The sequence below is a fragment of the Mya arenaria genome, chromosome 8, assembly GCF_026914265.1.
Source record: "Mya arenaria isolate MELC-2E11 chromosome 8, ASM2691426v1".
Lineage (NCBI taxonomy): Eukaryota > Metazoa > Mollusca > Bivalvia > Myida > Myidae > Mya > Mya arenaria.
Window position 1 is genome coordinate 14,538,052 of NC_069129.1, and position 144,179 is coordinate 14,682,230.

General features: G+C 37.9%; 3 protein-coding genes across 4 annotated transcripts; 1 reads left to right on the top strand and 2 right to left on the bottom strand.

Moving 5' to 3' along the window:
- The first annotated feature begins 1,294 nt into the window (after positions 1-1,294).
- LOC128242192 (small nuclear ribonucleoprotein Sm D1-like) lies at positions 1,295-6,405 on the top strand. Its single transcript, XM_052959266.1, has 4 exons — positions 1,295-1,421; positions 2,403-2,479; positions 3,152-3,361; positions 5,058-6,405. The coding sequence occupies exons 1-4, from the start codon at positions 1,408-1,410 to the stop codon at positions 5,150-5,152; spliced, it is 396 nt and encodes a 131-aa protein (XP_052815226.1). The 5' UTR covers positions 1,295-1,407; the 3' UTR covers positions 5,153-6,405.
- Positions 6,406-8,355: 1,950 nt separating this feature from the next.
- LOC128242293 (C-Maf-inducing protein-like) lies at positions 8,356-99,925 on the bottom strand. 2 transcript variants are annotated; one of them, XM_052959389.1, is made up of 19 exons: positions 99,377-99,925; positions 77,877-78,005; positions 70,745-70,795; positions 61,391-61,462; positions 57,006-57,095; positions 56,507-56,614; positions 48,071-48,151; positions 45,521-45,624; positions 42,361-42,462; positions 39,675-39,764; positions 38,589-38,654; positions 36,431-36,457; positions 28,688-28,844; positions 23,745-23,858; positions 21,185-21,325; positions 20,491-20,685; positions 17,417-17,522; positions 17,117-17,187; positions 8,356-16,698 (listed from the first exon to the last, which is right to left on the bottom strand). In XM_052959389.1, exons 1-19 carry the CDS (start codon positions 99,701-99,703, stop codon positions 16,639-16,641), a joined length of 2,091 nt encoding a protein of 696 aa, XP_052815349.1. In that variant the 5' UTR covers positions 99,704-99,925; the 3' UTR covers positions 8,356-16,638. The 2 variants fall into 2 exon arrangements, with proteins under 2 accessions (XP_052815349.1, XP_052815348.1); XM_052959388.1 differs by lacking the exon at positions 99,377-99,925 and adding an exon at positions 79,228-80,220.
- Positions 99,926-116,762: 16,837 nt separating this feature from the next.
- Positions 116,763-135,660, bottom strand: LOC128243529 (carotenoid isomerooxygenase-like). The gene is made up of 13 exons (XM_052961357.1): positions 135,496-135,660; positions 132,903-133,077; positions 129,038-129,185; positions 126,798-126,891; positions 125,301-125,424; positions 124,793-124,985; positions 122,828-123,033; positions 122,388-122,530; positions 121,037-121,141; positions 120,161-120,361; positions 119,364-119,511; positions 117,227-117,314; positions 116,763-116,913 (listed from the first exon to the last, which is right to left on the bottom strand). Exons 2-13 carry the CDS (start codon positions 133,075-133,077, stop codon positions 116,847-116,849), a joined length of 1,692 nt encoding a protein of 563 aa, XP_052817317.1. The 5' UTR covers positions 135,496-135,660; the 3' UTR covers positions 116,763-116,846.
- Between the last annotated feature and the right edge of the window lie 8,519 nt (positions 135,661-144,179).

Below are 144,179 nucleotides of genomic sequence, written 5' to 3' on the forward strand. Positions count from 1 at the left end.
ACAATAGTGAATACCTTGACAATTTTTCTCTGAAAATCCCTTTAGTATCATAGGTTAAGAGCAAAAAAAAATGAAACCTTGAATCCCACAGTAATCCAGTCCGAGAACAGTCCTGCCGGCACTTTGCCCTTTCTCAATTATTTCTGATTTGACCTCAATATTTTCACAGTCTGACTGCACCAAACATTTTCTTTCTGGAAGTTCTGACATCAAGCATTCAAGGACAATGATTTATTTTTCTCTTTGTTGTGGTGTTTTGTCCTGTGAAAATAAGAAACTCAATAACAAAATGGGATTTTATGGGGATTCGAAACTGAATAATGATGCTCTGATATTGGTCAAATGTCTTCAGCAGCATGGTCAGTGACAACCCCACACGACACTTAATGGTAAAGCAGACCTAGGAAATTGAAGGAAATTGAATGAAATCCAAAAACTGTTATGTTTCTTTTATAATACTTTAAAAAGGTTTCATAAGGCACCACTCTGCACCATGCAGAATATTGAAACTCAAAAAAGATATTTAAGTATAACTGTTCCAGATTATTAGTTTTAACACTGTTAAATTTAATTGATGATTTTTTTCAGGCAATGATTTGTGAGTCAGCCAAACAGGCTTATAAGCTTTTATATAAATATATCCAGCAAGTATCTTTGTTTTATGTTTAATTTCATCATCATCATCATCATCATCATCATCATCATCAATCATCATCATTATCATCATCATCGTATGTGAATAACTAACATATTTACCATCAATAAGTGTTATACAGGATACGCAGTTTAATGTTCGCAATTGCTTGTGTCATCACCTTCCCATCCATCTTGAGCCTTTGGTGATTTTTTTTTGAAGGGCAAACTTTTTCACGTGCATCGAGTTCAATCAAACCAATGGTCACAATCAGTAGTCGAGAATCAACTGTTTTGGTTGGCAGATGATATATTTGATAAATTCACTTTACGATTATTCAGATGCTTATTGTATATGGCTATGATATATTGTTTCTATTAAGTTTGATAGTTTTATTTAAGACATCATACTTCCGGTTTGTGTCGATATGCTGACAAATGTTTTGCATACCAAATTGTGTGCATGTATTTGAACTGTTTGTTTATTCAATTGTTTGTGAACTATTAATGGATATTCATGCATATTAACATTGGTGCTGTTAAATAAACGTACGCATCCAAAATGAATTAATGAAAGGATATCGTTCGTGTCAATCTGGAACAGCATATTGTTTTGTGTTGATACTGTACGTAATATATACGGGATTTAGCATGAAAAACACACGAAGTTAACTCCCCTGTTGCAAGCGCCCAAGCGTTTTTAGAAATAGAGTAATCCACCGCCATTGAACGTATTATTTTCGTTTGATTCCCTGATTAATATCCACTTTAATCATGAAGTTGGTTCGGTAAGCATCGAATCCACAACAATTAAAATATTGTTTAACTATTTAACATTACATTTGATGAAAAAGGCTTAACACAAACGCTTATATTTCACTGAGAAGTCCATTGTTTACATTCGATATAAAGCCGGTCATTCAAAAGAAAGGATATTTGCAATGCAAATTTATGTTATTACACACCTACGTTATATTGTATTAGTCAAATTATGAAATGAACATGATGCATTTTAAGAGTATTCAATATTTGCTTTTGTTTACGTCTGTCAAGTAATGGCATTTCTTGTTTTCACCAAAATAAAGACATCAGAATTTGAGGAACTTGTTGTTCAGTGCCTCTCTGTCACAGCTTTAAAACTCACCATTTCATCATTAGATCTGATAATGCTCTTGAACCATTCAGTCAAAAATATGCAAAAACAGTATTACAAAAATCTGTCAAGTTACATAGTGCATCTAAATGGTTGTCTACGAGTGTTTTGACGATTATTTTACCATGGCAGACTCGTGACGTCCACCATCCCAGCAAAAAGTCGAAAATGGTCCTACAATTTTGAAATTATCTCTATTATAAAATCAAATTTCTACAAAAATCTTATTGCCTACTATTAAACACATTTATGAATGTCATTATGCCAAAAAACATGTTCATATATCATAAAACACTTATATATATCGATTGTTTATCAAGTATTCTGATACCTGCAAATTGGGGACAAATTTGACAGGTTGAGTACATGTATAAAAGGGTATTTGTGACCCAGAATATATTTATGTGAAAATAACGACAAATGATCAAATCAATCCAGTTTAGATGTCATTATTTTTCGACATGGATGCAGTCAGATTACTATATATTCTTTTGCCGGGTGTTAAAATGGTAGAGTGTTGTGGCGTTTCAGGGATACAAAAGAAATGTCAAAATAATAAAAAAAGTATCCCTGATCGCTCATTATCGTAGCTAACATAGTTGCTTCATCTTTGCAGGTTTTTGATGAAGCTTAGCCATGAAACTGTAACAATAGAGCTGAAAAATGGAACACAAGTACATGGAACTATCACAGGTAATTTCTTCCATTTACAGTTGCAACATAACTCAACAAGAGTTATCAAAATTTTGTCTTATTCCAAGATCCTCATGTTGCAACTTCATTTTTAGCTTGCCTTGTTTTTTTAGGAAAAGAAGTCGAGCTATTGTCAATGTCTTGGCGGCTGTGTCATATACATGAAGTGCAAAAAATTAACCTCAGCTTTTAACAAAAAATATACCAAGCACTTTCAATGAAGCTTGGTACACAAGTTGCCAGAAACAATACGCACATGTACAACAATGCCCAATACTCTGGCCTGAATAATTGTTAAGTTATGCCCCTCTTCAACTGAAAAAAGATGAGCATTGGCATTCACTCAGAATTGTTGCATATAAGCAGTTTGTATCATTATCTCTTGTTATGCCTATCTTGAAATATGATAGTACAAAAATAATATATATATATATGTACCAATAAAGATTTATAGCAGTGTTTTTTAGGTAGTTCTGAAAAAATATTTTGGCTATATTTCACATAGAGTTTTCTTATTATTGTCAATTAATATCGGATTGTTTTACCCAACCATTTTATTTTTGACATGTCTCTGCCTAGCAGGCTTGTGCTTATTTTGTTCACTGTGATGATCAGACGTTTAAAATAAAGTTTGTCATTACAGTTACTGAATTAATGCCATGTTTGATTTAGGTGTAGATGTTAGCATGAACACACATTTAAAAGCTGTCAAGATGACAGTAAAGAACAAAGACCCCCAACAGCTAGACTCGTTGAGTATCCGTGGGAACAACATTCGCTACTACATTTTACCAGACAGCCTTCCCCTAGACACACTTCTCATTGATGATGCACCTAAGGGAAGAATCCGAGGTAGTGGAGGTCGCCGGGATGATAGGGGAGGTAGGTTTTCTTTCACAATTGTATTGTATAAGAAATATTTATCACCACTGAGGGTCATATGACACCATAAGGACGGGCCAATCAGCCTCTGAAAGTGTATATGGACCGAAGCATAAGTCGAGGTCTATTCACCTTCAGGGGCTGACTGGCTGGTCCTTATAATGCCATATGGCATGAAGTGTTGTGTTATTTTTCTTATTTTATACCGAACACTTTATATTACCATTCAATAGTTTTAAAGCGCTTTTGATGTGTGTCATTGAACAAGCTAATAATGTTTCCTCGCAAAAATGTTTGCGAAGTAGGACTGGCCAAAAAATACGATATGGACCGCTGTTGTCATAAAACGTGGATTTAAATTAAAATACAGTGATTAACAGACTGATCAACTTGATATACACAAAAAATGGATACAATTATGTAATATTTTTAAAAAGAGGATTTAACATGAGTGGCCAAGGCTTGTTTTTATAAATCTTGTTTAAAATATTGCACATTGAATGACCACTAATATGAATTATGATGTTCTATTTTACATTCAATACTAATTACAAAAGATTTTAGCATGAAATAAGTGGTCAAATTGCAACAGTATTGAATTATTATGTCATATCAACATATCTTTCTCTAGTTATATTTATATCAAAAATATACAAAGACAACATAATTATTACCCCTCCGCACAACTTAAGTTTTTAGGCAGAGGGAGGGGACGGGGTTCAGCTTGTATGTCTGACTGAAGACACAATCTTGTGCATGCTTCCTCTCCAAAACCCCTGGTCGGAGTTGACTAAAACTTCACAGGAGTGTTTGGTACCAAGAAAAGTATCATCACTTCTGTGAAGCTCTTGTTTCATAATGGAGACAATCCCAGAGACATTATTTAAATTATGACATTAACCTGGACTGGTTATTGTTTAGCTGGATTTATTTTCAAAGGAGAAAAGTCATGGTACAGCTATTGTCATAGCCTTTGTTCTGTGTTACTTGATCATCCCAAAACTTTAACCATAGCAACACCCTCACTCCACTTAGAAGAAAAGAATGAGCTGAAGCCCAGTGATGGGGAAGGGGTGAACAAATGACAGAATTTAAAGACATAAAATATCATGATAGTCATAAAGATATAATGTTTTAATATTTTATATAAGAACCATTTGTAAAAAGTTTGAGGAGCAAAATGTTATCTCAGTAATAACGGTTATTGATATAACATACTCTATTCAGTCAAGGTATAACATACTCTATTCAGTCAAGGTATGGTGTAAAAATGTGTAAATAATGTAATAGATGCGACAACATTGAATTTCTTCCATTTCATATAATTGAATTTTCTGAAGAAAACACTAAAAATTGGAAGTTTAAAAGTCTATTCTTTTTTCATTTTTTAGACATTAAACAGACGTAGTTGGATTTTAACTAACATGATATCAGTAATTCTACTTGTTGAGACAGACATATTTTAGGAAATAAGTGCTTATTCTATAGGGCAAAATTTTACGTCCATGGGGAGTAGTATCCTCTTTGGATGGTGATTTTCAGCCTTATGTTGACCATATGATGTGTGCATAAGTGGGCCCTGCTAAAAATAATGGCAAACAATTGAACTGTACCCTATTCCTAAACATTTCAAACATGAGGCATAATGTATTTTCAATTGGCATTACATGTAAAGAGTATTGTGGACTATTTTCAGGACGTGGTGGGAGTCGAGGTGGTAGCCGAGGTGGTGGTGGTGGTCGTGGAAGGGGTCGAGGTGGTCCCAGGGGACGTGGGCGGGGTCGACGATAAGAGACACACCCATCTGTCACTCATCCAATCATCTCTCAGAACATTATTGTCACCTTGTTAGCACATCTGTGTACATAAGACATTGCAAACAAAACATTGAGGTCTCTACGCTAGACAGTTCTTACTCCTTTTTATTAGTTTGTCTGGATTTTTTTCATAGAAGAAAGATGTCTGGATTGTTTTCAAAGAAATAAGTTTAGGTGTTGTCAAAGCTTTGGTTTTATAGTATCCAGGCACAAACTTTAACCTTGACAATCATGCCCAAAAACATTCCATTCATTCAAATAAAACTTAAAACACATGTTGTCAGGGAAAATACACACACATATAGCTAGACTCAAAACTCTAGCTTTAATAATAGTTGGGAAATGTCTCATGTTTGAGATAAATTCACAAAGGCATTGGGTCCGCAGACATCATAAGGTCTTTATATGGAGTTTCAACTGTTAAGCGCAAAGTCCTTGCATCGTTTATATTGCATAGGCATGGACCATTAAACTGAATATAAAATGCAGCTGTTACCGTTAAGAATTTACTACATGTTAATGAAAATTAAGTGATGATCATGAAGATGGTATTTATGTTGCTTGTGATGTGTTGCACTATCCAAAGGATGCTAATTAGTGCAGATGAAATTTGCCTGTTTTTGTATGACATTTTTATAGTACAGAACAAATTTCATATATCTTTGAATTTAGCCATTAATTTTGTGTTATACTTAAAATAAATGTTACTTAAGGAAAAGATTTCATTCAGATTACATTTATATGTTAATCTTGTTGAATAAAAAAAATTGTAGCCAAGATCCATTTTATTTTGGCACTTGTCATCGCAAAATTCACAATTATGATAACTTTGCAAAAGCATCATTGTGGAGCTTTATAACAAAAATTCAATGAAGTTACTCCGAACATGTTTAAGGTAATTATTCTTTGTAAACCACATATACTGTTGAACAGTTTCTCTTTGTCACAGTTGTGAGTAGGTATTATTAGATGTCCCAGTATGTCTGGAATCTTCAATGTTTAAGTTAAATTGAAAAAATAAATTATGTGTATGTTGTAGGAGTAATTTTGTTTTTTAACTGTTTTATTTGATGCGCTATATCTTGTTTATTGGAGAAATAGAGACTTAATCCACATTTCTTGATAAAACGCTTTGAACGTTTCAGGAGATCTGTTGCTGGTTACATGTGTTAGCGCATCTGTGTAATATTCTTTTTTTGTACATGTAAATAAAGACATTAAACATTAGTTTGGTTCTGTTTAGTTCAGGTTGTCTTAGGTGAAAAATCATGCAGCCTCGATGTGTAACAAAACTAACTGTATAGAATGCCAGTTTGAAAGTAAGGCTTTGCTCAATTGATTTAAAGATGCACTATTACTCCCAGATAAGATTTAACACAATTATTGTAAATGTTTAAATATACCAGAAAGGATGAATAAATGTCGAAAACAATGGTTCTTATAAAGGTTAACAAATTTAATTTGAAAGAAAATGTGCAAAAAGCACGGTATTTCTACCTAATGAGACAATAGTAGTTCACTAAATCTTTTAGCATTCACCAATCATTTAATATTTTGGGGTTTTCAGCTTTTAAATTTATTGTAACAATCTTGTTATCAGTAATAATATTTTCCCATAAATGCATTATTTAGTTAAAGATTAATCGCTGAAAAATTATGTTTGTTATAAATGTGTATGTATTGATTTTGAATAAGAGTGTCACTTTAATGTTGGGCATCATTTTGCCTAGGTTTTTGTTTTTCTGATTGTAGAAAAATAAACAACCAAATTAAGCCAAAATATCCTGAGTTTAGTGTGATGTCTCGTCATAAGTAGATGTCATTATTATCAAGTTTTCATGGAAATCTCCACTTTAATAGTGCTTTTCAGAGAAGCAATTTGTTATTTTTTCCTGCCAGGTAGGTATATTTTAATTGGAACCTGATGCTCGACGGATAAATAAGATTTGTATCACACTGCAGCTGAATAAAGCAACGCATGCTGTTCAGTGCTTCATTTTCAATACTGCTAAGATGCATGTCTCACTCGAGCAAAAAGAGCGTTGTTTGAATGACAGATTTCAGTCGTAAAATCAATTATCTTGAATCTGCAGAAACGTCGCAAATGTCAATACATAATTTTTTCATTTCCTCTAAAAATCAAACCACAAAAAAGCGTAGCAAGATTATGAAATGCACTAGACAGAAGATGGTCCCAAAAAACAGCAAATAAATTATTTCCTCGAAACAAGTCTAGAATTATAAATATGACCTAGTATGAGGCTGATTATACATCATTTTACATGATTAGGAGTATTTGGCCACTGTCTCAACTGAGGTTACCTGCAGCACATAAACAGCACATAATGGTTTCCAGTTTATAGTCTGTGTATTTAGCATGTGAAAGCATGTGAGGTTGTTATAACACTTGAAGGTGAACAAGAAGGCTGCGGAGTATTTACCATCGCTCATCTTATTTTCAGCATAAATAGGAGCAATATTCACCAATGAAAGCCAGAGTTACGGGCCTTGCTGTACATGCAAGTATTGTCCCTGGCAACTTAGTGCGTCTAGGCCTATCTATTCACTAAAGTCTTGAGACTCGAAGATTCAGAAAGGTGATTGGACCAAGGTTTCGTTACAATATCTTGAATGTTTTCTTAGTTATCGCCAAGGCTGAAGTGTTGGCACATGGACACAACAACCACACCAAGGCTATGTTGATGCCTGGCCCTAATATCAAAAAATGCTCAAGTCAAACCTCAATCCACCACAAAAGCATAGCATGACTTCAAATGCATGTTTTTTTTATACTTTCTGAACACATATTTTCTCATGGAATGTGTTGATAAAAATATTTTGTCAATATTTCAAAGAAAACTCATTCTAGAGCCAAAAACATACTTGTTTTTTTGTAATAAAACTATGAATTGTACTCGAATACATTTTTTGCTGTGGGGTACTTTTTCCCTTGGAATCTTTACCAAAGGCTCAAATCAACATATGCTATGATGAATGCTCTTTTAAAAGGTGTACAATGATATCTTATTTTGATGCTACATGTATGTGGTAAAATGTGTTGAGACTGAGGTTTAGATTTGACGTAAATATTTTCGTGATATTGGGGCCTGGACTTTTTTCCTTCAAAGAAAAAGACAAACCAAAAGTAAAAACATACTAAAAGATAACAAAGCAAAATCTTTGACCGGATAATTTTATTTCCACGTAATTCAAGATGAAACATGCAGTTGCTTATAACACGAAGGTGTGATACAAGCAATGAGAATAGATTGGAGAGAATATTATAATGCAGTACCAATGATATACTGCCACAATCTGTAACTTCCATGGAACAACGGTTTGTAGAATAATAACGCAAAGCAAATCTTAAATTGTCTCAAATGACAGACACCATATCAAACATGAGCGCATTACTGAACAAACAAAAGACCATGCCATATTGAATGTTTTACGTTGAGCGACATCGGGTGGGTAGGTTTTCAGCCTAAAATAATAATCACATAGTAAATTTTAAGGAAATTGAGTTCAAACAAGAAAACTGCATTTCTAGAGATCGACAATTAAAACAATAATGATACAAGTTACGAATTATATCAACATTTTATACACGGTCGAGTTCAATTTCTAATTGTCTAGGCGCTGTTTAAATAATTTTCATAGTATAAATTGGTATAAATGTCAAAAATGACAATTCATCAGGATTTTTTATTTCTCAACTCTTGTTTATTTTCAATATTGGTTAATTTTAATTCACGTAGCAAAATTTTGACACAAACCTTATTTAAATTTGCAAATTAACTTAAGACTTTTACTGAAACAGCCCCCTGGACCTTCAAACAAATTTGCCGTTTTCTATAATTTTTTATGATTCAATTTACATACATTTATTGTGAAGAGAACATGCTCTAAGGTCCATTGTGTTTTCACTTCTGGGTGGTATCTTTTGAAAATTGAACTGGAAACTAAACATGAAATAAATTTGGTATGGCCTCAAAAATACAGAGATTCATAAATCGGGGTCATAGGTCAGCTAAGGGCTATATCTCTTAGAGAAAAAGGTATCAAATGAAAATAATTGGCGCACCTTCTGACTTTTTGAGAGCGTTTTTGAAAGCGCCGCTAAAACATACATATAAAAAGGCTTAACTAGCAAAGTGTGTTTATATCATAAAAAGAATGTTTTACACTACAATCATTTAAAATCTGTCATGTACATGAACATACACATTGCATGCTGATGATTTTCTACACTACATGAGGTATGATGCTTCACAATTTTTGCACAAACGAAACAAAAGCAAACATCTATATATAGATCATGAAAGAATGAGAATAACTACACGTGTATACTATAAACTGTAACTGCCAGCAGTCATTAAATAGTAAATTTAACATAAATTATTTTAACTTATTTTTATAATAAATAAATTTAAAAAAAAGAACTTCAAATCCAAATATAGTACCATTAGTAAAATAGTTATATCAAGCTTGAAAATTACATAAAAATATTGTCATGATTTTTACAAGTCCATTCCACAAAGATCGTAAGTTTTCCTTTTATTCTGATTTTCCTTCAATTCCTACTTTTGATATAACCAAAAAAAATCACAAGAATTTTTAATGATTTCTTTTCCAACAGAGCTTTTAACTATTTATGCCATTGTGTAATATTAGAAATATTAAGTCCACACTAATTATTATATGTCTCCGAAACTCCAGAAAGACTGAGACATACATTGTAGATTTAATCAATACTCAAGACGGGTATCTGCCTAAAATTACACTGCGTATAGAATCAAGTTATAATTTAGACATACATAAAATGAAAACTCGAATGGGTATTTGCCGGTAGAGAAAAAATTACACTTGCGTAGAGAATTTAGTAGGTATAATTTATCAGGATGATGATTCTAAATGATAAATAACATTGAAAAACAAAAAAATGATGAGGCCTATGGTAGGAGGAAAATCAGGCAGTGACCAATCAATCACAATAAACATTAAAATATTTGTTGTTTTCAAATCAAATAAATTTCAACAAATTGCCTATTTCATTGAAGGGCAGAAACTAGGCCTATCCTACCTACATTACCCATAATTTATGATTTTCATTTAAACATATAGCAATATTAAGACATACATGAAATTCGAGAGTTTACAAATATATTTGTCAATAAAGAGTGCTATCACCTACTATCACAGAATCTGACATTACCGGCATTTATTGGTCTCATTAATTATGCTTCAATTCTAGTTTCAATAAATTCGAAAATTCTTTTCTTATTTTTATTTTTGAGCACCAAACATGACACTTTCAAACACATGTTTTGAGTATATTGCAGTAGTAATTTTTTAGGGATGTTAAAGAGAACTCTACAAACTATGACATATTGTTCCAAAATTTGGCATCAGTGTTTTGTCTAGCTTTGGTATGAATCGTATTTGTCCTAATAGTCCCCTGCATATGTCATTTTTAATACCCTTAAACAGTATATTCATTGTCCACATAGATAGTATAAAAAATTGTGGTGTGTAACTGTAGAACATTAGGGTAGAGGTATACAGTCAATAAAATGGGTGACCATCTTCGGTAACATAACATTTTTAATTAGGATAAGCATCATTGAAAGACTACCTATGCGTCTATTAGTGCTTGCGCATCAATAAGGACAAATACAGTTGGTCGGTACAACTATGTTTTGAAAGTATACTAACTGTACATTATTACATAAGGATGATTTTCAGACATGCTATAAATGACACTTTCGAGCAGTAAACATAAATGTCAAAATCGCCGTCAAGTACAATTAAGAAAGCAGAACAAATCTGTACCGTACAACACCGAACAAATTGGAACTAATGACTTACACTAAACTCTGAAATCATGTAGGTACGACGATGTTACAAATACATGCAAATATTACTTTAAGATAATGAAATATTGCGGCAGTTCACAGGAATATCAATCTTCAATGTTGAACAATTTATCCTAAAGCATGTTTTGCTTAATAATAGCATACATTCTTGAATGTTTATAACAGTTGCTCCACTTAGTTTTAAAATATTAAAGTAGGTGACCTTATTCTATCAATATGGCATGCATGTCAGTTCAAGGCTTTTTTCGAAAAAAAAACAACCCACATTTTTTGCCGAAATACAGAACATGACATTTACGATTATGAACAGCAATAAAGCTGTTCCTTCAAAGTGAAGTACTTAAAAAAAACTCATTTCAAACCATTTACCTATTTTTCTTCAAACTCTTTTCCAACAACATTTTATCAATTTTCCCGTGAACGCCGAAAATATCTACCATAGGCACTAGCATCAGAAATTCATTGAGAAATATTTTAGTAATGATTTTAAATGATTTGTAGCATAACATGTGAAAATGGATATTATGTACACATGACTCAGTATTTGTGATTTAAAACAAGTGTACAAAATGAGAAAAATGCATCTTAATACATGATGTCAATAAAATTATACATGCGCCCTTGAAAATAAAATTAAGTTTTTGACACTTAATTTCAGGTAAAAATTTCTTTAAATCATTCAGCTCCTTATCTTATTACTGTAAAAATAATATCACATTTTTATTTCTTTTTTTCTGGCCACTTTTCAGGAGATACTATAACAGTGTATAACTTCTTTGGACCATAACACAGTCACAAGCTAAATTTAAAAAATCTTAAAGAAGTAAAGCTTAAAAATCATCACTTCAGTGAAAACAATATTTTTAATCATGTGACATCTGATTAAAATATGCGGTCCATTGAGCTATAGGTATATATATAAAATAATTGCAAATAAAAAAATATATATAAATAAAAAAATTATACTCATTCATAACAAACTAATCCACAATTAAAATATGGAAATGAAACATAAACTTAAGAGTAATGGCACATTGCTAAATAAAAGCTGTTAGATTTTTAAAAACCTTTAACACAAAGCATCACGGATATGAAATCAATGGCATTTAGCATTTAAAGGGAGAGAACTAATAATATATCTCATAACAAGGGCAATGACTCTAAGAACTAACATTTTTTTCAAGTTACCCTGCTATCATTTTCTCATTAAGGCAAATGAATATAATATTTTATATGTAATTTCTCTTCAAACAAAAACTCTTGTTTTCTTCTCAAATATTCTAACTAGAGATACTATTGATCATAATCCAAGCAACGTGACTTTGATCAATCAAAATCACATTTGGATAAAGAATATTCATTAAACTGGCTCATTCAATATTTACAATAAAATCAATAAACACAATCATAGAGATTCAGTTCATTTCAAATGAACATACATACATCGATGATACTAAATTATTATTACTGAACACTTTGAAAATATGAGGCAGAAATCTTACAACAATTCACGATCATTTAAAATAACATTATAATCATTCTAAACTCCAACCATAATAGTTTGAAAACTTATGGAAATTAATATACTTCAAATACAAAACAGATAAAATATTAAAATGACTGATAATAAAAAAACAAAAAACAAACATAAGCTACAATTTATACATTAAAGCCTATGCAGTGACATTGTATCATAATCTTAATATGACAGCCACAAAATAGAGTAAAATGTGTAATCATTTTATTCACATCACGGTATATTAAATATCCTGGGGTTCGAACAGCCGTTAATCGTCAATCCTGAAAAACAGCCCGGGTGTTTGAGTGTGAGGGATTCATGCCCAAAGCAGGGTAAATGGGCTTCGACCCCATTTGAAATTGTTTTCAAAGGTATATATAGAAATATAATCATTTCAAGGTACGTCCTGTTTTTAATTCAAATATCTGAGCAAAAAATGATCTTTACAACAGAACAATAGTCTGAAGAAAAGAGCTCTCTATCTTGATTTCAGGATCAATGCTGAACTTAAGAACCCCCTGAAAAACTTGTTCCATATATACTGGTTTAACCTTTTCATTCAATCATTTTGATTAATTTCTTAAATGAAGCCCATTCATGTTCACTTCACACTTCAATTTGAACCATATGAAATATATTTTTTTTCGATTTGTGCAGTGTTAAGATGTTTCAAGCAAAGTTACAACTCAGATTTTTCTTTTATATGTTTAGCTCAATTGCTATTATAGAAAATGCCCCTAATATACTTTTCCAAAGAATAAACACAGTGATTTCTGTTAAAACATAATATGCTGTTTATCTCCGATTTCTTCTTCTTTCGGCCAGAGGGACCAAGACCTATTACTCCTCAGTTGTTTAACAGATTTCCAATTTGGAATGACCTTATACTGTACATGAATGGCCTTACATATACTGTACATGTAAATATTCTGATTGCACATTTGGTTAAGTTTAACATTTTCATTTGACTCTTTTAACACACAAATCACTGACCATGTAATGATGTATGTTATGTTAACCATATTTGATCTATACAATTGTTATAAATTATTAGATCATTGGATTTGTAATGATGTATGTTAACCCATGTTTCATCTCAAAATTTGTATTGATGTATGCTAACCCATATATGCTAATTGGATTTGTAATGATATATGTTGAAGTATGTTAACCCATAGTTTATAACTGGATGAGTATTGATGTAAGTAAAACCATATTGGATCACTGGAGGGGTAATGATGTATGTTAACCCATATTGGATCACTGGATGTGAAATGATGTATGCTAACCTATTCTTGATCACTGGAGCATTGATGTATGTTAGCCCATATTCGATCAATGCATGAGTATTGATGTTTGTTAACCCATATTTGATACAAAAGAGCACGGCACAGATAAAAAGATTATCATTTAAGCTATAAGAAAACAAAAATGATTACAGCGGTACAAAAATGCCATATGACTATATTTTATGGTATGAAATAAGCCTGGCTGAATTGATGAAACAAGAGGCCCAAAAGGGCCTAAGCTCTACTGGCATGGCTTTTGTGGTCATATCAATCTACAGCATGTATGTATGGGTAAAAGGCAACAGACATATAGTTTATGTTTTGTGTTTGGGTTACCTGAAAACGTAGCACCTTCAACATCTGAGCCCAGAAAGTATTGTAAGCAGATTAGTTGCATGAACTATTTTAATATGTGCCAAGTAAAAGTCATCTGACAAAAAAAAAAATGCTTTCAAAACTGTACTCATAGAATTTTTTTTTGTAGTTTTAAAAGTTAAAAAAAGTTGGTCAAAAGGTCAAAGTCAAGGGCATCCTAGGACAACATTGATCAATTTGAACAAACATTCACAATCAATTGTGCTGAGATGGATGCACGAACACACAAAAAGATTTTCAAACCTTTCCAGATTTATGTTTACCAAACCTGTGAACCCTGGGTGTGGCCAGTAATGACACCAGGTGCATAACTTAAACATTCACAACCAATTTTGTTAAGATGAATGCGCGAACTACAGAACTTAAAGCTAAAAAATGGCCTTTGGGCTTTCAACAAGAACAAGGCAGAGTAATTCACAAAATCAACTGCAGAAGCAAAAAGCAAATTGTCTCTCAAAATCCTAGACTTGCAAATTGTCTCCCTTAACTCTAGACTTGAATTTACATGTACATGTAAACTTGGCTAAAAATAGAATTCGCTTATGCAGACCTGGCTAAAAATAGAAAGCAATTCTTTAAAACTTTCATGGCCCATAATCTAGGCACTCATGGGCGGATCTGGCTGGTTTTCGAAAGGAACCGAGCTCTAATGGATATCTAGATACTGTACAAGTTTCATCGAGATACAATCAAAACTGAAGACTGTATCGTGTTCACAACCAATTGTTTACAGACGCACGAATGCACGACCGCACGGACGCACGACCACATGGATGCACATACTACGTACACATTACCATGGCATAAGCTCTTCTGGCCTTTGGCCAGTAGAGCTAAAAACAACCCATTCTTATTTCATCTTCATGGTCAACCGCCTCAGTTGCAAGAATTGTTAAGCATATCCCAGAGTTAATGCAAGTGATTAGTATACAAACGAACAAGCTTTATTTTAAGCATCTTTTTATAGCTTTTAATAATTGTCTATAAATTACAACAGAACCTCTTCTTATGCATATTGGCATCTTGAATTCTGAATTTAGAAGGAGCCTGTAGCTTATGTTAAAGGTATTAAACCTTAACAGCACATCAAAAAAGGAAAAATGTAGAAAAAAGCTTGAAATCATTGCTTTTTCATGTAACAACGTAAATATTTTCATACTAATATGAACAATTACGGTGTAAATAAACAATAACAAAAAAGATATACAGTAATATTGATTGTTCAACAATGGAAAAAAACAAAAAAAAGATAACATGGCAGTATAATACACCAGAATGTAGAATGTTCAGCTCTTCATCTCCTCCATAATATTTATGTATACATTATAAATATTTTCCAATATATGCCACATAGTTTTGACGTTGGTATAAACTGCGTTTTGAAGAACTGAAACTACGAAGAGTGAACCGGTCTGTTTCTCTAACAATCTTGCTCAACTAAGTACAATATTTAAATCCTAGGTGTATTATTATGAAATGGAAATAAATTATGGTCAATCAGATGTTCATTTCTTACCCTTTTTTAACCAAATTGTGTGTGTATACCTTAGCTCATTTTATTTGCAGAAAACAGTTCAGTGCACCTTCAAATTTGTATGAGTAATTTCAAGCTCTTCAACAACTTTTCTTTAATCGTTAATATCAAATATCTATATTGAAATAATCAAAATGAGAGTATGATTTTAACAGATTCAAAACATATTTTTTTTTTAACCATGCAAGGCTGTAAAGAGGTATAAAGAGTTGAGTAACTTATTGAGTAATTTCTTAAGTATTTTTAAGATACTGAGGCCTGTATTTCAACTAAAGCGTTTTTAACCATTGTTTTTTTCAGTCTCTGACTAAATGCATGAATTGTATGACTAAATTATATACATGATGAACTGTATTCAAGTGTAAACATAATCTTATTCCAAACACGAAATATTTAATTAATATTTTTCTTGGATGGACGTTTAAAGTAGCCTCCATTCAAAATCTGTATGATTGAAGGGCATAAATGGACCAACAATGTTTTCTCCAATGATGGTATATGAATATAAACATAACACAACTGTACATAAAGTGTTTTTTTTACACAAGGGAACTACACAGTATTCCCTACATAACACACTGTTGGATGTCTGATGTAACTTCCTGTCAGTGTGTTTGTTTCAACTGTAACTTTCTCTTATAAAATGTGACCTGGACTTAACATTCATCTTTTTAATGTACCAAAATGATCTGTGTACAAATCAGTATTCAGTTTCCCCTTTTACCACAAGACTACATCTAGTGGCTGAATTTTTTTATCCACTATGTATATAGTGGGTGGGGTAATAATGTATGTCTAGTATACAGCGTGGGTGGGGTAATGTCAGGGCAGGAATGGGGTGGGGAAACAAGGGCCTGAATCCCCCTTCTAGATGCACCAGGCCTCTGTGTATCGAACATCACACTCCTGCAAGGCAGGCAGCTTTTCCTGTAATAGAATAAATTGTAAGAAATAAGGGCAGGCAGCTTTTCCTGTAATAGAATAAATTGTAAGAAATAAGATATCTTAGAATGTTAACAAAAAAGAGAGCCTTAAAAAGATGTCACCAAATCTTTATTATATAAGTGCAGCCCAAGGATAAAGATCAATTTACACAAACACTGGTGAAGCTCCATACAGTCATTAATATTCAGTAATTTTTTTGGTTTTTGATTGTTCAAATATAAGTTTGTTGGTAAACTGTCATTAATATTCAGTCCTTTTTTTTTTCGATTGTTAAAACGAAAGAGTTTTGGTTAAATATTATTAACAAATTCTGGAGAAACCCTTTCTCTAAATAATTCAATCAATTAACACTGATTTTTTTCATCAATTAATAGCGTCATTTTGCAGTCTTATACAGTACCTTAAGGCCTTCAAACACCAGAGCTGAAAGGTTGGTACTGTTCAGATTGAGTTTTCTTAAATTCTTCAGGGCTGAAAATTAATGAAAAATATGATTACTATTCGTAGGGATTTATGAAAATGATTAAATTTACAAGCTTTTGTATTACTTTGTAAATAATATCTCTTCTGAATACCAAGCAAAGGAGAATATTTTGTTGTAAGGCACATGTAGGATTTGTTGATATAGTAAAATAGTTAAAAATCCCTACAAATTACGTTTTTTTCTTATTTATCTAAGAACCCTTTTCCTGTCCCTTACCTGCAATACAGCTTAGCCCCTTGTCTGTGACTGGCGTCTCGCACAGGTTTAACACCTGTAGTTTATGGAGGTGTTCTGATATCTTCTGTACACCTACATCTCCAAACTGAAAAATCAGAAAGTACAGGTTATGTAATGTGTATGTACACCTGCGGACATAAATATGTAAGCAAACTCATCAAGCAATTGTCTATGACCTTGAAAATGGTTAAACAAGGGTTATGTAAAAGGTATATACACCTGCGGCCATAAAAATATAAACAAAGTCGTCAAGCTATTGTCTATGACCCTGAACATTGAGAAACAAGAGCACCGCGAAACGGAGCATTATACGCCTGAAGAAGATTCGGCTTGAGGTCTTTAATAAACATTTAGGTTATGCTAGTATACTGCTTACTAAGTTTAAAAGTAGCAGGACTTGGAAAGTGCTCACAACACATCCTTTTAATGTAGCAATAATTTGTATAAAGTTATCTAAAAATTGCTTTATTGGTTACAAAGTTGTGGCTAGGACACGTTTTCTAAAAATTCCTTTATTGGTAGTAACACAAAGTTGTGGCCTGGACACGGAATTGCTAACGCCCCCCAGTGAAATTAGCCTTTGAGGTACGGACCTGGAAAGCATGCTTGACAAATCCTTTTAATGTAGAGATGATTTGTATAAAGTTATTTGAAAATTGCTTTAGTAGTAACCCAGTTATGGCCTGGACATGGAATTGCTAACGTCCCCCCCCCCCCTGGTGATTCCAGTGTTTGAGGTATGGACCTGGAAATTGCGCGCGACACATCCTTTTAATGTAATGATGCTTTGTATAAAGTTATTTGAAAATGACTTTATTAGTGACCAAGTTGTGGCCCGGACACGGATTTGCTAACGCACCCCCATGGTGATTCTAGTCTTTGAGGTATGGACCTGGAAATTGCGCGCGACACATCCTTTTAATGTAGTGATGATTTGTATAAAGTTATTTGAAAATCGCTTTATTAGTTACCAAGTTATGGCCCGGACACAGAATTGCTAACGCCCCCCAGTGAAATTAGCCTTTGAGGTACGGACCTGGAAAGCATGCTTGACAAATCCTTTTAATGTAGAGATGATTTGTATAAAGTTATTTGAAAATTGCTTTAGTAGTAACCCAGTTATGGCCTGGACATGGAATTGCTAACGTCCCCCCCCCCCCCCATGGTGATTCTAGTGTTTGAGGTATGGACCTGGAAATTGCGCGCGACACATCCTTTTAATGTCATGATGCTTTGTATAAAGTTATTTGAAAATGACTTTATTAGTGACCAAGTTGTGGCCCGTACACGGATTTGCTAACGCAACCCCATGGTGATTCTAGTCTTTGAGGTATGGACCTGGAAATTGTGCGCGACACATCCTTTTAATGTAGTGATGATTTGTATAAAGTTATTTGAAAATCGCTTTATTAGTTACCAAGTTATGGCCCGGACACGGAATTGCTAACGGACGGACAGACAGACGGACAGACGATGGAGGCCATAACATAATACGACCCTTCGGGCGTATAAAAAGGGTTATGTAATGTGTATGTACACCTGCAGCCATAATTATGTAAACAAACTCATCAAGCAATTGTCTATGACCTTGAACATTGAGAAAAAAGGGTTATGTAATGTGTATGTACACGTGGCCATAAAAATGTAAACAAACTCATTGAGCAATCATTTATGACCTTGAACATATAACTGTGAACAAGCTATTGTCAATGACATTGAACATTGAGATTCAAGGGTTATGTAATGTGTATGTACACCTACGGCCATATAACTGTGAACGTACCCATCAAGCAATCTTCTGTAAACTTGAACATATGATAACCAGAAAGGCTAAAAAAGCTCTGGTCACAGGTATGTTTTTGAGTTGGTCGGGTGACACCAAACAAGCTACGGTATTTATCAATATTGGTCAAAGGATTCTCAGATTCAAATTTCTGCTCAAGCCCTTGTATGTTTGGGCAGAAAGCCAGATTTCCCTTACCCACTACATATAAGACAATATTCTTGTGTAATATCACGTAAACAATCTTGTTGAACCTTGTGTTAACAAGAACATCATGAAATCAAACGATTAAGTCTGAAGTGTTAATTTGTTTCACACATATTGTAAGTTTGTTTGAATAAACATATATCCTGTGTTAATAACAGCTTGAAATATCACAAGGATGGCCACTTTATCAGATCAGTGACACATACATGCCATATTTCTGAGAGGCTTCCCAGGGGGTTTTGATATTACACCAGGGGATTTTTACGAGGCGAAAACTTGCGCAATATCTGCATTTATAATATAAGAATAAATACAGAAATACACTCAAATTACAATAATTTCTGGACTTAGTCATCATGGTCCTTCATGGAATTTCACACTCATAATATTATTGATGCTTTCCACTGTCAACCTAAAGCAAGTTTTGAAAAAAAAAGAAAAGTTTTTTTGTTTTGTTTTTTAATTCCAGGGGATATGGATCCCCCGACAGGGGACCAGGTGATGGGTCGAAATTCCGGGATGGCATGTATGGTGACACATGATCTTTTGATTTTATCATAATTACATATTTTTTCACAATCTAACCTGTGCTGACCTGGCTTAAACTTCTCGAACAATCATACGTCTCTTATTCAGATCCAGCTATGAGTACTATCTTTGTTTTGTTACGATTCTTGTCATATTCTCATTTTGAAGAAATTGGAAAGTTTAAACAGAAAATATCTATATCATAATCATGATACACTATTTTTTATTTTTAAAAAAGAAAGGAGTTTAGGTAATTAATATATCTAAATGGAATAAGATTCTTGAACTTGTTGCACTTAAAGATTTTTCGAGAAATAGGGGCCAGAGGTTGAGATGACAGCTTCATCAGATCATTGGCACAGACATTTACAACGAGAGTGAATATCACTACAAATTTATTACCAAATCTTTCGATATCAAGGTTGAGACATCAGAGTGATGCCAGCTTGATCAAATGTTTGTTAAAAGCTCATCCTAGAAAACCTAGAAACATCTTTCATAACTAACCAAGGTTGCAATATTTGAGTGTACTAACCTGTGTTGACCAGAGATTGAGATATCGGAGTGATGGCAGCTTGATCAGATCGTCAGCACAGGCACTTGTGACTTGAGTGAATGCCAGGCTCAGACACTCCAGGTTTCCAAATGAGCCAGAGCTCAACATCTTCGCGAGGTCTGCGTCCGTCGACTTGGACGGCAACGTCAGCTTCTTTGGGCCACCTTTCTGTTGCTGTTTAACGAAGAAAAATATAGGAATATGAAAATATTACTGGGGAGATTTTTTTTATCCCTTTCAGCACCCATGCAAAAATGCAACAGCCTGGGACACCACTGATGTCTAATTAATGCAACATCAAATACTATTTTATGTACTTTTAATTCTATATTTGGCACCAAAAGTGTTAAACAGCAGATTTGGACTGCATTTAGTTGAATTAAAATGAAAATGAATATTTGAGCTTGGATAAAAGGGCTATTGATTTAAGACCATCAAAGATCTGGACACATTTACACATATATGTTGTGTTTCTGGTATGATCCCCAAAATTAAGAAGAAAAGAAAACTATATTATATTGGAAAAGACTACGTATGTCATACATTAAGATAACCAAGTTTAGCTTTAAAATGTTTTTGCTCTTTTTATCTTGGAAATTATATTAACATATACCAAACCTTAGATGTTTTGCAAGATTTTATTACCTCGACATGAAATAGTCAGTCAACTTACGAGTTCCCTGAGGGCGATCTGTCTCTCACATAGGTCAGCGTACATGCGTTTCCCAGACTGAGTGCTCTGTAATGTTGTGACCATCTGCATCTTGAGGTCGTTATTTTCCACCACATCACACTCCAACATGCTACATAAAACCTGCATAGAATAATTTGAATTTTGTATCACCTGAACACAAAGAGATGTTGATTTGTAGGTTGTGACCATATGTATCTTGGTCATTATTTTCAACCACATTACACTAACATATATACAAGGTGGTGACCATCTGCATCTTGGGTCATTATTGACATGCTACAGACACCTGCACAGTAAACATTAAAACATGTAGATATACAATGTGGTGACCATCTGCATCTTGGGTCATTATTGACATGCTACAGACACCTGCACAGTTAAACATTAAAACATGTAGATATACAAGGTGGTGACCATCTGCAATCTGCATCTTGGGTCATTATTGACATGCTACAGACACCTGCACAGTTAAACATTAAAACATGTAGATATACAAGGTGGTGACCATCTGCAATCTGCATCTTGGGTCATTATTGACATGCTACAGACACCTGCACAGTTAAACATTAAAACATGTAGATATACAATGTGGTGACCATCTGCATCTTGGGTCATTATTGACATGCTACAGACACCTGCACAGTAAAACATTAAAACATGTAGATATACAATGTGGTGACCATCTGCATCTTGGGTCATTATTGACATGCTACAGACACCTGCACAGTAAACATTAAAACATGTAGATATACAAGGTGGCCACCATCTGCATCTTGGGTCATTATTGACATGCTACAGACACCTGCACAGTTAAACATTAAAACATGTAGATATACAAGGTGGTGACCATCTGCATCTTGGGTCATTATTGACATGCTACAGACACCTGCACAGTAAACATTAAAACATGTAGATATACAAGGTGGTGACCATCTGCATCTTGGGTCATTATTGACATGCTACAGACACCTGCACAGTTAAACATTAAAACATGTAGATATACAAGGTGGTGACAATCTGCATCTTGGGTCATTATTGACATGCTACAGACACCTGCACAGTTAAACATTAAAACATGTAGATATACAAGGTGGTGACCATCTGCATCTTGGGTCATTATTGACATGCTACAGACACCTGCACAGTAAAACATTAAAACATGTAGATATACAAGGTGGTGACCATCTGCATCTTGGGTCATTATTGACATGCTACAGACACCTGCACAGTTAAACATTAAAACATGTAGATATACAAGGTGGTGACCATCTGCATCTTGTGTCATTATTGACATGCTACAGACACCTGCACAGTAAACATTAAAACATGTAGATATACAAGGTGGTGACCATCTGCATCTTGGGTCATTATTGACATGCTACAGACACCTGCACAGTAAACATTAAAACATGTAGATATACAAGGTGGTGACCATCTGCATCTTGGGTCATTATTGACATGCTACAGACACCTGCACAGTTAAACATTAAAACATGTAGATATACAAGGTGGTGACCATCTGCATCTTGGGTCATTATTGACATGCTACAGACACCTGCACAGTTAAACATTAAAACATGTAGATATACAATGTGGTGACCATCTGCATCTTGGGTCATTATTGACATGCTACAGAACACCTGCACAGTTAAACATTAAAACATGTAGATATACAAGGTGGTGACCATCTGCATCTTGGGTCATTATTGACATGCTACAGACACCTGCACAGTAAACATTAAAACATGTAGATATACAAGGTGGTGACCATCTGCATCTTGGGTCATTATTGACATGCTACAGACACCTGCACAGTTAAACATTAAAACATGTAGATATACAAGGTGGTGACCATCTGCATCTTGGGTCATTATTGACATGCTACAGACACCTGCACAGTAAAACATTAAGACATGAAGTATTTACAAGGTGGCCACCATCTGCATCTTGGTTATTATTTTCCACCACATCACACTCCAATATGCTACAGAACAGCTGCAGGGAAGTTTGATATTTGTACATAATGCCTGCACTCAATACATGTCTGGACATGTAGTCTGTACAAATTCGTGACTTTAATGTCACACTCCAACATGTAACATAACTCCTGCAGAGAGTATTTTGATACATAATGTCCGTAATACAATAATGATCAATATGTAATGCAAGCTCAACCCCTTGCTAAATACTCATTGATGCATTTAAAAACCTGTTGTCAATGCAATTGTGTATGTTTAGTTGTTTGGCTGGTATTTTTTGTTAATCTATTCTATTACAGAACTATGTTCTATCTCATGTAGTGACTGACACATTATAATCATCATTTCACACCAATGACAAAGTCTACAAAATTAATAGAACTATTCAGTATCCAGTGGCCTCAATGGACATATACAATTGCTTACTGGTAGGATTTGTCTGTGAATTTTCTCTGGCAGTGCATGGGAGAATGGCAAGCATTCAAGATATTCATGTAACAATAAGAACCCAAATGATTCATATCATTTATACTTAAAATGCAAGTGTTTCACGTCCTTACCTCCATAGCAGCTATAGTCTCGCGCAGGGCGAGTAACATCACCGGCCCAATCTGCTTGTTCAGCCCAAACAGAAAGTGTTTTCTCTTACAGCAACAGTGCATCAACGTGTTCAACTGAAACGAGAGTTATTATTCAGATGCATCAATGTTATCAAAGGAAACAAGAGCTATTATTCAACATGTTCACTCAAAATTCAACTGAAATGAGAATCATGATTTGGTCCTATCAACATTTTCAATTGAGGCGAGAGTCATGACTCATACGCATCTAGGTGTTCAACTGAGACAAATAGGATGCATCAACATCTTGAAATGAAACGAGAGTGATGATTTGAAAACGAAAGTTGTAATTTATAAGCATCAAAATGTTACACTGAAACAAGAGCTTTGATATGAATGCATCAGCATGTTCAAGACCCATTTTAGAAATTAACTTGCCACTCATAAGATAACAGTTTGACCAAGTTTCATGACTATTGGTTTGCAATTGTGGCCTTTAGTGTTAAAAACGATTTTGAACGCATGATCCTGTTTAAGACATAAATTGACCCAAAATAGAACTTGACATAAAAAATGTACCTAGGATGGCTTCACAAGCCATATTTTACTGGACTTTTCAGTAATAAGGTTTGTTTATTTATTCTATCCTTTTGCATTCCTGCAGTTTTATTTCTTTTATCTCTTTATACTTATAATAACCTGTCAAACAATTCTGAACAAACTTTATTGCACTCTTTATCACTATCAATACAAGCATGCCATGGTTCAAATGATCAAATGCCATTCATAGCAGGTGATGATTTTTTTTTATATATCTCTGTCAGGTAAAGGTCACTTATCATGCAAGGTCAAACCTATGTTCTGGTCTGAAGGGTCTGACCCAGGAACCAGGTAAAGGTCACTTATAATGCAAGATCAAACCCTATGTTCTGGTCTTGAGGGTCTGACCCAGGAACCAGGTAAAGGTCACTTATCATGCAAGGTCAAACCTATGTTCTGGTCTGGAGGGTCTGACCCAGGAACCAGATAAAGGTCACTTATCATGCAAGGTCAAACCTATGTTCTGGTCTGGAGGGTCTGACCCAGGAACCAGGTAAAGGTCACTTATAATGCAAGATCAAACCTACGTTCTGGTTTGGAGGGTCTGACCCAGGAACCAGGTAAAGGTCACTTATAATGCAAGGTCAAACCTATGTTTTGGTCTGGTTGTCTGACCCAGGAACAAGGTAAAGGTCACCTATAATGCAAGGTGAAACCTATGACATAGGTTTGACCTTGCATTATAAGTGACCTTTACCTGGCTCCTGGATCAGATCCTCCAGACCAGACCATAGGTATAGTATGTAGTATGTTCTGGTCTGGAGGGTCTGACCCAGGAACCAGGTGAAGGTCACTTATAATTAAAGGTCAAACCTATGGTCTGGTCTGGAGGATCTGACCCAGGAGCCAGGTGAAGATCACTTATAATGCAAGGTCAAACCTATGTTCTGGTCTGGTGGTCTGACCCAGGAGCCGGGATTTTTTGTACAAAAATTATGACTTATTAAACTGGCAATGCAACCTTGAAAGACTGTTATTATTACACCTCACTTCTATAGAACATAGGAGGAATATATGAATACAGGTAAAAGCTATGAATATGGGTTTTACCCATAGTATTTTACTTAAAGCCTGAGATTTGCAGTTGTCAGTGAAAATGATTTATTGACATTAGAAACATCAAAAGATTCAGATAAAACACTGAGGATTGTACTAGGAGTGTTGCTTGAATACTTTAAAATTCTACAGTTTGTGTCCGGTATAATAAAATAGATATTTGGCCTCTTAACAGGACATCAGTACTTATAGGGACTGTACACCAGATTGGCACCAAAAAATGTTTTTTTCTATACGAATCTCAGGACAATTATTTAATATAATGTGTTACCCTTTGATATCATAATTGTAAAAAAAAACTACCAAAATGTAAAAAAAAAATTGTGTCGGAGACAGGGTTCAAACCCTTGTCAGCAAAATTGCAGTCAAGCGTCGTATCCACTGAGCTACGACGGCTTACTCTAATCGGGTGACATAATTAAGCTATACACCTAACTCCGTAATATCACGTGATAACACCGACTAGCCAATCACGCATAAGGAATGAATTCTACTAGGTAGACATACCCAGTAATCTTTTTTAATGGAAAAATACGAAATAACTGCTAAACTTAAATAAATAAACTATGTGGTACTTCAGTTAGTAAGTTTTAATGCATTGTACACATTAATACAGTGAAACTGCGTTCCCTCAAACAAGCGGTCGCTCGAGAACCGGCGTTCCCTCGAGGTCGGAGCTTGGTCCCGAAATTTTTTCCTTTTATTTTCATATAAAATATACCCACGCTGCAACGATACCTAATTATGTCGAGCAGTCCAGCAATATCCTCGGTCCCAAGTACACAAATCGTGCACAAAACCTTATGGCTCCCTCGAGGACATAATTTCACACTTTTTCCCGAACGCGTGTTCCAAAATAAACAAACAATTGCTAGGTGTTAAAATTTTCGCAAGTAGTAAAAATTGCAATGACAGTTGAAAGGCAATTTGATAAGGTGTGAAAAACCGTTTTTCACTGTTAACGCATGACCGATATATAAGTTGATATGGGCATTTGAGATGATAATTTTGAGAAGTTAATGACGAGAAGTTAACGCTTTAGATGTGGTCTGAAGGTTCTTTGAATTCACTGCCGATGCTGACCGTGATTTTCAGACGCTCTGTACTCTGTCACGTCACATTACGATCGAACAGTTTTGCGAAACCGACAAGATACGCCAATCAACAATCCTTGATTTTGCGAAACTTAAATCTGACTAATGCCACAATATGTTCTGTCATTCAAATGTTGCTTGTTACGAAAATGTGTTTTTTTTTGTTAAAATAAACATTTCTATTTATTCATTTATTGTTTTTTTCTTTTGCGTTTTACATTTAGTTTACGTCAACATATTAGCGATTTCCATAACGCAACATATAATCGACGTATTAGTAAACAGTCTGTTTGACGACTTCAAAAACGGAAAATTGAAAATCGGATCGTTCGAAACATCGGTTCCCTCGAGGTTTTGGCTCGGTCCCTGGCGACCTCGAGTGATCGCAGTTTTACTGTACCAAGTTTATGACAGTTTGTTTTTTCTTGCAAATTGATCATCTGGTGCACAGTTGCTCTAAGTTTCTATCAAATCTTAAATGTCTATATTGAGATACAACTGCCTTGCAATATAAGCATGTGATTTGCCCCTTAAGTCATTGGTAAGAAGGATCATATAACTGTCAACGACCAGAAGTTCCTGATTATATTTATTAAAGCTCATATTTGTGCCAGATAGATATGTTCTGGTTTACACTGGCATTATGGTCAATTCACACATGTTGATTAATCTTATTTCAGTAAAATAATAACATGAACACCACACGGTTCTATAATCACGATTTCTTTATCTAGAATATGATATTACTAATCATGTTCAATAATAAGGCAGAATAATGATCTTTGATTGTGGCAATTTGGAATAGCTTTGTCATTGCTACTGAAAGCTTTAAATTACCAACTATATAAAAAAACTGTTAACAACAAAGGACATAAGCTTTTTCTATGAGAATTATAGATCACAGAATTTGTTCAACCTGATGATACTTAGCATTTTCTCTGAGAAAATACTATTCTATGGATACCAACACATATATATTTTTTTATCAAGGCCCATATTCACTTAAGTCTGAGTTTAGATTCAGACTCAGAAAACTGAATTCTTAAATGTTTCAAAATATCTATAATACAACTAATGTTGACAAATGATGTCTGCCCTGATTGTAGAACAGGTCATTTGTTACAGATACATCAATGTTTACCATCTTTGCTCCAAAATAGCATTTTGCAACAAAATTACAAACTTGCTTTTCTGAGTCCGATGCACAAACTCAGACTCAAGTGGTTAGTGAATTTGGGCCCTGCTTACATCTGACTAGCAGTCAAAAGGTCAGTGAATTTGGGGTTGGTGAATTTGGGCCCTGCTTACAGCTGACTAGCAGTCAATAGGTTAGTGAATTTGGGCCCTGCTTACAGCTGACTAGCAGTCAAGAGGTTAGTGAATTTGGGCCCTGCTTACAGCTGACTAGCAGTCAAGAGGTTAGTGAATTTGGGCCCTGCTTACAGCTGACTAGCAGTCAAGAGGTTGGTGAATTTGCGCCCTGCTTACAGCTGACTAGCAGTCAAGAAGTTAGTGAATTTGCACCCTGCTTACAGCTGACTAGCAGTCAAGAGGTTTGTGAATTTGGGCCCTGCTTACAGCTGACTAGCAGTCAAGAGGTTAGTGGATTTGGGCCCTGCTTACAGCAGACTCACAGTCAAGAGGTTAGTGAATTCGGGCCCTGCTTACAGCAGACTAGCAGTCAAGAGGTTAGTGAATTCGGGCCCTGCTTACAGCTGACTAGCAGTCAAGAGGTTAGTGAATTTGGGCCCTGCTTACAGCTGACTAGCAGTCAAGAGGTTGGTGAATTTGGGCCCTGCTTACAGCTGACTAGCAGTCAAGAGGTTAGTGAATTTGGGCCCTGCTTACAGCTGACTAGCAGTCAAGAGGTTGGTGAATTTGGGCCATGCTTACAGCTGACTAGCAGTCAAGAGGTTGGTGAATTTGGGCCCTGCTTACAGCTGTCTAGCAGTCAAGAGGTTGGTGAATTTGGGCCCTGCTTACAGCAGACTAGCAGTCAAGAGGTTGGTGAATTTGGGCCCTGCTTACAGCTGACTAGCAGTCAAGAGGTTGGTGAATTTGGGCCCTGCTTACAGCTGACTAGCAGTCAAGAGGTTGGTGAATTTGGGCCCTGCTTACAGCTGACTTGCAGTCTACAACATCAAGAGTAACTGAGTAAGGTTCCACAATAAAGCATGAACATGTTGACCATACCATTTGTCCCCAGAGTTCCCCATCATCATCACAGCCAATGTTTCCAGGACAGTACAGGTGGAACCATCCCTCCTTGCCTTCCCGGATACCCAGTATGGTCTGGTGGACATCGCAAACTTTGTCTACTGCTATGTTCCGAATAACATCCTTCATGTTCCTGAAAAAGGTGTATGTTGAATTACAAGATTATCTGATACTGTTTACAAATAATTTGTTGGGTCAATTCTGAATCACATTTTTCACTTTCCTGAACCTTTGAAAGGTCCAAGAAAAGCCAAGATTTGTAAGCGTACAACATACATCCAGGCTATTGCATTATTATGTATCATATATTTATGTTCCTGAAACATCAGCTGTATGTATTAGCTAGAACAAAATTAAAATGTGAAGAAAACATAAATGATTAAGAACGGCGGAGTACACAATATGACCTAGATTGGAATATGTTTAGGCAAGTAGGGGACCAAATTATAAGGTCTTGTCTGATACGTTGTAGAAATGTAGCGCTTAACTACCAAGCATCTTACATATTGAAGGCCGTTAGGCCATCTCTTTGGGTGTAAATATATGTTAAAATCTAAGCTGTGTTATATATCCTCTGACTCTTTCTATTTACATGTCCTGAATTATGCCCACAATGGTTAAATATGTACCTTAACTCAACAATTATTAAAGGCAGAGTTATGGGCCTTGCAACAAAAGTGTGTATTGTATTTTGCAACATGTGTACCAAGTTTCATATATATCATTTTGTTTAAGTTATGGCAAAGTAAATGACTATGTTGACAACCAAAACAACTTTTTATAAGTCAATGACAAGTAAATGATGATGTTGACAACAACAACATCAATAAAGACCATGATGATGACAACAACAAGAACAACAAGAGCCGTCGTAAGACAGCGCACTCGACTACGCCGCTTTGACTTAGAATACAATAACGATGTAATAATACCAAGTTTGGTCTCTTTATCTCAAACCTAACTAAAATTATTCGATACATAAGGTGACTTTGATGCTGCCCTCCCACCAGCCCGCCCAAACAATGATGCAAGTCATTCAAATAACTTGATTTCAAATTATGAAAATGTGGTTAAGAATATACGAATATGCCTTTCAAAGGAAATAATAAAAAATAAAAAAAAATTCAAGGGCCATAATTTGTATTTAGGCTTAAAACAGAGTTATGTTTCTTGTAAGATGTTGTAAGATGGTCGTAAATAATTTTGAATTTTATTAAGTGCATTTAATGAACGGTATAGAAGTTTTTTTTATTAAAATCCCAACTTGCCCTTAACTTTTACTTGCCTAAAACTTTAACCTAAGTCAATCAGGGGCCATAACTTGTATTAAGGATATGGAGTTATGTAACCTCATTGGGTGATGGTCCTGAACAATTGTGTGAAATATTAAGTCAGTTGAATGAAGGGTAAAGAAGTCATTAAACAATATCCCAACCTGCCCTAAAACTTTAACCTAAGTTCCATAGTCAATGGGGGGCCATAATTTGTATAAAAGATAATATGGAGTTATCTAACCTCATTATGTGATGGCTCTGAACATCTGTGTGAAGTATTAAGTCAATTGAATGAATGGTATTGGAGTTTTAAGTGAAAATCCCAACTTGCCCTAAAACTTTAACCTGCCCTAAAACTTTAACCTAAGTCAATCAGGGGTCATAACTTGTATTTAGAATAATATGGAGTTATGTAACCTCATTGAGTGATGGTCCTGAACAACTGTGTGAAGTATTAAGTCAATTGAACAAAGGATATAGAAGTTATTCCAACTTGCCCTTAAACTTTAACCTAAGTTCCATAGTCAATCAGGGGCAATAATCTGTGTAGAGAATAATATGGAGTTATCTAACCTCATCATGTGATGGCTCTGAACAACTGCGTGAAGTATTAAGTCAATTGAATGTAGGGTATTGGACTTATAAGTGAAAATCCCAACTTTCCCTAAAACTTTAACCGGACACCAAAGTCGATGCTGACACTGGGGCGAGTAGTATAGCCCACCTATTCTTCGAATAGTCGAGCTAACAAGGCTATCACAACACCTTGACTTTTTCAAAATAGACTAGCCTTTGACCATACATCTTTCTTCATATTTTATTCCACAAATAATTTCGCAAATCAGAAAGGTTTACTGTCGTTTATAAAAGCTCATCAAAGCTTATGGTGTCTTGCCGAATAAATCTTATCATCACAAAAAAGGTTTTCTGTCATTTACAGAAACAAAACAACTGTCTTAATGCCAAAGAAAATATCAGTAGACCATTTCACACAATGCTATTGTCATGTTCACCTTTACTGACCTTTCAAAATCATCCAATGCCTTTTAACTGAAACATAACATTTCTGCTTATGTGAAAACACAAATGTATTATAACAACCATCTCTTTTAGTACTTAAATAGAATGGCTATGTATGAGTCCATTGTGTAAGTATGCTAAGTTCATATGTGTCCATTGTGTAAGTATGCTAAGTTCATATGTGTCCATTGTGTAAGTATGCTAAGTTCATGTGTGTCCATTGTGTAAGTATGCTAAGTTCATGTGTGTCCATTGTGTAAGTATGCTAAGTTCATGTGTGTCCATTGTGTAAGTATGCTAAGTTCATGTGTGTCCATTGTGTAAGTATGCTAAGTTCATGTGTGTCCATTGTGTAAGTATGCTAAGTTCATATGTGTCCATTGTGTAAGTATGCTAAGTTCATATGTGTCCATTGTGTAAGTATGCTAAGTTCATGTGTGTCCATTGTGTAAGTATGCTAAGTTCATATGTGTCCATTGTGTAAGTATGCTAAGTTTATGTGTGTCCATTGTGTAAGTATGCTAAGTTCATATGTGTCCATTGTGTAAGTATGCTAAGTTCATGTGTGTCCATTGTGTAAGTATGCTAAGTTCATGTGTGTCCATCGTGTAAGTATGCTAAGTTCATGTGTGTCCATCGTGTAAGTATGCTAAGTTCATGTGTGTCCATCGTGTAAGTATGCTAAGTTCATGTGTGTCCATTGTGTAAGTATGCTAAGTTCATGTGTGTCCATTGTGTAAGTATGCTAAGTTCATGTGTGTCCATTGTGTAAGTATGCTAAGTTCATGTGTGTCCATTGTGTAAGTATGCTAAGTTCATATGTGTCCATTGTGTAAGTATGCTAAGTTCATGTGTGTCCATTGTGTAAGTATGATAAGTTCATGTGTGTCCATTGTGTAAGTATGATAAGTTCATATGTGTCCATTGTGTAAGTATGCTAAGTTCATGTGTGTCCATTGTGTAAGTATGCTAAGTTCATGTGTGTCCATCGTGTAAGTATGCTAAGTTCATGTGTGTCCATCGTGTAAGTATGCTAAGTTCATATGTGTCCATCGTGTAAGTATGCTAAGTTCATGTGTGTCCATCGTGTAAGTATGCTAAGTTCATGTGTGTCCATCGTGTAAGTATGCTAAGTTCATGTGTGTCCATCGTGTAAGTATGCTAAGTTCATGTGTGTCCATCGTGTAAGTATGCTAAGTTCATGTGTGTCCATTGTGTAAGTAAGCTAAGTTCATGTGTGTCCATTGTGTAAGTGTCCATTGTGTAAGTATGCTAAGTTCATGTGTGTCCATTGTGTAAGTATGCTAAGTTCATGTGTGTCCATTGTGTAAGTATGCTAAGTTCATATGTGTCCATTGTGTAAGTATGCTTAGTTCATATGTGTCCATTGTGTAAGTATGCTAAGTTCATGTGTGTCCATTGTGTAAGTATGCTAAGTTCATGTGTGTCCATTGTGTAAGTATGCTAAGTTCATGTGTGTCCATTGTGTAAGTATGCTTAGTTCATATGTGTCCATTGTGTAAGTATGCTAAGTTCATGTGTGTCCATTGTATAAGTATGCTAAGTTCATGTGTGTCCATTGTGTAAGTATGCTAGGTTCATGTGTGTCCATTGTGTAAGTATGCTAAGTTCATGTGTGTCCATTGTGTAAGTATGCTAAGTTCATGTGTGTCCATTGTGTAAGTATGCTAAGTTCATGTGTGTCCATTGTGTAAGTATGCTAAGTTCATATGTGTCCATTGTGTAAGTATGCTAAGTTCATGTGTGTCCATTGTGTAAGTATGCTAAGTTCATGTGTGTCCATTGTGTAAGTATGCTAAGTTCATGTGTGTCCATTGTGTAAGTATGCTAAGTTCATGTGTGTCCATTGTGTAAGTATGCTAAGTTCATATGTGTCCATTGTGTAAGTATGCTAAGTTCATGTGTGTCCATTGTGTAAGTATGCTAAGTTCATGTGTGTCCATTGTGTAAGTATGCTAAGTTCATGTGTGTCCATTGTGTAAGTATGCTAAGTTCATGTGTGTCCATTGTGTAAGTATGCTAAGTTCATGTGTGTCCATTGTGTAAGTATGCTTAGTTCATATGTGTCCATTGTGTAAGTATGCTAAGTTCATGTGTGTCCATTGTGTAAGTATGCTAAGTTCATGTGTGTCCATTGTGTAAGTATCCAGGCATGCATGGGCAGATCTGGCTGGTTTTCAAAAGGAACCGATTTCTAATGGATGTCTAAATACTGTACAAGTTTCATCGAGATACAATCAAAACTGAAGACTGTATCATGTTCACAAGCAATTGTTTACAGACAAACTGATTTTTTAATACTTTCAAGGCCCATAATCTAGGCATGCATGGGCGGATCTGGCTGGTTTTCAAAAGGAATCGAGCTCTAATGGATATCTAAATACTGTACAAGTTTCATCGAGATACAATCAAAAATGAAGACTGTATCATGTTCACAACCAATTGTTTACACAATAGCATTTTTTTATACTATCAAGGGCCATAATCTAGGCATGCATGGGTGGATCTGGCTTGTTTTCGAAAGGAACCAAGCTCTAATGGATATCTAGATACTGTACAAGTTTCATCGAGATACAATCAAAACTGAAGACTGTATCGTGTTCACAAGCAATTGTTTACAGACCCACGGACGCACATACTATGTACACATTACCATCGCATAAGCTCTTCTGGCCTTTGGCCAGTAGAGCTAAAAACTAAAAAAACAAACACATTTTGTATCCTTAACATGAAGTAACACAATATAAAAATTGGCATTTTTGAGGAAAAACAAAACTTCCCTTGTGGTGCCTTGAGAAAAGTCATGACCCCTCAACGCTAATTTAAAACATGGGGAATGTAAATACTATGATTATATAAACGTACATATTCATTTTAGTTCTTGAACAGTCAACAGGAAACTAGGAGTCATTAGCCCTCTATATTTTATGACATTGAGTAGAAGGCAAGCATTTATCATATAATTTCCGATGGTTTATAGAGATTTATTACTGAAATAAAATTCATCAAAAGGGTTTTAACTAAAGAGTTATGGAAGGGTGCTGCTTATTTTTAAAGCGCTTAAGATGTGTTTCATTGAACAAAGCTAAGTATGTTCACTTACAAAAAATTTCGCCATTGTGAAAATAGCAAGTCACACTTACAAGCCGAATGACGCCCGAGCGGTCCATATAACATTTTTAAAAGGTCAGGACCAGCAATAAATATGATATGGACTGCTGACATCATAAAACAGGATTTGGATAAAAAACAACACTGATATACAGACCGATCAACTTTAGAAACACAAAGAAGGGTATGTAAGGTATAATATATAATAATATTACCATCTTAAATAACTGAAACTAACAATTATCCTCTATACTTGTTTTAAATAGGAAGCTTTTGCCACAAGTGGAATAAATAAATTAAGTGATCATCGAAGATGTAATAATAAATTATATCGTGATCTTCTATCGAAAGGATATTCTATTTCTTTATCTCATTCTTTAAATTCTTATAAGGAAATTAAAATTTGTTTATTAGCTAGATGCGCAAACATGACCTCACTGTCAGCCTATTAGTGGTTTTGCGAACAATGCTTCAACCATAACTAGCCATATTCATCATTGAGATCGGAAGCATAATTAACCGAGATTTTGCATAATTAACCCAGATTATTATAAAAGACAACCATTACTAGTGATTTCTGCCAAGCACATTATCTTGACAGAACATTAAAATCCCTTAAGCAAATTTTTACTGATAAATGTTTTATTTAATACCAAGGAGGAAACACAATGTCCTTATTCTGCAGCCATAATGGTCTGAAAGTATGACCTCAATAACTCGGCTGCTCTGATCAAAGTCACACAGACAATAATAAACAGATACTAGTGACAGACACGCTCTCATCAGTTAAGAGTTCAGGTTTGACCAAGTAACAGTTTCTTTTCATGCTTCATGCACGGAAGGTCACTCTCAGTACAGGAAGGTCAAGCATTCATCCACAAAACATTTAAAGGGACTGTACACCAGATTAGCACCAAAAAAAGTTTTTTTCTGTAACGAATCTCAGGACAATTATTTAATAAAATGTTTGACTCTTTGATTATCGTAATGGTAAAAAATATACCAAAATGTAAAAAAAACCGGGGTCACCAAAATTGCAATCCTGTGTCGTATCCACTGTGCTACGAAGACTTACTCTTACCGGGAGGAATATTTCAGATATAAACCTCACTTGGTAATATCATGTGATAACATCAACTAGCCAATCACGCATAAGGAATGAATTCTACTAGGTAGACATACCTAGTAATATTTTTAATGGAAAAATACCAAAAAACTGTGAAAAATAAATTATTTGTAAATTATGTGGTGCTTCAGTTAGTAAGTTTCAATGCATTGAACACATCGATACCAAGTTTATGTCAGTTTTCGACAATTTATTTTTTATTTTCGATATGTCATCATATGGAGTACAGCCCCTTTAATATTTGTCTAGATTTGTCCCTTTCCCACCTTTCAATCCCATACATCCATCTTAAATGTATCCCTAGAGCAGTCATCGAAATTAGTCTTTTGGATGAACAAGCCCTAATTCTTATACTTTAAATTGGCATCACATTTTTGAACAAGCCCTGCTATATAAAATTCAGAATTTGAGCAAGCCCGGAAAACATTTTACCAGTGCAGGGCTTGTGGCTTGTGTTAATTTTTAACCACTGCTTGAGCCTAAAGCCCCTGCTTCATAAACCACTGCCATGAAATAAATTGATCAAGATGAAAAATATATTATATAAAAACAATCAATAGAATCTGCACAATTTTATAAAATAATCCAGGTTTTACATTCACAGCATGTATGCGATTGCATCCAATCAAACAGCTCTCTCAGAAAATGTCACAGGTTTTGAAAGATTGACTTGTTTTTATTAAGCACTTTGTATGACTTGTGCCATATTAACGGGAATTCAGGAAACTGTTTCTCAAATTACAACAGAAAAGCCGAGAAATCCAGAATCTTTGAGGCACAATAGTCATTACTCGGAAATGATTCTACAGACTTTTCCAGGAATCTATAAAGCACAAGTGGTACAATGTTGTTGTTGTTGTTTTTACAGATTTAACAATTTTAATAAATTCCACTACTGTCTACATCAACTTAATATGAAATGACAGAAGAAATTCAAGGGTAGCATTTTAAAGTACCATTGATATCATGCTGTCATACTAATTTTAAATATATTTGTTTGATTTTATGTTTACTTGGTAGTGAAATTTCCATTAGGTTTTAGAAAATTTCATTATTTGCACAACAAAGTGCTGAGGAATACAGGTAAAAACCCAGAGTAATTGAGTCTCAAGAAAGTCTATTCCCCAAGTTGTGAAAAAAAAATTGAAATAAGAAAACAAAACTTACGAAGTAAACAGATCGTCTGCTAATGCGCTGAAACAAATAAGTAAAAGATAAGAAATCAATACCAGAGAAACTGTGAAGCTGCTGAAGTAGAATTCCATGAATATGTTCAGTTACATACAATAATAATTACTGTTTACAAAAATTGTTTATATACAGCAGACATAACAATTTAATGTCAAGAACCTTTTATGAAAATAGTAGGTTACGATACTGAAGGAAATGTTACGATAACTGGCGAAATATGAGATCAAGTTCATAATGTTTTAAAGCATCAATCTAATTTTTTAATATACACAGGTATATAATAACATGCAACAAGAGTCGTAGGAAAGGGTATCAGAGTTTAAACTACCTCACACTAACTCAGTAGGAAAGGGTATCAGAGTATAAACTACCTCACACTAACTCAATAGCAAAAGTTATAAGAGTTTAAACTATGTCACACTAACTCAATAGGAAAGGGTATCAGAGTTTAAACTACCTCACACTAACTCAATAGGAAAGGGTATCAGAGTTTAAACTATGTCACACTAACTCAATAGGAAAGGGTATCAGACTATAAACTACCTCACACTAACTCAATAGGAAAGGATATCAGACTATAAACTACCTCACACTAACTCAATAGGAAAGGGTATCAGACTATTAACTACGTCACACTAACTCAATAGGAAAGGATATCAGACTATAAACTACGTCACACTAACTCAATAGGAAAGGATATCAGACTATAAACTACCTCACACTAACTCAATAGGAAAGGATATCAGACTATAAACTACGTCACACTAACTCAATAGGAAAGGATATCAGACTATAAACTACGTCACACTAACTCAATAGGAAAGGGTATCAGACTATAAACTATGTCACACTTACTCAATAGGAAAGGATATCAGACTATAAACTACGTCACACTAACTCAACTATAAACTACGTCACACATACTCAATAGGAAAGGATATCAGACTATAAACTACGTCACACTAACTCAATAGGAAAGGATATCAGACTATAAACTACGTCACACTAACTCAATAGGAAAGGATATCAGACTATAAACTACGTCACACTAACTCAATAGGAAAGGATATCAGACTATAAACTACCTCACACTTACTCAATAGGAAAGAATATCAGACTATAAATTCCGCAAATCCGCGGACAAATCACATCCTTGAGTATATCAGAGTTTAAAGCAGCTTACTCGTACTCAATAGGAAGGTGTATCAGAGTATAAACTACTGTATACTTACTCAATTGGAAGGTGTATCAGAGTATAAACTACTGTATACTTACTCAATTGGAAGGTGTATCAGAGTATAAACTACTGTATACTTACTCAATTGGAAGGTGTATCAGAGTATAAATAATGATTTTTGAAGTATTTTTGGCAAAAAAGGGCCGTAACTCCTAAATGACTAAAGCGATTTCCATGACTATCGAACTTGATCAAGATATTATGGTCACAAACATGTGTTTAAAGTTTGGTGAGGATTGGACAAACAGTTTTCAAGAATTAGATCGGAAACAATCTTCGGGACATATTTTTCAAGTCTTTTTTTGCAAATAAAGGGCCGTAACTCCTAAATGACAAAAGCGATTTCCATGGCTATCGAACTTGATCAAGATATTATGGTCACAATCATGTATGTAAAGTTTGGTGAGGATTGGACACATACTTTTCAAGAATTAGATTGGAAACATATATTTTTGAAGTATTTTTGGCAAAAAAGGGCCGTAACTCCTAAATGACTAAAGCGATTTCCATGACTATCGAACTTGATCAAGATATTATGGTCACAAACATGTGTTTAAAGTTTGGTGAGGATTGGACAAACGGTTTTCAAGAATTAGATCGGAAACAATCTTCGGGACGTACGTACGTACGTACGTACGGACAGACGTACGTACGGACAAGGGCAACCCTATATGCCGCCACTTTGTGGGGGCAAAACTACTGTATACGTACTCAATATGAAGGTGTATCTGAGTATAAACTACTGTATAAGTACTCAATAGGAAGGTGTAACAGAGTATAAACTACTGTATACTTACTCAATAGGAAGGTGTAACAGAGTATAAACTACAATACACATATTATCCAAAACAAAGGGGTATCTGCAGTTGTAGTGAGTATAGACTAACTTGCACTTACTCAATAGGAAAGGGTATCGGTTGTAGCAGGCTGCCTAAAATATATCGCCAGTCCTCGAAAGTTGACCTGAAACAAAATTGGGATCAAATTTAATTGAGGATTTCAGGAAATTAGAAACTTGTTTTTTAATGCTGATGATTACTATTTTGAACTGTCATTTTTGAATTGTCATTCATACAAATTTTAAAAACCTTTCTTGAACAAATATTAATGTAACATACTTATACACAATTTTAAAGTTCTACAATGAAACCATACTTGCTAAACAAACATCACTACTGACATTTGATATTAATCTGTTTTAGCTGTGAGATTTACATATGACATTTATCTCCATAAGAAAATTGAACTTAGTGACATTTATTGACATTGTCAGAAAAATAGACAAATACTCAGGGGCCATATCATCAACAAATGCATCGCATGTTCAATATTTCGAATCATATTGTTCTTGGTCGTAATATGAAATATTCGGAAACAAAGGGTAAGACTGGGAATATTTGACTTTTTTTTTTAAGGAGATAAAATTTAAATTAGATTTCTGACACTAGTGAAATATTCAACTGAACTTTCTGACCTTACAATATTTGGTCGTAGGCTCATCGATATGATGTGTTTATGTAATTGGAATAACGATGAACTGTGTATGTTCAAGTTATAACAATAAATGATCTGATCTGTTCTGTTCTGATAAGATGGGCCCTTGAACTTACAGATTCTGCCAGAAATGAATCCTACCTGTAGGAACAGACTATTTGATTATTAACTTATTACAACAATGTATTTATTTATACATTACTTTTCTTGTTTCTATTGGTCATTTCTTTCACAGCTATGAAATTGTTTATCTTTAACATATAAAGGTCAATCCATTTAAACTCATTTTCAATCGTTAACATTCCTTATGATGCTTCATTTTAGTTACTATTGTTTATTCACAAATTCTGTTTGTTTTTTAATGTTATTAAAATCTTTGCCCTTATTATATGATATTAAATTAAACAATAGATCATTTTCATAATAATGGCCTAAGCTTAGTCACTTAATCAATAATCCCAGATAATCCCTCGTGCAATATCGGCTTACATTGTCTCCATCATTTTCACATAACAAGTAACTCTCTTCTCCCAGTCAGATTGGTCGAAAATGTGCGATGAAATATTATCCTGCTTTTCCCTGAAAAATATAAATTTTGTGCAATGACAATGAAATCACAATATTCCCTGAAAAATACGAGCCAAAACTGTACATAGGTTAAAAATATTTCAAGTAATCCTGCATTTACAAGCCAAACAAGAGCGCCACAGAACTAACGTGAATGCTCGTCTGTTGGATTTCATAAAACAAGGGGCATAACTCAATAATTATTAAAGCCAGAGTTATATGCCTTGCTTAACATCTATGTCTTGTCCCTATGAACATAAATATCACATTTTATTTGAATTTAATTTGAATAACATGATTTTTTTTCAGTTATCGCAATGATTGAATTTAAAGCTGCACCCTCACAGATTTACTGTTTTGACAACTGTTCATATTTCCATTCCAAATTTAATGTTTTATGTCTTAAGCCGTTACTATCGGTTTAAGAAAAATGCATAAAACATTAATATTGGAGTGGAAATATGAAAATCTGCGATCTGATCTTTTGTCATCAGTTTTTTATCAAGTGCTGGGTTGCAGATATTTACGCAAACACTTGCTTGTTCCAAGACAAAAAATAAAACAGTTGTCAAAACGTTCCATCTGTGAGAGTGCAGCTTTAAGGTATGGCGATGACAACAACAGAATCAAGGTTAAAATAAGACCTGGGGCCATGATAACGAACAGTTTCAAGTGCAAGTTCAGACTCGAGAATCAAAATTACAAATCTTTTTTCCAATGTAACTTTCGAAAAGCATTGATGATAAATTTTGCTGAATGATATCACTATTTCAATGTTTTACTATTATTGACATACATTTTCATAAAAGAAATCGAATAAAGATGATTTTTTGTCCATTTCATAAAAACGCTTTTCTGAGTTTGAGTCTTAACTTCAGACGGTTTGTTATTATGGCCCCTTATGGCCCCTGGACTTTTTTTCTTTAAAAACAGACCAGTTAAAAATGAAAGTGGGGTGAAATGTAATCCCTATCTTCCTTAAAACAAACAACAACCTGAAAAGAGTACAAGTCTTGAAATTCATGTGTAACATACATCACTCATTAATATACCAGCAGAAATATTAGTCACATGTTCTATTTGTGACAATATGAAATAATATTCTGTTTGTAATAGCGATACTTTACACAGGAACTTTTTATTTTAGATTCTCTTTCATTTCCAGGAATCGTGTTTGACAATTTCACGCTTCAGTTTTATCCAACAGAAAAAAAATCTTATTAATTTCTTGTCAAACAAAAACCCCAGGATTTAATACAGACACGTGTATCATAAATTTATTTCAATTGTAATATTCACTCTGAGATTCATCATTTTTCAAAAGACTGCTGTTCTTTTACCAAACCCACAATTGATTTATGAAAATAAATTATAAAGGTAGACAATTATTACAATTTGGTCTACAATTTCATACAAATACCACAAATGGGCAATTTATTTGAATTTTTGGTATTGCAAGAAAGTCTTTAAAAAGAAAACTTAAAGATAGAAGAAACAAAAAATCAAATCAGCATTTAAATTTTCTTATAAATGAAATTGATTGATTTTAACAAGAGCACTTCGGAGGTAGCATCATTGCTCATCTGTTATTTTTTCTTCATTCAAACAAGGGGCATAACTCAACAATAATCAAAGCCAGAGTTATGGACCTTGCTATACATAATTATGTGTTTTGTCCCTAGAAACATGCGTACATAGTTTTATTTGCATCTCGTGAACGCTTTTGAAGTAATCGCAGGGTTTTAATTTTTGCACGACCTTAATGACACCAATACCGTCATGATACCTGAACTTCATGTATGTATATCCTAAATAACTTATCTCAAACTGAAACAGTACAATAACACCCAATCATGAGCAGGCCACTTTCAGTTCAAAGGTGAAAAATTATTTTCTTCTGAAAAAAAGGCCAGAAACACTGGATTCCCTCGCAGTAATCAAGAGCATTATTCATATATATATATATATATATGTGTATATACCAGCTGTCTTTGCACTCGCAAGATATTATTTGTCATGAATGAGGATTTAACAACAAATGTAATACAAAAGAATTTGAAAAATTGGAAATGTAAACATATTTATAGTGTTTTTTAGAAAATATAATAGGGTTTTGAATGTTATTTAGATCTGGGAGGTTGAATTCGACTCAAGATGATTTTTGCATATTCAGATTTCACGAGGACGTGTGAACTCAAAATTGACAAATATCTAGTCTAGAGTCAAATACGACATCCTGAATCAAAATGCAATACAAATAATCTTGTTATTATATAAATTTCTGGTTTTATATCACTTAAAAGACGCTCTATTACATAATATATAACACCTTTATAACACTAGAATTTGCCTTATGATGTAATTTTAACAGCACACAATGGTAACTGTAATATGCATGACATCACAAGTGGAATAATGGTCGAATTGTACTAGGTTTAAATTGGAAAAATGAAACTTTCGATCTACAATGCTTACCGACTTATGATGCATATATAATAAAGCATAAAACATCAAAGCTACCAAGCCACTTTTAGTTCTTCAAAATTCGTCTGAAAATCATTATTTTCCCCTGGCCTAACTTATTTTACACACTACGATCGTGACTTACAATTTCTTGTCCTCATAGACACTGTAGATGGCAGCTAGACAGACAGCCACGAGGTTTGGCAGCACTCGGGGGTGTGGACAAACGCTTGCTGGACCGTGCATGCTAAAATATAAACAATCTTGAACAGTAAGTGTCATAAGAGAGAGAAAAAGCTGAGATAGCCAGAGTTATGGAACTTTTCTTATTAACTTGTACTATCATAGTAAGCATTCAAACCAAGATTGGTGATCATATCTTTAAAAGTTTCTTAAGTTTGGCCAATGTTTCAAGTTTTAAGATAATGCAAACGTTTGCAATTATAATTTTTTTTATTAGACATAACAAACTCTGCACATTTCAAAACATGCGAAGAAAATAATAATTACACAAAAAAGCTGAGGTTTTAATCATTTCCCATAAAATTTCTTCTCAATTAAAAACTGCGGGAACATGGTTTGTGGAAAATGCAGATTTTAATAACAACTGTTTCTTGAAATTGAAAACATTGTTGATTAAAAAAGACAACTTTTATGTCCAAGGTCATTTGGACAAAATATGTCATACTTCATTGATATCATATGTGTATGAATCCATAAATTGTACATCATCAAATGCAAGCTTTATATATGTATACAAGAGCCGTTACTGACACATACCAAATGCCGTTGAATTGGCAAACTATTAAGGGTACTATAAAACCCCTATCCATAATGTATTACATGACCTCCAAGTGTGACTTTGACCTTTCAGAGCCCAAAATGTGACAACTTCCCATGATACTCTATAACAGGGTGAAATTGATTGAAATTCCATTGATAGTTAAAAAGTTATTGCTGAGACAGGAATTATTACCATGAAGTCCATATTGTACAACCTTGACCTCCAAGTGTGACTTTGATTTAAGAGTTAACAGCACACATTTTATAGTTTTTTGTTCTACACACCTTCCCATGGTGCTAAACAGGTTGACACACATTCAAAAGGTGCTATACAAGTGAGACACACCTTCCCATGGTGATATACAAGTGTGACACACCTTCCCAATGTGCTAAACAAGTATGACACACTTTCCCATGGTGATATAAAGGTGTGACACACTTTCCCATGGTGCTTTACAAGTGTGACACACTCTCCCATGGTGATATACAAGTGCCACTAACCTTGAGCCAAGGTGCTTTATAAGTGTGACACACTTTCCCATGGTGCTATACTAGTGTGACACACCTTCCCATGGTGCTTTACAAGTGTGACACACCTTCCCATGGTGCTTTACAAGTGTGACACCTTCCCAAGGTGCTATACAAGTGTGATACACCATCCCACGATGCTATACAGGTGTGACACACCTCCCCACTATGGTATACAAGTGTGTCACACCCTCCCATGGTGCTTTACAAGTGTGACACACCTTTCTAATGTGCTTTACAAGTGTGACACACCTTTCCAATGTGCTATACATGTGTGACACACCTCCCCACTATGGTATACAAGTGTGTCACACCCTCCCATGGTGCTTTACAAGTGTGACATACCTTCCCATGGTGCTATACAAGTGTGACACACTTTCCAATGTGCTATACATGTGTGACACACCTTCCCATGGTGATATAAAAGTGTGACACACCTTCCTATGGTGATATACAAGTGTGACACACCTTCCCAATATGCTATACAAGTGTGACACACTATCCCATGGTGAAATACAAGTGTGACACACCTTCCCATGGTGCTTCACAAGTGTGACACACTTTCCCATGGTGATATACAAGTGCGACACACCTTGAGCCAAGGTGCTTTACAAGTGTGACACACCTTCCCATGGTGCTATACGAGTGTGATACACCTTATTTCCATGGTGCTATACAAGTGTCACTACCCTTCCCATTGTGCTATACAATTGTGACACACCTTCCCACGGTGATGACAGGTATGACACACCTTCCCATGGTGTTATGCAAGTATGACACACCTTTCCATGGTGCTATGCAAGTGTGACACACTTTCCAACAATGCTATACATGTGTGACACACCTTTTCATGTTGCTATGTAATTGTGACACAACTTTCCATGGTGTTATGCAAGTGTGACACACATTCCCATGGTGCTATGCAAGTGTGACACACTTTCCCACAATGCTATACATGTGTGACACACCTTCCCAAGGTGCTATACAAGTGTGACACACCTTCCCAAGGTGCTATACAAGTGTGACATACCTTCCCATGGTGCTATACAAGTGTGACACCTTCCCAAGGTGCTATACAAGTGTGACACACCTTTCCAAGGTGTTATACAAGTGTGACACACCTTCCCATGGTGCAATACAAGTGTGACACACCTATACAAGTGTGACACACCTTCCCAAGGTGCTATACAATTGTGACACACCTTCCCATGCTGCTATACAAGTGTGACACACCTTCCCATGCTGCTATTACGGAGTCTTATTTGACAATAATTTCTGAGTTGCAACATTTTTTTGTATTTCCAAATATCAGCACCATGCCAATATTCTTTAAAACAACCTTTCTGATGTCACAAACACTGACTAGACAAGAGGGTAATCATTTTCCCATGTTCACCAGTGTTGGACACTCATTATTTTTCCTAGGGACGCCGAAAGAACATGACAATTGAAACCTTTGAAAATCTGCCATTGTTCTATGTGTAAGTATTGGTTTTATATGCATTTGTACAAAGATCTCAACAGGACACATGGTGTAGAAGGCTCCTCAATTATTTAGCTCAATATTTTAAAGGTGTATATTTAATGCTGCTTTAAGCATCTAAATTTCACAAAATGCTTAGAATCCTAATTATATGGATGAAATACTATGAGCATAAATTATGTGTATGAAACACATTGAGTATGCACCAGGGTTTCATTGTTTGCATGTTTTGGCAATTTCATCATCATTTTGGATACTTGAGAGTTAGAATTTAGTTTATGTAGACCCGTTTTCTTGGACAATTTATTTCTACTATAACTTAACATGCATTTCACTTTCTGTCAAATCATTACGATGTGCCGTTGGAACACCTGACTGTGAGGTTCTTTTAAAAAAAGAGTCTGTCCATGAAATATGCTGTCCTCAGGATCCTGAACCATCATTAGTTTCTAACACTGGTTCACACAACAATTTCCCAACATCTAACACTTTTAACACAGCAATATAATACCTGCGTATGAAGTCTTTGACCACTTCGATGCCCGCGTTCTGGCAATTCAACGCCTGGATGTATTCTTGAACAAATTGCCGCATTCGGGGAAATTTTCCAAAATCCTGAAAACACATTACAATGTATCTTAAACCACTTAATTCTAGCAAACTTATGGCATACCAGGCCATCTCATTGACCAGCATAAAAAAAATCAAATTTTCAATTGAATATTAATTGTCAGAAAATGATTTAAAAGTTGGCTTATAAAATAAAATTTATTCCTTAAATAATGCAAATATGATGACTATTATTTTTTATTTTCCCCAACAATGAAGAAATACTTGATGCAGGAAATTACCGTACGTACCGATGGTAAAATAGTAGGGTTTTGAATTTTTTATATGAATGAGAGAACTGTAACGTTCATTATTCGGATAGGCCCGCTTCTTCACCAGTGTTCATATTTGGCATACGTTTAGCTTTTCACATACACAATATGAAATTGTGGTTTAATTATTTTTATATGGTAGGCCAGTCATTTTTTTTATCAAATTAATGAAAAATGGCAAAAATATGGCATAAGTCACCATTCTTCAAACTCTAAATCTATTTTTTTTTTAATTATTAGCAGTATTTTTATTGTCATGGTAAAACTGAATAGACTAAAAATAAATATATTTGCATTCTATAAGGCTCATATTTCACCGTAACACGGATTTCAAACAGATTTTTTTTTTCTTATCTTATGCTAATTTGCGAGGCTGAAATTAAGCCTTCGCGGAACTATCCTTTTTCTCTAGAAACTATCCCTTCACTCCAGAAATATTTCACAAACTGCAGAAAAACTTTTAACCTCAACAAAGCCTTTTTTGGGTGGGAATTAACCTATGGGAATTAACCTATCTTACACTCTCGGCCATGGAAGATACTTATAATCTCAACCCAAGCATAGGGTGTTTTGCCGAAACGAGGTTAACCAATTTCCACAGAACACCCTGCACGAGGGTTGGGATGAACCTATCTTACACACGCAGCTATGGTAGATGCTTTTTCTCGCACCTCATTGAACACCATTTGAAGCAAGAAATGATTTTTTGGATTTTAAATATTGCCACAAGACAAGATTTCCATGGTGCTACAGATGACGGTCTCCAACAAGGGAGGTAATTGCATGAGTTCCAAACAGGTATTTTTCTTATCTTTGCCCACAGGCAAGATAAGGATTTCCAGCATGGCCAAATATTTGAATCTAATTATCTGGGGTGGGATAAAAATACTTCTAAGCTAAAACCACATCTGTTTTGTTTACAATTGAACAAGGGGCATAACTCAACAATTATTAAAGTCAGAATTTTGAGCCATACTTTACATATGCCTATTGTCTCTTGCAACATTTGTACCAAGTTTCATTTGAATATCGTGTATGTAGTTTCAGATATGGCTGACTGGGACATCAAGGTTATGACTATGAACAATTTTTTCTAAGAAAAAGAAATGATAAATAGACTTTAGTTCAAATATGTCCATTCATTCTTCTGGATGTGTAGTAAATTACAGTTTAAACTCGTTGGCTCGATGCCCCTTGGCTCGACTTCCACATTGGCTCGAACTTGATGTAAAGGACTAATTTTGTTTTATTGTATGTAAGCATTCCCTCTTGGCTTGATGTTCGCGAGGCTCAAAGTATTTTGGCGGTCCCTGAGATATCAAGCCAACAAGTTTGACTGTTCAATTGTTGTTATGGTCTATTGTTTTAAAACCTTTTTAATTGTCATAATTTTCAACAGAACTTAAATCAACAAGAACACAAGAACTGGATATCAAAGCTAGTCCATTTTTCTTCTGGCCCCAATTTCTCGAAACTTCTTAAGTCTCTTATAACAGGATTAAGCTAAACCCACTATTTTTGTCTTTCAATATTTTGCGTTTTATATACTCCTTTGAAAGTTTTAATACTTTAGATAAAAGTTATCGTTAGGATTATCGCAGTAAACCATTCTTCATTAAAAAAAAATCACTATAACTATGTATTTTGGCTTATCGAAATAAGCAGCTTAAGCCTTTTAAGCTTAAGAAGTTTCGAGAAATTGGGGCCAGCTGATCAAGGGGTATCTAAACAATGTTCAAGCAAAAGTTCCTCACCATATGCAATTGACATGACACCAAATCACTCTGATATGAAAATTTTATGACTAATACATCAATGAAAAGATTTACTAGTCATGTGACAACCTTGGATAAACAAATGCATGTCGACCTGCATTCAATACATTCTTTTGACAAAGTTGGTAAAAATCAAGGACCGTCTAAAGCCGATGTTGCATCATGCAAATTGTCACTGGTAAAACGTGACCAATTTTCATGTGAATTATAAAGTTTTTTTAGTTGCAGCCATGGTTAAAGGCATTGCAGAAAATACGAAAGCTTTGACAATACCTCAACTTTTTTCTATGAAAAAAAACCCAGCTACTCTTTACTTGAAAAGCAGAGGAGGTAAAAATGTACCATGGTAACAAAGACAGCAATTATGTACAAATGAAACGTGCAAAATTACAATTCTGCTCTCACCATATTGTGTTTAAGGATTCTCTGTACAACTGGTGTAAACAATTCGATCACAATACTCGATCGCGGACTGTTCTTGCAATGCTGAAAAGATACAAACATCCACAATCAAATGTTATTTACAATGCCGAGAGATAAAAATGGGCACAATGATACAGGAAACAGCATGCACGATTTATTAAAAACAATTATTAGGTTACACACCACCATTGTTATTCCCTTAGGCTATATAATTCAATGTAAAATTATAAGTTTTAGACAACATTTAAAGGCATTTCGAGCGAATGCAGGCTATGATAACCACATATATTCTTAAAGTACAAGCTTTAAATTACCTTTAAAGCCAATAAAAAAGGGGGGTCAAGTTATTCCTAAAAAAAATCACTCCACTTGAAAAACAAACTCTAAAAATTGCACCGTCCGCCATGACAGATCTTCCAAAATGACCTTTCAACTATAGGGCAGTGGTTTATGCTTAAATCTCTACTCTAAATGATAAATCAAGCAAGAATAGATACTTTAGGTATAAAAGTTTCAGGAATAATGATAGTTTTGATTTACAGTGTATTGAGCATGTGAAAACATGTCTATCAATCATAAGAACATTTTTTTTTATATTGAGAATTTTCCACACAACGGAAGTACATATGACGTAATGGTGACGTCATTCCTATAATTTAGCTATTATCTATGAATAGTTAATATGCTTCAATTAAATGATGTATCATCAGTTGTTGGAAGTCACATTGTCAAATGCATGTGTATGACAGATATTATGACATAACATTGAAATCTGAACTCGGTTGAAAGGAGGGGGCCTCTTTTTTCTCTATTTCTATCATGCTATCACAACAAGTATTAAATTATGCATCGTCAGCAAGAAGGAAACAGGTGTATAGGAAGATGTTATCAAGAAAAATCGAGAATATTTTGTTATCCGATTGCAAAAAAAGAGATCATGATCAGTAGAATTTATTTAGCGATATATTCTGAACATATTTCATTGTTGTTTGCCCAATACTTGACACACAATATTCCTTTGTAATACCAGGAACCCTATGTACAGTTCATACCAAAATATTTACACCTCAACATCCATTCCTTAAATGAACTTCCTTCCGGCAATTGTGATTATCATCACAAGCAACATCTTCCGATATGTTTGAATCGTGACTCATTGCATAACAATATACATGTATATTGAAAATTATTTATTTTGTTTGTATTTTGTTTGTATTGTGTCTGCAGGCCCCGCAAAACTTAAATCAACATCATGTTAGAAGTGTACATTTATGATATATTAAACGTATTATGGTCATAAGTGTTTCATTTTTACGTTTCTGAAAATATAATATTCATAAAGACCTCCAAATAGGGCAGCTAGGTGAACGTTTAATATTCATAAAAGACCTCCAAATAGCGAAGCTAGGTGATTGTTTAATAGTCATAAAGACCTACAAATAGCGCAGCTAGGTGATTGTTTAATAGTCATAAAGACCTACAAATAGCGCAGCTAGGTGATTGTTTAATAGTCATAAAGACCTACAAATAGCGCAGCTAGGTGAATGTTTATATGCATAAAGACCCCCAATAAAATGATAACGTATATAACAGTTGAAATCGATCATTGTTGTTTACTGACATAAGGCATGCCCCTTGATATCGAACATATTGTTTTCTGCTTTGTTTATTTAGCTGAAATAAATTGTCACTGAAATAACTTCTGAATTGATAAATGCCTTACAGCATTGATTGAATTGTCCTCCTTCTGTTTTCTTCAAGAAAATATCACAAGGGCATGATAGCAACAAGGGCATAACAGCAACAGGGGCATGACAGCCACGAGTGTATGACAACAACAAGGGCATGACAGCAACAAGGCATGACAGCCAGGTCATGACAGCCACAAGGTCATGACAGCCACGAGGGCATGACAGCAATAAGGGCAAGACAGTCACAAGGGCATGACAGCAATAAGGGCAAGACAGTCACGAGGGCATGACAGCAATAAGGGCAAGACAGTCACGAGGGCATGACAGCAATAAGGGCAAGACAATCACAAGGGCATGGCAGCAATAAGGGCAAGACAGTCACGAGGGCATGACAGCAATAAGGGCAAGACAGTCACGAGGGCATGGCAGCAATAAGGGCAAGACAGTCACGAGGGCATGGCAGCAATAAGGGCAAGACAGTCAGGAGGGCATGACAGCTATAAGGGCAAGACAGTCACGAGGGCATAACAGCAATAAGGGCAAGACAGTCACGAGGGCATGGCAGCAATAAGGGCAAGACAGTCACGAGGGCATAACAGCAATAAGGGCAAGACAGTCACGAGGGCATGGCAGCAATAAGGGCAAGACAGTCAGGAGGGCATGACAGCAATAAGGGCAAGACAGTCACGAGGGCATGGCAGCAATAAGGGCAAGACAGTCACGAGGGCATGGCAGCAATAAGGGCAAGACAGTCACGATGGCATGACAGCAATAAGGGCAAGACAGTCACGAGGGCATGGCAGCAATAAGGGCAAGACAGTCACGATGGCATAACAGCAATAAGGGCAAGACAGTCACGAGGGCATGGCAGCAATAAGGGCAAGACAGTCAGGAGGGCATGACAGCAATAAGGGCAAGACAGTCAGGAGGGCATGGCAGCAATAAGGGCAAGACAGTCACGAGGGCATGGCAGCAATAAGGGCAAGACAGTCACGAGGGCATGGCAGCAATAAGGGCAAGACAGTCACGAGGGCATGACAGCAATAAGGGCAAGACAGTCAGGAGGGCATGGCAGCAATAAGGGCAAGACAGTCACGAGGGCATGGCAGCAATAAGGGCAAGACAGTCACGAGGGCATGGCAGCAATAAGGGCAAGACAGTCACGATGGCATGACAGCAATAAGGGCAAGACAGTCACGAGGGCATGGCAGCAATAAGGGCAAGACAGTCAGGAGGGCATGACAGCTATAAGGGCAAGACAGTCAGGAGGGCATGACAGCAATAAGGGCAAGACAGTCACGAGGGCATGGCAGCAATAAGGGCAAGACAGTCACGAGGGCATAACAGCAATAAGGGCAAGACAGTCACGAGGGCATGACAGCAATAAGGGCAAGACAGCAATAAGGGCAAGACAGCCATGAGGGCATGACAGCAATAAGGGCAAGACAGTCAAGAGGGCATGGCAGCAATAAGGGCAAGACAGTCACGAGGCCATGACAGCAATAAGGGCAAGACAGCCACGAGGGCATGACAGCCATGAGGGCATGATAGCAACAAGGGCATGACAGCAATAAGGGCAAGACAATCACAAGGGCATGACAGCAATAAGGGCAAGACAGTCACGAGGGCATGGCAGCAATAAGGGCAAGACAGTCACGATGGCATAACAGCAATAAGGGCAAGACAGTCACGAGGGCATGGCAGCAATAAGGGCAAGACAGTCAGGAGGGCATGACAGCAATAAGGGCAAGACAGTCAGGAGGGCATGGCAGCAATAAGGGCAAGACAGTCAGGAGGGCATGACAGCAATAAGGGCAAGACAGTCACGAGGGCATGGCAGCAATAAGGGCAAGACAGTCAGGAGGGCATGACAGCAATAAGGGCAAGACAGTCAAGAGGGCATGGCAGCAATAAGGGCAAGACAGTCACGAGGGCATGGCAGCAATAAGGGCAAGACAGTCACGAGGCCATGACAGCAATAAGGGCAAGACAGCCACGAGGGCATGACAGCCATGAGGGCATGATAGCAACAAGGGCATGACAGCAATAAGGGCAAGACAATCACAAGGGCATGACAGCAATAAGGGCAAGACAGTCACGAGGGCATGACAGCAATAAGGGCAAGACAGCAATAAGGGCAAGACAGCCATGAGGGCATGATAGCAACAAGGGCATGACAGCAATAAGGGCAAGACAGCCACGAGGGCATGACAGCAATAAGGGCATGACAGCAATAAGGGCAAGACAGTCACAAGGGCATGACAGCAATAAGGGCATGATAGCAACAAGGGCATGGCAGCCATAAGGGCAAGACAGCCACGAGGGCATGACAGCAATAAAGGCTAGACAGTCAGGAGGGCATGATAGCAACAAGGGCATGATAACAACAAGGGCATGACAGCAACAACGGCATGACAGCAACAAGGGCATGACAGCCAGGTCATAACAGCCACGAGGGCATGACAGCAACAAGGGCATGACAGCAACAAGGGCATGACAGCCAGGTCATGACAGCCAGAAGGTCATGACAGCCAGAAGGTCATGACAGCAATAAGGGCAAGACAGCAATAAGGGCAAGACAGTCATGAGGGCATGACAGCAACAACGGCATGACAGCAACAACGGCATGACAACAGCTAGGGCATGACATCAACAAGGGCATGACATCAACAAGGGCATGACAGCAGCTAGGGCATGACAGCAACAAGGGCATGACAGCCACAAGGTCATGACAGCCACGAGGGCATTACAGCAATAAGGGCAAGACAGTCACGAGGGCATGACAGCAACAAGGGCATGACAGCAACAAGGGAATGACGGTGTTGTTGTTGTCATGTAAAAATTTTGAACATTAATTAAATAATATGTGCACAGTGTTCTCAAATTTGCTCAGGAAGAGCAATATTTGGTAAGCATATAGAGGGCTGATTGTTCCACCTGCTGTACCCTGTATGTAGGAGTGTAAAAATAGTTTAAGATTACTCCTATACCTGAATACGAATCTTAAAACGTACAATACCAAATCCATTGTTTTATAACAAGTTACCAAGCCAAAAAAGATGCTGACTTGTGCAAAGCTCATCTTTTTTGAATATTCATGCAAAGTATTAAAAGTCATTTTGCAACATTTAAGTTTGTATTCTAAGTAGAACTGCAGTATTGCAAATATCCCCTTACATCAAACTGTGCTGTTGTAGAAAAATGACTCTTACGTTACATAATAATCAGACAAACCATTTTTTTTTCAATTTTTTAAAGAGAACAGAAAAATAATTGGCGTTTCAACCACAAAGTATGGAAGGTAAAACGTTGATCAATTAAAGCTGCACTCTCACATATATATTGATTTCCCCCCAAAAAAAAATTGTCTTGGAAAGAGCAAATTTTTGCGTAAATATCTGCAAACCAATGCTAAAAGATTGCTGACAAAAGATCAGATCGCAGAGTTTTATATTTCCATTCAAAAATTAATGTTTTATGGCTTAAAGTGTGATGGTAAAGAAAAATGCATAAACATCAATTTTTTTAACTTAAATATAAAAATCTGTGATCTAATTTTTGTCAGCAGTCTTATATAACTGGTTTCCAAGCATTCACAAAAATTTCCTCATTCCAAGACAAAAAATAAAAAGTTGTCAATACCTTCAATCTGTGAGAGTGCAGTTTTGCTACCATCTGATTTGTTTGAAATTGATTTCAACCATTATAGTACACTTTAATATCAGGATCAACAAAGAATTTAGGAGTCAATTATTTTTAAAATACTGCTTTGCTATTGGTTGAAAATTTATTTCATTCCTATAAGTACACTAAAAAATTCTGTCTATTGAATCTGTCCCTAATGCATACTTAATATTTAATGAATCTAATATTAATAAATGGACCATTATGTACGTACCAGCTAGAAGTACATTAACACATTGTAAGAACTTTTTTTCTCTATATTTCTACTGTGACTTTTGTTTGTATAGGTTTTTACAGGAGGAGGAAATTCTAATATTTGATATAAATGTCAAACACAAAAAAGAAATACTTTTGAAGGCATTATAAATGTGCAATATATGATAGCATAATGTTTTTGCTTTCAGTGCATATTCAGATATTAAAGTGCTACAATCGCACATGTTATTCGCATTTAAATTTGTACTTTGATAAGAATTATAATTAAAAGTTTAAATTTCTATACTGAAATTCAGCAAAACTAAATTACATTTTTGGTTGTCCTAATCAATATGGGTTGGAATTTGGCCCCATTCCAAATGCTAGCATTCACTCTTATACCAATCTGAAAAATAATATTCCTAATTTTGTTTTGATTTTTATTTTTTTTTTTTTTCTTATAATATAACTTGACCCACAAACCTTTTTTGTATGAAAGAGTGGTACATTTTATTATATTTTTTGTCTTATTTTTAAAGCTGCTGACTCTTGTTCATTTCTCGGCAAAATTAAAATTATCTCTTTTAGTCAAAATGGCACATTTTCCGACTCTAACATGCTAAAAGATCATTCCCAAAATGATAGTAAAAAGAAAGCACGGTGAACTTTTAACGTGACAATATAAAGCAGACAACAGCACTTGTTCCCACAAAGATCATAAAAAAAAAAGATGGTGGAATGGATGGAAGGTGGGTATTTAATTTTTTTTTGAGAAACATGATTCTGTTTCAAACCATGCTTTATTTGGGTATTGTTTTATATATATATATATATATATATATATATATATATATATATATATATATAATGGTCAAATTTTAACATTTTCCCTCAAAATTTCATTTTTTTAGGAAAAAAAAATAACGAAAAAAATCCACACTTTGGCAAATAAAGTGTAGGGTTGGAAGGAAAATATAGGGTTGGTGAGATATGTGGAATCAAACAGAAACATTTTTTTAAGCCATTATATGAAACAGCACTTATATGAAACCCAAAACATATCTAGGAGGTACTGAAATACTTCCTGTTCAATAGATAAAGGCAGTTTATCAAGCAATATGCTGTCATGTTCAGGAAAAGTTCAATTAAATGATTCAAAGGATATACGTCATCAAATGAACATAAAAAGACAAGGAAAATATGACTTTCAAGTAAATTTTTATTGCCCATGAAAACTTAATATCATAATCAAATAACCAACGTTATTATTATTTTGCTTTTCACCTGGGAAATAATAGAATTTTATCTCCTAAAACAACAAAGATTTATCACGAAATATATTGAAAATGCAGATGAGTTCATGACTTCTATTGCAGAAAATATTCTAAATATATATATTCTACTGTTTTCCAATTTATATTAATCTGTCAATAGATCTTAACCTCAAGTTATTATTCATTGCTTTCTAAATTTTTGCATCCGTCGAGTGTTTTTGCTTTTAATCATCTACCATAGATAGTTTTTACTTCTTAAGGGTTTAATTTTCACTGTGATACGATACTCCTAATACCATCATGGCGCATTATCAAATAAAATATTAGATGAAAAAATCTACTGAATATTAGGTATCTGTATTAATATCACCACAGTTTCTCAACTGTTACTAAACCTTGTGAAATTCAATGGAATACAATGTTTGTGAAAATAAGGACCCTGCAAAACTACAGCGTTTCAATAATATCAGACTGCTGTTTGACTGATGTATTTCATGAATATATAGAAATCATGACATAAAAAATAAATGGTTTGCATTCGCTATCACCTCTATCACGACATGTAATTGATCATTTTAACCATAGTAACCGGCAAACATTATTCTAGCTACTATTATATTATCAGATTTTTTTATGGTCATAATATTCATGTGTATTTTATTTTGCAAAGAAATAAAAGAAATAAAACTAAGGGGTCTCAACTGGAGTAAAAAATATAGTTCAGGGAGGTGACTGACCCAGGCAGCTGGATGGCTGAAACCATTTTGGGTTTAGGGAGCGCTTTAGGCCCCTCATGGGTTTCAAACGGGGCTCCCCTAACTTTCAATATGGACAAAACTGGAGTGTCAATACTTACAACAAATAAAATAACAACCAAAATCATTTAACTTATTTTAATCAGAACAGACAAAAAAAGCATAGCTGCATAATTCTTGAGTGGATAAATATATGTTCTGCTAACCATTTGTTAATTATAACAACTCTTTTACCAATAAATGCAACTGTGTTCATATTTGAGCCTACGTTTTATATCAACAGGCACCGTCATTAAGTCAATCATACAAATTTTCGAATCGCAAGAACAAGAAAACTTGATAGACACAGACAACATGAATAAAAACTCCTAACAACAGACACATTTGTGTCTGCAAGTCATTTATAATGTTTTGCAGACAACATTACTAAATTAATATGGCAACAAGGACGACACAGACAATGACAGAATACGACACAAATTTTACGTTCAACATCATTATGCTGCGTATGTGACTCAGTCATAAAGTCACTTAAGCACCTATGGTGGCCCAGACAATGAGAACATACATCTCTCTGTGGATGTTATTTACTTTTGCTTTTAGCTGATTAAATAATGGCGCCGCAAATTTTAAAATTCTAGAAATTGGCTAAAAGCAAAAATTGCAAAACAGAACCAAGAAAAACAATAAACAGCACCAAAAAATTACGACTAAATAATGGTGCCGCAAACTTTTAAATTCTAGAAATTGACTAAAAGCAAAAATTGCAAAAAAAAGGACCAAGCAAAACAATAAATAGCACCAAAGAATGACGACTACCTTGCTGAAAAAGTCGCATATTTCCTGTGTCGGGTGATTATTCTCCAGCAGTGGAGCTAGCGTGATGATTATATTTTCATGTGCCACCTTCGTTATAACATCTGCCTTCTGAAATACAAGGAGTTGAGGGGTTTATAACTCTATGTTTGCTCAAGTTATTGACAGAACACCATGCTGCCTGGATTTGAATACTTCTAATGCTTGTACCAATGAAAAATGATCTAGGACAATCAAAAGGATGTTTACTTGGATTCAGTCGATTATTTAAAACAAAGTTGGTTATTTAGCCGGGTGACAGGAAAGATCCAATGATAATGTCGAATACAAAATCATAAGGTTTATACTGGTATTCTTTAGAGACTGTAAAATATACTATCAGTCCAGAAAAAGATACATATATGATCTTAAATGCCAAATAGATATAAGAAATGATTCACAAAGCAATTACAAAATCCCTGTTAATCCCTGTTAAACATCAATACAAGCCCTTACTATTTACCATTTGCAAAAGTTCTGAAACCAAGTCCAGTGGAAACTGGTATACACTTGGATCTTGAATTGGCGTGTGCAGCGAAACATCGATCATGTTCTGAAAATAAAAAGAACATTTTAGACATGTGAAACGAAACAATTTGAGCATGTTCTGAAAATATGAAGAAAATTTCAAAAATCTGCAGTGAAACATTGATCATGTTCTGAAAATAAAAAGAACATTTTAGACATGTGAAACAAAACATCGATCATTTTCTGAAAATATGAAGATCATTTTAGACATGAGCAGTGAAACATTGATCATGTTCTGAAAATATAAATGAATATTACGTTTGTGCAGCAAACCATTCATTATGTTCTGAAAATATAAATGAATATTACGTTTGTGCAGCAAACCATTCATTATGTTCTGAAAATATAAATGAATATTACGTTTGTGCAGCAAACCATTGATCATGTTCTGAAAATATAAATGAATATTACGTTTGTGCAGCAAACCATTGATCATGTTCTGAAAATATAAATGAATATTACGTTTGTGCAGCAAACCATTGATCATGTTCTGAAAATATAAATGAATATTACGTTTGTGCAGCAAACCATTCATTATGTTCTGAAAATATAAATGAATATTACGTTTGTGCAGCAAACCATTGATCATGGTCTGAAAATATAAATGAATATTACGTTTGTGCAGCAAACCATTGATCATGTTCTGAAAATATAAAGACATTATGAAACACCCATCTTAAATTGCTAACATATTGCATTTGAGATGTATTGCTTCAATATCTAGAAACTGTTATTTATTGGCAGTTTTATTACAAGCGAAACAAAACAACCAGATAGGCAAATATTAGCAGCGTGCAGAGTTACATGTGCTAGTACTTATTTTTGCATTGTATACGGAACAATATACTTGAGATAGTGTTAAGTCCTTAACAGCAATAAATTGTTAGCTGTAAAGGGACACAATCAAAGTTTATGCCAAAATATTTTATTTTTTTTTTTTTTTTTGTAATGCATCATTATGTTTAACATATATTTATCTTAGATGATAAAAAACAACAAACATATTATTTGAAAAAAAATAAAAAATATTAGAGATATTTAAGCGCATTTTCACTTGGCAATTTATTGCCATGTAAAAAAAAAAAACATTTATAAAGGCTAATATTTTTTTATTCGGTACACAAATCATTTCGTTTTTTAGGTTATCATTTGGTAGTCAAATGAGTTAAACATAATAATGCATTAAAATTAAAAACACAATTATTTTTTTGGCATCAGCCTATATTTCGCACCTTTAACCAACATTTATCCTGCCCCTTTGAGGAAGTAAATAATGATGGTTATGAGAAACTTCTGTTTCCTTTTTAATTTATACTGATTTCAGAGTCTGAGCAAACCATTGTTTATTGGAAAATATTGATAATGAAGAGTTATTTCCATATTAAGAAAATAATGACTATGACTGCGACAGGTCTCAGACAGATGTGATTTATATTATCGTGTTGTTTTTTTCCATGTATAATTACAATGCTTTATCACACGATGTTCCTCGTTTCCCGGTTAATTAAACCAGTACAAATGTTCCTATATTACGCTTGACATTGACGTCATTTATCAATTCAGCGTCAAACAGGTACCCGAAAAATCAATAAAATCATCATGGCAACAAATGTGTCATTTTATAAAGATAATCATAATCTTACATTAGTTGCTATTTAATGCATAGGTTTATGAAACTCATTACTGAAAAGTCATAAAGTGCGTCTTTGATTCGTAAAATTTTATATTCATATGTCAGCTCATGTAAGACCCTAATCGTCGGCAACCGACATATTTAATTCCGTTCTATTTAATTGAAATACCGTGGGACAATTGACTTAACAAAATCTTGTTTTAAGGAGTATGCATGAGGCAGGGAAAGCAACTCTTCTTCAAAGGAATTTGCATGTTACAATTAAATACTCTTCAATAACTTGCAGTGTCAGTAGCCTCTATGGCCATGTGGTCTCAAATGCTGTCAAAAATTATTGTACTGAAAAGAAAGACCCGGTTCAATTCTGGCTTTCACCAGAATGTTTTTCTACAGGAAAGCACTTGGTACCTCGCGGAACAAATGGAAGTGCCTAATTGATTCATTTTATGATTTTATGGTTCATGATTACCATATTTTCCTAGCTAAACTGTCCACGGTACACAACCAAACATAGCGTGGTAGTGTAACGGGGGTATATGACGCTGAAGATCCTGTGGATCAATGTGGATTTTTTTCTATTAAATGATCAAAATAGTCATAAATTCATAATCTGTATGGGCATAGACAATTCTTCATGAAAAAACACTACATACATATTTAAATCCAGATAATTCAATGAAATCATGCTCTTTCAACGGAAAACGGATAAATGTTTTCAATTAAACACTTTAAAAGAAGCATACAAGATTTGCAGGAATGTGATTGAACTAAGCAAGAAGGGCTGAAATGATTTTGGCGAAGGGTTTTGGGGCCCTCTAGGTCCCATATGGAGTCAAAGGGAGTGAAGCAGCCAGCCGCAGAAGCAAAACTGGCATTTTGGAAGCCTTTTTTCAGAGCTCTCCTGACTTTAAATCAAGTAACAACCAATTATTTTTTTCCCTGGAGCCCAACAATTATTTTTTTTCCCCTGGAGCAATAAGTTCCGCGTTCCGCAAAACCGAAAATCCGCAGATAAATCACATACATGATTTGTTTAAACAGCCCTAATGGTACATATGACTGTGTTTATCTGTGGGTAGTTAATCAATTGTATATCATAAATGACGCTATTTTATCATAATAACAGAAGGTTCAACCATCTATATTTTAATTTGGCTTGGAACCTTCTGGCATTTAATTACCCCAGTCATCGAAATAAGAACTTTGGATGAACAAGCCCGAATTCTTATACTATTGCTTTGCATCAATTTTTTTTTTAACAAACCCAGCAATATAAATTGCAGAATTTGAGCAAGCCAGGAAAACATTTTACCAGTGCAGGGCTTGCGGGCTTGTGTAAATTTTGACCACTGTTACCCCACACCTTGAGTCAATAAATACTTTGATTCAAATAACTAGCCATAACAACTTTTGATGTTACGTCCTTCATGAATAAATAAATGCGTATTATAGCAATGTTTAAGGTATTTGGCTCTATAAATGATAAAATAACTAATCATGATGATAAAGAAGAATACAACATTAGAGGTTATTCAATACATAGTTAATTCATTTTAAATTTGTTTATTGAAATTCATAAGAACTTCACCTGAAGTAAAAACACCAAAATGGTTCTGGGCTGGTATTCAATATTGGTCTTAATTGAATCTTAGAACAATGTAGCTAATCAGATTTCTTGTTGAAATAAGTTGAAGCTTGAATACCAACCCTGTGGCAGATCCGTGGTCTACTCATATCACACTTGACTATTAATCCAGGGGTCCCAGGTTCGGTTCCCCTTCGCATAACTAAACAAGAGGGCCATGATGGCCCTAAATCCCTCACCTGAGTGAAACAGTTTAACCATTGTTATCAATATAGCTTGTTTCTCAAAGAATATTGAACAAGAGCTGTCACAGTATGTGACAAATGTCCCGGAATGTGACATTGACCTATGAACAAGTACATAAAAAGTTGAGTTCTGCATGAAATTAATTTCTTTGAACAATTTTGAAAAAGCACCAACCAAGGATCATTTCTATGAAGTTTCATCAAAATTGTCCAAGCGGTTTAGGAGAAGATGATTCTAACTAATTGTTGACATTTTCCTTTAGGTTGCCATGGCAACCAGAGTTCTCCATGGAATTAATTTCTTTGAACAATTTTGAAAAAGCACCAACCAAGGATCATTCCTATAAAGTTTCATTAAAATTGTCCAAGCGGCTTAGGAGAAGATGTTTATAACCTATTGTTGACATTTTCCTTTAGGTTGCCATGGCAACCAGAGTTCTGCATGGAATATATTTCTTTGAACAATTTAAAAAAAACACTAATCAAGGATCATTCCTATGAAGTTTCATCAAAATTGTCCAAGCGGTTTAGGAGAAGAAGATGATTATAACCAATTGTTGACGACGAACGAGGGACGACAGACGCCGGACATAGACCAATCACAAAAGCTCACCTTGAGCACTTTGTGCTCAGGTGAGTTAAAAACTACTTAAATGGGGGTCCAGTGTGACAGTGCTGGTGCATGTTATAGAACCAGGGTAGCTCTAACCAGGGTTACATTCTGTCCGTGCACTATGCTCAAAAAACCTAAAATGAATAACAATCTTAACGGAGCACTTGCCAAATGGGCAAGGCCCACGTACAAGTATAAATAAGCTTACACACCACCACCAACCCTGTTGTTGTTTGTTGCATACCTTGATCTCTTTGATAAGGACCTCTGGTCGTCTCGTATTTGTTAGAAGCTTCTGATATTTGTACATGTGTTTCTGAAAAAGATAAAAAAATAAAAAACATCATTAAATTTTATTTCAGATGCCCAATTGGTTTTCATACGATTACAAGTGCATTCAATTTATAAGAAGTGAACTCTAATTAATGCTGCCAGAACATTATTCCCTTGTTATTAATTGTTGTTATTTGAATTGGAATATTCACCTGACATTTTCCGCCAAGAAATATTATCACATCTGCTTCTCAGACTTAACAAGATTGAAACAAATAGAAGCAACTTCTCATCTGCTTTTCTTGGCAAACCAAGGCATACAGGAGATGTTTGTAAAACATATTTGCCACCATAATAACAGCTATTAGTCATTTTGCATTAAATGTCTGTGGGGTATATTAATGTTATGACCAACATCCCTTCCAAGTTTGAGGATAGTCGGTATAGTTTCCAGTTAAACATGTATATGTCCTCGAGACAGTAGTGAATTAGTCAAATGGATGATATGAAGTTAAGATTAGGCCAAAAAATGTTTTTTGAAAACCAGGATTCTGTACCAAACCGACCTTTATATCGGGGTAAATAACTCAGGTAGAAAACTTTAATTATAAAATGTATAAAATTGCAAAATTTTAACAAAGAGGAAAATGACGGAAAGATTTTAAGTTACACTATGGCAAATAAAAGTGCTGGTTGGGTTAGTAGAAACAAACATTTTCTTACAACTTATGGGCAATGCAAATTATACAGATAGCACCTTCAAGATCAATTGAAGTGGTAACCAATATATACTATTATTTAAATACCTATTTTGAAAGAGGACTAGAATTGAGGTCAATCTAGTGACCTTGACCTTTTGAACTAAAAAATAATAATTATGTACAGGTCATGACCAACCTCCACACCAATTTTGAGGTCCAAGCATTCTATAGATCGAAAAAGTTTGTGTGTTCATGGTCACTAAGACCTTGACCTTTGACCTCAAATTCAACACAGCTCATCTGCTGTTCAACGTTATTCTTCAACTTACTGACCAACACATGCAAAGAAATACAATGCCACTTCTTCCGAGGGAAGCATAATAAAAATTATAACTAGGGTGACGGAACTTACTATCAAATATATGCAAATTAGTCTTGTGAACATGGGTACCATATTTTATGCAAATATCTAAAATTATGGCCAAGTATTATGGCAAACATTGACATTGATGCTGCTTTCAACCATGCTTAAACTACCATACATACTGTGTATAGAACACACTCTTTTGCCCCGGAATTCAATTTTAATAAAATGCCTGCGTCCTATCTACAGTATTAGGCTTGAAAGCATTGGAAAACAGATTTCGAAAATATTAGTAAAATCAAAACACAAAGTCACTATGCTCTTAATAATATCATAATGAAGTTAAAATTACACAAAAATATGAAAAGGCAATACTAATCGAGGGAACAATTATTATACTAATGGAATCATTGAATGAGACGATATCAAAGACTTATCTGTACACGATATTTCCTCAATAATAATATCTATTGGACTTGTGACATTAAAATAGACAGAATCAAGGTACCCATAATTACGCAAAACCAACAAAGCATCATTTATTAATTGATCTTAAAGAAACATTAATTTCTCGTGTCATTTTCATTCCTTTCATGAAGAAAAACAATAATTATACTAGCAAAGATGATGATGTTGACGATGATGATGATGATGATGATGATGATGATGATGATGATGATGATGTTGATTATGATTATGATTATGTTTATAATGACGATGACAATTACAATGATGATGATGATGATGATGATGATGATGATGATGATGATGATAATGCTGTTAATGATGTTGTTGATGAATATGATGATGATACTGTTGATCATGATAAAAATGGTTGTGGTGGGATGGTGGAATGTGTGTGTGGGGGGGGGATGGGGGGGATGATTTGGAGAATGAAGATGATGTTGTTGTTGTTGTTGATGCTGGTAGCAAAGACGACACAAAGTCAGCATTCAGGAGAGAGTTGGTTTTTCATACTTAATAGATCTGCAATTTTGCTGAGAATCTCAAAATGAGGCATCTGTCTAAACACAAAATGTGTTGCTATTTTAGTACCAACATTGTTCTAAAGCAGATTTATTGCAAAGCAAATGCTTGCCAATAACCCTGCATCAGGCTGGAGATCATCAATAAATTTACTGCACCATGCATCCATCTGATGTTACCTTACAACTATCTGTGTTGAATAAATAAACCATTTTTGCAGGATTTTAATGGAATTCTTTGACGTTTCGACAGGCTAGAGAAATTCTTTTTCTTTCTTTATTCAAATTCATTTCAGTTTGGTATTGTCTGCATTTATAAAACATATAACTAACAAGAGCCGTCGTACGACAGCGCGCTCGACTACGCCGCTTCGACTTAGAATACAATAACTATGTAATAATACCAAGTTTGGTCTCTTTATGCAGTGATCTGCCAAAGACGCGCCCTTGCGCCCTTGCGCCATTGGCGCAGAAAAAATCGGGATGGCGCAAAGAAATACCTGTAGATGGGCCGATCAGCGCGCCCGTTCTTCGAAAAGCCGTTTAGACTTAATCGAATTTTCGAAAAGCTGTTTTGACTTAATCGATATCTTTTTCAGAAGTTTTACAGGAATGACGTCACCATTACGTCATATGTACTTCCGTTGTGTGGAAAATTCTCAATATAAAAAAAAATGTTCTTATGATTGATAGACATGTTTTGACATGCTCAATACACTGTAAATCAAAACTACCATTATTCCTGAAACTTTTATACCTTAAGTATCTATTCTTGCTTGATTTATCATTTCGAGTAGAGATTAAAGCATAAACCGCTGCCCTATAGGTGAAAGGTCATTTGGAAAGAACTGTCATGGCGGACGGTGCAATTTTTAGAGTTTGCTTTTCAAGTGGAGTGATTTTTCTTAGGAATAACAGTTACTTGACCCCCTTTTTTATTGGCTTAAAAGGTAATTTAAAGCTTGTACTTTAAGAATATATCTGGTTATCATAGCCTGCATTCGCTCGAAATGCCTTTAAATGTTGTCTAAAACTTATAATTTTACATTGAATTATATAGGGAATAACAATGGTGGTGTGTAACCTACAGCACAGCTATCATTCGATAAAACAACGATTTTCATTGGTCCGATACGTGTAACTATCCAATCGCGAGGGGTATTCGTTTTACTAAATTGTAAATTATTGTGGTTTCTTCTGAAGAAACATTATAAAGATACATTCCCAAACCTACCGACCCTTGCTGAACTAGCTCTGTCTGCACCAGTACACACAGCAGACTGTGAAAGGGGTTTAAGTGCCCAAAACTTAGTAAAAACCTCACAGAGGAATGGGCTATCACCAGAGGTTGTGGATGACCTGCTTGTCATAAAATTAGAGGGGGAGATATTTTAACAAATTCAATTTCAATGAGGCCTTGGTGCATTGGAGGAATGCAAAACAGGAAAATGTTCCTGGGTGCGGAGGGTTATAAAGCATAACAACACATTTACATGTGAAACTGATTATTCACATATAACATTGTGTCTCATTTGTGGTTCTGTCCAATATTTGAGAATACTAATGCCATGTATATAATGGGTAAATAAAACACTTTCATTTACAAGTTTTCATTTTTCCCCTGGCAAAAGTCATGGCCCTTCACTTTAGAAAATGGCCCCTAAATTTCATGACTGCTGGGCCATTCGGCCCCATCTTTTTCAATCCTTGGCAGAACACTGCTTTATGTCAAACCTAACTAAAATTATTCGATACATAAGGTGACTTTGATGCTGCCCTCCCACCAGCCAGCCCAAATAATGACGCAAGTCATTCAAATAACTTGATTTCAAATTATGAAAATGTGGTTAAGAATATACAAATATGCCTTTCAAAGGAAATAATAAAAAAATTAAAAAAATTCAAGGGCCATAATTTGTATTTAGGCTTAAAACAGAGTTATGTTTCTTGTTGTAAGATGGTCGTAAATAATTTTGAATTTTATTAAGTGCATTTAATGAACGGTATAGAAGTTTTTTTTATTAAAATCCCAACTTGCCCTTAACTTTTACTTGCCTAAAACTTTAACCTAAGTCAATCATGGGCCATAACTTGTATTAAGGATATGGAGTTATGTAACCTCATTGGGTGATGGTCCTGAACACTTGTGTGAAGTCAATTAAATGAAGGGTATAGAAGTTAATAAACAAAATCCCAACCTGCCCTAAAACTTTAACCTAAGTTCCATAGTCAATCAGGGGCCATAATTTGCATAAAAGATAATATGGAGTTATCTAACCTCATTGTGTGATGGTCCTGAACAGCTGTGTGAAGTATTAAGGCAATTGAACAAAGGATATAGAAGTTATAAATAAATATTCCAACTTGCCCTAAAACTTTTTACCTAAGTTCCATAGTCAATCAGGGGCCATAATCTGTGTAAAGAATGATATGGAGTTATCTAACCTCATCATGTGACGGCCCTGAACAACTGCGTGAAGTATTAAGTCAATTGAATGTAGGGTATTGGACTTATAAGTGAAAATCCCAACTTGCCCTAAAACTTTAACCGGACGCCGACGCAGACGCCGACGCTGGGTTGAGTAGTATAGCCCACCTTTTCTTCGAATAGTCGAGCTAAAAATTAAAGTGAATTATATGTTAAGAACCATACACTTTTGCTAACTATTTATTCCTTTTTTCATACTCATAAGAGATAACTGTCCAACCTTGTTTTTCAGTTTGAAAATCATGACAGTGTCAGTTCAAATTTGTTGAACAAGTTCTTCAGCCTTAGTAGTCAAACTTGCTACAATGTCATACCAAAACTGACTGTCGTCATCATGACAATCTTTAACAAGTATTTCAGCTCAAGTAATCAAACTTGCTACACTGACATTGTCATGGTCATTCATAAGTACCAAGTTTCATGACAATTTTGTCTGATTTCAATACTTTGGCCAAAGCCACTCACTGAAAGTCAGATTCCAAACAACAAGCTACTGCATGGCATGGGCGGGTATAACTTTCGGATAGGGGGTAACCAATCTTCAATAACTTGTTGCAGAACAAACACACCATGAATTTTATTAAAATACATGGTTTCTTCCTGCGGAGTAACCATGTCATCTTCAACAAAATTTGAAAAGTTTGGCCCACGGTTACATACCTAAGCCCTACACTATAATTCAACCACACTCATTGGCATGATGCTTTTTGCAAGTGTGGGGAAAACCCAGGACTACCAATATAACACATTCATTTAAAGACACCTCAGTAATAAACTTATGTTTCCTTGCTTTATACAAATGCAACAAAACAAGCAGAATTCACCAAGAATAAAATCACAGAAAAAAACCCCAGCCATATTAGGCCAAAAAAAACCTCATAGCTAGATTATTATTTTTTTTTTAGTGGGGGGCAGGGTTGACATTTTTTTTTTTTTCATAGATGACTGTTTCACCTTTGAAAATGTGTTCATGCTCTTTCTTATTGCATAAGGGACCATGTACATGTGTCTCAAGACGAGCCACGAACACCATCATAACAATTCTCCTTTTTTTACAGGTAACTGTTTACATGGACACCGACTGGTTTGAATAAACGGCATTCCTGGACAATACCAATTTTAAGGGGCAGGGGAAAAAAGAGGGCTGGCAGGGATGAAAATCTAGCAATTAATTTAAAGTCGCCTTAACATTTCTGCAATATTGAAATAGTGCCCATTAATCAGATCTTGAAAACTGTTTCTGCCAGCAATGAAATCATTATTCAGTGGCTTGTTTTGTTTTTTCTCTGGAAAAGAATACCTTTTTCTAGATTGAAAGTCCCTATTGGCCAGGAATCGTAATAAGTTGCATTTAAGTCTTCAAAAATTAAAGACAAATATTGAGCTCAATCTTGCTTACAGATGTTAAAAATGACCATTATGTAACAATAATTAAAAATAATAATTACAGTTTTTTTCCCTTTACATCGGCTCCTTCCTCTCAGAAAATAAGCTTATTTTTGCCACTAAAAATATAAATTTCCCTCCAGTGTTCTAAATCAATTCTCATTTCTTTATTTTATATCACGAGAATCACAGGATTAATAAAACGATGTTTATATTTATTGATATTTTACTCCATTTGTCCCCAAAATGTTTGAAAAATACTGGTACTCTGAGATGTTTCCCAAAAACTGAAAAAAGCAATGTTTCGTTCTCCCTTACAAAAAGGACTTTCCGAAATAACTGGTAAAAAAAAAGGCCCTGAAAATGTTTGATAGCAATTAAAAGTTAAACATCAGGGATATTTCTTGTAAGCGATTTCCGCGATTTCTCGCATAAAAATCGCTGAAATCGCATCCAAATTGCATAAATGCGAGATATTCTCGCATTTGATTGCAGTTTGTGTATTTTGTGCCTTTTTCCCCTTTTCTTGTTTTACAAAAAAAAGCATCGTAGTCGCCGATGGCTTCTCATTTATATTCTTTGAATTACTGACGAATTGTCTCCCCTACATTGAATGCATTTGTCTCATCGAATGTTTTGATCGATATCGTCCACGCACTTGTTTTCAAGCATTTTTGCGACCCGGAATAATTTTGTTTATGCGGGTTACCACTGCATCTTAAAGGCGTCTACAATATCGGAAGCATCAAAATGTTAAATAAGAAAACGTTGTTTGCATTCCTTGAAATAAAGCCTCTGGATCAAAATAATTTAACAATTTCAGATGAAAACAACAATGGAAAGCCTTCATCTCCCTGCAAAAAGTCAAGCACCTTTCAGCAAAAATGGTTAAATCCTTTTTTTTGCTCAAGTATGTTCATGTTGTCTGAACTGTTAACAAGTGTTTCCTTCAAACAAGTGTATATATTATATATATATCTATATATTGTAAATTTGTAAATATATTGATATTCATGCATATATTGTTATGCATTTTTTTATCACTACGTTATCCATGTTTTATAAAAAATCTCACTGAAATTAAAATTCTGTCACCAATTTTGGACAAATGGGAGCAATGCTCTCATTGAAAATTTGACATAAAATTATCCCTGAACATGCACATTATATACAAAAAAATAATATTTTTTCCGCTTCTCTAAGGCCCCAGGCCCCTTTCCCTTTGTTAGAATTAAAAAAAAACCTGAATTATACAAAACTGTAGCCATAGTAACATGTATACTTCAGGGATGATATTGACCTGAAAGCTGAAGGGCTGAATCCATTTTGGCAAGGGGTCAGACATTTGTGAACCGGCAGACAAATCACATCCCATGTATTTGAGTATTTTTAGCCTATGACACCAACGATATGACATCACCACAAAAAAACTCCAACCTTTTTTTTAATAAAAAAACGAACAAGGCAAGCAATGTTGAGAGATCACCTTCCCATTTTGGTATAAAAGTCGCGATTAACAGGATTTTTTGTTGGTATATTTAGCTAAAAGAAGGTATTAAATAAAAAAAACAGTAAAAAATATTGATACTGTGATGTTGATTGACAGTGTGAGTCACAATATAGGAAATTGTTATATCCACATAAATTATGTGCCGGTCTGCATAACCTGGTTAGTCACCCGTGGTAAAAAAAAGTCGTTTTTCAGAGTACATAAATTGCTAATAACAAAGAGGGTCAGTTTAAGATTTGATTGTATGCTAGATTTATGTAGTATGATTCTGTATTAAAACAATATTATAAAGTAATCATGTGTTCTGTGAAGTGGATTCCTTTTTGGTTGTCAATGTTTGAAGGTGTGAAAAACTCCCTCTGTCTTATGAAACATACCAACAATACAAACTGTTGCAATGGCAGTTTTAATGTTCGTCACATTATAGCACATATTAGTAATACTTAGCTGAAGGCGTTAATATTTTCATAACGTTTACATACAATTTACGTCTCTTGCTTGTATAAGCGTGACGGCTGAGAGCGACTTTTGATTTATTATCAAATTATTTATAAAATTAGTGCTGCACTTGTAAATAACCTTTGCCATTTTCACAATTCAATAACATATGTCACAACAAATAATGGTGGCTGGTGATATTGACATTTTTTTCACTGCCTCCCACATAAGTTATTAGAGGTAAAGAAGTTTATTTAACCGATTTTTCAGTGTAATTTTAGGCCTGAGTCCTATCTATGCTACAGTCCTATACACAGTTTAATACAGTAAATACCTGCAGAAGCAGTCTTATGTTTACAGTTACATTTTATTCTGAGAAATGCAATCCCCATTCATGATTATGCTGTTAAAAAAAGTTGTTGTCAACGTCACAATTTTGGTTAGTCACTCAATAAGTCACATCATTTAACCATATCACTTACATTTGTGACCAGATTCCGTTCAGGTGAACAGTTTTTCAATATGAACTAGAGCTATCACTAAAGGTGATTAATACCCCCGAACGCTGCCCTGATATGAAATTGCAGTCAACTATTTGGAAAGCCAACCTATAAATAACAACTTTATTTTATGGACTATCATCAGTTATTCATTTTTTGATAATGTTTTTAAAAGTTAGAAAAAAGCTTTAAACGATATCAGTGATGCTAATACTGAGATGTTAATACTGATATATTTGATGTTCTAAAGCACAGAATATACGATTGCCTATGACCATCTATAAATGAGTTAAGTTACTTTTTTTCAAGTTATGCTCCGGAAAAAAAGTAACAAAGGGCAATAACTCTGTAATCGGCTGAAATAGAATTGGGGTTCCCATACACTGCACTTCCTCTCATTATGATCTATCACTGTATGAAGTTTTATTAAATTCCATCCAATAGTTTTCAAGTAATGCTCGGGACAAGAAAAAAAGTATTAAACTCTGTAATTAGCTTAAATAGAGTTATGGTTCTTGTGCACTGCACTTCCTCTCATTGTGCTTTACCATTGTATGAAGTTTCAATAAATTCCATCCAGTAGTTTGCAAGTTAATGTCTGGAAAAAAAATTGACAGCAAAAAACAACAAATAAAGGGCAATAACTCAGTAATTAGCTTAAGTAGAGTTATGGTTATTGTACACTACACTTCGTCTCATTATTCTCTACCATTGTATGAAGTTTAATCCAATTCCATTCAGTAGTTTTTAAGTTAACTTAGTTTGTCGGGGGTATAAAACAGCCCATCATTGATCAATCATATTGACAAAAATACTGACTCAATAAACAAAAAAAATCCAAATGTGCAATCCTTTTACTAGGTATTTCTTATTAATTACTGTGTGACAACCATTCTATAATAGTATTCGTTAAATCTACTGCTCGATTCTCCATCGTGGTTCGAGGACTTACCCTCCACTGTATAGAGTAAAGCCACTGGTCTCGCAAGTGGGAGTTGTTAGCCTGAAAAACAAAACAGATATGACATTAATTATCATAAAAGTAATACTAATGTGGCATTTACTAATTACTGCCCATTAAGGAATTATCAGCAATCATTGTACATATATTGAGATTGCTGGAGTCCCTTTATGTGATTGCTAACATAATAATGTATTACGCACCATTACAACAAAATACCACGCTGCAGATCGTTTGCCTTCCACATTTTTATTACAAATTTTTATTCATTTTATACAAAAAATATTTTTTATCCCAACTTTATTTGGTAGTCTGTGTCTAGTATTGTCTAAAATATCTGATAATTGTACATTCTATGGAATGTTTATTAGTTTTCACACAACAGCCTTGCTATATTGAGCAAAAAACCCTGATCCTAGAATTTTCTGACATCAACGAGTATTGGTCAGAAATTGCAATTATTTTTATAGAATTATATAAACCCGTGATGTGATTGACCAGGCAGCTAAAGGGTGAAACCCTTTCGGCCATGGGTTTGGGCAGCACTTCAGACCCCAAGTTAGGCCGGCAGAAGCAAAACTGGCTATTTAGAAGCCCTTTTAATGGCTTTCCTTCAAATTTGAAACAAGCAAAAGCAATCAGTTAAAAGAAATATTTTATTTTTAAATATTTTTTTTTTTTCTTTTTTTGGACTCTGAACGCATTAGATCCGTGGAAATCCACGAATCTATGGACAAATCACATCCATGATGAAAGAAGAAAGCACATTCCCTGACTGATACTGTCAAAGCTATTGGTTTAATAATGGTTCAGAAGACAATGTTGTCCCGGCCATTTGTGGCCATTCCTTTTAATCGAAAAAATTGCAAATTTTGCTAATTGAGAGCCATTAAATCAAGCATCCAAGGAGTGTTTTTGTAGAGCACTGTGGAAAATCTGCCCTCGTTACCAAATCAGTCCTAGATACGGAAACAGGCTGGCTGACAATCAAACTTGGCGTAGACATTACACCTAGAAGCACTGGAATTATGTTTCCATCATAATTGGATGATAAAGGTATTTGTCTGCAAAAGTTTTACTGAAGCTGTCGCCGCCACAAACTCCAAAAGTCCCCCAACATCAAATCCTGGATATGCCCCTGTTTCACTTATAAAGAGAACGACAATGTCCAGATTTCTTTAAAAACACATTTCTCAGTCAATATAAAAAAAAAATCGTAATTGTTCAATTAGTGACCATCAACATAACAGTCACATTTCTTCGGTAGTCGTGACTTTAAAACCCTGATTATAAGACAGAAATAAAATCTCTATAGCCGTGACTTTTATCTTAAATAACATGATAAAAATACTGTAGTCACAACTTTAATACAAAATAATTAATCATAAAATACTTATCTTTAAACAAATCATTCTGATCACGATTTGCTACTATTTATAAAAAGTCTCACAATATTATTTAGTTGTCTCAGTGGTTCAAAGCAAGTTAATGACTCTTCCACTTATAACCTTCTGCAATCAATTCAGTTGTTTCACATAGATTATTAAAATCACCAGGGGCAGGAAAAAATCAAAGCGCTTAAAGGGTTAAATGGCTTTCGGCCTGCAACGCTTTGTGAGTATAGTCATGCAATTGTAGAACATAATATTTAACATCTAAAGATAGTATATTCTCGCTCATAATATTCTTCGCGAAATGTTTAGAGTTTAATGTAGATTCTCAATGAGATCATGAAGTATAAGTCACTTGAAATGTGGATTACGCCAAATAGTTAGTTATAAGGTATTGAGTAATTCCCAATATAATATAAAACCTTATCTGGTGTTTTGGTTTCATAAACAATATAAAGCATTAATGAAGTTTAACCCTTTAGCACATAGACAAGTGGCCAGATTACACCTCCCAGTCAATAGCCATCTTACTGATAAGCAGTCCTTATCTGCATAGGTACTTTTCTGGATATTTGAAAATGAGAAAATGAATACAGCAGTATGACCTTAAAATCAATGTTACTCCAAATAATTGTGTCCAAATCTTTTTTATGTGAATTCATTTTTTATAGATAATTAAATTATCTAATAAATGGTGTCAATGATGAAATATTAAATTATTTTATTTCAGCTGTGAATGTATTTTCAAGATGGATTTGTAACATTTCTTTGAAATGTCATAATTGCATTAAATCAAAGGGTAATAAAATGCTGGGATCGATCTAATTTTTATTACCCCTATCATAAAAAAGACCCATCTGGATTAAACAGCCGACAATTTATGTTCTTGTGTATTAATACACAGAAATATGTCAGGAATATCCGGTGTCATCCAGCTGAGAGATCCAGTCCAAGGTGTCTGTTTAACTTTATTACCCCCTCATAAAATTGTTTACAAAAAAAGAAAGCCGATAAATGATTTTCCGGTATGAATAAAAAGATCTAGATCAAACAAAACGCTTGCACATGACTTATTTTACAGCCAAAACTATGATGGACATTATATAAGCTTCACAGAAAATTTACCCATCATTTACTAATTGTTTCTTTTGTTTGTAAACAAAATATTACCTTTAAGTAAATATAATCTCAATTGATTTTAATGGTAAACTGAACTGACGTAATATATTTAATGATTTACGCTTCAATGAATTTGGGGGAAATTCCATACAGTACTTAGCTCGTGGTCTTATTACGTCACAATGGGATTTCACACCTGCGCGATTGGGAGTATAAACACCTTCTCAATTTAGCAGACGATATTTTCAAGGGAAAATCAATACACAAAAGGTTAAACTTTAATTTTATAAACATCCGGGATATTGTTTACAAAAAGAAAGATGCAAAATTGAAATATTGAAATGACCCTATTGAAATATGCGGGCCATGCGTTTACATCCAGTAATGGATACGGTCGGCCAAATGCGTATACATCTGGTAATGAGCTATGTCGGCCAATCTCGTATACATGCGCTAAAGGGTTAAGTAAAATCTACTCTTCACTTCATACTTGACTTAGGCGCATTTGTTTTACTACCAGGGTATGCAAGCTAAACCAAATGCATCCCTACAAAATGCATTGGACACATCAATTAGGTTTATGTTTAAGGTTTTCTTTCTACAACGCCAAATACCTCTGGATCGAATCACCCATATACCATTTATTCTTTGTATGTTTGATGTACATGTATGTTAGTAATGCCCTCAACATATGTCAATAGTGGACAATATGATCAGATTAATATCAGTTTTTTTATGTGCATATACATTATGTTACATGCTAAAGATCTTGGACTGAAATGACTGCGACAAACTGAGAAATATTCAGATACTTTCCGTTTCATTCGGCATTTCATGACCATGACAAAAAATGTAGCAGGTCGATATCCTGTCAACGCTTTACACGATTTGATTTGAATGGTAAACGTGTATATAATATTCATTTAGTAATGGTTGAAAATTTGTAAGTATGTATTTTCACAAGAGAATGGTTAATGCGACACAGATATTACAAACACAAGTAAAAACTAACAAACTCAATGAACATGCCAAGAAATGCTATCCAATTTTCGATTAAGAAGGAAACCCCTGTATGCTAGCATATACCTGGATTTTAGCAGCATATGCATTATGTTCCATTCAGTGGTTTTGTGCTAAGGGTTAAAGGGCTGACTTGGTTCTCCATGTAATTTTTATCAGTTACCTGCTGTAACAGCATGAAATTCAGGGGAGCAATGATTTTGGTCATTTTTCGGAAAAATCTTTCCATAGTGCATGTTTCTTAGGTTTAACGCTTCATCTCATTTTGTTTAGTACTACCCTTGTCAAAAATAAAACAAAAATTTCAATAATAGTTTATTATTGTACTGACATGATTTCTTAACTATAACTAGAACTCCGTGAGTCGGATGTGTCGCCTGACGAATTATTTACTGTCGATATTATAGCTGTTAGATTGGTATTTTATTCATTAATAGACAATGATGTTGCCATTTAACTTTCAAGTGTAGGTGGCATTTAATAGTTTTCGAGATATGCCACGGACAAAACCTCAATGAGATCTATCTAGCTATGAAGTTTCAAGTTGATACCTCTTATATTCTTCAAGATATGCCCCGGACAAAACTTTAAGCATGAAAATTTACAAAGGGCAATAACTTTAAAACTAAGAAAGCAAGAGTTACTGTTATTGTGCACTGCACTTGCCCTCCATGAGATCTATCTACATATGAAGTTTCAAGTTGATAACTCTTATATTCTACAAGATATGCCCAGGACAAAACTTTAAGCATGAAAAATAACAAAGGGCAATAACTCTAAAAATATGGAAGCAAGAGTAACAGTTCTTGTGCACTGCACTTGCCCTCAATTAGATCTATCTACATATGAATTTTCAAGTTGATACCACTAATAGTTTAGGAGATACAGTACACTCAATGAGTTAGACCCACTTTCCTCGCTCACTCCGAGGGATGAAGTCGATGATCGCAGGTTTCCTCCGAGGGTAAAACTGTTGCCCTCGCTAAAATCCCCCGGAGTTCCTCCGAATGGCTGGTTTACCGCCGAGTTTAATATGAACGATAGCGTTGAGAATCGTCCGATTTTATGATCCCGCGGTGGAACTCCGAGTCTAATCAGATAAGCAAGAAATCATTCTTAGTTATTTATTTTTATGCCTATGCACATTGTTAAGCGTAAAATATTCTTACATGTACCAACATTTAATTTGTAATTATGTCCGTTAACGCCAATTGAATATTGTCTTGAATTATAAACATTGAATCATTAAAGTATATCCACTAAGTTATTGCATCATAAAGCAGCCGACTATTTACACGATTCTGAACCATGACCTCTGACGTCAAGCGCGTGATCAATATAATGTAGAATATACTTTTTATTATTTGTGGTTAAAAATACCTATGACGTTTCATGAAAAAAACAGAAAACGAGGCAAGAAGGCCTTCAAAACCATGCGCTGTGAACTTTGAACGCGTGTTTGACCTCCTGATTTTCCGAAAATGTGTAACCTAGAATTTCTCGGAAGAAATGTGTTTATCAATGTATTCAGTCATTAGCAAAAACACGTTTATTAGATGCATGATTGTGCAACTAGTGAAATACGACTGCATTCTTGTGGTAAGCTAACTTCTAAACTCATTACTGCGCTATTTATAGCAAGCTAATAAATATTCAGTGCGCAGTCCATAGCTATTAGAGCAGATTGCTTACTAGGTATTTTCGATGTAAATGTTAATGTAAATTAGGTCGGTGACCACTGCAGTTCTAACCCTGCTGGGGTTGATACGCCCGTGCGCGCATTAATTCGCCAAAAGTTAAAAATGTTCTGTCGATCTGCCGATGCGATTTCCGAGATACGGTTATAAAAGTATGCAGGCCTAGCGGCCTACAGCCTAAAAATCAGTTTTGTCTATATATATAGAGGGTATAATTCATGAAATGTTCAAATGAAACAGTTTTATTTTAAAGCAGCAATAACTACTGCAGCAAGAATTAATTTGCAATACATGAAATATTGACTTAGAAAAGAAATCATTACCTACAATCTTTGACTGTGCCCACCCCAAATTGTGTCCCAGCCCTGTGTGCTCTGGCAATTGAATTGGAATTGAGAGGGGGCTTAAATTTCAAAATTGTGATAAAAATATCAAATTGATATTTCCACTGAATGAAACAGTGAAATATAAATCTTATATCACTGATAAATCTTTAAAAACCACCAGAAAGCATATAGTAAAGCTTTATAACTGTTTAATAGTTGATATTTTTTCAATACAAGTTTGTTATCTGTAATATCAAATTTTACTACATTGGAAGAATGTTATCACAAAGGAATAATGTTAGGACAATAAATGATTAATTATGTTTATGACCTTTATATAACTACCAATTATCATTTTTGTTGATCATTACTAGGGACAATTACAGTACAAAATTCCTATTTAAAGGCTGAGCATTGTTTCAGTGAAATTCCGGTTGGCAGGCAATTAAGCCTATTTGGTTAAGAGAGAGGATGGGGATAAACTCCCAGTCCGAAGAGTACTGATCATTGTAGCCAGTCGGATAGACTTGTTTGCATTTTGCATGAAACTCACAGTAGTACAGTAGTTTATCATGACTCATAAAACAGCTGTTCTGTTTCGTTAGCTCTCATGCCAAATTCAAAAATATCCTCAGCAAATAGTTGTAATTAATTGCCATTCTGACCTAAACTTCAGAGTACTGATCATTGTAGCCAGTCGGATAGACTTGTTTGCATTTTGCATGAAACTCACAGTAGTACAGTTGTTTATCATGACTCATAAAACAGCTGTTCTGTTTCATTAGCTCTCATGCCAAATTCAAAAATATCCTCGGCAAATAGTTGTAATTAATTGCCATTCTGACCATAAACTACACTATATATACACAATTATAGTCTTTCTTCCTTGTCAAGAATGCATGCTGAATTTTGAAATCTGACAGGAAATTTTGTTAAGATAAATTTCTCATTACAACTTCATTCTGTACTATATACAGGAGTGTTTTCTTGGTTTCAGAACGGAAACAAGTATAGCAGTGCATTTATAGTGCATGGGGATAAATTACAATGATATCTCAACAACCACAGGCTTATTAATTGCACAACTTGACAATATAGGCCAAAAAGTTCCAGCACCCAACCCTTAATGTCATCTCACTGGTTATTGCTCTTTGTGTATAATTTCATTAAGGGCCTCCCACAGTGCAAAAGTGGGTGAGGAAGGCCGAAATTTAAAAGTTTCAAAAGTTCATGTTTTGAGGAGCGATCTTTTTCGGTGGTAAAACATACACTGTTTGTGACATGTTAGTAGTAAGGAGATGACTAAATTTTACGAAAGAGGATTTTTATCAGATTTTGGATCAAACAGCATTCACATTTTTTCGGAAATTACACATGGAACAGATAAACGAATTATGCTTGCTAAATATTGAACCTCATAACTAAATAAAAATTGAATCTTTTAAACATTTTTTTTTTCGGTCCTTCAAACAACTTTTGGGTAGAAGGGGCAGTAACTTTTAGACAATATATCCACACAGCACAAAATGAGGAGAACTAGCAGAAATCAGCAAACCACAGAAGTGCATACCTGTAGAAGCAAAGAACCATCCGGTATGGTGACCCGTATACAAAACTTCTGTCCAGCGTCCCAGCGGGAAATAATGTGCACATCCTCGACACTCGAGTATGGAATGCATGTCTCCATATATCCTGATGCCTGCAATGTACATAGAGAATAAACCATAAATCATCAGTCATCACAGTTTTTATTTGGGATAAACTTACCTAGAATTTTTTTTTTCTTTAGATTAAAAATATTTGTATAAAAGCAGTCTGCCAAATAACAACAGCTGATTATTGTCAATCCTGAAGAAAATCAGGGGGTACGTTTGAGTTAGAGCTACAACGATTCACTCAAAGCTAGATTCGATTCCGAAATCAAACATTTTATGGCAAACATGCTTAATATGCAGATCAAATCGAATTTTGGGGTTTCTGTATATAATCGATTCGGCGAGTTTTTAACCGGTTTTTCGATGCATTGGACCGAATCGTTGCACCACTACATTGAGTATAAGAATTTCATGGCCTAAGCAGGGTAAAAGGGCTTGAACCCGTTTTGAAAATGTTTCCCAAGGCCTTTTTAGTCATTTCACGATGCATCCTTCTGTTTTTGATGCTAAAGGACAGTGTGCTAAGGGAGAAATGGCTGGTTTAAGGCTGTGAAGAACTCTATGATTTTGACAGATTACTGTGGTGCCAGGAATTATGTTTAATTGAAGTAATACCTAGGTGTCAACTGCCAAATATGAAAAGTATGTATGCATTTCAAACCATATTAATCAAAATAAAAGAAGTATTTGATAAGCTTTATGCATTTAATTCTATGAAGCATGAACATGCTGGTTGCCATGAAGGCTGAAGGTGCTATTCAAAAAGGACAATGTGTGTAACACCTTTCTGTACCTCTTAAAGCTGCACTCTCACAGATTGAATGTTTTGACAACTTTTTTTTATTTTTGTCATGGAACAATCCAATTTTTGCGAAAATGCATGGACAACAGTGATATTAGACTGCTGACAAAAAAACACGACAAATCGCAGTTTTTTTTTTCATATTAATATTCAAAAACTGATGTTTAATGCATTTTTCAAAGCGTTAGTAATGCTTTTAGCCATAAAACATTATTTTTCTACAAGATACATTTTTCAGAGCACTGTACTACTCACAAAATAAACTATTTTGAAAGACGTCTATACTGATATATTTTTTACGTTCACTGCCAATATTTGGCACCATTTAGACTGCCCTGCACCTATGATGTAACAAGTGTCATTAATTAGAGGAGACAGACAAGGTATGTTCCATTAATTTAATTAATTAAAAGACTAACTAATAGATATTGCCTAAACAGGTTTGCTCCGACATTGTTAAATACCTTGAACACTTTCAACTCTGTTTCACCCAGGATAATGTTTGTCATTTCCCATTTTAAGTTCTTGTACTTGATGTCCTCGAATGACCTGTTAAACGCATTTTTCTCCAAGACACATTTTGCTGCAGTAGCCTCTTTAACGAGCGGAAATATTTTTTTAGAACTTCTAATCCTTGGAGAGACACTGAATTTATTCTGCGTGGTCAACGTGAAAAACTTTTTTAAAATATCTTTCGATTTTTCTGAGCCTTCAAAATACCCTTTTTCTGATTGACCCTTGTCATGCACCCCTTCAACTTCGACATTTTGTTTGAGGGAATCTTGATCTTTACCCTTTTCTTCTTTATCGCAATCATTCGCTTTCTTAATGTTACTACCTAAAAGCAAATGCTGCACAAATTCCTTCTTTAGGCCAATATCATTATTACTTGTTAAAATGCCACTACTGACAAGATTAACATCGTTTTGTGTGTTCAAAATATCTTTTTGCAAATCACCAGGGGTTGTTACTGGACTGTTTAGGAACTCATCGTCGCTTACATTCCCACCTAACTGTTCGTAAACCTCTATCGGCACATTTGGGAACTCCTGGTCTAAACCAATGTTGTTGTGAGCGTAAAAATCGCCAATGACAATGTCAACATTGTCACCAAGGTTCGTATAATCGTCATAATCACTAGACTCTGTCATAACATTTGTGTCGTCAAATACAATGCCTTTTTCAAAGGCTTCCAGTAATCCTTCACTCTCACTATTTTCCTCCATTTTCACAATCTATTCATTAATTTTTAATGATAAAATACTAAATGTTTTTCAAATAACTTTTTTTAATATATTATGTTCCACAATTTGATACAAAATAAATTAAAAATAAATCATCAAATATTATAATGCACGATTTATGACAATCCCCTCAGAATCACATCATATTAAATACATTCATCAGCTACAGTTAGAAGTAGTAAAACTAATTCTACAGAGTGAACAGAATTCAATAAAGCATTTATCAGAACTCCAGAGAGCAATCCATGCCTGTTGTTGACCAATCACAGAATCCGATACAATGAACCAATGACAACAAGTCTCTTCAAATGTCACAATGAGCTTGTCTGCCTGGTAACCTTTTAGTAATGTAAGGACAATACTGATGTGAACAGTGTCACAATCCACCAGAGTGTTCTCACACAAGTGGGAGAAATATATCTAAAGCATAACACCACAGATCCAAAATGATTTTATCTCATTTGAATTCAGCTGAAGATTTTTACATCTTATCTTTATATACCTGTATTTTCCTTACACTGGAAACGGTTTCTGTATAAATTTCACAAAAATGAACTGCAAGCACTTAAAGCACAAACTTGTCTTTCTTTTTCTTGATTCTAAGGGAACAAACTCTTTTCAAACAATGGCAATTTATCACAAAAGTTATCTTTCCTATGTGTAACAACCAGTTAACGCTTACGCATTAGATCTTCGTTGATTAAAGAGTAAATTGAAATTATCTAAAGAATCACATTTTCCATAAATGCATGATTTAGTAAGTGGTTAAAGGTTTATCACTCAAAGGTTATGTTCGTTATACATGTGTATGTATTGATTTAAAAAACGAGTGTCACTTTAACTTTTTGTTTATATAGATTTAAGATAAATGTAATAACCTCAAAGATCCTTGAAAACCGGACCCTGATACATATACGTTTTTCTTATCTGAACCACTAAGTTAGCTACACCATATAATACTTTACAATACTTGAGCCCAAACTGAATTCAGAGCGCTCTGTTCTGACAACAATATCAATATTTAGTAAATTCATTAAATTTAAGATTATTAAAGCGTCAGAATGTAAAAAATAAAATACAAGCCTTTCTTATTCAGACGAATCCTTTAGTTCAGAAACTCTATCGTTCCAATACTAATCCCTTTAAAGTTCCTGATACTAATCCTTAGGGTCAGCCATGATTTTCCTGGAAGCATTCCCAGAAATATTATCGCACCATTTCCAGAACAGACTTAAATAAATCACTGTTAGCGGGGACAAAGTCATGAAGCTTCCTGCCGAGGTACAGTCTCATGTCATTTACATACTGTAGTTGGCTTCTTTTCTGCAAGGAAGCACATATTTTTCGTGAATCGATCGCCATGTAATTTCAAAACCTTGTGAAGCCCCATGAGAAATTAATATGATCTAAATGACCTTCTAGACAGCAAAAAAGGATATTGTAACAAATTTCATATCAGTGCTACACTGTTTAATACGCATTTAATAGTTTCTATTCAATATTGTGATCTTTATCTAAAAGTTCTTCATTTTTTCTCTCCTATCAACTCACTAGTACATTACACTTATATTTATGGTTCAGGCAAACTTAAAATAGGGATAGCAGTGGAAGTGTTGTTTTTATTAATACTGTAAAAAAATCAGGTACATGCATCAGAGAAGGAGTCTTTTAGACAAAAATAGGGCTACTCTAGCGTATATTTGTTTTTTCATATCTTGCTTTGTCCGCAACAATATATATATATACATATAAGCCTGCATTATTGTGTTTCTTTTCAGAAACTTATGTTAAGCCACTGGAAAAAGTCACTGTAATGGAAATTTTATGGGATAATATTGCAATCACCCTGTTGATATAACTCTGGGCATACATAACAAACCCAGTAACACATCAATAGACAATTGATTTTGATCATTTATGGAACACATACTAAGCAGAAAACCAGTAATTTAATTATGATAAAATAAATCCTAAAAAATAAACCGAATATTCAATTTTCCTTTAATAAACTGTGAGCGCTGATAGACGAATGCCAACGCCCATCTGTTCTTGTTTTTTCAGTCAAACAAGGGGCATAACTGTACAATAATTAAAACCCAAGTGACAGGCTTAGCATGTGTACCATGCAAGTTTCATTTGAAAATCTTGGATATGACCAAGGTTAAAGTTTTTGTACAATAAAATCGAAGCCACGGCCATCGATGACAACACCAGGGGGTGGAGCTTAACATGTGTACCAAGTTCCATAAGAAATCTTGGATTTTACCAAGGTTAAAGTTTTTGTACAATAAAATTGACGCCACCAATGACTGTATGGAAATACCTCAACATAACAGACATTTAATTTTTAGCCAAAAAACATAATAATATGTATCTTAAATTCCTTCATTTATGGTATCAAAATTGCCTGTAATACATCACCAGTCCATTAAATCACATAATGCACTTCCCACACGGATGTTTCAAGTCACACTCTACCAATAAATTAAACTTTATAAATTACCCAACTGACAAAACCCACTGACTTTACTATAAAAATAAAATTCTCCATTATATAACAAAATACTTTTCACAAACCATGCAGATGCCTATCATAGATAAGTTATTTATGCTACTGTTATCTTTTGGCACCTAAATTCAACAGGATAAGTGTGCTATTGTATGAGCAATATTTTTCAATTCCTGTTTCTTAAAAAGCAGGATATGAAAACATGCTTAATTTCTTTTTTATACTGATGCACTTAAAATGTATGTGGTTACTCAAAATTCTTTTACATTTGGCAAAGGATGTACATACCTTGATGTTGTGTTTTAAAATTTTACAAATGCTCCTATGTTAGCATTGAGCCATTTTACATAGTTAATTCAAATTATTACATAAAAAATTAATTGGCAAAAACAAACAAAAAAATATACCTTAGACTTTTCAATATGAACAGTACACTCAACGAGTTAGACCCACTTTCCTCGCTCACTCCGAGGGATAAAGTCGATGATCACGGGTTTCCTCCGAGGGTAAAACTGTTGCCCTCGCTAAAATCCCCCCGAGTTCCTCCGAGTGGCTGGCTTACCGCAGAGTTTAATATGAACGATAGCGTTGAGAATCGTCTGATTTTATGATCCCGCTCCGAAACTCCGAGTCTAATCAGATAAGCAAGAAATCATTCTTGTTTAAAAGTTATTTATTTTTATGCTTATCCACATTGTTAAGCGTAAAAGATTCTTACATGTACCAACGTTTAATTTGTATTTATGTCCGTAAATGCCAATTGAATATTGTCTTGAATTATAAACATTGAATCATTAAAGTATATCCACTAAGTTACTGCATCATAAAGCAGCCGACTATTTACACGATTCTGAACCATGACCTCTGACGTCAAGCGTGTGATCAATACAATGTAGAATATACTATTTATTATTGGTGGTTAAAAATAGCTATGACGTTTCATGGAATTTTCCACAGAAAACGAGGCAAGAAGGCCTTCAAAACCATGCGCTGTGAACTTTGAACGCGTGTTTGACCTCCTGATTTTCCGAAAATGTGTAACCTAGAATTTCTCGGAAGAAATGTGTTTATCAGTCATTAGCAAAAACACGTTTATAAGATACATGTGCAACAAGTGAAATACGACTGCATTCTTGTGGTAAGCTAACTTCATGCAAAACGGGCAGAGGAAAAATAATAAAAAGCACTTTACTGGAGCTGTCGTAATCGGTTGAAAATTTTAATAAAATAAATATAACTTTAGTGTAGATTCTTATCTAGTGTCCGCAGAGTTTCGCGGAGTTAACCCCTCCAAGGAACGCCGAGTTCGTTATTCTTCAGTCGACTGATCACCCTCCGAAGGCCTTAAATTCGAACTCTGAGGAATGCGGACAGTCGATAAAATCATTGTGTTGGTCGCGATAGCAAAAATCCGCGGAGGGAAACGGAAAGTGGGTCTAACTCTTTGAGTGTACTGTATACTCCAGACAAGAGAAAATGGGACGCGGACGCCGCCGACTCCACCGCCACCGCCACCGACACCGCCGACAAAAGTAACCCCTATATGTTGTCTTTTCAGGCGACACAAAAAGTATAATTATTAATTTACTAAGCTAAGCATTACATCTTTGATATAATTTAAAAATGAACAATATTTAACTATCTAAACCACACTCTTGAATTATGTTTAAAGATTGAAAACATCATGTACAAATGAACATACTATATTTCTTAGTTCCCCAACCGCTAAATATTTTCCTCACGCCAGTCAAATCCTAATAGCCTCTTTTAGAACAATACCATAATCAAGTCATTTAATTTAACAACTTGATTACGGTATTGTTCTATAAGAGGCTTTTAAGATTTGGCCGGTGTGAGGATGTATTTTGACCCAAATAGAATCACGAACCCCGGACTAGCGGCTCAAAATGTTATGACTCATGTATATTTAATAAAATTATACTGGGGAGTCGTTTATCTGTGGATGTCGAAAATCTGCTTAAAGGGGCTGTACTCTGTGTGATAAAATAGCGAAAAAAAAAGAAAACCTTGAGAACTGACATAAACTTGGCAGCGATGTGTACAATGCATTGAAACTTACTAACCGAAGTACCACATAGTTAACAATTTATTTAAGTTTAGCAGTTATTTCATATTTTTTCATTAAAAAGATTACTGGGTATGTCTACCAAGTAGAATTCATTCCTTATGCGTGATTGGCTGGAGCCGTCGTAATCGGTTGAAAATTTTAATAAAATAAATATAACTTTAGTGTAGATTCTTATCTAGTGTCCACAGAGTTTCGCGGAGTTAACCCCTCCGAGGAACGCCGAGTTCGTTATTCTTCGGTCGACTGATCACCCTCCGAGGGCCTTAAATTCAAACTCTGAGGAAAGCGGACAGTCGATAAAATCATTGTGTTGGCCGCCATAGCAAAAATCCGCGGAGGGAAACAGAAAGTGGGTCTAACCCGTTGAGTGTACTGTATGGCAATCAGGGGTCATCCTAGGGTCAAATTTTTGGGCGGGTGACTTCTTCCTCAGCTGAATTTAGGGAGAATTAAGTGAGACAACTTTACTGAGAAAATTAAGTGACTGTTTTCAGAAGGCCCATCCAGTTACATGTATATCATTGAACATTAACATGGTGTCAATATGTCAACCCTTACTAAAGGTTATCAGTTTTAAATGTTTTTCTGTTTTAGTAACAGTGACCTTGACCTTGACCCAAGGGGCCCCTAATGATATCCCATTAAGGTCTCCATGAACTCTTTCTATATACAAAGGTCTCCATAAACTCTTCCTTTATACAAAGTTTGGTCACAATATGTCAACACTAAATAAAGATAATCAGTTTCAAATGTTGTTCTATTTTAGTAACAGTGACCTTGACCTTGACCCAAGGGGCCCCTAATGATATCCCATGAAGGTCTCCATAACCTCATCCTATATACAAAGTTTGGTCACAATATGTCAACACTAAATAAAGATAATCAGTTTCAAATGTTGTTCTATTTTAGTAACAGTGACCTTGACCTTGACCCATGGGGCCCCAAATGAAATCCCATGAAGGTCTCCTTAACCTCATCCTATATACAAAGTTTGGTCACAATATGTCAACACCTAAAAAAAAAAAAAAAAAAAAAAAAAAAAAAAGTTTGTTTCACTTTAAATATTTCATAAAAGTACAACCTGTGTTCTTCATATGCAATTTTTAAGTTCATTTTTAGGCAGTATCTTTTGGTGCACTCATACATTTTGGGCCTCATTCCCATCCTGAAAAAGCATATATTTTCCGCTACCCAGATAAAAAATATTTATTTTTTTGTTTTTTTGTTTTTTTAGGAGCATGGACCTCTTCAAGGTACTTGCTCAGGTTTTTGAACCAAAATAATTTTTCCCAGTTATGCATCTGATAGCACTTATCTAATTATTACTCTATGCTATCAAAATTGTATAAAAAATACAGTCATACAATAAAAAGGCATTTAGTGGGTTGCGAACCCACACCAGTAAAGTCAAGAAAATATAGAAAACTGACAACTTCACCAATAAGCAACCAGGACTTATACAAAAATGATGGATATTTTGCCCTTTTAACAAAACATTGATAACATCATGTGAAAATGTCAATCAACTTATGACGAAACAACACAGCTGTAATTAAGATACCATTGGCTTTAATAACGCTAATGAAAATTATGGGCTTCAAAGACAATACTTCAGCAAATATCAACATTTACTGAGGCCACTACATTTATTTTTTGGGGGGATTACAAAACCGTCATTTTTGGTAAAGCGGAAAAAAATTAAATCACATTTTTGCATTTTATTTTTTATTTTGTGTCCGACCATGCCAATAAGACGGATGAAAAACACAAAAGAAAGTGAATACAAATAAGTTTTTAGTACGACGTTATTCATTGGTCAATGAAAGGTAATTGAGACCAATGATAAGGCTTCTAGCATAAATAATGACAATAGCAAGATGGCGGGCAACTCCAGTTGTATTTCAGCATTCATTTTTGAGTAAAAGGCAGTGACTATTACAGGCAAAGTAGATTGATAGGCAAGTTAAACCTTTAAGGAGAACATCATTTTATACATTCTTTTATTATATTTGTATCGTTTTGTGTGCATGTCAATGACGTTTTCTACTTTCATACCCACAATTAATACACCTTACTTGTGGGTGGGGTTACATACCAAATAATGTAAAACTTGTTACTTAGCAGTTCTCAAAGCCTTAAAATACATTTTGCTTGTTATGAATTATGTCAAATATTGTAGTTTGTTAAGGTTGTTATTAAATTTAATAAATGATACATTGCCATTTGTGTACTGTATGATGGGTAACTGCTGCAACTATTAAGCAGTGCATGCATGATAATAAAAATATTTATTTTATTTCAGGATGTCCATTTTGGATGTTAAAGTCAACTGAGTTGGTGCTCAACAGGAGAAGGCAGTTGATAATGTCTGTTTAACTCTCATGGTTTCTGAAGACATAAAAATCCAGGTTATGTTTGTAGGCAAGAATGAGCTGCCCTATTAACTTGGTTGGTTACAAAAGCACCGAGGTAGTGTACCAGCAGTCCTTGGTTCGAGTCTCACACTGGGCACACTTTTTCCTCCCATGTTTGTTTAGTGTTGTAATAGTAAAAAACATAGGTGTCATCTGTGTAGGTGTTGTTGTGCAAAACATTAACCTTGGGCATAATTAAGGAACACTGTCTTAAAGGGACTATACACCAGATTGGCACCAACATTTTTTTTCTGTAATGAATCTCAGAAAAATTATTTAATAAATGTTTTACTCTTTAATATCATAATTGTAAAACAAGAGGCCCAAAAGGGCCTATGCTCTACTGGCATGGCTTTTGTGGTCATATCAATCCAGAGCATGTATGTATGGGTAAAAGGCAACAGACATAGTTTATGTTTTGTGTTTGGGTTACCTGAAAACGTAGCACGTTCAACATCTGAGCCCAGAAAGTATTGTAAGCAGATTAGTTGCATGAACTATTTTAATATGTGCCAAGTAAAAGTCATCTGACAAAAAAAAAATGCTTTCAAAACTGTACTTATAGTAAAAATTTCTGTAGTTTCAAAAGTTAAAAAAAGTTGGTCAAAAGGTCAAAGTCAAGGGCATCCTAGGACAACATTGATCAATTTGAACAAACATTCACAATCAATTGTGCTGAGATGGATGCACGAACACACAGAAAGATTTTCAAACCTTTCCAGGTTTATGTTTACCAAACCTGTGAACCCTGGGTGTGGCCAGTAATGACACCAGGTGCATAACTTTCACAACCAATTTTGTTAAGATGAATGCGCAAACTACAGAACTTAAAGCTAAAAAATGGCCTTTGGGCTTTCAACAAGAACAAGGCAGAGTAATTCACAAAATCAACTGCAGAAGCTAAAAAGCAAATTGTCTCTCAAAATCCTAGACTTGCAAATTGTCTCCCTTAACTCTAGACTTGAATTTACATGTACATGTCACCTTGGCTAAAAATATTATTCGCTCATGCAGACCTGGCTAAAAATAGAAAGCATTTCATCTCGTGATACAATCAAAACTGAAGACTGTATCGTGTTCACAACCACGGATCTGGCTGGTTTTCGAAAGGAACCCAGCTCCAATGGATATCTAGATACTGTACAAGTTTCATCGAGATACAATTAAAACTGAAGACTGTATCGTGTTCACAAGCAATTGTTTACAGACGCACGGATGCACATACTACGTACACATTACCATCGCATAAGCTCTTCTGGTCTTTGGCCATTAGAGCTAAAAAAGACCAAAATGTCGGAGACTGGGTTTGAACCGATGTTGTCAAAATTACAGTCAAGCGTTTTTTGCACGCTTTGATATCATTATTGTAAAAAAAGTACCAAAATGTAAAAAAACATTGTGTCGGAGACCGGGTTCGAACCCATGTCGCCAAAATTGCAGTTCAGCATCGTATCCACTGAGCTACAATGGCTTACTTTAATTCGGTGACATAATTAAGCTATACACCTACCTCGGTAACATCACGTGATAACACCGACTAGCCAGTCACGCATAAAGAATAAATTCTACCAGGTAGACATACCAAGTAAACTTTTTTAATGAAAAAATACAAAATAACTGCTAAATTTAAATAAATTGTAAACTATGTGGTACTTCAGTTAGTAAGTTTCAATGCATTATATACATCGATGCCAAGTTTGTCAGTTTTCAACAATTTTCTTTTCTTTTTTCGCTATTTATCATACAGAGTACAGCCCCTTTAAGCTATATAACTTGGTAAGATCATGTGATAACATCAACTAGCCAATCACGCATAAGAATGAATTCTACTAGCTAGACATACTTAATAATCTTTTTTAATGGAAAATATGAAAAAACTGTGAAAAATAATCCTACTTAGTGCTTTAATTTTTATTATATAGATTGTTAAAGTGACACTCTAATTCAAAATTAATACAAACACATATATAACAAACATAAATTTTGAGTGAAATAACTAACTTCTTACTAAATAATGCATTAATGGAAAATATTTATCACTGATAACAAAATTGTAACCATGTATTTAATAGCTGAAAACGCAAAAATATTAAATGATTGGTGAGTGCTAAAATATTTACTGTGATCTACTATATAGTCTCATAAGGTAAGGTAGAAATACCATGTTTTCTGCACCTTTCTTTCACATTGAACTCGGTATTTCAACATGTATCCATCCATTTATGTATATCAAAACAATTGTAGTAATTCTAGTAAATCTTTTTTGAAGTAAGAGTGCATCTTTAAGCATTTATATATAAAGATACACCGGTCTCCAATTTAAATGTCAAGGGTTACTCCCACCTTTGGTCTGGTGCCAAGAGATCTCATCACACCTAATGACACACCTTAAATTGATGCAAAATACCATTTAATGCTGCAATTAACTTATTCATTTTGATGAGAATCAGCATATAATGAACACCATAAAAAAAAATCTGTGAATAAAAAAATTATCATTTCTGAAGAAAATGTTGATTAAATTAAAGGTGTTCAAATTAACCTTTCTGCCAAAAAAAAATGTAAAGAAAAAATAGGAGTGGCTTGAAGGGTTCCAGCTTTTGGTATCTTAGTTTTAACATTCCTTATGGTTTGCCACACTAAATTTCGTCGTACAAAAAAGTGTATTTTACAAAAAAACATGAGCAAGTTCCTTTCACATTTAGCAAATGAAGCAATATAGGCCATTCATGAATATATTAAATAAAAGGTTTGAAAAAAAGTTGAACATTATATGAATCATTTATTACATATTTTCCATAGGACATTTAAAGTATTTAGTCATTTAAGCCAAAATCTGACAAAGTTTCAGTTTTCATTCAGGTTTATTGTTGTGACCAGGAGGGGGGGGGGGGGGGGGGGGGGGGCTCCAGCTTCCCCCTCAAATCGGCCAAGTTTCCTTTTTATTTCAATATAGGAGAAAAAAAGTAACAAGACACACCCAAAATGCACCATCTCAGACTAAATTGTTAAAATTTTCTTGAGACAACAAATGCTGTCACTTTAAATCAAATAATTTTTTCTCAGGGAGGGGTGCAAGTCAAAAGGTTACACCCATAAGTTTATCCACTCCAACATCAAATTCTGGATCTGCCCCTGGATTAAGTGGTCATGTTCAAGTAAACAACAATAATGGGCATTTATGGATACTTATTTCATTATTAAGCCTCTTCTTGTGTATCCCCTATGTATCACCAGTCATGTCATTAAAAGTAACATTCTTATTAAGTTCGAACATGATCTGTCCAATCATTACCAGCATATGCTTCTTGACCAAATAATTCTTAGATTTGACCTAGTGACCTATTTTTTGATCACTTGTGACCCAGTTCCATATTTAACAGGGTTCATCAAGTGAAACATTCTGACTTTATTTAATTAGTATTGGACCAATTACAATGCCTGTAGTTTGTTCCAAAGACTTTTCTAAGATTTGACCTAGTGACCTAGTGACTGTTCCAGACAGAAATAAATCGAACAGATAGAAGGAAATGCAAGAGCAGCAAATTGACATTTTTTATCCCATAATTCAATAACCCATGATTGCTTGAACAATTACATAATTTTTATATATATGAATACTCGGCACAAACAAGTTAGTTCGCAATGGGACATCAGACAGTTGACATAACTGGGACAAAAGTGGCACTCACTTATTCAGTGATAATTCTAGAGGCTTTTTGGTATCTCCTCTGTGTTAGAGTTTTAAGGATGAAGTCTAATCTGAGTGGAAACTTCAGTTCATTCACATTGCTAGGACAAAAGTGGCACTCGTGTATAAAGTGATAATTTGTAGTTCTCACCTTGTGAGTTTCTGGCCTCTCCTGTGTGTTTGCGTTAAATGACAATCCCTGAACAACCATAGCATTTATACTCAGTTCTTTCAAAGAAAGTTAGGTTCTGTTATACAGTCAACATGTTTGCTTTTGTTTTTTTCAAAACCCTGCGATTTTCTGTGATTAGGGCTTTTAAGGTTACTCAGTAGGTGTAATTTCTATTGGCTTTGGGGCTTTGCGGTACAAAGCAAGAGCTCTGGTGAGGGTAATTCCTACCATTATAGAGGGAAGGCCTTAGTCACTGTAACTATTGGAGTTATACACTGAAAGGCTTCTGGTCTGGACCTATTTTTTGCACTGTAGGTTTTTGTCGCAAGATAAAGCAAGAGCTCCAGTGAGGGTAATTCCTACCATTATAGGGCAAGGCAACAGTCACTGTAACTATCATAGTCATACAATGAAAGGCTTCTGGTCTGGACGTCTTTTTTGGCGCTGTAGGTTTGTCGCAAGATAAAGAAAGAGCTCCGGTGAGGGCAGTTCTTACCAGGGGCAAGGCAACATTCACTGTAACTACTAGTATTGAAGTTAAACACTGAGATGCTTCTAGTCTGGATCTCTTTTAAGCCCCTTAGGTTTTTATCTAGTGTCACTAGAGATAGATGTTGAAATAAGAAAGGCTTTGGGATAGTAGTTTTGCAATTCGTTTAAGAGTTTGAAGTCTGTGGGTTTCGTTATTACAATGTACTTGGAATAGCCGTTTTAAGTTATTTGGATAATGATAATGTTAATTATTATCTAATTTCACGACTCAAATAATAACAATCATTTTGCCAATTATTGGTATTTAAACAAAAGGCCAGGGCCCCGAGGAAAATTCTATATATTAAGACCGCTCGGAATATCTTACAAAAATTAGTGGCACCATCAGTGGCGTTTCAGAAGAATCGGAAACAAGCCATTTTACATTATGTTTCATCAGCAAGCATGTTCTTATGACTTGATGAAACTTTTGAGGTGTTTCAAATGTTTCCAAATGATCTACTGTCTTGAATATTGAGACACATACCTAATGGATTTGTTCGCAAATTTCACGAAGCATCAGCAGACATCTATATAAACATAGTCAGTCATGTATTTCAACAGAAACTAAAACTGGCCCACGATCTCAATTACTTCATAATGCACTGAATATTTGTACCATTTTGCTGCAAAGATTTAGCTTTAGAATATTATGCAAGATTGAAACTACATGTAATATGTAATACTAGATATGGGTAGCTCAGTCAGAAGAGCTCCTGTAACACATTATAAGGTTTGTATATTCAAGCCTCACCAGAGTTCAATTTTTTTTGTTAATCCCATTTACTTTCAAACCAATCATTTAAAACAAATATTTGTCAATCATTTATCCCCCACAGGGTTCCCACTCTTTTTCCTGAAAGAAATTCAAGGACTTCTCAAGGTCTTTTTTTCACAGGACATTTCAAGGACCAAAAGAGCCTTTGTACTGCTTTTTATTCATTCAACACGTCTTTCTTAATTAATTTTCCTTATTCCAAGAACTTTGAAGTACTTAACTTCAAATTATAATCTTATACAATGGACAAATTATAGATTCTACATACAAGGAAATATTAATTCAGAATAAGTTTAAAATACTAATTTTTCAAGTCTTTCAAATAAACTTATACATTGTGTATGTATTCATTACATTTTAGTATTAGGGTGGTTTTCAAAATAATGAGGCAAAAGTGTGACATAGGGGTTGAAAATTCAAACCCAGTTTTCATGATTGTCAACTATTTTACATGAAAGTAAATACTTCAAATTACACAGAAACAACTTTGGGAAAGTATTAGGAAATACAAATAAAAAATATATTTTAACCTTAAATCCAAATATTGCGAACATTTCTTACAATATGGTTGATTTATAAAAGTGTCTTATGACAAGAACCTAGCATAAATCATATGCTTTTTTCTGAATTATATAATCAGTAATTGGTACCTGTGTGTAGTCATGTGCATAATAACTCAGTTGTTTAAGAAAAATAAAAAAATCAACACATTTTGTCTAAATTTGAAACCAAAAATAAATTGTTACCTCACAAAGTTTTTGCTGTAATTAAAACAAGAATCAAATAAGGGAAAAATCTACATTAACCTCACCTTATGCATCTTTGTAGACCACATACCAAATTTCAAGAATGTATTGTAACTTACAATTGCCAAATTTTTCATTTCAAAATTGAACTATTAATTTTTCGGTGCACAGGGGACACATATTGAAGGCCAATATAATATGCATTATTATTCATTTCATGTTAATAAAATAATGATTTGTGATCAACTTAAGATATTTCTGTGTATATGATAGAGTGTATTCCTCAAAATTTCTTCAGTATCACATTTTTCACAACAATTTCCTCAAAATTCAACAGCATGTAATGATGCAAATGGAAAATAGTGGCTAAGAGAACAACTTACAGCAAACAATCACATATATAACATTTATTACTTCATATTGAGTCTAAAAATAAGAAAATATCATCAATGGTAATAAAAAGTACTAGAATTCGTACATGTTTAATACTTTGTCAAATAATGGAAAGGGTGCACAGGGGACAAATCATAATGCAAGTAATATTTTTTAATTATGTAATTATTTTTGTAACTTAACTTTTCCTGGTAAACATTTTTACAATAAGAGGCACTGTACTTTCAGTAAAGCTTGAAACAATACTGTAAATGTTTGAAAGATTATAATAGAGCCTACAAAACTAAATTTCTAAACAATGGAATAAAATATGTCAACTGAGTGGAATAAAGATTTTGGTCTCAATGCACCTGTTACCATTAAACACTTATGTGAACATGTCTAAATTTATTTCACATGTCTAAATTTAAAAGATGTCTCTTTGCTTTTGGCATCCTACTCAATAGAATCTTTTTTATTAGGCATAATTCAAGAATTAAATTCAAGAAAATTCTCAACTTTTGGTTTCCACAAGGATTTAAATACACCTGGCTTTGACATGGTTTTACTTTGGTCCATTTTTAGGCGCTCAAATTGTCTAAGACTTTTCTTGCAACTCCACATATTCTTAGCATTGCTTGTGTATACTATAGCTGCCTTTTTATTTTTTTCCTGATTTAGTTGGTTTGCCTACTTTTCTTATGACTATGACTGACAGACATCACCAATTGTGTAATTTTCTACAACATGACTTATTTTAAGACCTTCACTTTGGTGTGGCATTCTTTACCAGACGATTAATTGTGGAGGCCCATGTCATGGAATCCCTCCGAAGGGGTTGTTTTGCATGTTGTGCTTTTTCTGAGCTGATGCTGCTTCAACTGTGTGTGTTCATACCTTCTCATTTTAACCTTTCTCCTTTTATTCTGCCGGTCATTTTCTGAACTTTTGTTGTTTCCTCATTTCGCTTCATTTTATTTCTTCTCTGCCCCTGCTTCTTTAGTTTCTCCATTTCTTTTATTTGTAAATCATATATAGGATCTATTTGTCCTCTTTCTTAGCGTTTGAGCAATACCTGGCAAATTCTGCTCTTTTTCTCAGTATCTTGATCTCAGCTGTCATACATTTTCTGCAACTTTTGATCTTTTCTAAGTCATTCTATGCGCTTCCTAGACTTCATTGTGTTAATGTTTTCAACAGTCTTTTCTTCATTTGTTTTCATATTTTCTATGTGATCTCTTTGGAAAAGGAAGCTTAACTACAAGCTTTTCCACTAGGGTACTTATTTCCTGTACAAAATTATAATCTGGTATGTTTGCTATCCATATGAAAAAAATTGTCCCCTGTGCACTGAATTGAAGCGTATAATACCTTGCACATATAAAAGCATTACATGAATAATTTCAATTTCATTTGATGTTTTTTAATTGTCATGATAAAATCAAAATAGAATATTTAAACAAAATATGTTATCATATGTGCCTCAATACTGAAACTGTATTTAAATTAATTTGATAAACCTTTAAAAGTAAACATTTAATGGTTTTATAATTAAATAATAAAAAAAGTATTTATAACACACAATCAAGTTGCTAAACTATCAAGTGATGCCTAAATATAACATACACATTTCTCAGAATGTGGAAATTTAAATAGCACCATATTTGTTAGTTTATGACATTTTATTGAAATCTGCTAAAACAGGGTGCACAGGGGACATTGCTTTAAACCATGCAGATGCTTCAAATCTCTGCATGTGAGAGGCTGTAAACTGTTTTTGCATCTGTTGTAACTTCCTTTTCTGGGAAATACAGCAGAATATAATTTTATTGAAGAAATTACAGAAATCTGACAACTAACAACCGAAAAGGTGCACAGGGGACATTTTGGGATAATAAGTCATGCATCTGAGTTACGGACAAAATAATGTATGAAATAATAAAACTATGTTATTTATATAAAGCTGGCAGGTTAAAGTTATTAAAATAACATAGTAATTTAATGTAAATAGTGCTTAAATGGAATGGTAGTGTTCTCAATGTGAATCGAATATTCTATCTTCTTTTTTAAATGAATGGGGGTCCGTCATATGACATAAAATTTGGTTAAGATAATACATATTTTTTTATTTGAAGTATGTTTTTTAAAATGAGAAAGGGTTAAGTTACATAAAAAAACAATAAAAAAATACTATATCATTCAGTTTCAAAAAATAAAACACATTTGAATAAAGGTCTTCATGTGAAATGTCACACTTTTTTGGGTGCACAGGGGACAAATTTAGCAACATATTCTTACGTTTTTTTGCTGATTGAGCCATTCATTTGAAACTCAACAATTTTCTTAACAAGATTGATTGGCCCATAATGTGCCTGAAAACACTTCCCAAAAGTGAAAGGAATAAAAGAAAAAGCCTCATTATTTTGAAAACCACCCATTAGTACTATTACTTAGTTATAAACTTAAAAAATTATACCTGACCAGTGAAACCCCTGACCCTAGAGTTTCTTTAATTAAAACAACAGCTGTCACAGTATGTGACGAATGCCCCCGAATGTGACATTGACCTACGAACAAGGTCAGTACATGAAAAGTTGATCTTGCCTTTAGGTGTCAAATACATATGGCAAGTTATTTTAAATTGCCTCTGAACATAAAAAAATACCACCCATACTTGACAACCTACACTGTTATGTCCTTATATTCAGAATTCCATTGTGAATAAACACTTAGTGTATCTTTCACCTTAGAGGTAGGGACATGGGTCTTGCACACGACACGTCGCCTTCGTATGTGGAACACATGTAGCAAGTGATTTTAAAATCTGTTCATACAAGGGACAGTAACAGCCCTGACACGACAACCTATACTCTATGTCCTTATATATGCAGCACTCCATTGTGAATAAACACTAAGTGTGACCTTGACCTTTGAGGCAGGGACACGGGTCTTGCACGCGACACCTTGTCTTGGTATGTGGAACACATGTGGCAAGTTATTTTAAAATCTGTCCATACAAGGGAAAGTTACAGCCCGGACACGACAACCTATACTCTATGTCCTTATATGCAGCACTCCATTGTGAATAAACACTAAGTGTGACCTTGACCTTTGAGGCAGGGACACGGGTCTTGCAGGCGACACGTCGCCTTCGTATGTGGAACACATGTGGCAAGTTATTTTAAAATCTGTCCATACAAGAGAAAGTTACAGCCCGGACATGACAACCTATACTCTATGTCCTTATATGCAGCACTCCATTGTGAATAACCACTAAGTGTGACCTTGACCTTTGAGGTAGGGACACGGGTCTTGCACGCGACACGTCGTCTTGGTATGTGGAACACATGTGGCAAGTTATTTTAAAATCTGTCCATACAAGGGAAAGTTACAGCCCGGACACGACAACCTATACTCTATGTCCTTATATGCAGCACTCCATTGTGAATAAACACTAAGTGTGACCTTGACTTTTGAGGTAGGGACACGGGTCTTGCACGCGACACGTTGTCTTGGTATGTGGAAAGTTATTTTAAAATCTGTCCATACAAGGGAAAGTTACAGCCCGGACACGACAACCTATACTCTATGTCCTTATATGCAGCACTCCATTGTAAATAAACACTAAGTGTGACCTTGACGGACGGACGGTGCGATTTTAATATGCCCACCTTCGGGGGCATAAAAATAACTATAATTTCATCTTAAGCAGTAACTATTGTCCAGTCTTACAATAGTGTAATGTCATCTTAATCAGTGCTGACTAAGCTGTTGTGACTTGACTTAGGATAAAAAAATAAACAAAAAAACCCACTCTGTTCCTCCCCTTTCTAGAAATTTTGAGACCTTTGCCCTAAACACAGATACACACAGATATATTTTTCAGGCAAAAGTAAAGCAAGAAATAAAACATATATGATTATAGTGGGTGTCATTTTGTCTGTCTTTAACCTTGAAAATATTCAGCACTGAAAAATACAATTATATCTTAGTAGGAGTTTGATTAAGGATCATTAATTTCTGTCAATGCCCACAGCGGAGCATCATCCTGCAAGTGCAGAAACATCTCAGAGACATATCACCACTACTGGCTAAGTTCACAAATCCGAACACTTTTTGAGGTTTTTCACAATTATATTAGAGAGTTTTTGTTGTAGTTAGTTAAAATTGCGTATGAAACATCTTTGGTTAATGCAGTGGTCGAAATTAGCACAAGCCCGCAAGCCCTGCACTAGTAAATTGTCGTCCGGGCTTGCTCAAATTCTGAATTCTATATAGCAGGGCTTGTTCAAAAATTAAATGCCAAGCAATAGAATAAGAATTCGGGCTTGTTCATCCAAAAGTCTAATTTCAATGTTAATGTGTCAACATCTGTTGAAGTACAGATTCACTATTTCATCAATTTGATGTCCAAAATCGTTCATTTTATGGACAGTAAATAACCCTTAAATTTATCCTATGGAGGGCACAAATACCAAACACTTGCAAAGCGAAAATACATGGTCACACAATTATAATTAATAAGTATGCTATATCAATAAACACTTAGCTGCAAAGTTATTGTTTCCGATGATTTTCAAAACATGCAATTCATGTGTAAAGTATGATTTCTATTCATAAATATCTTGAATGTAGGTCAACATAACTGATAACCTAAAGATGCGCGTGCGCCCTCTGACGTCATTTCCCCATGTGCTACATTTTGATCTGTAAGCGAATAAACATTTAATGGCATGTTTTAGAAAAATACTTAACAAAACAAGATGAAACTTTGCAAGTGTGACCAAGGCAGGCCTCTGTATTGATCTAGATCATGGAATAATCTATCATGGTAAACAAACGTGTGTTTTAGCCGGTGTTTGGGATTTGTGCCCTGTTCGGAAATGTAACGCAAGTTCTATTTTCAGGCTTTTCTAGTTTCTCTTGTTTTTAGCAAAGACAACATGTGGCTATACATTAAAATTGCATTTTTATTTTTATTAAATCATTATCGTCAGACACTTTTCAAATTACAACAACTGTGTTTTATAATACTCTGCAGGTTAAACACCACTAAATATTGCATCTAAATAAGAAAATACTACGGGCCTCAGTTGTCACTCCTAACACTCACTCTGATGCAAATCTTCCAAGGCTTGCAAAGCTGCTATCTTTTATCTGTTTAGAGTGAGGTATTTATTTAAGCCCACAACAAAAATTGTGAGTGACCAGAAAATATGAAATTCAGACTTGTCACCCAATTTTTTTGCTTTTTTACTTCAATTCAGGCACTTTTCCATGTCTGGAAAATGAAATGGAAAAATCAAGCACTTTTCCTGTTTTCAAGGAAGCGTGAGAACGCTGCCCACAGTGTACCTCACTAGAGGATTAGGGGTAAAGCAGTCGCATCCAACCCCCCAAGAATTGTCCAAGCATTTTTAAGTCGATATCGGAGAAGAAATATGAATGAAATACACCATAAATGCATTATTTTTGACAAAAATATCACAATAAATTTTTGTGGAGGACCCTAATTCCCCCAACAATTGTTACCATGCCCCCCCCCCCCCCCGGGGGTTTACCGTGGATAGCCGGGAAAAATGGGCTGTGTTTTTACTTTCCAAGTTCCCGCAGTGCAGGGTGACTGTGGTGGTTTTGTTTTCGCGCCAAATCCAACAGAGAATGGGCCTTATCTAGAGTCCCTGGGGTGCGGGGGCATTTGGTGGAGATTTTAATTTCAGTTCATCCCCGCAGGATGGGGATTTTACCCGGGCTTGGCTGGACCGAAAGTCAAAGTCCCCACTGGTGCAATATAACCACTAATTTATTTTCCTTAACCCATCCAAAGTTGCGCCCCCAACCTGCGTCCCCTCTTATGTAAAATGCTGGAACAACACTTGCTAGAGTACTGTTAGTGTTAACAGAATATGTACCATAGGTGTCAACAATGACTTATTCTTTGACCCATCCATCCATTATGATTTTTTAAAACTAGAATTGCCTGAACTGTCAGATTAAATGAGATTACAAACAACATGAGTACAAATTGATTATTGATGTTTATTTCATTCAATATTTATGTTCTTACCAAGGATGACTGTATCTCGTTTTCTCCAAGGATGATATGATGACTCTCCCACCTTCTCAAGTATTTAGAGTTCATAATTTTACTAACAATAGTTCTTGTGTGATTTAATTTACACACTTGTATATCCCCCTCCAGAATCAGTTTATATCTTTGTTGACAAACATTGTGAATGCTTGGGCTTTGAGGAACACTCGGGGGGTCGGAGGGCCAGTAGTCCCGGCTTCGAATTGACTCATTGGAGTCGGTTATCACTTCTATTCTGTCTATGTTGTCCGTTGAAGAGCAACCGATCGGTTCTCCCAACCTCAAAGCAGCCGTGGTGGCCATTTTGGAATCTGTCGTAATCAAAGACGTCGCACAAAACCTCCCAAATGGGAACAAACTCCCTGATAACGGTTTAATTATACAAGCCAGTGTTAAGATTTAAGCCTTACGATAATGTCACCTGATAACTGAACCGTGAAAAGCACATTATCTTGGTTCGTTTCATATTTCTTCCTGGTAACTGTCATATTATTATTGGCACTACAGTTTCTAAGTCATGTGACCCAAAATATGTAAATTATGTGCACTTTGTTTACCAATTCTGGCCTCATTTTCATTGTAAGTCCGCCAACCGTAAAGCGTGAGTAATCCGAATACAATATGGTTAGACACTATTAAATTTTGTGAGGGATATTTCAGACGACATTCTCAAAGCATGAGTTACTTTTCTTTCATTTTACATTCTAAATGAAGACAACTATGAATGTAACAGAAAACATGGATAAATGTTTTAATCATCCGTACTATGCATTGTTCGGGTACAGTACTTAGTCTAAAATCGTCCCACAAACGGATTCGCATCCCCGCCCCAAGCCTCCCTCCCAAAAAGTTCCAAGTTACTTTTTATGTCAATATCGATAGGAAAATGAAAGAAAAAAAATACTCAAAATGTTCAGACTTTCCCACTGGAGCATCTTCAAAATAACAAGTATCTCCGTCTGCTTTAGGGATGTTCAACTTCAGTACGAGGGGACATTTATCGTGAGTTCGAGCGCGACCTCGGACACATTCGAACCACATCGTGGAACGGACACTGGTTCGAGCGCCGCGTCGGGTATATCTTCATCACATCTCACAACGGAAACTGGTTCGAGCACCACCTCGAACACATCAAACAACGGACACTGGTTCAAGCGCCAAATTTGACACATTCTCACCATATCGAGCAACGGACAACGAGCGCCACCTCGGATACATTCTAACCACATCTTACAACGGACACTGATTCGAGCGCCACCTCGGAATCTTTCTAACCATATCTCACAACGGACACTGGTTCGAGCACCACCTCGGACAAATTCTCACCACATCGTGCAGCGGATGCTGTTTAGAGCGCTACCTCGGACTCATTCTAACCATATCTCACAACGGACACTGGTTTGAGCGTTAAATCGGACACATTCTCACCACATCGAGCAACGGACACTGGTTCGAGCGCCACCTCGGATACATTCTAACCACATCTCACAACGGCACTGATTCGAGCGCAACCTCGGACTCTTTCTAACAATATCTCACAAGGGACGCTGTTTCGAGCGCTACCTCGGACTCATTCTAACCATATCTCACAACGGACAATGATTCGAGCGCCACCTCGGACTCTTTCTAACCATATCTCACAACGGACGCTGTTTCGAGCGCTACCTCGGACTGTTTCGAACCATATCTCACAACGGACGCTGTTTCGAGCGCTACCTCGGATTCATTCTAACCATATCTCACAACGGACGCTGTTCCGAGCGCTACCTCGGACTCTTTCTAACCATATCTCACAACGGACACTGGTTCGAGCGTTACATCGGACACATTCTCACAACATCGAGCAACGGACACTGGTTCGAGCGCAACCTCGTGCATATTCTAGCAATATCTCACAACGGACGCTGTTTCGAGCGATACCTCGGACTCATTCTAACCATAACTCACAACGGACACTGGTTCGAGCGCCACCTCGGGCACATTCTCACCACATCGTGCAACGGACACTGGTTCGAGCGCCACCTCGGGCACATTCCCATCACATCGTGCAACGGACACTGGTTCGAGCGCCACCTCGGATACATTCTCACCACATCGTACAATGGACACTGGTTCAAGCGCCACCACGGACACATTCTCACCACATCGTGCAACGGACACTGGTTCGAGCGCTACCTCATGCATATTCTAGCAATATCTCACAACGGACGCTGTTTCGAGCGCCACCTCGAACTCATTATAACCATAACTCACAACGGGCACTTGTTCGAGCGCCACCTCGGACACATTCTCACCTTATCGTGCAACGGACACTGGTTCGAGCGCTACCTCATGCATATTCTAGCCATATCGTGCAACGGACACTGGTTCGAGCGCCACCTCGGACACATTCTCACCATATCTCACAACGGACACTGGTCCGAGCACCTCCTCGAACAAATTCTCACTACATCGTGCAACGGACACCGGTTCGAGTACCACCTCGGACACATTCTTATTATATCTCACAACGGACACTGATTCGAGCGTCACCTCGGACACATTCTCACCATATCTCACAACGGACACTGGTTCGAGTACCACCTCGGACACATTCTCATTATATCTCACAACGGACACTGGTCCGAGCACCTCCTCGAACAAATTCTCACTACATCGTGCAACGGACACCGATTCGAGTACCCCCTCGGACACATTCTCACCATATCTCACAACGGGCACTGGTTCGAGTACCACCTCGGACACATTCTCATTATATCTCACAACGGGCACTGGTTCGAGCGCCACCTCGGACACATTCTCACCATATCTCACAACGGACACTGGTTCGAGCGCCACCTCGGACACATTCTCACCATATCTCACAACGGGCACTGGTTCGAGTACCACCTCGGACACATTCTCATTAAATCTCACAACGGGCACTGGTTCGAGCGCCACCTCGGACACATTCTCACCATATCTCACAACGGACACTGGTTCGAGCGCCACCTCGGACACATTCTCACCATATCTCACAACGGACACTGGTTCGAGCGCCACCTCGGACACATTTTCACCATATCTCACAACGGACACTGGTTCGAGTGCCACCTCGGACACATTATCACCATATCTCACAACGGACACTGGTTCGAGTGCCACCTCGGGCACACTCTCACCATATCTCACAACGGACACTGGTTCGAGCGCAAACTCGGGCACATTCTCACCATATCTCACAACGGACACTGGTTCGAGTGCCACCTCGGACACATTATCACCATATCTCACAACGGACACTGGTTCGAGTGCCACCTCGGGCACACTCTCACCATATCTCACAACGGACACTGGTTCGAGCGCCACCTCGGGCACATTCTCACCATATCTCACAACGGACACTAGTCTGGTTCGAGTGCCACCTCGGGCACATTCCCACCTTATCGTGCAACGGACACTGGTTCGAGTGCCACCTCGGACACATTCTCACCGTATCTCACAACGGACACTGATTCGAGCACCACCTCGGACACATTCTCACCACATCGTGCAAAGGCCACTGGTTCGAGCACCACCTCGGACACATTCTCACCATATCTCACAACGGACACTGGTTCGAGCGCCACCTCGAGCACATTCTCATCATATCTCACAACGGACACTGGTTCGAGTGCCACCTCGGACACATTATCACCATATCTCACAACGGACACTGGTTCGAGTGCCACCTCGGGCACACTCTCACCATATCTCACAACGGACACTGGTTCGAGCGCCACCTCGGGCACATTCTCACCATATCTCACAACGGACACTAGTCTGGTTCGAGTGCCACCTCGGGCACATTCCCACCTTATCGTGCAACGGACACTGGTTCGAGTGCCACCTCGGACACATTCTCACCGTATCTCACAACGGACACTGGTTCGAGCACCACCTCGGACACATTCTCACCATATCTCACAACGGACACTGATTCGAGCACCACCTCGGGCACATTCCCACCTCATCGTGCAACGGACACTGGTTCGAGCACCACCTCGGACACATTCTCACCATATCTCACAACGGACACTGGTTCGAGCGCCACCTCGAGCACATTCTCATCATATCTCACAACGGGCACTGGTTCGAGTACCACCTCGGACACATTCTCACCATATCTCACAACGGGCACTGGTTCGAGCGCCACCTCGGACACATTCTCACCATCTCTCACAACGGGCACTGGTTCGAGCGCCACATCGGGCACATTCTCACCATATCTCACAACGGGCACTGGTTCGAGCGCCACCTCGGACACATTCTCACCATATCTCACAACGGGCACTGGTTCGAGCGCCATCTCGGGCACATTCTCACCATATCTCACAACGGGCACTGGTTCGAGCGCCACCTCGGGCACATTCTCACCATATCTCACAACGGACACTGGTTCGAGTGCCACCTCGGACACATTCTCACCGTATCTCACAACGGACACTGATTCGAGCACCACCTCGGACACATTCTCACCATATCTCACAACGGACACTGATTCGAGCACCACCTCGGGCACATTCCCACCTCATCGTGCAACGGACACTGGTTCGAGCACCACCTCGGACACATTCTCACCATATCTCACAACGGACACTGGTTCGAGCGCCACCTCGAGCACATTCTCATCATATCTCACAACGGGCACTGGTTCGAGTACCACCTCGGACACATTCTCACCATATCTCACAACGGGCACTGGTTCGAGCGCCACCTCGGACACATTCTCACCATATCTCACAACGGGCACTGGTTCGAGCGCCACATCGGGCACATTCTCACCATATCTCACAACGGGCACTGGTTCGAGCGCCACCTCGGACACATTCTCACCATATCTCACAACGGGCACTGGTTCGAGCGCCACCTCGGGCCCATTCTCACCATATCTCACAACGGGCACTGGTTCGAGCGCCACCTCGGGCCCATTCTCACCATATCTCACAACGGGCACTGGTTCGAGCGCCACCTCGGACACATTCTCACCATATCTCACAACGGGCACTGGTTCGAGCGCCACCTCGGACACATTCTCACCATATCTCACAACGGGCACTGGTTCGAGCGCCACCTCGGACACATTCTCACCATATCTCACAACGGGCACTGGTTCGAGCGCCACCTCGGGCACATTCTCCATATCTCACAACGGGCACTGGTTCGAGCGCCACCTCGCGCACATTCTCACCATATCTCACAACGGGCACTGGTTCAAGCGCCACCTCGGGCACATTCTCACCATATCTCACAACGGGCACTGGTTCGAGTACCACCTCGGACACATTCTCACCATATCTCACAACGGACACTGGTTCGAGCGCCACCTCGGACACATTCTCACCATATCTCACAACGGGCACTGGTTCGAGCGCCACCTCGGGCACATTCTCACCATATCTCACAACGGACACTGGTTCGAGTACCACCTCGGGCACATTCTCACCATATCTCACAACGGGCACTGGTTCGAGCGCCACCTCGGACACACTCTCACCATATCTCACAACGGGCACTGGTTCGAGCGCCACCTCGGACACACTCTCACCATATCTCACAACGGACACTGGTTCGAGCGCCACCTCGGACACACTCTCACCATATCTCACAACGGACACTGGTTCGAGTGCCACCTCGGGCACATTCTCACCATATCTCACAACGGACACTGGTTCGAGCGCCACCTCGGACACATTCTCACCATATCTCACAACGGCCACTGGTTCGAGCGCCACCTCGGGCACATTCTCACCATATCTCACAACGGACACTGGTTCGAGCGCCACCTCGGGCACATTCTCACCATATCTCACAACGGGCACTGGTTCGAGCGCCACCTCGGGCACATTCTCACCATATCTCACAACGGGCACTGGTTCGAGCGCCACCTCGGACACACTCTCACCATATCTCACAACGGACACTGGTTCGAGTGCCACCTCGGGCACATTCTCACCATATCTCACAACGGGCACTGGTTCGAGCGCCACCTCGGGCACATTCTCACCATATCTCACAACGGACACTGGTTCGAGCGCCACCTCGGGCACATTCTCACCATATCTCACAACGGACACATTCTCACCATATCTCACAACGGACACTGGTTCGAGCGCCACCTCGGGCACATTCTCACCATATCTCACAACGGGCACTGGTTCGAGCGCTACCTCGGGCACATTCTCACCATATCTCACAACGGACACTGGTTCGAGTGCCATCACGGGCACATTATCACCATATCTCAGAACGGACACTGGTTTGAGCGCCAACTCGGGCACATTCTCACCATATCTCACAACGGGCACTGGTTCGAGTACCACCTCGGACACATTCTCACCATATCTCACAACGGACACTGGTTCGAGCGCAAACTCGGGCACATTCTCACCATATTTTACAACGGACACTGGTTCGAACGCCACCTCGGGCACATTCTCACCATATCTCACAACGGACACTGGTTCGAGTGCCACTTCGGGCACATTCTCACCATATCTCACAACGGGCACTGGTTCGAGTGCCACCTCGGACACATTCTCACCATATCTCACAACGGACACTGGTTCGAGTGCCACCTCGGGCACATTCTCACCATATCTCACAACGGGCACTGGTTCGAGTGCCACCTCGGACACATTCTAACCATATCTCACAACGGACACTGGTTCGAGTGCCACCTCGGGCACATTCTCACCATATCTCACAACGGGCACTGGTTCGAGTGCCACCTCGGACACATTCTCACCATATCTCACAATGGACACTGGTTCGAGTACCACCTCGGGCACATTCTCACCATATCTCACAACGGACACTGGTTCGAGTGCCACCTCGGACACATTATCACCATATCTCACAACGGGCACTGGTTCGAGCGCCACCTCGGGCACATTCTCCATATCTCACAACGGACACTGGTTCGAGTGCCACCTCGAGCACATTCTCACCATATCTCACAACGGGCACTGGTTCGAGCGCCACCTCGGACACATTATCACCATATCTCACAACGGACACTGGTTCGAGTGCCACCTCGGACACATTATCACCATATCTCACAACGGGCACTGGTTCGAGCGCCACCTCGGGCACATTCTCCATATCTCACAACGGACACTGGTTCGAGTGCCACCTCGGACACATTCTCACCATATCTCACAACGGGCACTGGTTCGAGTGCCACCTCGGACACATTCTCACCATATCTCACAACGGACACTGGTTCGAGCGCCACCTCGGGCCCATTCTCACCATATCTCACAACGGGCACTGGTTCAAGCGCCACCTCGGGCCCATTCTCACCATATCTCACAACGGGCACTGGTTCAAGCGCCACCTCGGGCACATTCTCACCATATCTCACAACGGACACTGGTTCGAGTGCCACCTCGGGCACATTCTCACCATATCTCACAACGGGCACTGGTTCGAGTGCCGCCTCGGACACATTCTCACCATATCTCACAACGGACACTGGTTCGAGTGCCACCTCGGACATATTCTCACCATATCTCACAACGGACACATTCTCACCATATCTCACAACGGACACTGGTTCGAGTGCCACCTCGGGCACATTCTCACCATATCTCACAACGGACACTGGTTCGAGCGCCACCTCGGGCACATTCTCACCATATCTCACAACGGGCACTGGTTCGAGCGCTACCTCGGGCACATTCTCACCATATCTCACAACGGACACTGGTTCGAGCGCCACCTCGGGCACATTCTCACCATATCTCACAACGGACACTGGTTCGAGCGCCACCTCGGGCACATTCTCACCATATCTCACAACGGACACTGGTTCGAGCGCCACCTCGGGCACATTCTCACCATATCTCACAACGGGCACTGGTTCGAGCGCTACCTCTGGCACATTCTCACCATATCTCACAACGGACACTGGTTCGAGTGCCATCACGGGCACATTATCACCATATCTCAGAACGGACACTGGTTTGAGCGCCAACTCGGGCACATTCTCACCATATCTCACAACGGGCACTGGTTCGAGTACCACCTCGGACACATTCTCACCATATCTCACAACGGACACTGGTTCGAGCGCAAACTCGGGCACATTCTCACCATATTTTACAACGGACACTGGTTCGAACGCCACCTCGGGCACATTCTCACCATATCTCACAACGGACACTGGTTCGAGTGCCACTTCGGGCACATTCTCACCATATCTCACAACGGGCACTGGTTCGAGTGCCACCTCGGACACATTCTCACCATATCTCACAACGGACACTGGTTCGAGTGCCACCTCGGGCACATTCTCACCATATCTCACAACGGGCACTGGTTCGAGTGCCACCTCGGACACATTCTAACCATATCTCACAACGGACACTGGTTCGAGTGCCACCTCGGGCACATTCTCACCATATCTCACAACGGGCACTGGTTCGAGTGCCACCTCGGACACATTCTCACCATATCTCACAATGGACACTGGTTCGAGTACCACCTCGGGCACATTCTCACCATATCTCACAACGGACACTGGTTCGAGTGCCACCTCGGACACATTATCACCATATCTCACAACGGGCACTGGTTCGAGCGCCACCTCGGGCACATTCTCCATATCTCACAACGGACACTGGTTCGAGTGCCACCTCGAGCACATTCTCACCATATCTCACAACGGGCACTGGTTCGAGCGCCACCTCGGACACATTATCACCATATCTCACAACGGACACTGGTTCGAGTGCCACCTCGGACACATTATCACCATATCTCACAACGGGCACTGGTTCGAGCGCCACCTCGGGCACATTCTCCATATCTCACAACGGACACTGGTTCGAGTGCCACCTCGGACACATTCTCACCATATCTCACAACGGGCACTGGTTCGAGTGCCACCTCGGACACATTCTCACCATATCTCACAACGGACACTGGTTCGAGCGCCACCTCGGGCCCATTCTCACCATATCTCACAACGGGCACTGGTTCAAGCGCCACCTCGGGCCCATTCTCACCATATCTCACAACGGGCACTGGTTCAAGCGCCACCTCGGGCACATTCTCACCATATCTCACAACGGACACTGGTTCGAGTGCCACCTCGGGCACATTCTCACCATATCTCACAACGGGCACTGGTTCGAGTGCCGCCTCGGACACATTCTCACCATATCTCACAACGGACACTGGTTCGAGTGCCACCTCGGACATATTCTCACCATATCTCACAACGGACACTGGTTCGAGCGCAAACTCGGGCACATTCTCACCATATTTTACAACGGACACTGGTTCGAGTGCCACCTCGGGCACATTCTCACCATATCTCACAACGGACACTGGTTCGAGTGCCACCTCGGGCACATTCTCACCATATCTCACAACGGACACTGGTTCGAGTGCCACCTCGGACATATTCTCACCATATCTCACAACGGACACTGGTTCGAGCGCAAACTCGGGCACATTCTCACCATATCTCACAACGGACACTGGTTCGAGTGCCACCTCGGGCACATTCTCACCATATCTCACAACGGACACTGGTTCGAGTGCCACCTCGGGCACATTCTCACCATATCTCACAACGGACACTGGTTCGAGTGCCACCTCGGGCACATTCTCACCATATCTCACAACGGACACTAGTCTGGTTCGAGTGCCACCTCGGGCACATTCCCACCTTATCGTGCAACGGACACTGGTTCGAGTGCCACCTCGGACACATTCTCACCATATCTCACCACGGACACTGATTCGAGCACCACCTCGGACACATTCTCACCACATCGTGCAAAGGACACTGGTTCGAGCACCACCTCGGACACATTCTCACCATATCTCACAACGGACACTGGTTCGAGCGCCACCTCGAGCACATTCTCACCATATCTCACAACGGACACTGGTTCGAGTACCACCTCGGACATATTCTCACCATATATCACAACGGACACTGGTTCGAGCGCAAACTCGGGCACATTCTCACCATATTTTACAACGGACACTGGTTCGAGTGCCACCTCGGGCACATTCTCACCATATCTCACAACGGGCACTGGTTCGAGCGCCACCTCGGACACATTCTCACCATATCTCACAACGGGCACTGGTTCGAGCGCCACCTCGGACACACTCTCACCATATCTCACAACGGACACTGGTTCGAGTGCCACCTCGGACACACTCTCACCATATCTCACAACGGGCACTGGTTCGAGTGCCACCTCGGACACACTCTCACCATATCTCACAACGGGCACTGGTTCGAGCGCCACCTCGGGCACATTCTCACCATATCTCACAACGGGCACTGGTTCGAGCGCCACCTCGGGCACATTCTCACCATATCTCACAACGGACACTGCTTCGAGCGCCACCTCGGGCACATTCTCACCATATCTCACAACGGACACTGCTTCGAGCGCCACCTCGGGCACATTCTCACCATATCTCACAACGGACACTGGTTCGAGTGCCACCTCGGGCACATTCTCACCATATCTCACAACGGGCACTGGTTCGAGTGCCACCTCGGGCACATTCTCACCATATCTCACAACGGACACTGGTTCGAGCGCCACCTCGGGCACATTCTCACCATATCTCACAACGGACACTGGTTCGAGCGCCACCTCGGGCACATTCTCACCATATCTCACAACGGGCACTGGTTCGAGCGCCACCTCGGGCACATTCTCACCATATCTCACAACGGACACTGGTTCGAGCACCACCTCGGGCACATTCTCACCATATCTCACAACGGGCACTGGTTCGAGCGCCACCTCGGGCACATTCTCACCATATCTCACAACGGGCACTGGTTCGAGCGCCACCTCGGACACATTCTCACCATATCTCACAACGGGCACTGGTTCGAGCGCCACCTCGGACACATTCTCACCATATCTCACAACGGGCACTGGTTCGAGCGCCACCTCGGACACATTCTCACCATATCTCACAACGGGCACTGGTTCGAGCGCCACCTCGGACACATTCTCACCATATCTCACAACGGGCACTGGTTCGAGCACCAACTCGGACACATTCTCACCATATCTCACAACGGACACTGGTTCGAGTGCCACCTCGGGCACATTCTCACCATATCTCACAACGGGCACTGGTTCGAGTGCCGCCTCGGACACATTCTCACCATATCTCACAACGGACACTGGTTCGAGTGCCACCTCGGACATATTCTCACCATATCTCACAACGGACACTGGTTCGAGCGCAAACTCGGGCACATTCTCACCATATTTTACAACGGACACTGGTTCGAGTGCCACCTCGGGCACATTCTCACCATATCTCACAACGGACACTGGTTCGAGTGCCACCTCGGGCACATTCTCACCATATCTCACAACGGACACTGGTTCGAGTGCCACCTCGGACATATTCTCACCATATATCACAACGGACACTGGTTCGAGCGCAAACTCGGGCACATTCTCACCATATTTTACAACGGACACTGGTTCGAGTGCCACCTCGGGCACATTCTCACCATATCTCACAACGGACACTGGTTCGAGTGCCACCTCGGGCACATTCTCACCATATCTCACAACGGACACTGGTTCGAGTGCCACCTCGGGCACATTCTCACCATATCTCACAACGGACACTAGTCTGGTTCGAGTGCCACCTCGGGCACATTCCCACCTTATCGTGCAACGGACACTGGTTCGAGTGCCACCTCGGACACATTCTCACCATATCTCACCACGGACACTGATTCGAGCACCACCTCGGACACATTCTCACCACATCGTGCAAAGGACACTGGTTCGAGCACCACCTCGGACACATTCTCACCATATCTCACAACGGACACTGGTTCGAGCGCCACCTCGAGCACATTCTCACCATATCTCACAACGGACACTGGTTCGAGTACCACCTCGGACATATTCTCACCATATATCACAACGGACACTGGTTCGAGCGCAAACTCGGGCACATTCTCACCATATTTTACAACGGACACTGGTTCGAGTGCCACCTCGGGCACATTCTCACCATATCTCACAACGGGCACTGGTTCGAGCGCCACCTCGGACACATTCTCACCATATCTCACAACGGGCACTGGTTCGAGCGCCACCTCGGACACACTCTCACCATATCTCACAACGGACACTGGTTCGAGTGCCACCTCGGACACACTCTCACCATATCTCACAACGGGCACTGGTTCGAGTGCCACCTCGGACACACTCTCACCATATCTCACAACGGGCACTGGTTCGAGCGCCACCTCGGGCACATTCTCACCATATCTCACAACGGGCACTGGTTCGAGCGCCACCTCGGGCACATTCTCACCATATCTCACAACGGACACTGCTTCGAGCGCCACCTCGGGCACATTCTCACCATATCTCACAACGGACACTGCTTCGAGCGCCACCTCGGGCACATTCTCACCATATCTCACAACGGACACTGGTTCGAGCGCCACCTCGGGCACATTCTCACCATATCTCACAACGGGCACTGGTTCGAGTGCCACCTCGGGCACATTCTCACCATATCTCACAACGGACACTGGTTCGAGCGCCACCTCGGGCACATTCTCACCATATCTCACAACGGACACTGGTTCGAGCGCCACCTCGGGCACATTCTCACCATATCTCACAACGGGCACTGGTTCGAGCGCCACCTCGGGCACATTCTCACCATATCTCACAACGGACACTGGTTCGAGCACCACCTCGGGCACATTCTCACCATATCTCACAACGGGCACTGGTTCGAGCGCCACCTCTGGCACATTCTCACCATATCTCACAACGGGCACTGGTTCGAGCGCCACCTCGGACACATTCTCACCATATCTCACAACGGGCACTGGTTCGAGCGCCACCTCGGACACATTCTCACCATATCTCACAACGGGCACTGGTTCGAGCGCCACCTCGGACACATTCTCACCATATCTCACAACGGGCACTGGTTCGAGCGCCACCTCGGACACATTCTCACCATATCTCACAACGGGCACTGGTTCGAGCACCAACTCGGACACATTCTCACCATATCTCACAACGGGCACTGGTTCGAGCGCCACCTCGGACACATTCTCACCATATCTCACAACGGGCACTGGTTCGAGCGCCACCTCGGACACATTCTCACCATATCTCACAACGGGCACTGGTTCGAGCGCCACCTCGGACACATTCTCACCATATCTCACAACGGGCACTGGTTCGAGCGCCACCTCGGACACACTCTCACCATATCTCACAACGGGCACTGGTTCGAGCGCCACCTCGGACACACTCTCACCATATCTCACAACGGGCACTGGTTCGAGCGCCACCTCGGACACACTCTCACCATATCTCACAACGGGCACTGGTTCGAGCGCCACCTCGGACACACTCTCACCATATCTCACAACGGGCACTGGTTCGAGCGCCACCTCGGGCACACTCTCACCATATCTCACAACGGGCACTGGTTCGAGCGCCACCTCGGGCACATTCTCACCATATCTCACAACGGGCACTGGTTCGAGCGCCACCTCGGGCACATTCTCACCATATCTCACAACGGGCACTGGTTCGAGCGCCACCTCGGGCACATTCTCACCATATCTCACAACGGACACTGGTTCGAGCGCCACCTCGGGCACATTCTCACCATATCTCACAACGGACACTGGTTCGAGCGCCACCTCGGGCACATTCTCACCATATCTCACAACGGGCACTGGTTCGAGCGCCACCTCGGGCACATTCTCACCATATCTCACAACGGACACTGGTTCGAGCGCCACCTCGGGCACATTCTCACCATATCTCACAACGGACACTGGTTCGAGCGCCACCTCGGGCACATTCTCACCATATCTCACAACGGACACTGGTTCGAGCGCCACCTCGGGCACATTCTCACCATATCTCACAACGGACACTGGTTCGAGCACCACCTCGGGCACAGGCACATTCTCACCATATCTCACAACGGACACTGGTTCGAGCGCCACCTCGGGCACATTCTCACCATATCTCACAACGGACACTGGTTCGAGCGCCACCTCGGGCACATTCTCACCATATCTCACAACGGACACTGGTTCGAGCGCCACCTCGGGCACATTCTCACCATATCTCACAACGGGCACTGGTTCGAGCACCACCTCGGGCACAGGCACATTCTCACCATATCTCACAACGGACACTGGTTCGAGCGCCACCTCGGGCACATTCTCACCATATCTCACAACGGACACTGGTTCGAGCGCCACCTCGGACACATTCTCACCATATCTCACAACGGGCACTGGTTCGAGTACCACCTCGGACACATTCTCACCATATCTCACAACGGGCACTGGTTCAAGCACCACCTCGGACACATTCTCACCATATCTCACAACGGGCACTGGTTCGAGTGCCACCTCGGACACATTCTCACCATATCTCACAACGGGCACTGGTTCGAGCGCCACCTCGGACACATTCTCACCATATCTCACAACGGACACTGGTTCGAGTGCCACCTCGGGCACATTCTCACCATATCTCAAAACGGACACTGGTTCGAGTGCCACCTCGGACACATTCTCACCATATCTCACAACGGACACTGGTTCGAGTGCCACCTCGGGCACATTCTCACCATATCTCACAACGGGCACTGGTTCGAGCGCCACCTCGGGCACATTCTCCATATCTCACAACGGGCACTGGTTCGAGCGCCACCTCGGACACATTCTCACCATATCTCACAACGGACACTGGTTCGAGCGCCACCTCGGGCACATTCTCCATATCTCACAACGGACACTGGTTCGAGCGCCACCTCGGGCACATTCTCCATATCTCACAACGGACACTGGTTCGAGTGCCACCTCGGACACATTCTCACCATATCTCACAACGGACACTGGTTCGAGTGCCACCTCGGGCACATTCTCACCATATCTCACAACGGACACTGGTTCGAGCGCCACCTCGGGCACATTCTCACCATATCTCACAACGGACACTGGTTCGAGCACCTCCTCGGACACATTCTCACCATATCTCACAACGGGCACTGGTTCGAGCGCCACCTCGGGCACATTCTCCATATCTCACAACGGACACTGGTTCGAGCGCCACCTCGGACACATTCTCACCATATCTCACAACGGACACTGGTTCGAGCGCAACCTCGGGCACATTCTCACCATATCTCACAACGGACACTGGTTCGAGCGCCACCTCGGGCACATTCTCCATATCTCACAACGGACACTGGTTCGAGCGCCACCTCGGACACATTCTCACCATATCTCACAACGGACACTGGTTCGAGCGCCACCTCGGGCACATTCTCACCATATCTCACAACGGACACTGGTTCGAGCACCTCCTCGGACACATTCTCACCATATCTCACAACGGACACTGGTTCGAGCGCCACCTCGGACACATTCTCACCATATCTCACAACGGACACTGGTTCGAGCGCCACCTCGGACACATTCTCACCATATCTCACAACGGACACTGGTTCGAGCGCCACCTCGGGCACATTCTCACCATATCTCACAACGGACACTGGTTCGAGCGCCACCTCGGGCACATTCTCCATATCTCACAACGGACACTGGTTCGAGCGCCACCTCGGACACATTCTCACCATATCTCACAACGGACACTGGTTCGAGCGCCACCTCGGGCACATTCTCACCATATCTCACAACGGACACTGGTTCGAGCACCTCCTCGGACACATTCTCACCATATCTCACAACGGACACTGGTTCGAGCGCCACCTCGGGCACATTCTCACCATATCTCACAACGGACACTGGTTCGAGCGCCACCTCGGGCACATTCTCCATATCTCACAACGGACACTGGTTCGAGCGCCACCTCGGACACATTCTCACCATATCTCACAACGGACACTGGTTCGAGCGCCACCTCGGGCACATTCTCACCATATCTCACAACGGACACTGGTTCGAGCACCTCCTCGGACACATTCTCACCATATCTCACAACGGACACTGGTTCGAGCGCCACCTCGGACACATTCTCACCATATCTCACAACGGACACTGGTTCGAGTGCCACCTCGGGCACATTCTCACCATATCTCACAACGGACACTGGTTCGAGCGCCACCTCGGGCACATTCTCCATATCTCACAACGGACACTGGTTCGAGCACCACCTCGGACACATTCTCACCATATCTCACAACGGACACTGGTTCGAGTGCCACCTCGGACACATTATCACCATATCTCACAACGGACACTGGTTCGAGCACCACCTCGGGCACATTCTCACCAAATCTCACAACGGACACTGGTTCGAGTGCCACCTCGGGCACATTCTCACCATATCTCACAACGGGCACTGGTTCGAGTGCCACCTCGGGCACATTCTCACCATATCTCACAACGGACACTGGTTCGAGTGCCACCTCGGGCACATTCTCACCATATCTCACAACGGACACTGGTTCGAGCGCCACCTCGAGCACATTCTCACCATATCTCACAACGGACACTGGTTCGAGCGCCACCTCGAGCACATTCTCACCATATCTCACAACGGGCACTGGTTCGAGTGCCACCTCGGACACATTCTCACCATATCTCACAACGGGCACTGGTTCGTGCGCCACCTCGGGCACATTCTCACCATATCTCACAACGGGCACTGGTTCGAGTGCCACCTCGGGCACATTCTCACCATATCTCACAACGGGCACTGGTTCGAGTGCCACCTCGGGCACATTCTCACCATATCTCACAACGGGCACTGGTTCGAGTGCCACCTCGGACACATTCTCACCATATCTCACAACGGGCACTGGTTCGAGCGCCACCTCGGGCACATTTTCACCATATCTCACAACGGGCACTGGTTCGAGCGCCACCTCGGGCCCATTCTCACCATATCTCACAACGGGCACTGGTTCGAGCGCCACCTCGGGCCCATTCTCACCATATCTCACAACGGGCACTGGTTCGAGTGCCACCTCGGGCCCATTCTCACCATATCTCACAACGGGCACTGGTTCGAGTGCCACCTCGGGCCCATTCTCACCATATCTCACAACGGGCACTGGTTCGAGTGCCACCTCGGGCCCATTCTCACCATATCTCACAACGGGCACTGGTTCGAGTGCCACCTCGGGCACATTCTCACCATATCTCACAACGGACACTGGAGTCTACCCAGAAAACGAAATAGACCATAATAAGCAGCATGCTCTGTATGATGTTGACGTATTGCATGTTCATGCACCCTGTACACGTCTCAATTAACCAGCTGTTTTATTCTGTTCAGTTTTGTTCACCATCAAACCAAAGAAATTATGACTGGACGTTTTATTGAAATGATATAAAAAAGCATATGTCTGTTTCATCGACCAATTTTCTTTGTTCTGACGAACATGTTCATCCAATTATCACATGTATTTCCGCGTGTGTTCCAATGAAAGACCCAACGTTTAGTGGAAACAATCTGAAAACAAGAAGAAGAAAACTGTGACAACATTATTACAAACTGAAAAAATATGAGGACCACCAGGATAATGTATTAGTGTACATGTTGGCTTCAGAAAATATACTATTGTACATGTCACTTTGAGGCATAGTTAAAGAAATATCTGGCTTGTGGCCCAACGTATACTAGTATTGCCCTAGTTGGTATCACAGAAGGGTGAAGTTGAAGAAAGTACATGTAGATTCCGCCTAAATACTAGAAAGAGGTAATTTCCTTATCAAGTATTTGCACTTACTAAATATTAATAAATACTGTTGAAACAACAACCCACCTGTTATGCAGACCAAACAGTGCAAGCTCACGGGCAGTCACTTTGCCTAACAACGTCATCGTTCTAGCGTCGAGAATTGCCATTATTGCTGAAAATAATGATCATATTTTATTGCAGGACCTTTTTAGGCACATCTTAAATGAAGAAAACAACAGAAAAACAGATTCAGCGCTATGTAACATAAGAATAAGAAAGAAAGGACATGAAAAGGGTTTGAGCCACGAGTTTTTTCAGACATCAGTTACTGCCCTTTCTCCAATGAATAATATATACTTTAGCCCATGGCATGCCACCACCAAAGGTCCGTCAGATTTCACTTCACTGTTTGTTTATTTGATTTTCTCAAGGTATGGAGCGCCCACTGGCTGCATTATTGCTTGACCCTGCTGTGACGTCATCACGGCTTAATGGCCTAGTTTAATGTTTGGCATAACAATCCCCTGCTGTGCATCTTCTGCTAATTGCACTGATGTCACAGAAAGGGTCAAATTCCTGTTTATTTGTATATTGGCTCAGGCCCATTTAGGGTCCATATCCATAATAAAACCTCCAAAACTGCACAGCAGGTTATTCAGATCGGAGATCTGATAAGACAATTATATCAATACACAGAGTTTGTGTACAACACACGGTTGTTGTTTTTGTTGTTGTTTTTTTCGCGTGGTGGGGGGGGGGGGGGGCACTTATAGAAGGATTAAACTAGGCCTTTAAATTCTGTTTTAAAAGACATAAGTGACATGAGATAGAAGTGACAGCAATTCGCAGTCAAATCCTGACATTGGAAGACTTGAAAAAACAGAGTAAGATACAAGAGACCCGCTTGCGATACACGTCTAGCTCTTTGCGAAGAGACCTCTTAGTTCTTTTACGTGCTCGGTGTAAAGCACCGATACACGGGATACAACTTTCCTGGGTTAAACCAGTACTGAGTACACCATTTTCCAGTACTACCCTTTAAAGCTGCACTCTCAAAGATTGAACGTTTTGACAAGTTTTTTTTATTTTTTGTGTTGGAAAGAGCAAATTTTTGCATAAATATCTGCAAACCAATGATATAAGATTAATGACAAAACAATCAGATCATAGATTTTTATATTTAAGTTCAAAAAATGATGTTTTATGCATTTTCCTTAAACCGTTAGTAACGGTTTAAACCATAAAACATCGAACGGAAGTTCTAGACGATCAGATGTTAAATTTTATTCAGAAACTGTTACCTTCAGAACAACTCGTGGCCATTCCTATGTGGAACTACATTCTTCAATTTTTTAAATTTACTCGTATAAACCTCTTAAAATGAAAAATGAGAAACCATACTCACTGTTTAAATCCATATTCCACTCAATGGCACTATAACGGAAGACGCGTTGGAGCATTTTCAACACATAACAAAATGTTATGGCTCCAATGATTACCCGGCGTGAATCTTATATCATTGGTTTGCAAATTTTTATGCAAAGATTTACTCTTTCCAAGACAAAAAATGAAAAAAAAAAATGTAAAAATGTATATCTGTGAGAGTGCAGCTTTAAATAGCGAATGCTAAGCAAGGGAGCTACTGGTACCATATTTTCAAGTCTTTGGGGTTTGAATCCCGACCTTTAACACCCGAAGAAAACGCAATCGGAACACATCGGCCAGTATCGTACATAATTGTCTATCTCGAAGCATGCCGGAGAATGCTGAGTTGTTACGATTGAAGCAAACGCTCTGCCACCGAGCTATCGGCACCGTGACTCCATCGATATGGGTTAATTTAAGAGATACAAGGGACATATGCCATGTCTTTGTTATTGTATTACGCCCATGTGAGTCTCTCGTTGGGTGTATGTCAGAAATTGAACAATGTATAGTCGAACCCCGTTGGCTCGAACTCCTTTGCCTCGAAATCCTCGTTGGTTGGAACTAGATGTAAAGGACCGATTTATTTAAACTGAAGGTAAACCATCCTACTTGGCTCGATTTTTCTGAGACTCGAAGTATTTTCGCCGGTCCCCGTGAGTTCGAGTCAACGGGCTCGACTGTACCTCTAAACAGGATCATCGGTTTTTTTTATCTTTTGGTTTCAATGCTTACTGCAATTCCCAATCACATTGAGTCTGAGGGATTATCTTAAGAGCATTGGCATACACCTCACCTTTCTTAGTGACGCCATCAAACCCTTGTGTCAATAATAGCCCATCGTCCTCAAAGACGGCCCCGGGGCGAGGCACAAATTGCGGCTCCTGGACATACGTGCCTTCCGGAAACACGTGCTCGACTTCCGAACCCGTATCCACGTTCAGCTGGCAACGTAAAAGAAAGAGCGAAACATATGCTTTTGGGTTTCTAAATGTGTTACAAGGGATACACTTGTACTGCACTTATATGTACAACAATTGCCGCTGGGGTAAATTTGCATCCGGTGGTATTTTTGGACGCGTTTATATATCACGTAAATTGAAAAGAAATTGAATGTTTTTAATAAAAAGCCAATAATGAATTATTTTTTTTTGATAAAGCCATTAAAGCTGTTAAAGTCTTCCTTTTTAACAAATACGGATGGTAGACGAAGTAATTGAATTCGTCCAGCGGTTTGTAAAACAAGAGCGCCGCAGAGCGAATTTCGACGCTCGTATATTTTTTATTCGAAAAGGATGCATATCTCAACATTTATTTAAGCCAGAGTTGTGGGCCTTGCTGTACATTTGCGTATTGTCTCTGGCAACATATGTACCATGTTTCGAAAAGACAACAAAGGCACCTAGCTACGAAAATACCTCAAATGTTTTCTTAGGAAACCGGGCCAGCAAATACATTTAGTTAAACACGCTATAACTGTCTTCACGGGACCAGAACAGTTATAGAACTTCACTGTATTCCATATAAAACTTATACATGAATCACCAAGTGTATTGTATTCCTAAGTGATATGAACGATTTCAATTGCCGTACCTTTACGATAGCGTTCTGTTCACGCATATCGAAGTTGCGTACCATGTACCCATACGTGTACTTGCGCCCATTGTAGGCGTAGTTGATGTTGGACATTTCTAAAAATGCCGGAGAAGCATCCGGTCGCCTGAGGCTGCTGATGCTCGCCCGGAAGTCGGTCAGATTCACTGTTATCCGGGAAACGTTCGTGGAGTAATCGCCCTGGTTGAAAAAAGAGATACTGCACAATAATGTTGATTTTGTGATCATCTCAGGGGCGTTATAGATATTATGTGCAGCGGCAAACAAAACCCACGCTGCATAACTTCATCACTTGAACAACAATCCCCCAAGTGTTATGACCCATGTGAAATAGGTTTTGAGTTTTGATCGACACAAGTCCAGAAATGCCAGATTTAGTCAATTCAAGGGTCATAGCTCTGGTTTTACGAAATTCAGCGGGAAACGAAACACCAGGTGCAAAATTGCATCATCCCTCCCCCAAACAACATTCCCATAAGCTTGCATGACTCTTGGTCATATAGTCTTGGAGTTTTGTGCGACACAAGGCCAGAAATCCCACTTTTCGCTAGAAGCAGGCCATGACTCTGGTTTGACTAACGAAACCCCAGGTGCAAAACTTCATCAACTCAAAAGCATTCCCCAAAAGTTTCAAGGATTTAGGTCAAAGCGCTTTGGAGTTTTGAATGACACAAGTTCGCATAATACGGACGGAATCACGGACGGACGGACGGACTGACGCACGGAAGGACAAGGGTGAATCTATATGCCCCCCCCCCAAAAAAAAAAAACAACAACAAAAAAAACACACAAACAAACTTTGGGCATCAAAAGGCATTTCAAGAAGTCTGCGAACGAAATACATGATATATTTACCGGTCCTAGCAATGCATCTACGTAAGTGATCTTATCGTAGACGCTGGCGTCATCGTACATGAGCATGTCCAGTCGTGCCTCGCCATTTACCTCGTACGAGCCAAGCTGTAATAAGAGAGCACATGGACCATGGTATAGATATGCATGTAGGATGATCTTTGTATATAAAAAACAACAACGAAAGAGCGACGGTTCAAAAACATCACATGGTTTATAAACATCACATGGTTTATCCTATTTTACATGTGATGTCGTTTATATACTATACTCGATTTCTGCTCCTTGACTGAGTGTATCTACTTAAATGATCCTGGCGCCAACATACTAAGATGAGAATATCAGTCGCGCCTCGCCCCGACCTCTTACGAACCCAGTTTCAAGGATAAGTGTGTGTATGTAAGTCAGAAAGCGGGGATTTCTGCTAAATTTCTAGACCAAGTGTTCAGCGTAAACGTAAAGGACCTTATCGCATACGCTGGCGTCATCGAACAGTCGTGCTTGGCCGCCGATCTCGTATGAACCATGCAGTGGCTATGATTAAGAACATTCTCAAGTTTGAGTCTAGACCCAGAATCAGAAAAACACTTTTTATAAATTACAAAGAATCATCTTTATTCCATTCTTTTCACAAAGAAAAGTGAAAAAGTGTACAATTTAAAATAGTAATGAAGTGATGATTGGCAGTTTTGCCACTTGAGTCTGAACTCGGACTTGAGACTGTTCGTTCTCATGGCCTCTGGCTTCAGGGACTGAGGTAAGCATGTACCGGTCAGTATATTGGTGCGGGGGAGAGACACTTATGCTATCTTGACGCCAACACCATATTGACGCATACCATTATCCTGTCATACACAGCCGCTTGCTGCGGTTATTGTACATTTATTTCGTTATTAGTTGTATGATTGGAAGGCATTTATTTTAGCATAGGTCGTATTACTAGTAATTTACTACTGCTTTATATAACAGTAGTATCATATTAAGTTAGTATAATAGAGAGAAAAATGTGCTTCGTTTCTGGTCCTATACATTGCATCGTATCGACGTTGTCTTGACGCTGGTGTCATGATCGCAAGAGAGCATGTCCAGCAGCCGGGCCTCGCCATTCATCTCGTACGAACCGAAGTCCAAAGGGGGATACATGCGCCATCGTGTTACATACAAATACGTGAAGGGAGCCAACATATGACTGATTGTCGTCTTTGGTTCTAGCATGATTTCAAGTGTATGTTACTAATTTTATTTTTTACAAATGTGTTTATTTTTGTGCTGCCAGGTCGAGCAAATTCGATTTTTCGTTGTATTGCGGCACCGTAAGACGGAAATGTCATAATGCTTCCTTATCTTAACTCACCTGATGGGTAACAAAGAACGGCTGCAGGTGGGCCTCTCCTACAAATGTTCCGTCCGACCGTCTCATGACCAGGAGGCGGGAGAAGGCGCGGGGTTCGAAACTAAATGCTTGCGGGAAGAAAGGGACGTGGCCATCGTAGTGCGCTGGATGAGAGGAATTACTATTTATAGTATCTGTATGCCAGTAATTGTTTGGGTGTTAAAAAGCAGGCCCGAATAATTTAGAAATTACACCAATTAAAATTCTATAACAAAAGTATTTTTAAACCTTTTTTTGCACATGTGTTGTTAAGTAATCCGATTAGCTACATTGTTCTAAGATCCAATTAAGACCAATATTGATTACAAGCCCAATTGTTGTAGATCTAAACTATGTTTTAATACTAGCACCAATACCCGTGCAATGTACACTCAAATACTTTAAGGTGTTAACATTCTTACTGTATGCACATGGGTCAAACATGTACGCGGCTTCCGGGAGTATGATGTAGTTTTCCGTCATACAGAATGAGTGTAGATAGCCGGGCCGCAGGGCGGGGTCTGGGTAGCGGCTGCGCCCGTGACAGAGCGTCAGATCCGCTGTGCCGTAGTCGTACTGGCCCACCACGTGGCGGTACCGGTCTGCTCCTACCTTGTACACGACCCGCCTTGTAGAGTGAAAATAAACAGGAAGCTATGACTGTAATCCCTACATTCCATTCGGAACACCTCAGCCATTTCCCATCGAAAACAACATCGGCTGTATGCCTGTACATCAGTGGAAAAAGTTCGTAAAATGTTCAATAATAGTATTAATAGAGTGTAGTGTTTTAACGTGCATTTTGTACTACTAAGTTGAAATTGATTGTCAGTGAAGAATATTATTGCATGAATAATTTAGATTCCCAAGAGTAAAATCATGAAGTTTTACTGCTGCGTAGTTATATGTAAAGATTTCTAACATTGTAAATCGTCCATATACATCCGATGTTGTTTTCGATGGAAAATGGCCGAGGAGTTCCGATAGCCCTATATCTTAGAAAGAAATTGTATTATACACGTAGCAGTATAAAACATTTTTTTTGTTGCGGTGACCTTATATGTTTCCGGTGTACGCAGGTATTGAAGAAAACGATTTGAAAATTCAGTAACATCTTTTTAAGACAGAGTTTAATGACTGTACCGATCATATGACCTAAAATGCTCATGTATCCCAAAATGTAACCATAGCGATCACGGTACACTGTGCATTGTTGTATGTATATAACTTTTTAAAACTGCACCCTCACGGATATACCATTTTGACAACTTTTTTATTTTTTGTGTTGGAAAGAGCAAATTTTTGCATTAATATCTGCAAACCAATTATATATGACTGCTGACAAAAGATCAGATCGTAGATTTTCATATTTCCGTTCAAAAATTAATGTTTGATGGCTTGAACCGTTACTTACGGTTTAAGAAAAATGCATTAAATATCAGCAGTCTTTTATATTAGGTTTCCATGAATTTTCGCAAAAAAAATGCTCTTTCAAAGACAAAAAATATAACAGTTGTCAAAACGTTAAATCTGTGAGAGTGCAGCTTTAAAGGATTTAATGCTTTACTATTGTAGTTCGGCGGTGTATAAAAACTTGGTCTTTGCATAGTTAGTAAATTCCGAAAGAATTATGGAACTGCGAAAAGCCGGCACATGGCGGAGCGGATATGCAAAAGCTCGCCACATGACTATGTGAAAATGCCAAATGACGAAAAGGCGCCAACTCGAGGGCGAATTTTTTTTTTTAAAAATCATGTTTTCGGACCGCCACTTGGCTCATTTTCACCCCGCCTGGAACAAAAATACGACAACCGAGGTGAGAGTAGGCGAAAACACAACTGCACCAAGTGTCGAGGAAGAAAGCCACCGCAATATTAATTCGGGTTTCGTCGTAACTTTGGCGGCTTTTCGAAATAGCAGATTTTCGCATGGCAGAAAGCAGCCACCATTTTATTATTTTTAGCAGTGATTTTTTCAATGGTTTTATTTATAAAAATGAATATGCCGGTGATATCGATAGCAATCAGAATCCTCATAAAAAGATTAAGGAAAAAAAAGTAAGTTATAAGAGCGTTTCAAAATAAACGACGTACCACAGACTACCGGCTTGAGAAGACAACACGCAACAATAGTGGATCGGGTGAAGGCGCAAGCCCCCCCCCCCCCCCTTAATCGCCCAAAGTTTACTTTTCATTTCAATATAGGAGATAAAAGTACGATGCACCATTTCGGACTAAGAATTGTTAGAAATTTAAGTCAAAATGTTACGCTCCTAAGCTACGCCCCCCTCTAACGTCAAATCTTGGATCCGCCCCGGTGTATCCACACAACCCTTTCACATTCATCCAATCAACATGCACCATTATGTGTTATTGTATTATACTTACTTGAGATTCAGTTTGGTAGGTCCTAGCCACGTGGTGGAGATCACCGTGCTCCAGAGCGTTCCGTCCGGCTCCGTGTGCTCGTGCGCAGGATTGTTCGTGAACCCGTGCGCGGGCGTGTCCGGAAATCCCATGTTTTGGTCTGTATATTGCGCATTACCATGTTGCTGAAGGGAATTGGGGTCAACCACTACCCCTATAAGCACATAAGGTTAGATTTCAGACATATCGAAAAAGCGGTGTTTACATCGACTGATACAAACTATAGAATAGTATAAAACATATAAATACGACTTAAAATTACTGAAATCCTGTAATTATATAAAAACGGTAATTCTAGTTATTTCCTATAAAATTGTTTTGCGAACACTGACTAATTTTGTTATCGCATGCTGTTAGTAAAACTGTAAAAAATAATTATCGCGGTTTTTCTTATGCATCACAAACATCTAAGCGCTAAATACATATGAAATAATATAGACCAACGCGAACATTAATTATTTGACAATACCTATTGGCGTCTCCGACATGGCTATGGCCTGGTTACCGACCTGCCACCAGCTAACATGTGGGACCTCTGGGACCTTGGAGGTGGAGGAGAAGTTGGCCCGCCACGCGTCGACCTGACCCGGGTTCTATTGTTAGACATGACAAAAAATTATTAACTTAACCACAAGCTAACTTTGGGAACGTTGGAGAACTGTGAAACTACCCACGAGTCGATCTGGCCTGGGTGCTATTGGCACGATCTGGCCTGGGTGCTATTGGCACAATCTGGACTGGGTGCTATTGGCAAGATCTGGCCTGGGTGCTATTGACACAATCTGGCCTGGGTGCTATTGGCACGATCTGGCCGGGGTGCTATTGGCAAGATCTGGCCTGGGTGCTATTGGCACGATCTGGTTTGGGTGTTAACCATTGTTTTCGACATTTACTCATCCTTTTTGGAATATTAAAATAATATTATTAATTGTGGTAAATCTTATTTGGGAGTAAGAGTGCATCTTTACAATAAGCTTGCCACTAGTTCAAACCTTCGAAGAGGTGAATTTGCCTGGCTCGACATATTACTTTATTTTGCAGGTAAGGTGTACATTTTTTTCGTTTCTGCTAATCCGACGACCCTGTTTTCCTCCGGACCTTACACTTTTTGCTGACGTGTGCTTTTTTCATAATTTCCTAAATCATGTGCATTTTTGAGTGAACATATTAAAATTTGACCATTTTATATTTAAAACTTTCTTCAATAATGATATACCCTGATATAGGTCGGTTAAGATCAGAATGCCGGTTCTCAAACAATTAAATTCTTACTACCTACTTACTCTATTTTTTGTTATGTTCGTGGAAACAAAGCACTTCTTTGGCCTTAATTTAATTTTATTATATTGCTAGTAATTATTATTTTTTGTAAAAAACTTTTAGTTTATGAGGAAAATATGGGTAAGATAAAAGTCCAGTCAAGGTAAGATCAACTTTAGCAAAATTTGACCCAACTGTGACGTAAGCCAAGCATTGAATACGAGTTAAACAATAATACAGCTTGTTAATTGACTCAGTTGTAGCTACAATGGCTTGGACTTGATAAAGCATCTGGTTCACTTATCAGAGACGCATACTTTATGCAAAACAGATTTGTACCAGGTCTGGAAAAGCTCACGCTCCAAAAACGCGCAATCGATGACAGTAGTTTTAACAGTCGGAACTTCTCGGCCATTTTCTATCGAAAACAACTTCGGATGTATATGGACGGTTTACAATGTCAGAAGCGTAGGGTTTTTTTTCGAAATTTTAAGTATACAAGAACAAGTATCATTCATACATTTGTGGGATGGATAAAACATTCTAACCCTTGGGCATACTGCATAGCCGGTAACTCGGCCAGCCTTGTCACCGGCTTCCCCATATGCCCACGGGTCAGATATTTCGATACGTTTCGCATACACGTAAAAGGTACTTATATTTTATTGCACTGACATGATGTGACAATGGGTGTAATTATACGTACGGTTTTGGAGTATGTGCTGACGAGGAAAACACTAGACAGGTTCATATCACGGTGATAGTAGTTGTAGATGTCGTTTACCACCGTGTCGTACCATCTGAAACGTACAGGTATTATAATATTGGAAGTAAAGCCGTATTCAAATGCTATTTAAGTACATATAATTAAAAACACATGCACTGGACAAGCTCATGTCACTACTGTAGCTAGGGTCGATGTCGTCTGCTACTGTGTTATGTATAGCATCTTCGTGTTTGTATGTGTAACAGTCAGTGTATTTCCCTTCTTCAGTTGTCGCTGTTCCGAGTCCGTCTGTTCGTATGTTGGACGATGTCAAGTTGGATCATGAGGAGCATGATATCAAACGTTGATGAGGAGAGTACCAGTCCCTACACCATCTTGGTGGCACAATCAAGCGAAATCTAGCAACTTTCCATTGGATTTTCCCTATTCTGTAAGACGAACCATTTAGGGCAAAAGTCCAATTGCACTAAAAGTTAATCAAACAATAAAGGTCCACCTCAACGTGCAACCAGTTAGGCGTTTGATCCAAATAGTGGTGGTGTGTAAGCCTATTTATTCTCACACTCGGGCCTTGTCCATTCGGCGAGTGCTCCGTTTAGATTGTTGGTCTGTTTAGGTGTATGGAGCATAGTGTACAGACAGAATGTAACCCTGGTTAGAGCTAGCCTGGTTCTTTAACGCGCATCAGTGTATAGCATTGTCACACGGGACCCCCATTTAACGTCCCTCCAGGAAAACGATTAGTATTTTAGTGGTGCGACGGGAATCGAACTTTCGACCCATGGATTGATAGTCAAGTGTGTTACCACTAGACCAACAACAACAACCCAAATGGTGCGTTATTCTGTGTATTTATGCGTGGTCCCACTCAGGCCTGAGGCATTATAATCTAGGCCGGACCATGGATGCCTATGCAGAGCTCTTCACTGACTTCCTGCAGTCCCAAAGATTGCGGTGGATGGATCCTGGAGTTATGTTGGTCCTGGTAGTTGTCTTGTTGATATGCTTTTTCTATCTTACTGAATGTAATGCCTTGGTACTTGCTTGTATCAGTGGACTGTATAATCAAACCATAGATACTACATTGGGTATGGATGATATGGCTTGGGAGAACCGTAGACATTATTGAGTGGAATGTCATCTGCCAGTCCAGTTCCCTTTTTTTTCGTTAAGCGTCTGCAAATATCCTGGTATCCGATGAGACTATACACCCGTTAGTTCATAGATCTAGGCGGGAGAAGAAGTGGACCTAGGACTGCGCCCTGGGGAACTCCTAATTAAACCTAAACCTCAGTAGATTCATCCCCTCCAAGAAAGACCGGCTTTTTCCGATATATCAGGAACGAACAAATGCATCCGAATATATTTCCTCGGTGCTACCACTAGCTCATCAGCTGCATGTTTCAGCAAGGCTGGACCTTTGGTTTTGTATTACTGAGTAGTTGCTTCCGGACACCGGCTGTGCCTACTTTACTTCTACCCATGGTTGGGACCCTGGTCTGACATGAAAGCAGGCGCGTAGCTGCCTATACGCGAGTACGCGACTGAATGCATATGATTTTGACAAAAAATATCAGCCAAAGTTGCAGTACTGTATGCGTACTTGACTACATGATCCTTAAACTGTCTATTTTCTAGTACTAAATAAAGCACCACAGAACGCACAGAATGCAGTATGATTTTCAAAATTTTCCGAGCGGGTTTCCCCCCGAACCCGTCTAGCAGAATTATGATTAGGGGCTAGCTACGCCCCTGGAAGTTGAGGTAATATGTTGAACTGGTTTGCACTATATACTGGACAGTCGGAATTTATTGAAATTAAACTTAAAGATAACAATGCCAATGACAAACGTTTTGATTAAGTGCGGCAAATTGTCCATAATATAGCAAAAAAAAACAAACAAACAAGGTTTAGCCTTACGGCGTAAGGCCATGCATATCTTTGGTCACAATGAAACGCACCGGACTGTACATTATACCTCAGTCACGTACATGTCTGTACTGCTATTTGCCAACTTCAAACAGAATCATGCAAAGTATTGCAAATAACTCTCAGTACAAATGGTTGGTTAACTTCATAACGAACAGTAATTTTAGTGTACTGTAAGACGTTATTGTCAACTCAAAGACCAAGGACTTATCTTTAAGGTTCGGGATCGACGTGCCTTAATAATTATTTTCTTGTTATGCCAGGCAAACGTTATCTTAGCCATGCTTACTTATTCGTAAAAGTGACAGTGCCATTCTGGATTCGGAATTTCTGCCCAATCTCCATACAGTCGAACAGATGGCCTATGTAGTTTGGCAGGTTCTTATCTCTGCTTTCTGTGTGCCCGAACGATCCACAGGCATGGCGGACAAAGTTACCTGAGGTTGGAAGAATTATGTACCATTATGAATACTATTGTTGTTTTACATCGAATGTAAGCTGTGTGTTACATTGTTGCCATGAAGCGGAATATATTCACAATAGTTTAGCTTGCTTGAAAAAAGAGCACACTATAAAATCCAAAATAAACACAAACACATGTTTGTGTTTGTGTTTTAACTTTAAAAACATATTACCAGCACATATTTAAGATTCGGGGTTAGTAGGTGACCCGATATGGGATATACGGGGCGCAGGAAATCATATATATATAATTATAGGGTCATCGCGTGACCAGTCCTGGACCAATGGCGTTGCGTCATTTATGTTGGAGGCGTGATATACTATATTAACTGTAAGACTACCATCGATACAAGTGTTAAAGTACCGGTATATATGAAGTGAGATGGTAAATACCGAAACTAAGTTCCTTTTTTATCGAATTACATACAGTTCAGCTCGTGTGTTTTTCGACGAGAAAAAAGTCAAGGTATTGTCACAGCCCTGGTGACGTCGACGACATTGTCACAGCCCTGGTATCGTCGACAACATTGTCATAGCCCGACATTGTCACAGCTCTGGTGTCGTCGACGACATTGTCATAGCCCTGGTATCGTCGACGACATTGTCACAGCCCTGGTGTCGTCGACGACATTGTCATAGCCCTGATGTCGTCGACGACATTGCCATAGCCCTGGTATCGTCGACAACATTGTCACAGCCCTGGTGTCGTCGACGACATTGTCATAGCCCTGATGTCGTCGACGACATTGTTATAGCCCTGGTGTCATCGACAATATTGTCATAGCCCTGGTTTCTTCGACGACTTTGTCGGAGCCTGGGTGACGTCGACGACATTATAAGAGCCTGGGTTTCGCCGACGACATTACCAGAGCCTGGGTGTCGCCAACGACATTGTCAGAGCCTAGGTGACGTCGACGACATTGTCATAGCCCTGGTGTCGTCGACGACATTGTCATAGCCCTGGTGTCGTCGACGACATTGGCGTGCGAAAAAAAAACAAGCGTGGCTACTCATGTGTGCAAACAAGGCCAACAGTTTTAACTTTTAATAATTGACGAGTTATTTCCCTTGTGGTCGATCGATAAAAACGAACGAGGTAGTGGTGCTAGAATTTGCTAGTGTAGCTCTTGTTATTACCTTAGTTTAATCATATTGTATTGCTCTTTTGTAAAGAATTATTTTGCATACAATTTACATGTACATTTATAATCAAATAAAACAAAAAGAACAAATGGGTTGGGCTACAAGTTATTACAACATTAGTTTCAGCCCTTCCCAGGCGTCAATATAGCGTCAATGTCGTTTAAATCTATGATTAAACGTAACTAGAAAAAAGAGATAACGTTAATTACTTTAGAAAAAAGAAGAAAAGAATTGGTTGCCACCAAAAGAAAATACAATGTAATAACATCTCAGACCGTTTATATCGTGATTGAGGGTGATATCAAAAGAAACGTTTCGTTAATTTTATGTACTTTAGAACTTCAATAAAAAGCACACTATTTTCATCGACTGTGTTATCTTCTATCCCAAATAATAATTAAGATGTACTTAAAGGATGAAATATTCGAGTATTTCGAAAAAAATAGCACGCGTTCTTCGCCGTATCTACTACATTTAAAGAAATAATGTTCTGCATCTTCTGTGCCTTGTCCACAGTCACAAATAGGAGTATCACGAAAAAAGTTTATGTGAAGATGTGCATTAAGGTTGCTACAAGCATTTCGGATTCTTGTTTGGTGTAAATTTGAAATTCTGTCCCCGACAAGATAATATTTCGGAACAACTGTGCCTTTGTAAGTATCTTTTAAACGTGCCTTAAATTCGTTAAGCGTGTTACTGTTACGAAGGTGAACATCAAGCCGGTTCCACAAATCTATGGAAGATGGGATTGATGATTTCGAGTAAATACTTAAACGTCTAGGTATGGTGACATAATTATGTCTGTTTCGAAGCGGATAATTGGTTGTTTGTTCAATTGTCTGTGGTATTTGTTCGCGAAGATACTGTGGCAAGCTACCGAACTTTTGACGATACATGAAAATTAACTTCTGCATTTCCCTGCGCTTACTTAGTGGAATCCAACCATTTTCAATTAAAAGTCTATGATTAGAAACTGATCGGGTAAACCCAGTTACTACTCTAGCCGCTTCGTATTGCATTTTTTCTAAACATTCCTTCTCATAGACGGCACATTTATCCCAAACTAAAGATGAATATTCCAGCAAAGGTCGCATAAACGAGATGTATAATTGATTAAGCGTTTTTCTACCAAGTTTATATTTTAACAACCTCATTGACCCAAGCACTTTAGAGACTGATTTAATAATTTGGCTTATATGTTCGTGCCATGTTCTATTGGCTGTAAACCAAAGCCCTAAGTGTTTATGGTTTTGAACAAAGTTCAACAAGTTGCCCTCGAACACGATATTTGGTAGAATCTGATTGCACAGCGTAAAAAACATAACTTCTGTCTTTAGGGGATTGAACTGTACAAGCCATTGTTTTGCCCAATTTGAAATCTTTTTAAGATCGCTATTTAATGTAGATCCAATATGGATGGTATTTGACGAAGAAACGGCTAGAGAGCTATCGTCTGCAAAGAGTCGCGTTGTACTTACAAGGGAGTCGGCAATATCGTTAACATAAATTAGGAAAAACAGCGGACCAAGTACAGACCCTTGAGGTACACCAGCATTGGCATTGCGAACTTCAGAAAACGTTTGTCCAACAATAACTCTTTGTGACCTACTTGACAAATAATGATAAATCCAATCTTTCACATTGTGTTCAATGCCATACTCTTGTATTTTAAAAATAAGACCTGTATGCCAGACTCTGTCAAAAGCTTTGGAAATGTCACAGAAGATCATGCATGTAGATTTCTTTTCATCAAATGCCTTACATATTTGATTGTATATGTCAATCAACTGAAAAACCGTTGAGTGACCAGGTAAAAACCCAGATTGTAATTTATAAATAAGATTATTGGCATGTAAATGATTGTAAACATATTTGAAGACAATACGTTCCATTGTCTTGCCTACACAGCTTATTAACGAAATCGGTCGGTAATTGGACGGAAAAGATGTATCACCCTTTTTAAAAAGAAGAGTAACATTGGCCAACTTCCAAGAAGCAGGATACACGCAATCACGAAGCGATTTGTTAAACAGTAATTGTAACGGATATGACACGGTGGAAACCGTTTCCTTTAACATTTTATGAGTTATCAGATCCGTTCCACATGCTTTATTCATCACCAGATTATTTAATATGTCTTTTACGTCATTTTCAGTTACAGTAATGTCTTCAAGCGAAGTATTGCATTTGCGTATTAGTTGGGGGTAAAACGAACCCAGTTTCATCAATATTAGATACGGAGGTAAAGAAATCATTTAGTAAATTCGCTTTATCGCAATCTGTGGAAATAAGTGTATTTGTTGATGTATTTAAAAGTGGTGGAATACCGTTTGTATTATTGTTTTCCTTCTTTGTCAACATTTTAACTACTATCCAACATTGTCGCGGGTTTGTTTGGCTTGCATCACTTAAATTATCTTCAATATTATTAAAAAATATTTCTGTAGCGTGTTTCTTCATATTATTAGCAGAATTCCGTATTTGTTTATATTTGTTCCAGTCAGCGACCTTGCAGGAGTTTATCGCAATACGTTTCTGTCTGTTATTACCTTCAAGCCATGTTGGAACGGTTCCTTCTATAGTTGTTGGCCCGTCGATGGTTTCCCGTTGTATATTGCTCAGTCCTACTCTTAAAAACTGTCCAAGTTCTTCCGGTGTGTATGCGCACGCGCAAACAGCGAACACCGAGAGAATTCCGATAGTATGTGACGACATCTTTATCATCTGAATTAAAACAACATTTGGCTTAATCATATCCTATCATCGTGAGCAGAGAATATGGCCATTTTTTTACAAATTTCGTCAGTGCTAATGACAATTTTTACCAGTAATTACACAAATATTGAAAATATGTGTGCTAACTATTAAGGGTTCTTTACAGCCGTCGACCATTTTATATTGCAGGTTTTCAGACATATCCCAATGCTTACATTCGGAACTCCTCGGCCATTTTTATCGAAAACAAACTCGGATGTATGCCGGTACATCAGTTGAAGTAGTTCGTATTTTTTTAAAATTATATCATTAATTGAACATAGTGTTTTATGGTTGTATTTATTGATCTAAGTTTAAATTGATTGCCAGTGTACTTTTGCAAATATCTTTAAGATTCCCAAGAATTAAGTCATAAAGTTTAACTGCTAAACAGAATTACCATGCGATCTATTTGCAGCGGACTTAAACGTACCGCTTTTTGAGTATCTAAACCGTCCAAATACATCCGAGGATGTTTTCGATGAAAATTGGCTGAGGAGCTCCGAATGCCAATGCTTAATGAAAACCTAATAACAGCCAAACAATGCGCTGTGAAATAGTTTAACGCTAATGCAACCCGTTGTAGTTTAAAGACTTCTCAATTTTTGCATTTCTTAAAGCATTTATCATCAATGCAATATAGCTTTCTGATACCTTTCAGGAACGTTTCTATTTTGCTTAAAATAGAAAAACTCGCGCCTAATGATTGCTCCCTATTTATTTTATGACGTATGGCAGATATATTTGTTGTTGTTTACAGACGCGAGATATTGCGGGTTCAATGCCCTACCAGTCAAATTAAGGTATTTTTTCTTCCAAAGTTCGATATATCGTCGATGGACGGGCTTGTTAATTTATATTGTAACAAAGGTTTTTAAAACGTTTGCATTTGAATGTTGTATGTAGTTGATGTCAGGACATCGTTGCTCATATATAAGTGAGTGAAGAACCGTAAAACATGTGTTGCTCTTTCTTTTTGACGTGAAAGCCAAACTACGAATATCAAGAACTTCCTTTAAATACATATTATAAAATCTTAAGAATTGTTCCAAAATTTGTTTGTATCAATATAAATAATATATCCTGCTACCCACTGACACCGGATTTTCAAACTCAATCATTTTTTTAAAAAATCCCCAAAAAAATCTTATAATTCCTTTCTAAAAAATATTGTATTACTGTATAATATACAGTACAAAGTGCATATTTAAAAAAAAATCAATATTTTTTCACATATTCGGTATTATAATTTTAAGTAAGGAATTATAAGATTTTTTTTGATTTTTTAAAAAAATGATTGAGTTTGAAAATCCGGTGCCAGTGCTGCTACCATGCATTGGGCAAAAGTAATTGTTTTATCAGATTGCCTAGATCTGCAGTAGCATGTGCCTGTGACGTCGACAACCATTTCGTTCGTTTGGTCTCATTACAAAAGAATGTTAAGCTATTCATGATTTTCTTTGTATTCAAAGAAATATTTTTTTTAAGAAACGTTCTCAATATCACTGACACCCTTAGTTACAACGAAGCCTTTGTCGGACATATCCATTGCTTTTGACTGAAAACATATAATAAAAACCCTGTCCGCGGAATGTTGCTCTGAACGAACTTTGAATAGCGGATATAATTCAAAGCTAAACAGGGGTTGGTTTGAAAAACATGTACAGGCAGTCGAAAAAAAATCAATTTCGTAAACGTAATGCACTGAAGTGCAGAAAGCATCCCCGTATCAGGCAAATCATGCGTAGAATTAAACCTTGTTCATTTTGAACGCTCATTCTACACGAGTCATTTTTATAATTCGGTTTTATATTGCATATCAAACATTTATGACTGTAACTGTAGAAACAATTGCGACTTATGCAATAAAATAAAACATGACACTTTTATCTAGACAGACAATTTTTTTTTATTTCTTTGCGGACACGTGGACTACGGTTTCCATTTTAAAATGAATATGTGCAACACATATGCTAACTATGCATGTGGAAAGCTTGTACATGGACAACTGATGAATGATCGTATGTTTAGTAACGTAGTGAATACACCAGCGCTTTGATTAACATGAGATGTGTATATTTGTTAACAGGATATAACGTGTGGAACTATATTTAAATGTTGCACGGTCTACTGAGCAAAGATTTTATATTACAATTTGTATTAATATGAAGTATTTGAACATACGTAAGATACAGTTTTCGAAGGTTATGATAAACTCTACTTAAATCACTTTAATGCAAGATAATAAAAATGATAACATAGTTGCAAAGCAATTTAAGTTGTGTCTGCTGTCTCGTACAACTTTAATAAACCATACAACCGAAAATGCAAAATCATTTATATCTTTCATATCATATTTAAGTGAATTCAAAAGTTAAGATCATTTACCTTTGAGTATCAGTGCCTTCCTAATCAGCGTCTATCAATGCCTATCTCCTTTATAGTGGATCCCTTGCCCTATTTATGACTGAAGTTGACTGAACTACCATGTAGATTTCCAAATGTGTTTGAGTTAGCTTTCGAACTCTCACATGATCATTACAAAAACACGAGCTGATATTTACTCTCTTTGTCCTGAAAGCAGGTATGCTGTATTAACGACGGTTCATACTATGTCTTTCGTTTCTCTAATTGTGTAGAACCGGGTGAGTAAGATTTTCTCGGAGTACTTCACAAAACAAAGAAATATAACGTGGAATAAATATAACTTTGTTATATCACCGTATCAGCTATCTTTACATTACAAAATTCGAAAGACGCAAAATAAATGTAGACAGAGACTATAAGTATCTACCATGGCCGAGAGTGCAAGATGGTTGGGATGAACCTATCTTACACAAGCGGCTATGGTAGATGCTTTTTCTCCCACCTCAGTTAAACAAAATAATGTAAAAATGTATGATTTCGCACGAACTCTTTTGTGCGTAGTGAAAATAAATGGGTATAGATATGTGATAACTCGTGATTGTCATGATTATGCGCGCAGTGATTCAGATTATGTTAATAGTCAAATCGTTCTTTAAATAGTTCTCAGGATAGTGCAGCATTATTTATTGAATGGAGCGTGAAAACGTTTTTATTGTGCGATTTGAAGCGAGAAATAATTAATTAGGATTCTAAATATTGCCACAAGACAAGGTTTCCATGATGCTACAGACGACGGTCTTCAACAAGGGAGGTAATTTTTTAATCTTCTATCTGAGGTGGGAGAAAATGTTTGTATTGAACCCCACCCCTCCAATGTATTTCTGTTATGCCAATTGATTGCTTAAAGGAGTCAAAATTACCCGGATGTCAGAGCCATACTCGTACATGGGTTCGTGCATGGCCCGAGATATATCTTCTCTTCTGTCACTGACATTGAGCCCAAACTCTCGAAATTCTATCCTTATCTTATTGTTCTTAACATTTTCTTTCCCCCATCTTCCCCATTGATCTCCCCTTTCTTATTTCTGTTCAATTAATTGTTCTTCCATCTAAAACCCATACCTCCCTTCTTACATCCCCTCTTCTTACTGTCTTATCTTTCCATCTTATTTGCCTCTTTGCTCATTTTCCCCTTTTTCAAATTCGTATTTCCCTGCTTTCATATAAAATCTCATTTCTCCTAACTCCACTCTCCCTCTCTCATCTATTTCTCCCCTCTTATTTTTTTCTCCATTCTCTCATCTCATCTTTCTCCTCCATTCATCTCTTCCCTCCATTAACCAATCTCATTCCCCCTTCATCAATCTTCTTTTCGTTACTAATCTCTTCTCACCAATATCTCATCTTCTTCCGCCCTCTCTGATATCTCCTCATTCATTCTCTTCACCCCTTATCCATCTCCTTCATTCTCTCCACCCCTTATCCAATCACTTTCCGCTCTCAACCACATTCTCTCCTCCATTTATCTCTTCTCCCCATTATATTATCTCATTTCGCTTTCTCTCGTGTACTTTCTTCAACTCATCTTTTCTCGCTTTTTCTCATCCTCCTTCGCCCTCTCCCATCTCCTCTACTCAACTGTTCTCCCATTATCTCCACAACTCATCTTTTCCCTCCTTATCTCATCTTCCGCCCTCTCCCATCTCCTATCATCCACTCATTTTTTCTCACCATTATCTCATCGCCTTCTGCCATCTTTTATCTTCTCTCCTCAACTCATCTCTTCTCCCCATTATATATTACCATTATTTCGCACTCTTTCATCGACTCGCCTTCCTTCGCTCAATTCTTAGCCCGTTATCGTATCTTTTTTCCCCATTATCTCACCCTCCGTCGGCCCCTTTATCTCATATCCCCCACTCATCTTCTCTCCCCATAATCTCATCTCATGTTGCCCTCTTCCACCTCATCTCTTTGTCTGATTATCCCATCTTCTTCCGGCCTTTCCAATCTCCTCTGCTCCACTAATTTCCTTTCCTCCCCTCATTCCCATTCGGACCTCTTCGATCTTCTCCCCTTCACCCATCTCTTCTCCCAATTATCTAATCTCATTCCGCCCTCTCTTATCTCCTCTCCTCCACACATTTCTTCTCCCAATCATCTCATATCATTCAACCCTCTTCCATCTTCTCTCCTTCGCCCATCACTTCTCACATTATTTTATCTCATTCCGCCCTCTCTAATCTCCTCCCTTACACTCATCTCTTCTTCCAATCATCTCATATCATTCAGCATTCTTCCAATTCCTCTCCTCTAAATATTTTTTCCCATCATCTCAACTCAATCGGCCCCTTCCATTTCTTCTACTCCAATCATCTATTTTCTCCATTATCTCATATCATTCGGCCCTTTTCCATTTCCTCTCCTCTAATCATTTCTTTTTCACTATCTCATATGATATGATTCCGCCCGCTTCCATCAGATCTCCTCCACCTATCTCTTCTCCCAATCATCTAATATCATTCAGCCTTCTACCATTTCCTCGCCTCTGATCAATTATTCCTCCCATTTTCTCATCTCATTCCGCCCTCTCTAATCTCCTCTCCTCCACTAGTATCTTCTCCCAATCATCTTACATCATTCCTCCCTCTTCCATCTCCTCTCCTGTACTCATCTACTCTCATCTACTCATCTCTTATCTCATATCATTCCGCGTCCATTTCCTCTCCTCCAATCTTCTATTTAGCCCATTTTCTCATCATTCGGCCCATTATCATTTACTCTCCTCCACTCATCTATTTTGCCGATTATCTCATATCATTCCGCCCTCTTCCATCTTCTTTCATCCACGCATCCCCTTTTATCTGTTCCCAATCATCTCATCTCATTTAGCCTTCTTCCATTTCCTCTCCTCAGCTCATCTCTTTAATTTTTCTCATATCATCCTGCCTTCTTCCACTTCCTCTCCTTTCCTCCAATAAGTTCCTCATTATGTCATATCATTCCGCCCTCTTATATCTCCTTCCCTCCAATAATCTCATTTCCCCATTATGTCATATCATTTTTCCCTCTTACATCTCTCCTTCACTCATCTTTTTCCCCATTATCTCATCTCATTCGGACCCTTTCCTCTCCTCCACTCATTTTATTTTCCCATTTTCTCATCTCATTCCGCCCTCTTTTATTTTCTCTCCTCTAATCATCAATATCCCTATTATCTCATCTCAATCCGCCTTCTCCCATTTCATCTCCTCCAATCATCTTTTCCCTCAATGTCTCATATCATTCGGCCCTCTTTCATTTCCTCCCTTCCAATCATGTATTCTCACCCGGATCTCATTTCCATAAGCCCTCTCTCATTGCCTCTCTTCAACTTAAATCATTCAACCCTCTGTCATGTAATCTTGGTGACCCTAAACTCCTAATTCTCTCAACTTTATCGTGTCTAAACGTTATCGAATTCCTCCCACTTTTAATTCAAAGTTTCTATCCAGTTTATCTCATACCATCTCCCCTTCTCTTACCAAGCCTTACCCTTCTCCTCCTCTCGTTATCCTATATCAGCTCCCCTGATCGCAACTCTATCCAAAATTTGTATTATTTATCCCTCTTTTCTGTTTTTCTTCTTCACCCATCTGGTCTCATCTCCCCCCATCTGGTCTCATCTCCCCCCATCTGGTCTCATCTCCCCCCATCTGGTCTCATCTCCCCCCATCTGGTCTCATCTCCCCCCATCTGGTCTCATCTCCCCCCATCTGGTCTCATCTCCCCTTTCATTCACCCCAGTTTCTCTTATCCCGTCTCCATCCTCTTCCCTCTTTGCTCTCTTTTTACGTGTCACACACCCTTCTACGATCACTGAAACTTCCTCACGCGGCTTTGTCGAATATCACGGATGTGTTCATGTGTTATCAATGCAGGTAAACCGGAGGATGAAGAGCCCGCATACATTCAAATGGATGATGTCATACAATCAAAATAAATCAAGAAAGTTCATTTAGGGCCTTTCGGCCTTTCTCAATAAAAAGTGAGAGAGGAAGGCAAAACATTTTAAGATTTCGTTTTTTATTTAGTTTTGAGGTTCAATTTTTCTCTCAAGATATAAGCAAACATCCTTTATAACGTGATTTGGTGCATTAAGACGTTTAGAACATTGTTTTGCATTTTTATGGAAAGGTCTTTTGACAAAATGAATATGTTTCTTTTCCGTCAAATCACTCTATGTTATCGCATTAACAATTTGATGTGGCCACGCGGTGATATCTTTTCAAATACAAAATATTTCATACCCAATGACACAGTGTAGCATGGTGCAAAATAGTGACTTAAGTTCACTTCCTGGTTTAGAAAATGCCACTATCTTCCATAGGATAAAAACGATTTCAACAAACATTATTGATAGGATAATGTGAAACAGATTTGCTCATGAAATCATATGTTCTTTTATCAAAACTTTTCTTTAAAATGCAAAAATCTGATAAAATCTTCTTTCGTATGATTTGCTTTGTTCTAAAACACCATCACTTACTATATGAAGGCACATGTATTATTCTTGTTAAATATTGAACATTCAAGACATAAAATTTAAGATTTTATGTTTTGGTTTTTCAAAACCACTTTTGCACAGTAGAAGTTCATTGATTGGTATTTTATTATCCATTTAAAATATTGATACAAGTTTTTGAGTTTTTTTAAACGTTTGATTCTCGAGTGCAGGATAAATAAACGTTTTATTTGTAATTGCATTTCTTCAAATAAAGATTATTTGAACATTTGAAGAGTATTGTCTGGCCTGGCTCCCCTTGTTGATAGTTTGGCTACGATTGATCACGATTCAGAAAATCCTGATGATTCTTGTCAGGGGCGGTATTCATCAAACTTTTTTCTTATCTTAAGTCATTTTCCTAAAATGTTCATTGTCAAATTGAAAGAAAAGTAAAAATATGTTTTTAACATAGCAGTATGTGTTTTGGAAAAAATCTTCAAAACTTAAGTATTTCAGATATAACTAAGTTATTTTATCATATGATAAGATAGATACTTAACTTAGGAATACGACTTTATTTTGGTAATTACGTAATATGTTTTATGATTACGGACCCAGGTCGTGAATGCATCCGTAACCGCGCATGCGTGAATCCTTGTTCGTCTTCGATGGCCTGTTTCAGTAAAGACTTTAGTCGCAAAGTGAAATCATCTCAGTTTTTCATAATTTTGCAAAGTTTCAGGATGAAATGTATTCCAGGCAATTTCAAAGATAAGCAAACACAGTAGAGAGAAACAACAAATGATATCTTAATGCCATGTATGATGTAACTGCAGATTATTGAAATCTTGAAACGGGCACCTGGTTAATCGGTTAGAGCCTCGACAGTGTCATGGTCATGGACCTAGGTCCGTGTCATGGTGCCTCTACGATTTGTTCAAAACATTGCTAAATCGTTTCAGTCGTAATACAGTCAGACACAGTCTTACGGGCACGTGAGTAATCGGGGATGATCGTAGTAGATGGATATATGATGACTTAGTATGAAAGGACAGCACCGCTCTAATTTATCAGATACCCTACGCAACCGAGAACTGTAACAGGTATTCGATCGTCGTGAGGAGTCGTACTAACATCGCTGTAATTCGTATTGTCGCCGTGGTACAATCGCAAATATTCGTATTCCCACCGTATGATAATCTTCAGCATTCGCACAAAAGGATAAATTTGGGGGATTCGTTCCCTATTCGACACTATTAACGCATCTACAACACGTCGGGGGAATGGGGGATCTTTACAGTGAAATAAATGCTTTAGGCACCTTGGTGTCGTCGGTGCTTCCCGTTGCCGTGCTCTTTTTACTTGTTTTCCGTCTCTTTGTAATAATACACTGACCGTGAACCGTGAAAATACGTTGCCTGTTTCATCTGCGTCTGGTACAAAAAAAGAGTTAATGCCTGGCCGTTCTCATATTTAATATATATATATATATATATATATATATATATATATATATATATATATATATATATATATATATATATATATATATGAAAGCCTCTCACGAAAACAACCGTTAAAATTCAATTTAGTCAATAATTGGTTTTATTAAATAAGTAATGCTATAGCTCGTGCATGCCCAATACCTACTATAAAGGCATTTCGAGCTCAACACTAAGGAAGTAGAGAAAACAAAAAGTTGGTACCGGGTTGAAAAACCCCCATCTAAAACATCTAGCTCCATCTTGCCTTACAACATTGCAACATGCTTTCCATTGTGATTTCTGCCATGTCAAGCTAATAAACCCTGATATTACAACACATGCACACATTATGTATAATCTTCTGTCATGTCCGTGCTAATACATCCTAACCTTACCACACATGCCCACTACCAATTATGTATAATCTTCTACCATGCCCATTCTAATACACCCTGACCTTACCACACATGCCCACTACCAATTATGTATAATCTTCTGTCATGCCCATGACACTACACCCTGACCTTACCACACATGCCCACTACCAATCATGTATAATCTTCTGTCATGTACATGCTAATACACCCTGACCTTACCACACATGCCCATTACCAATTATGTATAATCTTCTGTCATGTACATGACACTACACCCTGACCTTACCACACATGCCCACTACCAATCATGTATAATCTTTTGCCATGTCCATGACACTACACCCTGACCTTACCACACATGCCCACTACCAATCATGTATAATCTTTTGCCATGTCCATGACACTACACCCTGACCTTACCACACATGCCCACTACCAATCATGTATAATCTTCTGTCATGTCCATGCTAATACACCCTGACCTTACCACACATGCCCACTGCCAATTATGTATAATCTACTGTCATGTCCATGCTAATACACCCTGACCTTACCACACATGCCCACTACCAATCATGTATAATCTTCTGTCATGTACATGCTAATACACCCTGACCTTACCACACATGCCCACTGCCAATTATGTATAATCTACTGTCATGTCCATGCTAATACACCCTGACCTTACCACACATGCCCACTACCAATCATGTATAATCTTCTGTCATGTACATGACACTACACTCTGACCTTACCACACATGCCTAATACCAATTATGTATAATCTTCTGTCATGTCCATGACACTACACCCTGACCTTACCACACATGCCCACTGCCAATTATGTATAATCTACTGTCATGTCCATGCTAATACACCCTGACCTTGCCACACATGCCCACTACCAATCATGTATAATCTTCTGTCATGTCCATGCTAATACACCCTGACCTTACCACACATGCCCACTACCAATCATGTATAATCTTCTGTCATGTCCATGACACTACACCCTGACCTTACCACACATGCCTAATACCAATTATGTATAATCTTCTGTCATGTCCATGACACTACACCCTGACCTTACCACACATGCCCATTACCAATTATGTATAATCTTCTGTCATGTACATGACACTACACCCTGACCTTACCACACATGCCCACTACCAATCATGTATAATCTTTTGCCATGTCCATGACACTACACCCTGACCTTACCACACATGCCCACTACCAATCATGTAAAATCTTCTGTCATGTACATGACACTACACCCTGACCTTACCACACATGCCCACTACCAATCATGTATAATCTTCTGTCATGTCCATGCTAATACACCCTGACCTTACCACACATGCCCACTACCAATTATGTATAATCTTCTGTCATGTACATGCTAATACACCCTGACCTTACCACACATGCCCACTGCCAATTATGTATAATCTTCTGTCATGTCCATGCTAATACACCCTGACCTTACCACACATGCCCACTACCAATCATGTATAATCTTCTGTCATGTCCATGACACTACACCCTGACCTTACCACACATGCCTAATACCAATCATGTATAATCTTCTGTCATGTACATGCTTATACACCCTGACCTTACCACACATGCCCATTACCAATCATGTATAATCTTCTGTCATGTACATGACACTACACCCTGACCTTACCACACATGCCCATTACCAATCATGTATAATCTTCTGTCATGTCCATGCTAATACACCCTGACCTTACCACACATGCCCATTACCAATCATGTATAATCTTCTGTCATGTCCATGCTAATACACCCTGACCTTACCACACATGCCCATTACCAATTATGTATAATCTTCTGTCATGTCCATGACACTACACCCTGACCTTACCACACATGCCCACTACCAATCATGTATAATCTTTTGCCATGTCCATGCTAATACACACTGACCTTACCACACATGCCCACTGCCAATTATGTATAATCTACTGTCATGTCCATGCTAATACACCCTGACCTTACCACAAATGCCCACTACCAATCATGTATAATCTTCTGTCATGTCCATGACACTACACCCTGACCTTACCACACATGCCCACTACCAATTATGTATAATCTTCTGTCATGTCCATGACACTACACCCTGACCTTACCACACATGCCCACTACCAATCATGTATAATCTTCTGTCATGTACATGCTAATACACCCTGACCTTACCACACATGCCCACTACCAATCATGTATAATCTTTTGCCATGTCCATGCTAATACACCCTGACCTTACCACACATGCCCACTACCAATTATGTATAATCTACTGTGATGTCCATGGTAATACACCCTGAA

Coding starts and splice junctions, on each gene's coding strand:
- LOC128243529 (XM_052961357.1), bottom strand. CDS start 133,077: ATGATAAAGATGTCGTCACATACTATCGGAATTCTCTCGGTGTTCGCT. Junction 122,531..122,827: donor GTTTGACCCATGTGCATACA/GTAAGAATGTTA, acceptor CCTCTCATCCAG/CGCACTACGATGGCCACGTC. Junction 116,914..117,226: donor CTGTTTGGTCTGCATAACAG/GTGGGTTGTTGT, acceptor TCTTGTTTTCAG/ATTGTTTCCACTAAACGTTG.
- LOC128242293 (XM_052959388.1), bottom strand. CDS start 79,989: ATGGAGGAAAATAGTGAGAGTGAAGGATTACTGGAAGCCTTTGAAAAA. Junction 21,326..23,744: donor AGACTATAGCTGCTATGGAG/GTAAGGACGTGA, acceptor TATTCTATGCAG/GTTTTATGTAGCATGTTGGA. Junction 17,188..17,416: donor GGGGCTAAGCTGTATTGCAG/GTAAGGGACAGG, acceptor ATTAATTTTCAG/CCCTGAAGAATTTAAGAAAA.
- LOC128242192 (XM_052959266.1), top strand. Junction 2,480..3,151: donor AGTACATGGAACTATCACAG/GTAATTTCTTCC, acceptor TGTTTGATTTAG/GTGTAGATGTTAGCATGAAC. Junction 3,362..5,057: donor TCGCCGGGATGATAGGGGAG/GTAGGTTTTCTT, acceptor GACTATTTTCAG/GACGTGGTGGGAGTCGAGGT.